The sequence below is a fragment of the Artemia sp. Qi Xiang Cuo genome, chromosome 18 (assembly GCF_049724085.1).
Source record: "Artemia sp. Qi Xiang Cuo chromosome 18, ASM4972408v1, whole genome shotgun sequence".
Classification (NCBI taxonomy): Eukaryota; Metazoa; Arthropoda; class Branchiopoda; order Anostraca; family Artemiidae; genus Artemia; species Artemia sp. Qi Xiang Cuo.
In genome coordinates, this window is record NC_142811.1 from 51783415 (window position 1) to 51927593 (window position 144179).

General features: G+C 35.7%; 3 protein-coding genes across 4 annotated transcripts; 2 read left to right on the plus strand and 1 right to left on the minus strand.

The window, feature by feature from the left end:
- The first annotated feature begins 22099 nt into the window (after positions 1-22099).
- Positions 22100-83655, plus strand: Uvrag (UV-resistance associated gene). The gene is made up of 8 exons (XM_089104435.1): positions 22100-22278; positions 34455-34682; positions 36462-36717; positions 39966-40285; positions 48799-48974; positions 54124-54347; positions 72807-72977; positions 80494-83655. Exons 2-8 carry the CDS (start codon positions 34457-34459, stop codon positions 82388-82390), a joined length of 3270 nt encoding a protein of 1089 aa, XP_088960561.1. The 5' UTR covers positions 22100-22278; positions 34455-34456; the 3' UTR covers positions 82391-83655.
- An 8274-nt stretch (positions 83656-91929) lies between these two features.
- Positions 91930-93048, minus strand: LOC148941626 (uncharacterized). Its single transcript, XM_089104437.1, has one exon. The coding sequence runs from the start codon at positions 93046-93048 to the stop codon at positions 91930-91932; it is 1119 nt and encodes a 372-aa protein (XP_088960563.1).
- Positions 93049-132985: 39937 nt separating this feature from the next.
- Positions 132986-136754, plus strand: LOC148941627 (uncharacterized). 2 transcript variants are annotated; one of them, XM_089104448.1, is made up of 2 exons: positions 132986-133083; positions 136229-136754. In XM_089104448.1, exons 1-2 carry the CDS (start codon positions 133081-133083, stop codon positions 136619-136621), a joined length of 396 nt encoding a protein of 131 aa, XP_088960574.1. In that variant the 5' UTR covers positions 132986-133080; the 3' UTR covers positions 136622-136754. The 2 variants fall into 2 exon arrangements, with proteins under 2 accessions (XP_088960574.1, XP_088960573.1); XM_089104447.1 differs by lacking the exon at positions 132986-133083 and adding an exon at positions 133128-133192.
- Positions 136755-144179: the final 7425 nt, after the last annotated feature.

Sequence of the window (144179 nt, forward strand, 5' to 3'; positions counted from 1 at the left end):
CAAATAGAGAAATATAGGCACTTTAGATATACAAACCAACAAAGACAGATACATGGACTTGCAAACACCAACCCAGACACGCAAACAAATAGAATCAGACAAGCAAACAGAGAAAGACAGGCACTTTAGATATACAAACCAACAACGACAAATACTTGGACTTGCAAACACCAACCCAGACATGCAAACAAATAGAATCAGACATGCAAACATAGAAAGATAGGCACTTTAGATATAGAAACCAACAAAAGACAAATACTTGGACTTGTAAACACCAACCCAGACATGCAAACAAATAGAATCAGACATGCAAACAGAGAAAGACAGACACTTTAGATATACAAACCAACAAAAGACAAATACTTGGACTTGTGAACACCAACCCAGACATGCAAACAAATAGAATCAGACATGCAAACAGAGAAAGACAGGCACTTTAGATATACAAACCAACAAAGACAAATTCTTGGACTTGCAAACACCAACCCAGACATGCAAACAAATAGACTCAGACATGCAAACAGAGAAAGACATGCACTTTAGATATACAAACCAACAAAGACAAATACTTGAACTTGCAAACACCAACCCAGACATGCAAACAAATATAATCAGACACACAAACAGAGAAAGACAGTCACCTTAGATATACAAAGCAACAAAGACAAATACTTGGAGTTGCAAACACCAACCCAGACATGCAAACAAATAGAATCAGACATGCAAACAGAGAAAGATAGGCACTTTAGATATACAAACCAACAAAGACAGATACTTGGACTTGCTAACACCAACCCAGACATGTAAACAAATAGAATCAGACATGCAAACAGAGAAAGGCAGGTACTTTAGATATACAAACCAACAACGACAAATACTTGGACTTGCAAACACCAACCCAAACATGCAAACAAATAAAATCAGTCATGCAAACAGAGAAAGACAGGCACTTTAGATATACAAACCAACAACGACAAATACTTGGACTTGCAAACACTAACCCAGACATGCAAATAAATAGAATCAGACATGCAAACAGAGAAAGATAAGCACTTTAGATATATAAACCAACAAAGACAAATACTTGGACTTGCATACACCAACCCAAACATGCAAACAAATAGAATCAGACATGCAAACAGAAAAAGACATGCACTTTAGATATACAAACCAACAAAGACAAATACTTGGACTTGTAAACACCAACCCAGACATGCAAACAAATAGAGTCAGACACACAAAGAGAGAAAGACAGGCACTTTAGATATACAAACCAACAAAGACAAATACTTGTACTTGCAAACACCAACCCAGACATGCAAACAAATAGAATCAGACACACAAACAGAGAAAGATAGGCCCTTTAGATATACAAACCAACAAAGACAGATACTTGGACTTGCAAACACCAGCCCAGACATGCAAACAAATAGAATGAGACATGCAAACAGAGAAAGAGAGGCACTTTAGATATACAAACCAACAAAGACAAATATTTGGACTTTAAAATATCAACCCAGACATGCATAAACATAGACTCATACATTCAAAGCGAGATAGATAAGCACTTTATATATATACACAGACAAACAAAAATTCGTTGACTTGCAAAAATTAACCGTGACATGCAAAAAAAAGGAAATGGACATTAAAACAGAGGAAGACAGTTACTTTAGATATATAAAGCAACAGAGACAAATACTTGGACTTGCAAACACCATCCTAGACATGCAAACAAATAGAATCAGACATGCAAACAGAGAAAGATAGGCACTTTAGATATACAAACCAACAAAGACAATTACTTGGACTTGCAAACACCAACCCAAACATGCAAATAATTAGAATCAGACATGCAAACAGAGAAAGACAGGCACTTTAGATGTACAAACCAACAAAGACGAATACTTGGACGTGCAAACACCAACCCAGACATGCAAACAAATAGAATCAGACATGCAAACAGAGAAAGACAGGCACTTTAGATTTACAAACCAACAAAGACAAATACTTGGACTTGCAAACACCAACCCAGACATGCAAACAAGTAGAATCAGACATGCAAGCAGAGAAAAGACAGGCACTTTAGATATACAAACCAACAAAGACAGATACTTGGACTTGCAAACACCAACCCAGACATGCAAACGAATAGAATCAGACATGCAACCAGAGAAAGATAGGCACTTTAGATATATAAACCAACAAAGACAGATACTTGGACTTGCAAACACCAAACCAGACATGCAAACAAATAGAATCAGACATGCAAACAGAGAAAGATAGGCACTTTAGATATACAAACAAAAAAAGACAAATACTTGGACTTGCAAACACCAACCCAGACATGCAAACAAATAGAATCAGACATACAAACAGATAAAGACAGGCACTTTAGATTTAAAAACCAACAAAGACAAACACTTGGACTTGCAAACACCAACCCAGACATGTAAACAAATAGAATCAGAGATGAAAACAGAGAAAGATAGGCACTTTAGATATACAAACCAACAAAGACAAATTCTTGTACTTGCAAACATCAACCCTGACATGAAAACAAATAGAATCAGACATTCAAACAGAGAAAGACCGGTACTTTAGATATACAAACCAACAAAGACAAATACTTGGACGTGGAAACATCAACCCTGACATGCAAACAAATAGAATCAGACACGCAAACAGAGAAAGACAGGCACTTTAGATATATAAACCAACAAAGACAAATACTTAGACTTGCAAACATCAACACAGACATGAAAACAAATAGAATCAGACATGCAAGCAGAGAAAAGACAGGCACTTAAGATATACAAACCAACAAAGACAAATACTTGGACTTGCAAACACCAACCCAGACATGCAAACAAATAGAATCAGACATGCAAACAGAGAAAGACAGGCACTTTAGATATATAAACCGACAAAGACAAATACTTGGACTTGCAAAAAAACAACCCACATATGCAAACAAATAGAATCAGACAAGCAAACATAGAAAGATAGGCACTTTAGATATACAAACCAACAAAGACAAATACTTGGACTTGCAAACACCAACCCAGACATGCAAACAAATAGAATAAGACATGCAAACAGAGAAAGATATGCACTTTAGATATGCAAAGCAACAAACACAAATACTTGGACTTGCAAACATCAACCCAGACATGCAAAAAAATAGAATCATACATATAAACAGAGAAAAGACAGGTACTTTAGATACACAAACCAACAGAGACAAATACTTGGACTTGCAAACAACAACCCAGACATGCAAACAAATAGAATCAGACATCCAACCAGAGACAGACAGGCATTTTAGATATATAAACCTACAAAGACAAATACTTGGACTTGCAAAAAATCAACCCAGACATGCAAACAAATAGAATCAGACATGCAAACAGAGAAAGACAGGCACTTTAGATATACAAACCAACAAAGACAAATACTTGAACTTGCAGACATCAGCCCAGACATGCAAACAAATACAATCAGACATTCAAACAGAGAAAAAGAGGCACTTTAGATATACAAACCAACAACGACAAATTCTTGGACTTTCAAACAATAACCCAGAAATGTAAACAAATAGAATCAGACATGCAAACAGAGAAGGAAATGCACTATAGATATACAAACCAACAACGACAAATACTTGGACTTGCAAACACCAACCCAGAGATGCAAATAAATAGAATCAGACATGCAAACAGAGAAAGATATGCACTTTAGATATGCAAAGCAACAAAGACAAATACTTGGACTTGCAAACATCAACCCAGATGTGCAAACAAAATAAATTTGGGGGCCCGGGGGCACTTGGGGGGGGGGGGTCGGGGGCCTTTGTGTTGGGGTATGGGGGGTCGGGGGGGCTTTGGGTTGGGGTATGGGTGGTCGGGGCCCTTTGGGGCTAGGGTAGAGGACCTCACAACACTGTTCAAATACAACTTGTGTATTATAACGACCACAGAGTTTCACCCTCAAATCCTCTTCTAAAACATCTTCTAAAATCAACTTTTAAAATGTCTCTAACTGTTCCGCCGAAATAATTCCCTAAAATTTTTAAAACGGTTTCGCCCAAATAACCCCTAAACGTAATTTCTGCGTGTTCCTTTTGTTTTGGCATTCCTGCGCTGTCACATTTGAAATTCCTAGAAAACCATATCCCGCGTTAATCTCTTCATGTCTAAGATCAAAATATCTCTTCCTCACCGTTAATACGCATGTGCAAACTTCGCTTGGAGAAAATTCTCCTTGACGAGCTCCAAAGATATTATTAAATTTCGCCCAGAAACAATTCTCCTGGGAAATACATCAAAGTGAGAAAAATCCTGAAACCATAAAAAAGACATAAGTTGCTGTTGACAACCATGAAAAACAACAAATAAATTGACTAACACTCATAATCTTCCAAGAAACATCCATAAAAGTGAGAAAAATCCTTTTTTTCAAGTGAGAAAAATCCTGTTTTTTCATTCTCAGTGAGAAAAACCATAAATTATGTACTGTCAACGTTAAACTAAATTGTAGGTGGCAGCAGGGGTGAGGGGTCGGGCTGGTACCCCCCTTTCTACTATTATATTTCACAAATAAAAAACACAAAATAATATAGGAGTTTTGGTACAGTAAAAGCAAAACAATTAAGGACACTTTTTACAGAATAAAAATATTATCAATCCCTTTTTGGATCAATCCCTTTTAAGATAAAGCAATAATCCATTTTAGGATTGTTGCTTTATTTTGTTTTTTGCGTTTAATTTGGTATCACTTCTGCACAATGGCTCAGTTCAACGACAGGCTCTCGTTTTGGTTTTGAAAAGGACATGTCATGATTATTTTGTACACAAGTTCGAAGTAAAGCCATCTTGATAGTATTAGCAATGTAGACTAGCCTTAGAGTTCGTATCATAGCTTGAAACTCATTTTTGTATAGAGAGAAATAATCGGATTTCCAGAGTTCATAGAGTTTATGTATTATTTTTTCTTACAGTTTAAGACTGTATATTACTCACTATTGGCATTATAGCAGGCTAGACCAAAATGCTACCCGATAAATCAATCCAATATTTCTGTATGTTGTTCAACTACTTTGGGGCTATTAAAAGAATATTTAATTTTACGCTTATGTTTTTAAGATAATTTAAATTGTACACTGAAAGTCACTGGTGTCACAACTGGTGTAAGAGTATGAAAAGTTTTATAGACTCGTTTATTGTTGCCAGGCTACATACTCACTTTTGACTCCCAAATCAATAATCCTGTTTTTTATGCTTGATTTTTGTGTTTTCAGTAAAGCGCTAGTTTTTATAATCTTAAAAGCATAGGGAAACATAGTTAGTTGGTTTATTTGTACTAGTTTTACTGAAATGTATTAGATAGGTTGTGAAGTAGTAATTTTTGTCCGTTTCAAGTTTCAACTTTGTTCTTTACTTTTCTCGGAAAAACTTAGTTTTTTAAGTAATAGTGTTAATAGGGTTAGCCGCCTTATAATCATGTGAGTATCATGTTCACTTATGGGAAGTTCTACAACCAACTACTTTGTATGAATTGGGAGGATATCAATCTTTGATTTTCAAGGCTGAGTCTTAACGGTTTGAAGATTTGGTTGTTGATCAGGGAAGGGGGAGGTAGGAGACCCTTCAATTAATTTTTCACAACCATTTTAGAGAATGAATATTTGAGATTAGGCAGTAATCTGTTTCTGAAAATTTTACTCACCCACAAAAACAAATTTGCAGTAATTAATTAGATTCTACTTGCTTGGAATGGCTTTTATTTTTCATTGAGTGTTCTTCAATCTGCCAAAATCACTATTCTAAGTTTTTATTGTAAACTAAAAAAAACAGGTTTTTTTTAGAATGGATTGTAAGACGATATAAGGTTCAACTTGAATGAAAACGCTCTCTTGCATAGATCAGATTTACATGGTTTCTCGTCAGCATGTATTCTTTGGTGCTGATTCAAACTGCTTGCTTGTGCAAAATGTGTTTTTCTCTATATTATCTCTTTAAACAAGCCATCATTATTTACGTATTTATTTTTTCTTGAAAACTGCTCCATATTTGTATCAGTAAAATTGGCCTCCTGGGATTTCCTGGCCTAAAAAACGATCTATGTAGGTTAGACTTTGAAAAAATTCATTATAACCCATCGTTTTGGGACTTATTTCACCTGGTTGACTTCATTGTTATGAATATATTCGAAAAGCATATTTACGTCACATATGCTTCAGTAGTGGTTGTATCGTTTTCAGTATCTATGATGTAGGCAAAACTAAACAAAAAATATATGATTAACAAGAAAAATCAAATGATTTAGATCATATTTATGAGTACATTTCAAGAGATTAATGACATCATTGCCCCCCCCCCCCAAGAGTGAATGTGTCGTTTTTATCTGTATGACGCATGTAACATTAAGGAACATAGCTCAGTATAAAAAACCAAGTGTGATGAGTCTTTTTACAAAAGGCATTTTAAGTAGTTTCATAATGCCTAGAGTTTAAATGAAAAACCTAGACCTTCAAACGTGACAAGACCAATCCGAGCAGGTAAGGTAAGAGGTTTTAAAAAATGTCTAAAGTAATGACGTATGAAACTAAGTGAGGAAAATAAATAATAAATGAAAAATAAAACCAAAAAAGGAGAGAAAATGAAGATTTTGTCAGCCAGTGGTAAAATATGAAAACGAAAAACAAGCAAATATTTCTACAAGGACCTCCGCCAAGTCATCCTCAGTGCTAATAAAACAAGAATCTAACCTTTCGGAGTTTACCGCACAAGATCTGAACAGATACTGAAAGAAAGACCAAGCCGAAACCAATGAAAAAAGGGATTTACCAAAAAGATTGGGCAAGAATGTTTTGCCTCGCAATATATTTTGCTCTTCTGCAATTTCGGTTTTCATTAGATATGTTAATAGGTTCTCTTTAATTTGATTGGATACAAATATCAATTGAGTCTTTTAGTCTTAAATTGTTATAAATTGGGCCTAATGAAATGTCTCCGGTGTCTCTATTTATAGCCAAATTTCTGTTTCTATATATTTTTTTCGAATTACCTCTTTAAAAGATTGCGGTAGGCCATTTACAGTAGATATTAAAGTTACTTCCTCAAAAAGAACAAGATGTGTAGGATTTTCGAAAATATGCTGGACCAAGGTGGAATCAAAGTTGTCAATTTTATTTTTTCAATCTCAGGGACTTATCTATTGAAATTTTGTGTTCTTGCAAACGTTCACCAAGCTGTTGAGGGGTCCTATCAATATAAAATTTCCAACATGAACACGGGGCTCTGTAGACACCACTACCCAGTACATGGTCAGTTTTATCTTTTCCTGAGTTGAAAAAATGTTAAACTTTTTGTTCACGTTTGAAAGAAACAGAGAGACTGTGTTTATTTAAAGTTTTGAAATGTATGGTAGAGGGGTGAAAGTTTTTTTCTCATTTGCCGGAACAACTAAATCAAGGGGCACAGGCTCCCTATTTTCTCGTTTTATCTTTTTAATCGTCTATCTATGATATTTTCAATAAGGTTTATTGGGTAGCCATTGCAGAATAGAATATCTTAGATATAATTTAACTCAGAATTTACATGATTAAGTGAACAGATTTTTATAACTGACGACTAAAGATATTATTACCCCTCTTTTAACAGAAGGAGGGTGATTTGACGAGAAGTGTAGATACCGATCATTATGGGTCGGCTTTCTGTATATTGAAAATTCAAGGCTGGGAGTATTTTTTTTTTATAATCAAAACATCAAAGAAAGGCAGCTTTCCTGAATCTTCTAGTTTTATTGCGAACTGGAGATTTGAATCAAAAGAGTTTAAATGTACCAAAAATTCTCCAAGAGAGTCCTATCCATGTTCCCAAACAAAAAGGATATCATCAACGAAACGAAACCAGAGGGAATGTTTTAAGAGGAAACTATTCAAAGTAGATTGTTCTATGAAATCCATGTAAAAATTTCCCAAATAAGGAGATAAAACAGTGCCCATGGATAGGCCCATAATTTGAAGGAAAAATTTGTTTCGGAACTTAAAATACCAAGAAAACTTGTTGCAAAGACGAACTAGCGTCATTTTTGTGTCCATTTCCAAAGTTTTGTAATCTGACCAAGCAGAATTTACCTCCAATTTCTTTTGTAAGGCCTGCTCATATTTATGGAAATCGCATGAGGTGTACATAGAAACTGCATCGAAACTAGATAAGATGTTTTTTTCTGTTGTACATTGAAATTTTAACTTCTCAACAAGTTCTATGGAATTTTTTATGTAAGATTTCTGTGTGCTTAAAAGAGGCTTAAAAATGGTGGCCAAGAACTTTCCTACATCCGAAGCTGGAGAACCATAAAATGCTACAATAGGACGTAACGGAATATATTTCTTATGGATTTTAGGCAGACCATAAAACTTTGGGGCTGAACATCCTTTGGGGTAGAATTTCGTGTACATATGAGGGGTAATTTGTCTACTTTCTTTTAAAATTCCTAATTCTTTTTTCAACTGCTGTGTGTTTTTGTCTATAGGATCACTTTTTATTTCTTTGTAAGTATTTTTATCCATTAAAAGGGTATTTGCTTTCATTTCATAATCTGAAAAATTTATAATTACTACTGTGTTTCCTTTGTCTGCTCTTGTAATTACTGTGTTTTTATCTCTTTTTAAGTTCCGAAGGATTTTAACTTCTTCTTTTGACTGAGTTGAAAGCGACAAAGATGGCATATACTCAAGAATACTCTTTACAATTTCCCCTCTGTGTAGGTCTGGATTTTCAACCTCCCCATGAGAGCTAAAAATAGCAGACTCCACTCCCGTAATATATTTTGATGTATTTACGGTTGTTTCAGCCATTGCAAATAGCTCAAACAACCGTAAAAAAGACAGTTAAAAAGACAGTCCTATTATGGCATATTTTAGTTCTTCAGATACGGGTGTAGGAAAGTTCTTGGCCACCATTTTTAAGCCTGGACAATTTTATATAAACACAATCTCTGTTTCTTTCAAAAGTGAACAAAAATTTGAACATTTTTTCAACTCAGGAAAAGATAAAACTAGCCGTGTACTGGGTAGTACTGTCTACAGAGCCCCGTGTTCATCTGGTAAGTTTTACATTGGTAGGACCCATCAACAACTTGGTGAACGTTTACATGAACACAAAATTTCAATAGATATGTCCCGGAGATGGAAAAATGAAAACGACAACTTTTGTTCCGCCTTTGCCTAGCATATTTTCGAAAATCCTACACATCTTGTTCTTTTTGAAGAGGCAACTTTAATATCTACTGTAAATGGCCAACCTCAATCTTTTAAAGAGGTAATTGAGAAAAAAAATATATAAACAGAAATTTGGCTATAAATAGAGACACCAGAGACATTTCATTAAGCCCAATTTATAACAGTGTAATACTAAAAGATTCAATTGATGTTTCCACCCAATCGAATTTAAGAGAACCTATTAACATTTCTAATGAAAAAAGAAATTGCAGAAGAGCAAACAGTATTGCGGGGAAAAACATTGTTGCCAAATCTCTTTGGTTAATCCCTGTTTTCATTGGTTTCGGCTTGGTCTTTCCTTCAGTGCCTGTTTGGATCTTGTACAGTAAACTCCATGAGGTTATATTCTTGTTGTTTTTTTTTTGTTTTGTTTTTTTTAGCACTGAAGACGACTTGGCGGAGGTTCTTGTCGAATTATTTACTTGTTTATCGTTTTCATATTTTACCACTGGCTGATAAAATCCTCGTTTTCTCACCCTTTTTGGTTTTATTTTTCTTTTATTATTTCCTTTCCTCTCTTAGCTTCATACGTCATGTATAGCCAGTGTGGTCTTAGGAAGTACTTACCTAAAGTAATGATGAACGAAAATGAAGAGCAGTATATACAGATAGAATAATTCCGTCAGTAATAATTACAACGAGTCAAAAACAACAGTGAAGAGCAAAGTAACATACGGTTCGAAAATAATTGGCAGCAAGAACTAAAACTACTCAAAAGTGAAGAACAAATAAGTATGCGGCTAAAAGATATGGAACAGCAAGAACAAGGAAATATGCGGTTAAAAGATAAGTAGCAGTGTGATACTATATTATATTATCTCTTAAAACGAGAGATTATTCATTTATTTATTTTTTTTCTCTAAAATAATTCCATATTTTTCTAGGAAAATTGGTACCTTAGGTTTTTCTGGCTTAAAAAACGATCTATATAGGTCAGAAGTTTGAAAGAAGTGGTTAAAAGCCTTAATTTTGTTAAAAAATACTCATGTGAGTAACATCATTTTTATGAATACATTCGAAAAGCATATATACGTCATATTTGCGTCAGTAGTGGTTGTATCCCTTTCATTGTCTATGGTGTAAGCAAAATTAACAAGAAACATGTGATTGATAAGACAAATCATATGATTAATGTCATATTTATGAGTACATTTTAAGAGAATTAGTTACATCATTCTCGCCCCCTCCCCCAGGAGTTACCTTATCGTTTTTAGATCTATGACGCATGCAACATTACAAAAAGAATAATGCTCAGTATAAAATATCAAGTGTAATTATTCCGTTTACAAAACGCGTTTTAAGTAGTTCATAAAGTCTATTGGAAAAATGAATAACCTTAATCATCAAACTTGACCAAACCAATCCGAGCAGCTCAGGTAAAGGGTATTTAAAAAATGTCTAAAGTAATGATAAAAGAAAACGAAGAATAAATATATACAGTCGGAATACTTTCGGCAGCAACAACTACAACAAATTGATGAACAAAGAAACTTAGGGTTCGAAGATAAGCGACAGCAAGAATAAAACTGCTCAAAAGGGAAGAACAAAGAAACATGCGAATAAAAGATATTTCACAGCGAGAACAAGGAAATATGCGGTTGAAAGATAAGCGGCAGTGAGAATTAGAAGCAATCGTGAGAAAGCAAATATTAGAACGTATCAAAATAAAGTGAAAAACAAATAATTGTGCTGTTAGAATACAAGCGACAGCAAAAATCAGAACAATTCAAAAATTAAAATGAAGAAGAAGAAATATTACGTTAGAACAGTAACGCCACCACAATCTTTGACACCAACAAAATGTGATGCAAATCCCAGTACAAACCAACAAAGATGCCATAAATAACGCAACAGTTGATTATAATTCATTGGGACACTTCAACGTTATATGTGTTCCCTGAGGAGCCCTGCATTTTCCCAAGGAAACAGTAGCAAAAAAAGCTGACTCATTTGGAGGTTGCTACTTACATGAGAATCAATATAAATAAGCCTACCACATGCCGAGCACCGGGGCCCTGCTTCGACGTCTACTACACAGTTTTTTTTCATCAGTTTTAATATGCAGCACTAGGAGACGAAGCTTCGCTTCGTGAAGGGAATTTTAAACGTAAAAGAAAATTTACGTATCCTTCGTATCCTTCGATACGAAGTGCCCTGGTCTAAACAACAACAACAACAAAAAACTGATACATTATACCCACATCGATCTCTACTATAAAAATACAGGCCCCCATCCTTTTTGCGGAAATGGATACCTCCCATACCCTAATTCACACAAAAATACGTCTGTGTAATTTTTCTAGATTTTTTTTAACAAAGATACAAATAAAATTTTCGATCTGTAGGTGTCGTTTTTTCATATCCGATTGCGTAATTTTTGTAAGGTTTCCGGGTAATTTTTAATTAATGTAAGGTTTCTACCACAATGCTGCCAAGAATTGTTAAGATTTTCTGGATGTTTTTAATCAAACATTGCTCAACTAGGACGCTAATAATTCATACATTTTTTTCGAATATTATGTCAAATTTAAGGAAAATTTCCAGGGGATTCTTTATAGAGGAGAATGTCCGCGAGGGTAGGGAGGGGAATTTGTCTGGTGAGATTTTTTTCACTGGACAAAACCCTTTTAGGTTATTTTTTATCTAAAAAAATGAAAAAATAACCAAAGTAGTCCCCGAAGCCGCGCCACGCCGAAATGACGGCGGCGAATGTATGATTCAGTATTGGCGTCGGCGCGCCGCCGGAGGCGCCGAAATTTTTTTGGCGGCGCGCCGCCGATTTTAGACCGCCGGACGCGCCACGGCGCGCCGATTTTTCTGATTAAAAATAATAATAAAAATTCACTTCACCAAGCACGTTCAACCTCGATAAACACTGTATACAAATCAGATACCATGGCTTAACAACACCAACAATTTTAAATCAGCGGTTACATCACTTCAGTTACAATTGATGTAACAAAAGTGAGTTTGTTCACTCTGCCTGGAGCCATTTATGTTTTTGCAATCACTATCAGTCCTGTCGTGCCAAAAAGCCGTTTAGCTGGGGCACATGTGGCCGGTACAGCCAGAACTTGACGAACGTAAACTGCCACTCGTGGGATCTGATACTAGTATTGGACCTTGGGGTCCCACAGAATGCCGCAAATGGGCTTCTTCTTTGTATCTGCTGAAATAAGTTGTTTTATAAGGGAGGACAAACCTGCACCTTCACCATAGGGCTCCTGCGCCCTACACTACAGGAGGAACTAAACTGCACCTTTACCCTCTTTTCTTATCAACACGGAATAACCCTCCAAAATTCTTTTCTGAAAGAAGTGGTCAAGTTATAACGTTTCAAGTCAAAATTTAAGGCTACTTCAACTTCAGTGTGCTCTGCTAACTGTTCAAAAAAAATGTAATTCATTTCTATAGATATATTTCTATACTAGCTCTAGATAATCTACCAAGTGGGAAACTACCGCAAATCAGCATAGATAAATAAATGAAACCCAAAACGAACAAAAATAACAATAAATAAGTGAGTCAAACTCAAAATGAGCAGAAATTAACATAAGTTGGGCTCAAAACCCCTATGCCTTCCCAAGGCCAGAACTTAATTTTCACTTTACTGAAAAATATAAATGTTTTTACTTTTATAACTTTAATAAATCAAATAATATTAACATTTTGATTACTAAATATCATTATATGTATATTAAACTAACAATGCATATTCATTTGTATTTTTGTCAGTAAATTGCAAATTACATCCTGGCCTTGGGAAGTCATAGGGGTTTTGAGCCCAACTTATGTTAATTTCTGCTCGTTTTGAAGTTGACTAGGTTATTTATTGTAATTTCTGTTCGTTTTGGGTTTCATTTATTTATCGATGCTGATTTGTGGTAGTTTCATGCTTGGTAGATTATTGGATTTTAATTTTTCTCATTTTTGGTTTAATGGAGTTCTTTACTTTTCTTTGAAAAACCTTATTTTTTGGAAACAGTTTTTTTAATTAATTTCTGTTCGTTTTATATTGACATAGTCTTTTCAGGGAAAAAGAAAATCATACTTTGAATCTTTTCATTTTTTTAAGAATTTATAGTTTGGCCTGCTATTTGTATGCTGGAAAGCAATTTTCTGCAAAATTTAACATCATAGACCCTTATAAAAATCTGGACACAAATAGATGTGTTTAATTTAGTTTCATACCTCCTCTAGTTGACCTGAAATGGAAAATTATAACATAATTTTGATAACATAACTTGATAACATTCGCAAAAAAATTTGTTTACTTTCTTTGATAGCTTGGATACACTTACGCTATTTTGATTTTGTCAAATTTTAAGAGCAGAAGAAGCCCTGAAAGTTTGAACATAATACCCTCAGTCGTTCTTGGGATACTGCTGAGATGCCTTATTGGGAATTAGCATAAACACAGTGCATTTTGATTTAATCTTAAGGCAACACTTACTTTTTAAACATAAAGGCAAATGGGAGGGTGGGCGTGGGAGGGGGATTTTTTTCCCTCCAATCACTTTCGACTATTAAAAAGGACATCAGCCCTTTCTATTTTCAATCGAATGAGCCCTTTTCGAAGTTCCTACAACTCCTTTGATACGAAGTGCCCTGGTCTAAACAACAACAACAACACCAAAAATTATACATTATACACACATCGATCTCTACTATAAAAATGTCAAGCCTTCCAATCACTTTCGATTATTAAAAAGGGCACTAGGCTTTTCGATTTCCAAACTAAAGATCCCTTTTTTGAGTTTCTATGACAACGCTTTCTATAAACACCGTATATGCCCCCAGAGAATAAATTACAACCCTTACCCTAAGGGCTGTGAGGGTGGTTGTCATCCTCTAATACCTAATTTCCAGAACTTTCAACTACGTTAAACAAAATGGCTATCTCAAAATTTTGATTGGATGTGTTTCGAGAAATGGTGGGCATGGAAGGGGTGTTAGTTGCCTTCCAATCATTTTGACTATTAAAAAGGGCACAAGCCACTCCAATATCCAATTTAATGAGCCCTTTTCGAAGTTTCTGCGACAACTTCGAAGTGCCCTGGTCTAAAGGAAACAAATAATAAATAATACATTGTGCCAACATCGTTCTTATACACCTCCAGGGCATAACTACAAAACCCTTGCCCTAAGGGTTGTGGGGGAGTAACCTCCTCCAAAAACATATTTTCTCTCTGGAAATCAGTTACTCTAAACAAAATGGCTATCTTAAAATTTTGATTGGATGTATTTGGGGAAACGGTTGGCGTGGAAGGGGTCTTAGCTGCCTTCCAATCACTTTCGACTATTAAAAGGGGCACTAGTTATTCCAATTTCCAATAGAATGAGCCATTTTTTAATTTTTTACTAAAACTCCTTCGATAAGAATTGCCTTTGTATGGAAAAAAAAACAAAAAAAAATGAAAAAAAAAATAAACAATACAATGTGCCAACATTGTTCTTTACTTAGACAGCTCGATTGCGCTGCCTATGACAACATCCTGAATTGCCTAATGCTCTTTTACCTACCTCTTTTCATCCGACAAATCAGAAAGAAAAATGAACAGAATTTTAAAGTGGAAGGTAGAATTTTTTTTTTCAAGAAAAATTTCTTCTTCTCCTTCCTATGAACCGATATACATGGCGAGCCCAAGATGACAGTATTTTTTTTTAAGAAACAGATTAGCCGGGATGACGGTTGAAGCCCAGAGGTCAATATCAATAACCGAAAAAGAGAGAAAAAAAACAAAAAAATGGCGGCGTATTAGTGACGCCGCCGCCGATAGAATCAGCGGGGGTATCAGCGCGCTGATGCAAGCTCTGCGGCGCGCCGCCGACTTTTCGGCGCGGCTTCGGGGTCTAAACCAAAGTGCATTATCTGGGAGCCATGCGTAACTTATAAAGTGACGTCAAACTTAAAGTCAGATTTATTAAGAGCGATTGAATATAAAAATTAGTTTATAAATGAGCCCGTAATTAGCTTTCTATGATGTCCATGTGTCCAGCCCAGTCATTCCATTCCAAAAAGGTCACCAAAATTACACTTTTGGTGCACCCTGTGGCACTTTATGACGGCCTTATCGAGTCTAGGCATAAAAAACGATAAAATACAATATTTGTCGTTTATGAGTCCTTAAAAAGCTCTCTGTGATATTCTAGTGCCTCAATAGTCACGAAAAAAAAATATGAGGACTTATCACTTCTGCCCATGTAAAAAAGTGATTTTTTATTGTTGTTCAATGAGGGGAGTTGTAGTTCTCCTGTATACAGTTTCAATAACGGTAATTTAAAGGATTTAGTTTTTAATTTGCTAAGACATCATTTTAAAATCACATGCAACTGAATGATGAGATGCACGGGGCTATTGGAAAAGCGCGTTGTTCGAGATTTTATCTGCGAGATTTTATCTCCTATGATGGTCGTGGGAGTTGAAGGAAGTGGAAGAGGGATACTCACTTTAATGTTAACGGTAAAGCTGGCAAAGAATCCGGGCTTATTAAACTCACTTTAATCCACCTGAAGCGTTAACAGTACATTACTACTGTCGTCTGCACCAACTCATTAATGACAGCCTTAGTAAAATCTGGGTCCACTGCTTAATTTATATTTGTTTTATGCGTGTGCAATGATTATTTATGTATTCTGTAATGTTCTTGAACTAAAACGAGTAAGATCTTTTCTAAATAGGAACGTTTTTACGTTATCGCTTGAAGAAAAATACCTTATTGAAGACTTAGGGAAGAAAATGGCTATTTTTATTTTTTAACCACTTGGTACACCACCCTCGATTAGGTGACAGAGTAGTCATGTGGTCCCAGGATTGGGACAGCTGGGCAGCTGTGTATTCTGTAATTTATTAATTCAGAAAAAGCACGTCCCTAGGCTCAGCGACGTAGGATGGCTAAACTTTCAGTTCCTTAACCAGTTCCGTAAAAACCAAGATTGTCCAACTCTCTTCTCTGATGTGATTTCTAATCTAATTAAAAATATAATTTATACCAATTCAGAATTGTAGTTGGTTCTAACAGGCTAATAAAATCAATAAAGAGCAGAGCTCCTTACTTACTTTCCTTGGCTCAGAACTAACTTTATAAAGCAACGGAAAGTAGAACAAGAAGATGAAGGTATTGAAAAGAGATTAGATTCCCATCTACGTCTGCTTATAGCAACAGAAGAACAGAAAGTGAAGACAATCCTAACAGTGAAAGCAGCTCAATTTTGACCAAATTAATTAACAACATGATCCAATTAATGGTCCAACCTCAGTTTTGATCAATATTTGTGATGGCCCCTTTCAACAAAAGAGATTTGATTTTCCCTTAGACTAACGGGAGAAATCTTGGAACAGAATAATTAGAATTTTCAGACATCTTTAAAACAAATCTAGGCTTGCGTTTTTCATAAGTTTTCTGATACCTCTTTCCCCACAGTTGGCTCTAGAAGAGAGGAGTTGAGGGGGAACTCGACCTGGACACAGAAATTTTAGGGGCCCAAATTTGAAACAAATAATCTAACATTTATAATCATTTTGTAGTTTTCAAAATTATATCTTTATTAAAATAAAGTAGAGGTCGTAGTTGGCAGTAAATTAATTACTTACTCTAATATTCATATAACACCGGAATAACTTAATCAAGGGGGACAGGCTCCTTATTTTCTTGTTTTATCTTTTTTAAACGTCTATCTATGATATTTTCAATAAGGTTTATTGGGTAACCATTGCAGAATGGAATATCTTTGATAAACAGATTTTTAAAACTCTGTCGAATAAAGAGATTATTGCCCCTCTTTTCAGATTCCCATCCCCCCCCATCTGTAAAAAGAGGGGTAATAATCTCTTTAGTCGACAGAGTCTTAAAAATCAGTTCATCAAAGATATTCTATTCTGCAATGGTTACCCAATATACCTTATTGAAAATATCATAGATAGACTATTAAAAAAGATAAAACAAGAAATTAGGGAGCCCATCCCCCTTGATTTAGTTATTCCGGCAATTCAATAAAAAATTTCACTCCTTTACCATTCATCTCCAAACTTAGCGATAAACTTGGAAATGTTTTTAAAAAAAACATGATCTCTCTGTTTCTTTCAAAACCGAACAAAAAGTTGAACATTTTTTCAACTCAGGAAAAGATAAAACTGACCCTGTACGGGATATTGGTGTCTACAAAGTCCCTTGTTCATGTGGGAATTTTTACATTGGTAGGACTCATCAACAACTTGGTGAACATTTGCATGAACACAAAATTTCAATAGATAAGTCCTTAAGATTGGAAAATAAAAATAACAACTTTGATTCCGCCTTGGCCCTGCATATCTTTGAAATTCCTACACATCTGGTTCTTTTTGAGGAGGCTCAAGGTTCAAGGTTTTAATTTTCAAAATAAAGCATTACTAAATATGTAAACTTGCCCGGCAGCGAGGACAATCAATAAAATGCTCGGGCATACTAAATTGAAAGACAATGAAAGAATATATAAAACAAAAAGAAAGAGAAAACGTAACGCGACTTACCATGTCGGATCCAAGAAAAAAAAAAAACCACACAAATAAAACATATTTAGGTGGGGTATCAGAGAAACCGGACAAAACCAATCATAGGCCAAAGCACTAATAATAAAAAAAAATTAACCAATATATTAAAAGAAAACGTTGAACCAACTTTTAATATTAATCAAGTTAACTCACCTTCAACATTTTCTTTAACAAGGGAAGGGGAAAGCGAACAATTTCATTGTCATCCAATGATAAATAAAATTTAATAAGGCAATTGCGTAAACTAAATCTAGATCACTCACCTCTGATCAGAGGCTGACGAGGATTGGAACCGAAACGAGTATTATGATGATGGACAAGTTCATTAGGAGGCAGATCGAGAGAATACATCATTGAAGGTAGACTTTTTTTGAAATAACATCCCAACAAAACTATCGAAAAAAAACTGAAGAAATTGAGAGATAGGCAAGATACTAAGAAACTTATAGGCACTCTTCGTGGGAGACGAATCAGGCATTGACGAGGGAAATGGAATTAACTTTTTTAGAACACGGATTCCCTTATTTTGTAGCCTCTGTAGTGAAGCCAGATGACTAGTGAAGGGGTTCAAGTAAACGAGGGGACAATAACTAAGGTATTAGTGAATAAGGGAGAAATACACAGAATGCATAGCATGATAAGGTAGGAGAAATTTAAGGCGATACATCATTCCAGCTTTTCGGTTTATCTTTAGTTTCACTTTATCTATATGAGATTTAAATGACAGGTTACTGTCTAGCTGGATACCGAGATACCTAATGTTCTCAACTCTGGAAATACTATTGCGATCATCAATGATCACAGACCGCAGGCTTGGTCTGTGACCAAGTATCGTAAGTGTATCCAAGCTATCAAAGAAAGTAAACAGATTTTTTTGCGAATGCTATCAAGTTTTCCATTACAGGTCAACTAGAAGAGTTATTAAGCCAAATTAAACTGTTCTATTTGTGTCCAGATTTATAAAAGGGTATATGCTGTCAAAAATTGCTAAATAATCTTCTTCAGCATACAAATAGCAGCCAAACTATAAAGTCTTTAAAAAAGAAAAGATTTAAAGTATTATTTTCTTTTCCCTGAAAAGACTATGTGAATATAAAACGAACAGAAAATAACTAAAAGAAACTTTTTCCACAAAATAAGTTTTTCAAAGAAAAGTAAAGAACTCCATTAAACAAAAAATGAGGTACACTAAAATCAAACAATCTACCAAGCGTGAAACTACCACAAATCAGCATTGATAAATAAATGAAACCCAAAACGAACAGAAATTACAATAATTAACCGAGGCAAACTCAAAACGAGCAGAAATTCACAAGTGCAAATTTTGTTCTGGCCTTGGGCAGGCAGAGGGGTTTTGCACCCAACTTATGTTAACTTCTGCTCGTTTTGAGTTTGACTCTGTTAATTATTGTAATTTACACTAATTTTGAGAAATCAATTTGTTTGTAAGCTAGAGCAAAAGTCAAAAAGAAAAACAAATGGAATTTACCATTTGTTCTCTCACTTACAGCTATTTTAAAATGTTATCATTACTGGCATTTTATTCTGCATCCCAGTTCCATACCCTAACATAAGATACAGCTATTGCCCAAGGTTATTTACAAAAGCTGAAGTAATATGTTTTTTTTGCCGCTTAAAATTAGACTCACATAAGTTTTCTAGTGGGACCCCTTATAATAGTTATGAGACATGAGATATGAGAAAACAAACAAACACTATTCGTCTTTCGCCTGCCAAGAAAGGCAATAAGCTTGAAAAGGCAAGCGGGGTTATCACTCTCTGCTAATTAAAACAACATTCATACCTTGCTACTCAATACACAAGAAACTTATCTGATGAAGGAATACAGGAAAAAAGAGAGAAAGAGGAAAAGACAAGAAGTATATAGAAAAAAAAGCAAAAAAAAGCGAAGTAAATCGGGGAAAAATCTTAAATAGAATGACAACCTGGAGTGGGTTTAGCACCAAATTCACTCACGAGATAAAAGAAACTTCTTTGCCCGTGACTTGAAAGCCGGAAGACTAGGCGCATTTTTAACTCGGGCAATATATTCCAAACATGGGGACCATAATGGCGAATCACAAAAGATCCCCGAGTGGTGCTCCTAAACTAATGAGTTAAGTCATCAGCTTTTCTTGTATTATGACCATGACAGTCTCTGTTAAAATTAAAAAGACTATCAAAAGCTCGGATGAGTAGAACGTCCAAATTTTTATATGAAAAAACTATAACTAAGTAATCTCAAACTCGAGATACTTTTCTTAACCTGTTATTTTTAAAATGTTAATGAGCAAGAAGCACGTCAGACTTTTCAAATTCGGATAACAAATTTACAGCTCTATTCTGAAGTGTTTGCACTCTTTTGAAACATGTTACAAAATTACTTGTCCATATAGAGCAATCTGTAGATAATATAAGGGTAAAATGTAGAAAAATTAATCATTTTTAGGATCTTTTTCGAGACAAAGTTTTCGATTCTTCGTTTCGTCTCCAGTCCTTGGTTTAATTTTTCAGCTATTGCACTTGAATGGTTTTTCCATGACAGGTTTTCATCAATTAAAAACCCCAAACACTTCGTTGTTGCTACTCTCTTTATCACATTTTCTTGAACCGTGATATGGTCATTTCCAGCACTAGACGAAAATCTAGAAAATATCATGAAAAAGGTTTTAGAAAAGTTTAGGGTTAACATATTTTGCTGAGAAAAAGTTAGAAATTCAGAAACTGCCTTATTAATTTTATTATACAAAACATCAAGTAAAGGCGCCGCCAGAAAGAGCAAAGTGTCATCTGCAAACAGGGTAACACCAGCCTCTGACAGGTAATGTTTCACTCGATCAATGAAAATAGTGAAAAGTATGGGTCCCAGGATTGACCCTTGTGAGACCCCGCACTCTATTTTCTTTTTTGAAGATAAAAATGACCCATTCTGAAATATCTGATACCGATTGCGTAGATACGATGAAAACAACTCCAGACTTGAACACTTCACCCCAATCGAGTCAAGAGCTTGAATAAGCTCTGAGTGGTCCACCATGGTCCATACTGTCAATATGTGAAATTAGGCTATTATTTAAAAAAAAAATAATCTTTTAGACCACACTACTTTGCAATTTAGAGAGCTTAGGAGGGACAAGACGGGCATAATTTAAACAAAACAGTGCAATAAAAAAAACTTTTAATGATAAAAATTCAAATATTTTGATGCCACGTCATAAGCCTCTGTCAACGAAAAAAAATTAAGTTAATTTAAACCCAGCATATAAATAAAAAGACAAAAAAAAAAATACAAAACAAACAAATAAACAATACTCACATCTTAAGAAGGCAAAATACTGTAGTCACTGTAAAATGCCTGAATAAGCAAACAGAAATGACAAAAGATTGTCTAGGCTATGCGATATTTCACCGTAAAATGATTGTATGTGTGGAAGCCCAGAGTCAACCACAACAGGCTATGCAATCTTGGTTGTCTCGAATTGGTCCAAGTGAGTGAGAGGCAAATCTGGCAGAAGGTTTTTTTAGGATTGTATAAAATTTATGTTATTCCACTTTTTGATAGACAAGTCTATCATCCATCCGTCCATACATCATTCCTAAAGCAGAACTAAGGTAGGTAGTCATAGAACTAAGGGATGAAAGATTGGATTGATTTTGGGTTGACGCGTGATGGAAAATGTCCACCTGGACTAGTATGCAAAATCTGGGACTGAATTTGCTTGGGCAGCTGTGCAATCAGATTCACCAACAGTTTGTCAATGTGTGCGGTAATGGTTCGTTTACACATTGCGGAAATTCATGCGGATTTAGCAATCCGTGCTGAAATTCCGTCCGTTTTTGTGCTAGAAAAAATCTCTAGCTTTCCGCAACATTTTCGTCAAATCAGGACGGAATCTTGGCGAGATTTTTAAATGAATAAAATCATGAGTATGGATTATCAAAAACTACACGATGTTATACCTTTGGTTCAAGGCTACACCCAGCTTCTATGATCCTGCGGACCCAGGCTATAAAAAAACTAAGAAAAACGGTATCATTTGGCTCTCTATTGTTCAACAGCTTTCGGAATAGGGTAAGAACATAGGTCATGCTGTTGCAATAATTTGAAATCTTTGCCTTTAAACGCAGCGTTATTTTAGCCATAGTTCGAACAGTTACGGACGGATTTCCGCAATGTGTAAACGAACCATAACTGCCACTGTAAGTATAATCCGAAGAGGTAGCGCTACGGTCAAACTTAAGTAAATCTGAAATTTTAGTAACATAGAAAAAATTAAGACAAATCTGGATGCTAACTCCTTAAAGATTAATCCTGAATTCGTAACTGCAACATCCTCTTTGGTCTACTTCACGACATAAGGAAATTACAGCCCCATAGTATTTGAAGTCAGAAATGGATCTAGGCTAAAACTCAAGAAATAGCAACAACCAAAATCATTGAAGCTGGAAGAGGATCCCTTAGGTTATACAAGTTCATCTTATTTTTAGGAATGAATGCATACCAAAGCCTATCTGGGTATATCCCTAGAAAGGGACCTGTATAGAAGGAAACATGTTAAGAAAAAATTCACACTTCATAACACTCAAAATAATTGTAGCTCACACATTTTGCATGCAGCCCTGCTATAGCCTACTTTACCCCCCCCCCCCCCCTAATGTGCAAATATATTAATATTTCAAATGCATTTTGTCACTTTTTTCTGGTTTGTTTTTCTGGTCTGCTTTGTTTTTACCACAGTTGTTTCAACTTACAAGTACATGGGGACAACATTCACAATTTGAAATAGCCTATATTGATAGACAACAGTGAAGCCTAATCTTGTCAACTTATTTAAAGCTAAATTTAACCTTAGAAAATTTGTGTAATCTTTGACACATGATATTAAAGTTATAACAACATATCCTAATCACAGACATAGTCAACCTTGGGTAGATTTAACCTAAGAAAAGGGTAGGGTAAAAGACCTCTTTTTGGGAAATACCACTTTTCTTTAGCATTCCAGAAAAATAGCAATGTTTTTGGACCACCCCTTTTTACTACATCATGATGCAATGTGAGGGCAGTAACAAGAACCCTGTCTTCTTAGTCAAATTTTCACCAATAATTTGTCAGTATAAATTGAAAATGTGGTCCCTGTTTTGAAAAGAAAGATTATATTTAATATTTGTGATTTATAGGATAAATATCAAATAATAAAAAATACATTTCTAGAATCAGATGAAAATCAGCATTCTGTTAATATATGAATAAAACTGAAACAATATAAGGGTATATACATCAAAATAAGATAATTGGTATTCCCAAAAAGAGGTCCCTGTAGGTAAGTCAATAAACTAATAATTTCAAGTCTTTGATCTTAAATAATTTTAATGATAACCATATTGATGGATAGCTTAGATTTTTTGCTATTGATTAATATACAGAATCCTTCTGAATTCCTCTTTGGTAACAAAATATGAGCAGCATTGTCACTCTGACCATTTGGTTTTTACTAGTTTTGGGCAAAAAAATTTACTAGATTGGCTTCCGTTTTACTAGATGTTGCCAAAAATGTGCGCGTGTCATGGCTTTTGCCACAACACGCACATTGGCGCAAGAAAGCTAGTAAATACTTTTGTCATCAAAATGAAAACAAAACTAAAAAGTAGCTAGTGCATATTTTTTTCTGCTTGAGCGACATCTTTATATGATTTCTTTTGGCCATTTGGCTTATTTGCCTTCAAATATGTAGGAAATGTGTTCCTAGTTATTCATTAGGTCCAAACAGTTTCTGCCAGACTCCTAATTTTTGACAGGCTTGGCCTTACTCCATAGTTTAACCAACTTTTCTGAAAGTTTTTAGTTTCAGTATATACTTACAGCTAAGCTTCACAAAAATTTCAGGTACACAAAAAAAAAACAAATGACCACGAAAAATGAAATTCAAAGTAAAAAACAATAATAATAAAGTCAGTTTTGACAGACCGAATTCAACTTTTTCAAAACTTAACCGCCGGTCCTGCACCCTCTTCTGTTTCCCAGGGACTGGGTTTGTTTGCGTTCATCTTCTATTTTCTGCATCTATCAATTGGAGCAGGTGGAATCTCCCACTCCAAAACACATCTTGTGTCTCTGAGGCAGAGTTGCTTGGAGTGCATGAGAGCTCCAACTATGTTGATATTTAATTGGTTTTACCCAGTCACCTTGATAATAGGGTAAAGGTACCAATGATTCAACAGTTTTTGTAAAAAAACCAGTTTTTCTACTCTAGAAGTCTGGGGGTCTGGTCTGGTCAAAACGTGGTCTGGGGGGCAACTGCCCCCCCCCCCCCCCGCCCCATAGCAATTTACGCCCCTGCATGGTATGAGGCCAAGCAGCAGTTCCTCAGATGATGGAAAAATCCAGGGTCTTTAAGTAAAACTTCAAAGTTTAAAAGTTCTTTCATCTGAAATATTATTAGAAATAATAATCATCAAAATTTCTCGTTGCGCAGAAAGCACCCGTAAATTTAACAGCTATGGTGCCTATGGTTTTGTCAGTAGATCCTGGAATTTTGACACCTACTATTTCTCATCTGTTTTACATGTTCAGTGAAGTCTTGACAAAGTCACCTATATTTTGACAGGGCCTGTTGCTGTCTGTCCAAAATTTTTACAAGGTTACTACGAGATATTCGCCAAAGAAATAAATCCCTTGATAGAAGCTGATATTTACTCTTGAATGCGGCTGAAGGAACATTTTTAGTCTGCCTGGTATTCCACTACATCGAACAAGAATTTTTGACCCTTGGAACCTAGTTTCGACAATGCAATTTCCGTTACCATTCTTTTTTAATTTATCAAGAAAAAGCTAATGTGACTACATTTCAGAAAAGATCAGATGTATCTTGCCACATTGGTACTTATCCAAATTTTTTCTTGCAATAAATAACCAAGTAATGACAGTTTGAACATTACATACCTGAAAAATTGTTGGGAGCTCCTTTTGTGTTGAAAACAGGAAACTGACCGAATTGAATGTTCTTTTCTTATCTGGGTGTACTGGATATAGTGTCCACGTTTTGCACCGTCGAAATATAACGACGGCTCTAAGAGATAGCGCTCTAAGTCACGGCTAAGCAGAGCTATCCCGTTTCAAAGGAAAATTTCGACAGTGGTTCAGAAATTGCACTGTCAAATCATCGGTGCCTTTACCCTATTTAAACTGGAAAACTGCTGCTCTGCACCAACTGAAGCTTGGGACAAAGCACAGAGGGTCAACATAAACTTGGGGAGCACTCAGAACATGGCTTTCCCGCTACAATCTTTCAGTTTGGTAAGCCTCTTCCAGAATGTAGGAGGACAGTCTAAATCTGATTCTGATACTATTTCTGAAATAAATTCACTTCAGATTTGAATTTCCTTGTACTCACTATTAAGGTCCTCCAGCATCTTCATCCTCTCCCCTTCCTTTCTGCAGTTTCTAACAGCAACATGTTTAAACCTCTGTAGAAGAGGGAAAAGTAACATAGTTTCGTTGCTCTTAGCTTTCAGTGGATCCAGAAGTTCTAAAGATGTAAGAATAGGGTAATCCAGTCTTATCCTAGTACAGATCTGCCTAGCAAGTTCAATAAGATAAGCAAGGCAAGCTTTTCAAATAGTTTGCACCCAGTGACGTCGATCTTCCACTGACAGGCTTTCAAGGTGTAACACGGTATTCAACCCAAGTCTAACATTTTCAAGCTTCAAAAAGTTTTCAGGACTGCTCACGTTCAGGGAAGTAAAGTTACCTTTGAGCTTCTCAGGACGAAGGAAACACAGCAGAGTAGACAAGTAAAGCTCATGGGTACGTCTCAAAAGGCAATAAATCCTTGCTCTGCATGACTGGAACTCAAGGTTGAACTTGTTGATCTTTGCCAGTATATACGAAAGGAAGTACAAGTAGGCCTTATTCACGCCTAAATCCATTGCACTTAGCGATGCCGTTTTTGCGCCCCAAATTGACCAACACATTATCAAGACCAAGCCCAATCATATTTTCTAATGGAACATCAACTTTCTCAAAGTACTTTGTCAGAAGGTCCTTTTGCCCACTTGCAGTTGCGTTGTCCACCTTTAGTAGTGCCAGAAATTCTTCCCTTACTGTATTCTCACTGTCTACATACTTCACAATAACAACTAGGGACTTTGTATCTGATCTGTCTGTGCTTTTGTTGGTGATTATTGAAAAAAAGTTCTTCTGAAGAACAGATGCTAAAGTGTCCTTGCCATGAAATCCTCTAACATTTTTAATAATGCCAGTCAATTTATTTTGCTTCATTTCAGTATGTTTGGCTGTAGCTGAATCCCCAAAAGACTTTCAAAACGGGAACAAAGTATCAATTTTTGTCAAAGGATATTTTCAGCTGCAACCAACGCTGCAAGGCGTAATTCAGCAGCTGGCACCATTCTATCACTGTTCTTTTTTTCTTGCCTTTGCTTTTTAGAAAAATTTAGGAAATGTATTTGCATATCTTTAAAACCTTATAAATCGGGATTGAGCAAAGTTGTGAAGCTGAAAACAATTTTGTTGTAATTCATTTAAGCAGAAGATCTATTTTGCAAGGTTTCACTTCTATAACTCATAGATTTTTAAAGGTCATCAAAGGTCAGGACCCTCTAGAGGGAGGAATGGAGGTAGGTACTTCAAAATACCTTACCGGGAAATATTTTAGCCTGTAGACCCATCCCTGAAAGGGAGAATTACAAGGAAATACAACTAGCCTAGAGGAGACTTAAGAGAAGGATAAGCACAAAGGTGTCACTCCAAAAACATTTAACAGGCATTCAACCTGCAAACATAAAGCCTTTGCTCAACATACCTTTTATGACTTATCGCCTAATTATAAAATGAAAAATTCAGATATAATAAGTCCAGATCTTGATTAAAAAAACAGATTTCAAAAGTGTCGAATTTCACACCAAAGGACTTGAGCAGTTTGTTGTGTTTTGGGACCACAAAATAAATGTTATAGGAACAATAAGACAACAGTCAACTGCCTCCGGTACGTTTTCCCTACAAAATGCTTTCAGATGAGAGTATGAAATTTACTAGATTTTGGCAAAAATTTACTCGATTTGTTCGATTTTACTAGATCTGACCCCCATTTTACTAGATTTACAAGGTGGATATGCTTTTTACAAGATCTAGTAAAATTTTACGAGGGGTGACAACCCTGGATGTGAGGGTTTTAGTTTTGCATAATTTTGCTGGATTGGATGCTGGGTTTTTTACCATACTTGTATAATAAATGCCCTACCGCTCAAGTTGTTCATTTATTGATGAATTTTTTTCACTAGTTTCAGCTTAGCATGAGACAAGACAAAGAAAAATGACAGAATAGATAGAAAATATATAATTTACACTATAGGCACATTAGTGGGGATGAGGGTAAAGTATTTGAATGATGTGAACTTAAAAAACAATTCTTACTACATAATATGCAGAATACTTGTACCTAACACATTAGGCATGCAGACCTGCTAAACCTCACCCCTACCCCCCCCCCCTAATTTGTAAATATATAGCCCAAATTTGTCTCTAAAGTATTAACTTTGGTATATTTCATTAAGATTGAGTGTCAAAGAAACATGCTAGAAGAACATTAGGTTGGGCATATATCTTACAACTACATAGAAAAGTATTGTGAAACCAAATAATTGTATTTAAATAGGCTACATTGTATAGGCAACTTTTGTCCAATTTCAAATGTTTGAAAACCAGCTGTTATCCACAATTGTAGTCAGTCAATCCCATCTGGTTTAGTCTTAACCATCAGCCAATCATAACTATTTAGCCATATACACATAAGGTCCAAGATTAGAGGCCTGCTGTATATGTATAGGAAAGATACTTTTTAATCAGAATATATGGCTAAGATTTGGCACTGGCCAAGTTCTAGGGGTCTTACCCTCCTATTTGTACATTAAGGGGGCAGGGTTAAAGTTTAGCAGGGCTGTATGCAAGATCTGTTAGCTACAATTACTTCCAATGAAACATGAATTGTTTTTAACATATTCCCTTCTCCACAGGTCCTTCTCTAGGCATATACAACTATCAATACTTGTGCATTATATCCTATGCATGAAAGAAGTCAAGTTTGGTTAATGCTAATGAAATAAAATAAAATATGTAACCTAAACTAGGTACCTTCCCCCCCCCTAAACCTCAAAAAACAACAGTTTAAATATTGTAAATACAATAAGAAATAATGCTTTGCAATCCATTTATCCATTGCAAATACCCGTTTGACTGGTTTCCTGTAGTATTTCCTTGTACAGTCTATAGTGTTGTGTCAGATATAATGCACAAGTACCCAACAATCTGCTATACAACAGTTATTTGCCTAGATCCCTATTCTGGACTGAGTAACTTAGGTTTGTCTACTAGCTTATATTAGGTTGTCAAAAGAATAGTAGTGTTGGTTACCATTTGACTTTCTATTCAGCATATTTTCAGAAAAGTGGTTGCTACTGTGACAATTTCTTCTCAGCCCCCTTATTAAGGGCAGCTATTGCCCTAAACTGGGCTATATACAAAACTTGTCAATTGTTAAAATCAGGGTCAAATTTGAAGGAAATTCCAAATTATTCTGAAAACTAGGCTAATTTAAAGCAATCATAAATACTTACTTGTCCCTCTCCTTATCAGATAGGGTAAATTTGTAGTTTTCAAAATAATGTAGCAAAAATGAAATTGGGTTAATTTACATTTTGTAACATAATTTACATAGGAGGAAAGTGAATATATAGCTTTTTATCCTTTTTCATTATTAAATGATCACTTCTGTAGCAAATTCCATTTTGAGCTCTTAAAGGAATCAAAGCAGCCCATAGTCACCAAAATTTTAACAAAAGGGTAAAGGTACTGATGATTTGACAGTGTAATTTTGGAACCCCTGTTGAAATTTTCCTTCAAAATGGTATAACTCTGCTTAGCTGTGACTTAGAGAGTGATCTCTTGAAGCTGTTGGAAACAATAGGAAATGTTGACACAATATCCAGTACACCCAGATAAGAAAAGTACATTTAATTCAGTCAGTTCCCTGTTTTTGACAAGAAAAGAGCTCCAGACAATTTTTCAGGTATGCAATGTTCAAACTGCTGTTAGGCCTACTTGGTTATTTATTGCAAAAAAATAAGTTGGGATTAGCACCAATGCATCCAGATAAATCTGATTTTATCTGAATTCTAGTCACATTAGCTTTTTCTTGATAAAATTAAATTAAAGTGGTAACAAATTTTACATTGTCAAAACTAGGTTCCAAGTGTTGAAAATTCTTGTTTAATGTAGTGGGTGCACTAAAAATGTTCCTTTAGTCAAATTCAAACCCAGATAATGGCTTATATAAATTGATTCATTTCTTTTGCAAATACCTTGTAGTAACCTTGTCAAAATTTTTAACAGACAGCAACAGGACCTGTTGAAATATAGGTGACTCTGTTGAAACTTCACTGAACATGTAAAACAAATGAGAAATAATTGGTGTCAAAATTCCAGGGTCCACTGACAAAAATATAGCTGCCGAATTTATGGGTGCTGCTACTGCCAAAAATTGCAGAGGTTCACACAGAAGTCATTTTTCCCTTTCCTTAGTCATCAATGAAACTAAAAATTTGTTTTATCAAATTTGGGTTGGAAGTTGAACTGCAGCTTGACAAATACTATGCCATTTTCTTTAGCAGCAAAAAAAGTGAAGTGCCATATTTTGTTGGTAGGATTCTGGACTGTCCAGACAAGGACAGTCCAAACTAAAATTTTTCAAGTGGGTTAGAATTCCAGGTCACATTTTAAAATGGCCAAATCTTATTGACATTTACACTGCCAACAATGGAAAAATCTTTGCTGGACCATAAAAACTGACAGGAAGGATAGTGTTTGGAGATGCTATTCCTGTGGCATATATGCAACACTTAGAAAAAAAATATGTGATCTAGGTCACAATGAGAAATAATAAACAAGAATATACATGTTGAATACACCAGATTCCATCCACAGGTAATTCCCAAGTATTTTGACATGTGTCAAATACACCAGGTTCCACCCACAGGTATTCTCCAAGTATTTTGACATGAGTCAAATTGGGTTCCGACTTGCATTGAACACAGGTAACTTTTTTGTTATGTGGAATTTGTAGGTGAAAATGCTCTAATTTTAGAAAATCGGAGTTTTTTTACCCTTTTCAGATAAAACTTCAAACTTCTCATCAAACAATTAGATCCCTAGATATGTTTCCTACATACTGAAACCCTTTTCAAACCAAAAGTCTTTAAATTAGAACTTCTGGAGTAGAAAAACTAGTTTTTTTTTACAAAAACTGTCAATTCATTGGTATCTTTACCCTATGTTTCTAAAAAACTGGCTAGTGAAAGAATGGTAATTTTTGCAATGATAATTTTTACTTTCAGTAAACATCTGTGAGATATTAACAGAAAATTCAAATGCAAATTTACAAACATACCTAATAATTATTTGGATTCAGGATGAAATTCTGATTCTAGATGTAAGTTTGTTTCTTAGCTATCTGACTTGTCTATTAATATTGATATTTACCTTATTTTTTTAAGCTTGGTCTTTTTCCTAGTCTTAATAGTAAAATGTTATTATGAAAACAAAGCTGTCGAAATTTTTTAAAAAGTACTAGAAAACCCTCAAAAAAGATATAAGTTTTGCCATGATGTCATTTTTGAGAGGTTTCAAGTTTTTTTTTTATTCTGAAAATTTGTTTACTGAATAACCTTACCTTAAATTGCAGCTTAGGCAATCTAAGGATTTGTCCTTGCAGAGCTCCAGAGTTGACAATTTGAGTTGAATTCAGTATTCTTTAGTGACCAGGTGCACTGTGCTGATCCACAGCATCCCAGTTGAGTTTACAGTCTCTGGAGGACCACTCAGCATCCAGTCTTTGTTTAAAGATGTCCACAGAATCAGAAGTAACAGTTTTTTCAGAGAGTTTATTCCAAGTGTTTATGATACATGAAGAAAAGTATTGAGCATGGACTCTGGATAAGTGGTAGGGTGCTTAACAAGTTTCAACTGATGGTCTCTAGTTCTTGAGTTAGGACCAACAGTGGGAAATAATGCTTGGAGTGTATTTGCCCTCATTAATTTATAGTCTAAATTTTATCACCTCTATTACTCCTATATACAAGAGTTGGTAGTTTCGGCTTTGCTAGTCTTACAGGGTAGGAAAGTTCCTGCATGCCAGATATAACTTTGGTTACATGTCTCTGCAACTTTTCCTACACTTTTATGTCTTTTTCAAAAGAAGGTGAGGCTAGAGACATTCAAACTTCTAGCTTAGGGAGCACAAGTCCCTTATGCAGAAGACTGATGACTTTATGAGAACAAGTGGAAAGAGTACACTTAATCAACCCCATGGTTGAATTTGCACCAGCAGAAGACTTCTTAGCATAAGTGTTGAATTTTAATTCATTATCAATAATGACCCCAAGATCTTGTTCATTATGTACTGAGGAAAGTTGGTGACCTTACAGACAATAAGACTGACAGGGGTTCATTTTGCCAAAGTGAATGACATGGCACTTGACATTTAAATTTAAGATGCCAAGACCCAGACCTTTGATCAAGCAGTCCAAGATTATTCTGTAGAAGGGAATAATCTTCACAGGACAAGGCTGGTCCAATGAGCTTCAGGTTGTCAGCATGGAGTGTTAGTTTACTGCTGATAGTGGAAGGAGCATCATTAATGGAGATATTAAAAATTGAGGACCCAAAACACTACCCTGAGGAACTCCACCCAAAACATGCTTTGATGAAGAAAGAATACAACTGCCAGAGTCATCAAATAACTAAACACATTGAGATTGCATATAAAAAAAAAATCAAGGACCCAGAGCAGGAACTTTTCTTCCAGCTTGACAGCATGTAGTTTGATTGCAAGTTGCTTGTGACAAACTTTGTCAAAAGCTTTAGAAAAGTCAAGAAGAATCATGTCAATAGGTAGCCCTGCATCAAGTAACTTAGTGATATGGTCATCCAGAATGAAAGCCATGATGTGAGCTGTGCAAGAGATTATTTGCTTCAAAATGTCTAATAACTGCAGAATTGACTATTATTTCAAGAACCTTAACAACTGCTGATAGGTAGGTAGTTTTCTGCCCTCAAGTTCCCCCATTTTATCAACATTGAGACTTTCCGCATTTAAAGTTAAAAAAGAAGGAAAATGAAAATGTGATTGAGGGACTTCTTTTTTAGCAACTTTACGTTTGTTTATTTTTGTCTGTTTTGGGAAAGTCTGTTTAGGCGGGAGAGAAACTTCAGGTTCATCTAGTTCAATACCTAGGCTACGTGATTCATCATGAAGGGCTGCAAAACGATTACGAGATGGAAACGGTGACAAAGGAGCAGAAAATATATTAGCATGCATCTCACTATTTGAACTTTTAGAAACTCTGCATGGAGCTATTATGCGTGGATTGTTCTGCCTGCTATATGAAAATTTCGAAAAGGGTTATGCCAGGGCATGGTGGGAAGAGGTGGGGGAGAAGTGCGTATGGGAGGGGCAGGAAATCTGAATGGGGATACTAAAGTTGGGGTAGTCTGGGCGGGGGGCTTTGGGGATTGAATTCTGGTGATTGAAAGCTTGATTTCAATCACCAGAGCAGAGATTTGAAACTAATTTTTTCTTGATATTTGCAAAGTTGTCCCTGATACTGGTAAGCGCAACCATACTTGTTTCTGTTGTTAAAAAAGTAGACATTTGGCCGGTTTAGCCAAAAAAAATTCTGGTGCATGACTTTTCAGCATGTAAAATTACAGTTTTCACATAAGACCAACTCTCCTCAATATCATTGGTGATAAGCTGTTTCCAAATGAAATTTGCAAGTCTTTTGGAGACTAATTTGTAATTGACATATTTACACTGCTTGGAAGAGGGTTGTTTAGTAGGCAAACATATCTCTGAAATAATTACAACATGGTTGGTGTTATCAATGGGTGTGGTTAATTCATTCTTAATAAGGTCAGGATTACTGAGAATAACCAGATCAAAAGTGTTGGAAACTTGCCCTTCCCTGAAACGAGGTGGTTGTGAAATTATTTGACAGAGGGAATTATCAGAGGGGGCAGACAAAAAAGGAGAATCTTTAGTGCAAAATCAGATCCATCAATCCATTGGATTTCAGGAAGGTTAAAGTCCCCCAGAAGGGTAAGATCATGACATGCAAAATTGGACATCACATGTGATAACATAGCAGCCAAATGGAGGTGATACTGTGAGCATACCATATTGTAGGCGAGGACAGACAAGAGCAATAAAAATTTTTAATTATTGTTGTTTTTAGGATCTAATAGCAGATATGACCAGACCCAAAGGTATTTTAGCCTTTGCTTCACTGTTTTGTGGTATTTCAGCTTATTATCAACTGTAACTCTAAAGTTTCCTTCAGAATCAGCTATGTCAGGAACTTGGTTTTTAGATCTTTGGTGCATTTATGGTAAAGCATGATGAGGGTTATGATGATGACTCAACTGGAGGACCATTCATCTGGAGTGATCAAGTTCAGGTTTCCAAGCAGTAGCTCTTTGATACAATAATTTTATATCAAGCTGGAGCATGTTTTTAGCAGATGTATGCAGCCAAATAGCTTTAAGTCATCAGAAAAAATAGCTCGTTAATTTTTCATAAAAGTTGGACAATTTGTTATACATAAGTTGAATTGTCTTGGCTCAAGGATTGTGCCTTGTGGAAGACTGCTAAGGATGGGAACCCAATTCTACTATATCTGCTTGGGTTATTACTAAAGAGGAAAAAACGCAGTGATAAAGTTCAAATCAGGGAGAACTCTACCTCACAACGCATTGATGCAAATGGTAAGAATGAAGTTTGTGCCTAAGGAAATGAAGTAACTCTTTCAAAAGCCTTTGCTTGATCAGGTAATGCTTCTTCCACAAGAAGATTTTGATCAATTGCGTTTGTACACAAGAATTTTCCCTAAAATCAAGAATTAATACTTAAATATGACAAATGAACTTAATTGCTATAAAACTGAAGCTATAGGTGACTCGCCCTTAAATGTCTGTCTTAAAAAATAGTAACTAATAATTCTAAATTATTGTTTATAATAATTTATTTATTTTTTCTATAATAATTCTAATTTATAATAGAATAATAATTCTAATTTATTTTTGATCATGTAGAAATCTTGGTATTATTATTTATGTTGCTGAATATGAGATGTTGAATTGTAGCATTGAGAATCTGTTCTTCTTTGTTTTATAAAATGTTATCATCTTTAGTCACATCTTAGAGTAATTAAGGTTTAATTTATGAACAGGTTTCTGTGTATTATACAAGTTTTTCCCAGTCAGGCACAGTCACAAGTCTTGCTCTTCGGTTTTGATTTGTGGGTCACAGTTGCCCTAAAAGTTCATGGGACCTTGTCACCAAAGGTCTAGTCGTTTCTTGTCTGACCCTTTCTTCTGTAGGTCAAATATGGTGGCTTGATTTTATTAGTATCTTCATTAAAAACTAGCGTAATTAATTAAATTTGAGATCTTGGAAAATATTGCAGATAAGTATTTCAGTTTTCCTCCTTAGTCCAACAAAATTTTGAGATTATGGTATGTTTTTGATCTGAGCTTAGGGCTTTGATTTCAGTTGTTTTTTCTTGTTCCAGCTATGGTAGTCTTGAAACTACTGCATCTAGATCAACTATGGATTGTGAATTATGAGCCAGTCTGGCAACAATGCCCTGTAAAAGTATTTTTCACATTGCATATGACAGCTATGTCAGCACCAATTTTCAAAAGTTCAGAAAAAGAGATTTTGGCTGGTTCAAGGTTACAGCTGTGGAATAATTTGGACCTTTCTCACAATATTGATGAACCTCTGAAGTTGGCTCAAGGTAATTGTCAAATAATTATTTCCGTCCCGATTCTTGATACTTTGTTTGAGCATTATTGTAGGTTATCTTATGCCTTAATATGTATTTAGAGAAACGCCAAAATCCTTATGTGGGGAGCGGAGGGTTTCCGTGTATATAAAAGGCATGAAGTTCAAGTTCAATTATTGTAGTTTTGACTGTTTTTTCAGTTTTTTCTCCCAAAGTCGTTTTTTATGCAAGGGTTACCCTTAGAGGTGTGTAAGAGGGTATCTATCTTCCCTTAGAAGATAAAAATACATGAAAAGTGTACAATTGCACAATATTTTAACAAAATGGGGTACTTTTATTTCAAACACCATTATTCAAACCTTATCTGTGGAGATCCTTGTTTGATTTTTCAGACTGTTATTATTTTTTCGAGTCTCATGCCTTTATTGGCAAGAAAAGGTTTTGGAGTGGTTTTTATCAGAAAATTATGAGATAACTAGGATGAGACTATCATTGTCTTTTTTATCGTTGCTGTTGTTTTTATCTCTATTAACGTAATTTTCATCACGATCATCATGGTTATAATTATGAACAGCTAATCCCCTGAGCAATACCCTTATTAAACTTGCGTGTTTGCTGCCCTCTTTTTCCGAAGTACGTGAAAACAAGATGTGTATTACCAATTGTCCTATCGCGGGTTATCCCACTTTGCAAGTCCAGGTCATAAAATAACGTTAAAATCTTGTAAATTTTCTTTATTGCTTTAGCCTACTATGGGATAATCCCTTTAAGACAAAAAAAAACAACACATACAAAAAACAGACAATATTATGAACATAAAAGATAAAATCGCGAAGAAATGAAGAAAACGAGGACAATTAGTGTGTGTTTGGTCTCAGAAATTATTTAGAACATAAAAGACCGTTTGAATTCGTGATTCTAAAGTGTTGAAAAAAAAGGTAATAAAAATATGACTAGATTTATCTCCTAGGGTTTGGTAAGAGTTTGAAGACAGAAAAGTGAATCTTAATTAATAGTTCATCCTAAAACAATTATTCAGATTTTATGCTGAGAAAATGCCGCTTGTACAGTTGTAACGCTTGTAACGTTTTCTTCACGTTAAGAAAACGTTACCTCTGTTTTAAAGAACCAATAGCGACATCCTTATTTGTATATAATGTATGTAATATCTGTTTACAGGTATGTGACTTCCTCAAGATTTGATCTTTGAAAATCTAATCTCCTAAGAGTCTAAAAAGATAAAATGTTCTTCAAATTTTCACAAAGAAGAACTCAGTTTTTGAGATGGCAAGGAACAAGATTATAGCTCGTAATTCAATTACATTTAACACATTTCATTATGACGTAATGAATGGTTTGAAAAAGTAATCAGCTCCAGCCTCACTTCCTCCCCGTAAATGCTAAAGTATTTTTTCTTTACTGTAAGCAAAACCTGTTTGATAATATACTTGGTGAATTCAAACCTTGGATACACCTTTGTGTACACCGTTTTGACCCTTAAGGAATCGACGATCTGAGAAGGGTGTTGAACTATGGAAAGACAGGTTAAGACACACATTTCTTTAGGGATTCACCTTACCTCTCTGTCCCTATGTGTAGTGGGGTACAAATAATACTGATAGTGGGAGTTAAGATTCAGAATTTGCTTCAAAGTAGTTTTTAAAGGATCTTTTCCCAAATTCGAGGATGAGTGGCATAAAAATAAGGGGCCCTGTAAATATGAGGCCTGAGTTAAATAACCTGACTGATTTCACCATTGACAGGGCCTCTGTTTATATTCGTGTTTTTCAGGTGTTATTGTAAGAATATGGGAGTCCGAGTCCAAACCCTGTAACACATTGCTGTTTTCGTGGGGTGTTTATTTTGCTGCACTGCATCGAATTGGCAAATCAAACATAACACCCAAATATTTTGCCAAAAATACACTTATTTTTGGACTGAAAGGTGACCTCTACACGTCTTCTGATTCCTGCCTTATTCAAGATCCTGCACCACCCATCGGAGGTCCTCCTGTGACCCTTAGCTATTCAAAATACAATATGCTCAGGTTAGCTTTGATTATAATATTAATTTATTTTAACTGTTAACAGGTTTGAAAATTTATATTGATCACTTGTTCAGTTTATATTATAATATATTATCTGAAGTTGTTGTCATTTATTTAGAATCTTAATTATGTTTGTCATTTTAATTCTTCTTTGTGGGATGGCATGAAGGATCAGGTTTGGTTTGTGCAGCTATATTAGATTCCTATGGCTAGGTGATGCAATGAGTAGTGTAGTAATAATAGCAGAATTTTGATTCTAAAGTTGTTTGTTATTTGTCCTTTTTTTCTTTATTGCCACTTTTTTAGGACGTTTTCAAAACTTAAAAAAGTAAAACATATTTTCTCAAGCTAATGAATTTTGAATTATTTATTATTGTTTGACGGATAACTTACCAATAGAGTTTATAATTATTATTTGGAGTTAGTAATTTGGATGATCATGGGAAAAATCTAACTGTAAATAAAATGACATGAAAATATATAAATAATGAGTAAAACTTATAAATAAGGCAGTGATAAAAAATACAATATCAATAAAAACCTTAATATGTCGGCTTCACGTCTGTGTGTAGTAACATCAGCATAGCGAGTTTGATATCAGTTCGATAGGATCTCGATTGCCCTGATGACGTTCGATTTCAATTGCGTTTGCGTTTTCTCATTTTTACGCAGCATTCTCACTTGCATATAAGCTATGAGATTGGAGGGAAGACGCCTCCGCAGAGATTAGGACAAAAACCCACCCTTTTAGGTTCAACCCCCCTACGCTCTAGGACAAATCATTTGAAACACATCTAGCGTAAAGGTTGGTAAACGGGATTGACAGGTTTATACATTCAGAAATAGTTTTAAGTCATTTAAAAGAAAAGATTAAGAATACTATCTGCTTACTTTAATTAAGTGCAAAGTCAATCCCAAATAACATGTGATTTTAATTGACATCCAAATTTTGGTAAGTTAAAATGAAGTTTACTTTGAATTTTTCTAGTTCTGCTTCGTAATTTTATGCTTTCAGTAATATTGATTTGTTTTGGCCCGATTAAAGCTGTTTTAAGTTACCAAAAATTCTTTTCCAATGAATTTCTTATTCTTATTGAAGTGAAAGCATCAAAATGATGAATAATTTTGGCCTTTGGATCATAAAAAATTTTGGCGGACAAATAAGAGTTCAAAATAGAGATAGGTCATTAGAGTCAATAGAGATAGGTCATAGTCATAGTCAATAGAGATAGGTCATAGTCAATAGAGATAAGTCCTTTTATTAGACAGTGAAAAAAAATATACAAACTTTTGGATATTTTGATGTTGTATTCAGTCATCATCATCAGCAGAGAAAATAGAGTATTACAATTAAAGTAAACTACATTTATGCAGAACAAAATAATTACTTCTGGGTTACAAAAAGTTTCCGGTCCATTAGTTTAGAGGGTTCACTGACTGGTTTTGTTCAAAGTCTCGAGTTCTTTAACATACGACTAAATGTACGCTGATTTTTTAATGAGAGTGGCACAAACTTCTTCTTCTATTTGCAAACGAAATTCTACTGAATTTACGGTTATAAATTTGCTTGGTCTATCATAAATAAATTCTAAGTGTTTTGAGTGTCTATTTGTCTCTCGCGAAGACCACTTCAAAAGGTTAGTTTTTTTTTTTTGTCTTTTCGTTTTGGCGCCGAGGACGACTTGGCGGAGGTCCTTGTCGAAATATTTGCTTATTTTCTCCATGCTGTTCCACTGGCTGACACTACCCTCGTTTCTCTGGGTTTTTTTTCATTTATTGTGTTTTCTCTTCTTTGTTTCATTGGCCTATCATCCCCATATATACAACGTCGGTATTTTTTTTCCAAGACCACACTGCCTTTCTATGACGAACAAATAAGTATTTGTGTGTCCAAACGGCGCCCAATAGAGCATATACTTGCGCTTTTCAATAAGTGATTGCAGTTAATTGCATAAGCTATATTGAACGCAAGGGCACATGATGGGCTTAAATGATGTTTTTTGACATATTCGCTGTTTTTGTTTTTTCTATATTCAAAAAGTTCAAAGTGCATTTTTATTTATATAAGTTTCGTATAACAATAGATAAATCAACAAATTGCAAAAAGCAAAGCCAAAAAGAGATTAAACTTCAGTTGGCCATTTTTTATATTCATTCAATAGTTTTTACTCGGTTGACACGGCAAGTCTTTGTTTTGTAAAATGTTGTTATTTTGTCATCTTTTTGATGACAAAAAAAATCTATTGTTTTTCATGATGACATAGAGATATTAAATTCGAGTGTCAAATTCAAAATATAACGGGAATTTGGGTTTAAGAATGGTAAGGAGTATTAGAATCAATTAATTAATTCAGTATAAGTTGACAGTCGGTTAACTCAGCATTATAGAGTCTTACAGTATTTTTTTTATTTGAAGTTTTAACCAAAAAATATGTTTGATATGCTGTTTTAAGTCGACATATGAAGGGGAGAATTGAATACACAAGAGCAAAATATTGACAATGTATATCGACATGTATACCGACTGTATACCGACATGTATACCGACAATGTATACCGACTGTATACCGACATGTATACCGACAATGTATACCGACTGTATATCGACAATGTAATGCTAGTTAAACTTGACTCTGTTGTATAGAAGGGGGGAGTGATGGCAAAATTCAGGTTGGCGGGATAGTGTTCTTTAAATTCAAAAAGCAAGTATTCAGGCCCACTTTTTTTTTCTCGTAAGTGGTATCAAGGCAAAATCTTATGGGGGAATCTCCTGTGTGAGTATGCATGACTAGGTATTACTCAGCTCTACTTTTTTAGAATAGGGCTGACCCTATTTTTTAAGACTAGCCTACTACAATATGTGGAATCATCTGATTATCTATTTTTGATTTAGAGGCGCAATTGATCAGAATTTATCCCTCCCTCCCTAAGTTCCACCAAAATTGATCTGTTTTTAGACATCCTAATTTCCATCAATACTAATAATAACTTTAGATAATTTCGGAGACCACACTGCCTTTGAATGACGATAGATAAATAAAAGTTCAGATAGGGATCACGTCCTTTTAATAGACAGTGATTTTCACAAACAGTGATAAAATTTCTAGTATTTTCAAAAATTTCCGAAAAATCTAGTACTTTTTGTGAAATTTTATCACTGTTTGTTAAAATCACTGTCTATTAAAAGGATTTGATCCCTATTTGAACTTTTATTTTTGTATAATAATAATTTTATTCTCTTTTTTCAGGCTAAGGGCCCTGCAGCGTGCAATTGTGAAGCAAAAAGCATTGACAGATCAGCAAAAGAGTCTTGTCGAAAATTGGGACCTGAGACCACCAAAACGAGACCAGCTTATTTACAGAACAGGTCGTCATTTCCTTGGTCTTGTTGAAACTAACCCTAGAAACTATATAGAAGATAGAAAAACAAGACGAAACCTGCTGAAGAAGATTGAGGGCTTGGAAATGCGCGTTGGAATTCTTCGTAAACAGAAGAAATTGATGGAAGAGAATGTGAACGTTCTTCAGAAAAATTGTGTCGATGAAAAGGTGTCAGTTGAAAAAATTAGTAAGTATTTTCTTTTAGTTCAACACTAGTTTTGACAAACAAAGCAGTAAATTTCCATAAAATCTATAGTAAGTATGTGATAAATTATAAAATAAAAAATATTTGTGTTTCATCAGAACCTGGACCTATTCCCTCAACATCTACACCGTATTCGTTCAAACAATGTTCTATCGATTGGTTCAAACTGATATTTCTTTTTTTCTTATAATTATCATAATGAAAAGAAGTGAGTCATAAAATATGCTAGACTTTTGTTTGTTTTGGCAGCATAATGGATTCTTAATTCTAAAGAAAAAATCGACCGTGGTTGCACAAACGGCATCATTTGACGTTTTTAATATTAAGCAAGTTCTATCAATCGGTTCAAAGCAAGCTGTATCAATTTGTTCAGTCGTTCTCTTCTATATCACCCTATCTGTCTTCATTCAGAAAATAAGTGAGCCCTTTTCTTGAAACGATAGTTAATTCATAGTACCAAACAGATTTGATCATGTTTATTCAAAAGGCGTTGTTTGAATTCATTTGGAAAACCTCTATTTACATCCCGTCCCCATTTTTGTCTAAAAATCATTGTTCGACTTCCTTCTTTGTAAACTTTGATTTACGTCCCTTCTCCCCCCCCCCCCAAAACAAAGCAAGTTGCATCGGCTGGTTCAATCTGATGTTTCCTATTTTCTCATAACTATCATGATGAAAAGAAGTCAGTCAGAAAATATGCTAGACTTTTGCTTGTTTTGTCAGCATAATTGATTCTTAATTCCAAAAAATAAATTGGCCGTGGTTGTGCAAACGGCATCATTTGACGTTTTTTACATTAAGCAAGTTCTATCAATCGGTTCAAAGCAAGATCTATCAATTTGTTCACTCCATTCTCTTCTATCTCACCCTATGTGGCTTAATGGAAAAGGGCCAGTCAGAAAATAAGTGAGCCCTTTTTCTGACGCGATAATAAATTCTTAATACTAAAGAAATTTAGTCATTTTTATCTAAAAAGCGTTGTTTAACTTTCTTTTTTGAAAAATTCAATTTACGTCCCTTTCCCCCAAACAAAACCAGTTGTATTGACTGGTTTGATTAGATGTTTCCTATTTTGTCACATCTAACATGATGGAAAAGGATCAGTTAGAAAATACGCCAGACTTTTGTTTGTTTTGGCAGCATAATTAATTCTTAAAAAATCGGCCGCGGTTATGCAAACGCCATTATTTGACGTTTTTTTTTATAGAAAACGTCTATTTACATTACATCCTCTCAAACAAATTAAGCTCTATCAATGATTCATTCCGCTTCCTTCTATCTTAGCCTGTCAATCTTGATGAAAAGACGTCATCCAGGAAATAAGCAAGCAATTTTTTTATTTTTGACATTTTAATTAATTCTTAATACTAATGCTATTCGATCATGTTTATTCAAAAGTCTTTGTTTAAAATTTTGGAAAACCACTATTACATCCCGTCCCCTTAAACAAAGTTTCAGATTCTCAGTTCCGTTTTCGAGAAATATATATATATATATATATATATATGTATGTGTGTGTGTATATATATATATATGTATGTATATATATATATATATATATATATATATATATATATATATATATATATATATATGTATGTGTATATATGTATGTGTATATGTATGTATATATATATATATGTATATATATAAGATTTATGCATTGTGTTGAGAGCATGGCAAAAATTGAAATTTTTTTCTTTTAAGTTGGAAAAAGAAGGAAAGACTTGATGATAAAGGGGTAAATTTTTACCAAGTCATGTTGTTGACTTGCAGATGGGGTGAATGTGCCACTTGATGCCTTTTTTTATGCTCTTTCCAAATGTAGTGGTCATTTTTGTCGGGGGTGAGTTTTACCCCCACCCCTGTATATACCAATTCGGGGTATATATTTGCACATTAGGGGGGGGCTGGGGAAAGTTTTATTTCTGATGTAAATAGGAGGTAAGTTTAAACTTTACCCCCACCCCCCTAGTGTGCAAATATATAGCCTACCCTGGGTTGGTGTGTGGGGGTGGGGGTGGGATTCATTTCCGACGGGGGTGATTATTATGTTTGGAGGGAGCGTAGAGGGGGCGTTGAGTGGTATATTCGCTTTGTTTGTGAGTCGATAGTGTGATTTGGTAAAAATTTACCAATAAAGGTTCTCCCCTTGAATAATATGTTAACTAGGATCATTATACATAGCCTAGTTTAAAGTAAGAATTGTTTTCTTAACATGTCTCCTTATGAGGGACCACAATTTTAAATTTATACCAAAAAATCCTGGGTACGGCCCTTAGGTAGGTTCAATATTGAGCAAATAAAATATAGAGTAGGTTAAATATGTTTCCGAGTTATATATTTCGGTATATAACTTATATGCCTAGTCATTGTGTTACACATATTTATAACTAGTAGGCTAAATATGTCACTCAGTTATATATTTCTGTATATAACTTAGATAGGACTAGTCAGTGAGTTACACACTTTTATAAGTAGTAGGCTAAACATGTCACTCAGTTATATATTTCTGTATATAACTTAGATAGGCCTAGTCATTGAGTTACACATATTTATAAGTAGTAGGCTAAATATGTCACTGATTTATATATTTCTGTATATAACTTATATAGGCCTAGTCAGTGAGTTACACATATTTTAAGTAGTAGGCTAAATATGTCACTGAGTTATTTATTTCTGTATATAACTTATAAAGGCCTAGTCAGTGAGTTACACATATTTATAAGTAGTAGGTTAAATATGTCACTCAGTTATATATTTCTGTATATAACTTAGATAGGCCTAGTCAGTGAGTTACACATATTTATAAGTAGTAGGCTAAATATGTCACTCAGTTATATATTTCTGTATATAACTTATATAGGCCTAGTCAGTGAGTTACACATATTTTAAGTAGTAGTCTAAATATGTCACAGAGTTTTTTATTTCTGTATATAACTTATATGCCTAGTCATTCAGTTACACATATTTATTAGTAGTAGGCTAAATATGTCACTCAGTTATATATTTCTGTATATTTCTTATAAAAGCCTAGTCAGTGAGTTACACATATTTATAAGTATTAGGTTAAATATGTCACTGAGTTATATATTTTTGTATATAGCTTATATAGGCCTAGTCAGTGAGTTATGTATATTTATAAGTAGTAGGTTAAATATGTCACTGAGTTATGGCCTTTGCAAAACAAAAGTGATCCGTTTATCTGGCCTCCCCCAGGCCATTCAGCGTGTCCCCAGGTGGCGATAGGGGAACGCGCTACAGATATGTAGGGTACCTCTACAGGAGGCAGGGACAAAGGGGGGACCATGTCCCTGGAGGTCCATAATAGAAACTGGGGCACCCTTGCCCGGGGCCATAAATACAGGTAGAGGAGGAAGAAGGTCCCTTAAATGTACACTTAAAAGAGCCCACTGGTTTGTCCACAAGTCCCATGAGTTGCAAACCTTCTCCCAGCAATAGGTTAAATTGCATGGTGCTGCAGAACACCATCGCGGAGGATCCTCTATAGGAGGACAACTGTGGCAGGGCGTAAGATCCAGATCTATGGACAACGGCCTCTGCAAAGGGTTGCTTCGACCATTTCGGGGTACCTTCAAGACTGGGGACCTTGCGGTCAACTCTATTCCCACTTGAGGAGTGGCGCCCCTTGAGGAAATTATAGCCTAGCAAACGACACAGCATTCGCACGGGATTCTGATTAATGGACAATTCTTCTGGGAATGGTATGTTTTGACGGGCGTCTTCGGGCTGAAAAACCTGTTCCTTGCTAATTTATCTAATATGGGCTGCCGCCCCATAGTAATATAATATTTGCAGACATGAATATATAATGAGTCTGAGGTAATAAGGCTTGAGATTGTCCGTGCAGGATTTCGAATCTTGTTGATGGAAGAGCATCTCCAAGTGCTGAAAACCATGTTGTGACCAAGATGGCCCAGGATTGCACAAAGACCCCATTCATGGAGGTCCCAGGGACTTCTTGCTGTCCAGCTCTAAGCCGGCTTAAGCACTTCGGTGTAGACTTGAGAAGATGTGTGATCCCCGTCCTGCACTGGTATCCGGGATCATTGCTTTTCCTGAGGCGAAACTAATTTCAATGATTTAAAGAACATGAAAATTGGAACTTGGAATGTTACGACGTTAAAAAATGACTATCGTATCGACATTTTGACTAACGAATTCAGACAATTCAAACTGGATTTATTAGGAATTTCGGAAAATCATACCCGAGGGGTAGGAAGCATGAAATTGGATGACACAGAATTTGTTAAATCAGGCAGGAAGGATGGGGTACATAGACAGGGAGTAGGGCTCATGATGAATAAGGAAGCTGCTAAGTCCTGTTTAGGATGGGACGATATCAATAATAGAATACTATTCGCTCATTTTATGACTAAAAAGTTCAAGGTATCAGTTATAGTAGTATACGCCCCTGTAGAACCGACTGACGGAGATACAAGTGACTCAGATGAATTCTACTTACAGTTACAGGAGCAAATAGACTAGGTCCCAGGTAGAAATATGATGTTATTATTGGGAGATTTTAACGCCCAGGTTGGTAGAAATAGGGATAGATAGTATCCCAGCTTAGGTAAATTTGGTGTAGGAAAAGAAAACAGTAATGGATACAGACTTTTGCAATTTTGTAGGTATAACAATCTAGTTATAACCAATACGGTGTTTGGTCATAAAATGGCTCATAAGCTAACATGGTATTCACGTGATGGTAAGACAGTAAACATTATTGATTATGTTACAGTAAACCGAAGGCTAGCAGGGTCAATACAAGACACTTGTGTATATAGGAGTGATTTTATTGATGTTAAAAGTAAAGATGACCTTCTAGTAGTGTCTAGGGTTAATCTAGAGCTGAAATATCGGAAAGGTAACTACCTCTCGTGAAGTTATGATGTTAGTATACTCCAGGATGAGAATTTGAGAGAAACTTTCCAGGAACATTTGAATACTAAACTTGAGAGTTTAAAATTTGATAATGTGGAAGACGGTTGGAATAATTTTAGAAAAATAATTTGTGAAGTTCCTGAAGGTGTATTAGGGAAGAAAGCTAGAACTGCAGCTAAGAATATCAGTGAAAAGGCTTTACGTTTGATAGAAAGGAGAAAGGACTTGTACAAGAATTATCTGAGTGATAGATCGCATGAAAACAAAAGAAATGTAAAGAAAGTGGAGAAAGCATTGAAATATGAGCTAAGGAGGTGTGAGGTGGAGGCCATGGATAAAATTGCCGAGGATTTAGAAGATGCAGCTAGACGGCATAATAGTAAAATATTGTACTGGCACGTTAACAAATTGAGAGGTAGTAGTCAATCCGGACTTGTCCCAGTTAAAGATAGGAATGGGGTGGCAATTAGCGATAAGACAAAAGCTAAAGCGAGATGGGCCGAACATTTTGAGAACTTGCTTAACCGAGATAGAGTTGCAGGAAAAAATATAGAGGAAAATGAAAAAGTTTGTGATACCTTGGATGTAACGGAAGATTTGTTCTGTGAGGTGGAATTAGCAACAGTACTAAAAGGATTAAAGAATAATAAGGCTCCAGGTGCTGATAGGGTAGTAAATGAGTTTCTTAAATATGGTGGCTCTGAGGTTAGAAATAATTTATTGAAGATTATGAATATGATTTTTGAAAAAGGGGAAGTACCTAACGATTTTAGGAAAACCTTAATTAAGCCACTTTATAAGAAAGGTGATAAAAGTGAGTGTGGTAATTATCGAGACATTAGTCTGGTCTCTGTAGGTAGCAAATTGCTTAGTAATATGATACTTTTTAGACTGAGAGATGCCGTAGACAAAGTTTTAAGAGAAGAGCATAGCGGTTTTAGAAAAGGTAGAGGATGTGTTGACCAAATTTTCACTCTTAGGTTAATAATTGAGAAGTGCCTAAGTTTTCAAAAACATTTGGTAATCAGTTTTATATATTATTAGCAAGCGTTCGATTCTGTTGATATAGGAGCTTTAGTAAAGGTTTTATCCTTGTATGGTATACCAGAGAAATACATTAAAGTGATTAGTGCTATGTACAAGAATAACATTGATTCAGTTAAGGTAGGAAATGAGGTTATTAGCTGGTTTTTTGTTAAATCAGGAGCTAAGCAGGGCTGTGTTCTATCCCCCTGTATTCGGATCATTTTGATGGACTTTGTTTTAAGGAGCAAAAGAAAGGCAGTGGAAGATCACTGACTCAAATGGTTATTAAAAAGTATCCTGGACTTAGATTTTGCTGGTGATTTCATCATCCAAGATGATAGTGTGAACAAAATGAATGAAGTTTTGGAGTTTTTGCGAGTTCAGGGTGCTAGAATTGTTTTGAAAATTAATGTTAGGAAGACTAAGTCACTAAGGCTAGGAATAAGTGAAGATGAAAAGGTGACGTTGGGTAATGAAAAGATTGATCAGGTGGGCAGCTTCACTTACCTTGGTAGTATTATTAGTAAAGATGGTGGGAGCAGTGAAGATGTTAAAAATAGAATAGCCAAGGCTCAGGGTGTTTTTTCACAGTTAAAAAAGTCTGGAAGAATAGGAAGATAAGTCTGCAAACCAAGATTAGAATCTTAGAAGCTACAGTGATGACAGTGGTCAAATATGGCTCTGAAGCATGGACGCTCCGAAAAGCGGATGAAGATTTGCTAGATGTTTTCCAGAGAAATTGCTTAAGGATTGTTCTGGGTACCGGGCTGACTGACCGTATTTCAGACAATAGGCTATACGAAAAACGTGGTTCAATACCACTCTCGAGGTCTATGATGAAAGAAAGATTAAGGTGGTTGGGGCATGTTGTGAGGATGAATGATAACAGATTGCCGAAGATTGTTCTTTTCGGCCAACAATCTAGGGCTAAACGGAAAGCAGGTCGCCTCCATCTGGGGTGGGAGGACGCCATAAAGAAAGATTTAAAGGAAATGGGAACTTCGTGGGCGGGTGTAAAAAGGGAGGCTTTGAAGAGATTGGGGTGGAGAAGGAGCGTGCGTAGCTGTGTTGGCCTCAGGCGGCTTGGTGCTGCGATGAGTTGTTAGTAGTAGTAGTAGAAAATACACAAGGCTTTTGTTTATTTTGGTAGTATAATTGGTTATAAATTCTTAACAAAAATTTGGTTGTAGTTATGCTAATGCCATTATTTGACGCTTTTTACATTAAATAAGTTCTATCTCACTCTATCTGTCTTAATGAAAAGGGGTCAGTCAGGAAATAAGTGAGCCTTTTTTTTCACACGATAATTAGTTCTTAATACTAAACAAATTTGATCATGTTTATTCAAAAGGTGTTGTTTGAATTTGTTTGGAAAACCTCCCATTTACACCCTGCCCCCTTTTTATCTAAAAATCATTGTTCAAATTTCTTTTTCGAAAGCTTTGATTTACGTCCCTTCCCCTCAAACAAAGCAAGTTGTATCGATTGATTTAATCTGATATATCCTATTTTATCATATCCAACATGATGAAAAACGTTCGGTTAGAAAATGTGCAAGACTTTTATTTATTATGGCAATATAGTAAATTCTAAAAAAAAAAGATATTTCCTATTTTATAACATCTAACATAATGAAAAAGGTTCGGTTAGAAAATACTCAAGACTTATATTTATTATGGTAGTATAGTAAATTCAAAAAAAAAAAAAAAAAAAAAAAAAAAAAATCGGCCGCTGTTATGCACAGAGAATTATTTGACTTTTTTGCAGACACTGACTTCTTAATAACGATCAACAACAAATTTTTCGGAGTTTCCTTGGATTTCCCCATAAGGAAATTGGATCCTCTTAAATCCCCCCAAAAATAACGTTCGCAAATATACGAATGTTATTACACCAAATATCACTCGTTAATTGTTAAGACATAGAACTTCTTTTTACATCCTATTCTCTCAAACGAAGTAAATTCTATTGATTGATTCAATTCGTTTTCTTCCATCTTGCCCTGTATTTCTTGATGAAAAGGCGTCAATCAGGAAATAAGTAATCTTTTCTTTAATTTATATAGTTAATTCTTAAAACTAAACAAAAATGGTCATGTCTATTCAAAAGGAGTCATTTAAATTATTTTGGAAAACGTCCATTTACATCCCTTCCCCTCAAAGAAAGTTTTAATGATTGGTGCAGCCTGTTTTATCCTGTCTTATTTGTTTTCTGTGACAAGAGGTTCTATGACAAGAGGTTGTTTGAGGTTTTTATAAATAACAGGTTTTTAGAATGTCTTCTTATCACAGAAATAGATGAAGTTTGGGAATTTGATATAAAAATAATTTTCTGAATCCCTGAATTGCAAAAGAAATATTCGTTTTAAAACATCTGCTTCGTAATAACGGTCAAAAACATTTTTTGGGTGTTTCCCCGAATTTCCCTAAAAGAAAATTTGTACTGAAGCTCTAACTTTTTTGACACCTTAGACCTTGAGTTTCAATCTCCCCCCTCTCTTACGAATTAGTTTAGTAATTAAATCTTATTCACTCAGTATTTTTATTGGAATTTGTTTTCTTCAGGAAATTTTTACGCTAGAAAGCGGATCACATTGGATAATGAAAGTTTAGCGATTGAAGATTTGTGGGTGAGATGTGAGAGTTTACAGGAAGAGTTGATTTCAGAAAGACATTGGCTTGGTATTCGGCGTCGTCAACTGATCTCAGATCTTTGCCAAGTTTACCCTATCACTCATGATGTATGTCTTTCTTTTCTTTTTTTCATATGAAGGAGTTTATAATATCTTGGAGAAAATTAAAAGTGCCTAAATGCAGAAACTGAAACTTTTTTTTTGTGAATTTATGATGTCAAAATGTTTGCTATGCACATTTGCGAGGAAAAATTAATGCAACATCTCATTGCTTTAAGAAGCACCACTTTATGGCCCATCATATTACTATATATGACACTTATGGCCCTTCAGTTATTCAGATTAAAAATTGTTGTTTGTCACACTCAAAGTTGAAGATTTTTCGTAGGGGAGAAGGGTAAAAATTCTGAAGAAAAATTAATGCAACCACCCCATTGCACCCCCCCCCCAATTTCCCCATTACTTTTGACCCTACAAAATTCCATAGTTTTCCAGAGAAGAGTGGTTGCGGAAAGGTCTTTTTTGTTTTGTCAGGAGTGATGACATCGAACCAAAACTCGAATAGGGCATACTCGAATAAAGGTTTAAAGATCTAGTGCCCTTTTTAAGTGATAAAGGAGACCTCAGCCAAAGCAAAGGATCGATTTCTGGCATTTTAGTCCACTAAGGGATATTTTGGCCAGAACAGTGCCGAAATGTTAGGTATTTGAATGGATTTTATATTGCCTCTCAGTCTCAGCGGCTATGTCGTCGTGCGTGGTCTCCCTAAACAGTCCATTAAAACTAACGTCCATTATAACGTCCATTAAAACTAACGTCCCTAATAAAGTCCATTAAAACTAACGATTATTGTAGAGTGAATGATGATTATGAAACTTTTATCCCATACAGTTAACGCTTGTAGAGTATCGTGTAGTTACACATCAGTTATTACAGTGGCTGTCAATCGCGTTCTGATTTTTTTGGGGTGGAGGTTGGGAGAACCTCAGACCTCAAAAAAGCGTGCTTATGTTCAAATTCTCAAGCATCTCATGAGAAATGTTTCAGATGAATTGGATGAATATTTAGATGAGCATTGATGTAACCTCTGACCTTTCTTCGTTGAGAGGAATCTATATGTGGATGACTATTGGATGGAATATGCGGTACAGATGCTAGGGAGATGAAACCTTCCTTGTTATTTTGAAAATGTCGTTCCTTTTGTAAAACTCCGTTTATTTTGAAAAGCAAATACATTTAATGAGCCCTTTTTCTCGAAAGGTCGTTTTGCAAATATTAGGGTTTAATGCAAAGAATGGGGACAGTATAGTTCCCCTAACATTTGGGATAACTTCGAATATGGTTTTAAAAACTAACAGAAATTAAGTTTTTTAGATGAAAGTAAATAGCGACGTTAAAAATTAAAACTGATTGAAATTAAATACATTAAATCTAGTAAAATCCTTTTTATTAAAAAAAAATCATACACCCGACAACAAGCCGACACTTTTTTTTCGTTACAATACTAAAATACACAAGAAAAAAGGAAAGAGTAAAAAGCTACAAATCCAAATATTATTCTGTGCATGAGCGGGGCTGCAACCGCTCCCCCTCTTCATTCAACCCCGATTTTTATGCTATAGTTTGACTTTTCCCAGCATAGTTTCAAAACGAATGTGTAATACAAGGGTAATGGAAATGAAAAAAAAGGATTTTTCACATTGCCTAGAAAGTGGAAGAGCTTATCCCTTCCTTATGCAATGCCTTTGTCCTCTACCCCGAAAGGCACCAAAACGGTATCTGTTCTTTCTTTCTGTGAAGGACTACAATGATGAACTTCTTGGAAATGCTGGATAAAATTTGGATAATTCATTTTTATTCTTATCCATTTTTTTTCGTTTCACTTCCGCTGCTAGTTGTGTACTATTTTGACAATAAAAGTATTTATTTACGTTTATTAATGCGCTTTTGCTTTTAAATATAAAATTTGAAGTTCAGATATTTCAAAAGGAAGTCTGCTTATAAAACACTTTTGTATACTAACTTTATCTGTTGCAAACAAAAATACTATCTGTAAAGTAAAATTTTAGCGAAAGCATGGATAATGAATTTTTTTTTTTTTTTTTTTTTTTTTTTTTTTTTTTTTTTTTTTTTTTTTTTTTTTGATAAATTAGGGTTTATTCATCAACCAAAAATAGCAAAATCCAGAAGCTAAGCTTTTAAAGGAGATCACTACCCCAATATAGGCCTAAACAAGAACAAAAAAACCTATCATATAAAATAATATCGTATAAAAAGAGGTTAAAGGGAGGGAAAGCCCCTTAGATACTCTCTTCATCTTAGCTTTTAATATTTACAAATTTTAAATTTTGTTTTTCGCAAAAAGGTTTGAACCAAACGGCAAATTTAGAAATCTGAATAGTTGATCTTTCTTTTTCCATAGAAAAAGGATTTTATTAAATTAATAAAAAACTCAAATTTTATACACTTGTATGGTTAAGCATCACACTTTACAAAACCCTACTTACTCAGTCACTACTAGCTATCTTTAGCCAAAAAAATATATATATTTATAAATAAAATATATAAACATGTAATAATATTCACGACCTTGCTGGATGTCGAACACGCAAAACAATTCTACTCTTTCTCCTCGTCCCCCTCGTAAAAAAAAACATAAAAAAAAAAATAAACACTTTAGATAGAATTCGCCTAGCAAGGATTAAAAACCATATATAGAGAAAGCAAGGGCGGATCCAGGATTTTTTTTCGGAGGGAGGGGGGTTACTAATTTTGACTTTTTCGGGGGGGGGGGGTTACTATTTTTTACTCAGTTTTCGACTAATGTTACTGATTTTTACCTAGGTTTTCCTAATTTTCGACTTATTTTCGACTCGGTCAAAAATTTCGGGGGGGGGGGGGTTCAAACCGAGTACCCTCCCCTGGATACGGCCTTGAGAGAAAGAATGTCCTTTCAATTCGCTATGCAATTCACGTAGTTCATCAGCTGTTATAACAACCTGAGGTAAAGCTCCCCACTCCAGAAAACCCGCATGTCTTGTAAAGGTATGAACCTACTGTCTTTTTTGAATTTTTTCTTTAATAATTAATTATTAAATTAATTAATAATTATTAAATTAATTAATAGTTATTAAATTAGTTAATTATTAATGATAATTTTTATTAATTATTTTTTTTATAAGTTAATACATTTTTTTTTCATTTACTTAAAACGTAACAAAACCTGAAGCAAAGCTTGTTTTGAGGAGATACTTTTTCTTAAAAAGTATCTACTGCATGCTTTTAAAGCCCAGTACTATCCTGTTTCCTTATTTTATATTATGTTACATTGGTGTAATTTTGATACCCCTTTTTGTAATTTTGTTACACCGGTGTAGTTTTGTTACACCAGGGCAGCCTAATTTGTCCCTCTGTTCCGAATCTATTTTGTGCGTCTCTGTCTTATAAGAGACTACAGGTTTATGCTACATCTATCCAAAAACTTCTCTGTGTTAGAACTAGATGCACATGTTTTGGATTTAATTTGTGTTTTTAGTAAAATCTCTTGAATCTTAGATTTCAATCAGATTAGGGATTGCCAAAATTATAATTTGAATACCAATCTTATAAAATTGTCTTAGCCCCCTCCCCTTCCACCGGAAAAGAAATGTTTCCAGTTTCCAACAGTGTATACATGTAATCTAGGAGGCTTGAGTAAGGCCGACAAGAACAAGTTACTATTTTTAATCACAAACAATACAGAGTGACCCAATTACTTAGAACTTAATTCGGGGGATGCATTTTTTTGGGGGGGGGGGATATTAATTAAAAAACATACCAAACAGGCCAGATTTGGAAAAGGGGAGAACACTTAGGAAACCATCAAAATGGAGGCTTTTGGGGTGAAGGGAATGTTCTCTGATGCACCGTTGATTGCGGTTCTTGCCTAGAGTGTACATATCTGTTTACTGTTGATAAAAAGTGGCTGAAGCTTAAAAAGTAAAATTTAACGCATAAGAAGAGGGAGAAAGGGTCATGCCGCCACCTTCAACTTCCTGCCAAACGGACTAGTATGAAGTTTGCTTTTCACTGAACACCAAGAAAAGACACCTTCAAGTTCCTGCCAAACGGACTAGTATGAAGTTTGGTTTTCACTGAACACCAAGAAAAGACACCTTTAACTTCCTGCCAAACGAACTAGTATGACGTTTGCTTTTCACTGAACACCAAGAAAAGACACCTTTAACTTCCTGCCAAACGAACTAGTATGAAGTTTGCTTTTCACTGAACACCAAGAAAGACACCTTCAACTTCCTGCCAAACGAACTAGTATGAAGTTAGCTTTTCACTGAACACCAAGAAAAGACACCTTCAACTTCCTGCCAAACGGACTAGTATGAAGTTGGCTTTTTACTGAACACTAAGAAAAGACACCTTCAACTTCCTGCCAAACGAATTAGTATGAAGTTTGCTTTTCACTGAACACCAAGAAAAGACACCTTTAACTTCCTGCCAAACGAACTAGTATGAAGTTTGCTTTTCACTGAACACCAAGAAAAGACACCTTCAACTTCCTGCCAAACGGACTAGTATGAAGTTTGTTTTTTACTGAACATGAAGTAAAGACTAAAACGTGTGACTTATTTTAGTCATAAGCAGAAGCTTGCACATTTCATGCTTTCACTTTTTGTCTATTTTAAGTCAAAACATCCACAGACATTTATTAGGCATTTACGCTGAAAAGCATGCTAAGGGGCTAAGGTCGAGGATATGTTTGTTAAAGTAGCAAACAAATGTTATTTCTAAAAAAAATTATCAGAAAATACAGAAAAATTGTGAGGATTGTGAACGCTAAAACCCATTCAGTACCCCCCCTCATTTTGCCTTTGTATCCTGTCACTTCATCAGATTCTTTGTTAGCTCAAACTTGTGTATTCATCCGTTGATTCACCTATTCATTCGAGATATTAAAATTCCATTAAAAATGATGCTGAAAAGAATACAGAATATTGTAGGTTACAAGATACAAGGACATATACAAAACAGGAAAGAATGCAAAAGAATACAGGACCTAAAAAGAATATAGAAAAGAATCCCCTTAATTCTCACAAGCAGCATTTGAAAAAAGAGACAAAAATATACTAAAACTTGGGTTTTTGTGATCCAATTATTTTTTTTGTAACATCAGACTCTCCCCCTTTCTAATCATCTGAGAACTCTGTAATACGTGAGAAGCAAATCCTGTGAGACCTATTCTCATGTCTATTATACTTTTTAGGACAAGTCGTCATACATTCACGGCCTTTCTCTACCTCATGCTGAATATATGGGTCACTATGATGACGTGAAGCTTTCTGTAGCGCTAGGATATGTAGCTCATTTAGTGTACATGACATCCTATTTCCTAAATATTCCTCTAAGGCATCCAATCACCTGCAAGGATTCAAGAAGTACCGTGACGGATCAACTACGGGAGGGATCTCTGAAGGAAAAGGAAGCCAAGTAATTTGATCTCTATTTAAATGTTTTTATTTAACTTTGTTTGCTTATGGGATCAAATTTTCAAAGGCTTTCAAATATTCAAAGAAAATAAAACCAGTCTACAGATATGACGTTCATCATGTAAAAGTAGCTATGGCTATTGGCAAGGGCGGATCCAGGATTTTTTTTCGGGGGGGGGGGGTTACTACTTTTTGACTCAGTTTTCGACTAATTTTACTGATTTTTACCTAGGTTTTAATAATTTTCGACTTATTTTCGACTCGGTAAAAAATTTTGGGGGGGGGGGTCAAACTGGGTAACCCCCCCCCTGGATACGGCCTTGGCTATTGGTCTAGTGACGGAGGGGTAGTTGTGGTCATAGGCGAGATTGGCTACAAAGTGCAGATTTTTATGATCTGCTCTTAGATGAAATATGAAAAGATTAATTTGATCTCCTAGAAATTCAAATTAAAATATTAACAGAGGTAGTCAAATTTCTTTTCGTCTCTAAATGCACTACAAAATAAAATTTCTTCTATGCTAGTCCGAAAACTTGTATTCTTTTAGGAATTCACGGCATGTTTAATAACTGATTAAGGGCTACTTCCAAAATTTCAGTAACTTAAGACCTAAAACTAATATTGAGTAGTAGTTGAGTTTTAGAAGTTAGTCTGACTAAATCCTACATTTTCTTGCAAAGTAGCAATATCTTGATTTGAACCTACATTTTCCTGCAGGCCACAGGCCTCAACCTCAAAAGTAGCAATATCTTGATTTGAACCTACATTTTCCTGCAGGCTACAGGCCTCAACCTCAAAAGTAGCAATATCTTGATTCGAATAATGTCCGATTCCTATACCTGTAATGTAATTCGCATGACACACATTCTTTTAGTTTGACTTACGTGACTTGCAAATTTCCACCATTAAAGATCGTATCTGACATTTTCAAATTCGTGAGGTAAATGCTAAAAGCTGTTGACTAACCTCCTCTCTAAGCAAGGATCCGGAGGGCATTGTAGTAAGGAGGATCAAAGTGTTATTCAACATGCATTGCCCTTTAAGTTTCCCTTTGAGAACAGGTTTAAAATATTTTTGATTATCCCAGAAGTTTGAAAATGTCAAATACAACCTATAGGCGTGACAACGAAGCAACGAATCTTCTTTTTGAATTCTTTTTTTTTCGAATGTTTTATTATGACTGCTGTCACTTAATTGAAATGGTTCAAATGCTTGATAAATATAGAGCACAGAAGACAGAATATACAGTATCGACAGAGGCTATACTCTCCATTAAAAATATATTTGACACAGATTTAAAACCACACACGATTCATACTTCGCCTTCGCGCACACGCGATTCCGATGTACACATCGCGATAAGCCTATGGAAAAACCTTTTTTTTGCCATTTAATGCCAGGTATCAGCTGTACTAAGGTTCTGACGTATATGCCCAGGGTTGATAAGCGCGGTATCAAATGTGTGTCATGTTTGGAAAAAGAAGTCGCTACGGTCTACAGTGGTATAGAACTATTTTGATATCATTTTATTACTATTTTTGTATATTGCTGTTTGATTTTTTAAGCTAACATTTTATTGTACAACTTTTTTATTATAACTTACTAACCTGCACTATAAAGGGCTTCGCTTATTTGTTTATTTCTTTGTCTGTTTGCTATCCATTCCTAAACGAATGAATCAGTTTGATTGAAACTTGCCTTAGGTAACCCCTTCTTGCAGGTGAAGATAAAGAGAAGGTATATGAGGGGGAGGGGGATAATTTGCGCGTCGTTTAAAGCGCTTATTGCAAAAGCAACCCTTGATGGTAGTAGAAGGTCTAGAAGGGGGTGGGTTAAGATGATTTTGTTGAAAAGCAAGGGAGAGGGGAAACCTGAGAGGCTTGGTATTTATATACGTATTGACATATGCTATTATTGTTCTTTAGTATCTCAGGCTTTATGTGCCAGAACACTAAACTTAAAATTGGCCATTTCATCTCATATTTTTAGCCCTATCGTAGTTTAGCCTGTGTTAGCTGGTAGTGGCAGGAAGTGGCTAGTAAGGGGGAATTTCTTGAAGGGGTAGGAGGTGGTAAAGTTATATCAAGAAACACAAAAATTGAGATGTTATATCAAAAGCATATAATGAGCTGTTTTTAAGGGTTCCCAAATAAATAAATAAAATAAATAATGATTGTATTTTCAAACGCCATAAAACGGTCATGCCGATCAGCGGCAGTTCTTGTCATAATAAGGCCCTAAATATATAAAACCTATGAAAATCACAGCCATAGCCATCGTCATGTAAAATTATACATTGATTTTACATATCACAGATTCAAACGAATAAAAAGAATAAACGAATAATGAACAAAAGAAAACTGAGTGTAGTGAACAAAGGAATATAAAATAATTGACGAGTGGGTCCAGAATTAAAAATAATGCCAACTAATTAATATAAGAATTGAAGTAATGCCAGGTAGGGTATGCTAGCATCTGATTTAAGTATAATTCAACAATAATAATTGAAACTACTACTAGGTAAATGTTGCTGATGCTACAGCGAACTTTAAGTAGGAATTCGTTTGCTTACTTACTTCTAGATTATAAATAAAATTCCTTTTAAGTCAAGCACATGGATTTATCCCAGTACCGCTTTAAAAACTTTGGATCTCAGTTCCTTAATTCATTGCTTTTGAATCACTTTTTTACTTAATGAAATAAAAAAATAGACTAAGTGCGCTTATATTCCTAGTTCAAATGTAATCAAACAGTCCGTGGGAACGAACTGCAAGTAAGGAGCGACCCGGATCAATGGTAACCGAAACTCTAAAAAGCGTAATTTTGATACCAATAGATATATCAAAAGAATCAGATTTTTATGCTGATTTCTAATACATAAGCTTCATTAAGTTTGGTCTTACCCATCAAAGTTTACGAGCCTATTTATTAAATAAAGGACGAAACACCCCCTAAAAGTAATAGAATCTTAATGGAAATCACCACATCATATTCAGCGTACCAGAGAACCCCATTGTAGAGGTTTCAAGCTTCTATCTGCAAAAATGTGGAATTTTGGATTTCTTTCCAGAAGAAGATCACGGATGCGTGTTTATTTGTTTTTTTGTTTGTTTTTTTTCTTCTTTTTTTCCAGGTAGGAAATAAGGTTAGCAGCTGGTTTTGTATTAAATAAGGAGTTAAGCAGGGTTGTATTCTATCCCCCTTTATATGGATTATTTTAATGGACTTTGTCTTAAGGAGTATAGGAAAGGCAGTGGGAGACCACGGAATCAAATGGGGAGGAAAAAGTCTCCTGGACTTAGATTATGCTGATGATTTAAGCATCCTAGATGAAAGTGTGAACAAAATGAATGAAGTTTTAGAAGTTTTGCGAGTTCAGGATGCTAGAATAGGGTTGAAAATTAATGTTAAGAAGACAAAGTCACTAAAGCGAGGAATAAGTGCGGATGAAAAGTTGAAGTTAGGTAATGAAAAGATTGATCTATTAGACAGCTTAAATAATCTTTGTAGCCTTATTAATAATGATGATGGCAGCAGTGAAAATGTTTAATTCTCAACGGCCATGACCCAGGGTGTTTTTTTCATATTTAAAAAAGTTTGGAAGAATAGGAAGATAAGTCTGCAAACCAAGGTTAGAATATTATAAACTACGGTGATGACAGTGGTCAAATATGTCTCTGAAGCATGGGCGCTTCGAAAAGCGGATGAAGATTTGCTAGATGTTTTCCAGAGAAATTGCCTACAGATTGTTCTCGGTACTCGGCTGAATAACCATATTTCAAACAGTAGGCTGTACGAAAAGTGTGGTTAAATACCGTTTTCTAAGGCTATAATGAAAGAAAGTTTGAGGTGGCTAGGGCACTTTCTGCAGGTGTAGGTTGAAAAATTGCCGAAGATTCTTATTATCGGCTAACCGTCTAGGGCTATACAGAAAGCAGGTCGTCCTCGTCTGGGGTGGGAGGACGTCATAAAGAAAGATTTAAAGGAAATAGGAACTTCATGGGCGGGTGTAAAAAGGGAGGCTCTGAATAGATTGGGATGGAGGTGGAGCGTGCGTTGCTGTGTTGGCTGGCCTCAGACAGCTTGGTGCTGTGGTGAGTTGTTAGTAGTAGTAGTAGTAGTAGTGCCCTTTGTAAGTGACCAAAAAGATTGGAGGGCAACTGGGCCCTCTCCCCTACCTTTCCCCCCCCCACAAAAAAACATCCGATTAAAATTCTGAGATAGCCATTTTGTTCATCATAGTTGAAAGACCCAATAACAATGCCTTTGGACATAACGTGACTTCCCCCTCCCAGCACCAGGGGAAGGGTTTTTAAGGAATAAAAATTGTCCATTGTTTAAGTATAGTATTTGTTATTGGGAAGCATGCATGCATTTTATTGTTTGAAGAAGACTTTTTCCCACTGGGGAAAAAATTTCGCGGGGGAGGGTATTTCTCCGTGGAGGTAAGGCCAGATTTCCTGGGATTATTTTAAAAACGATCATAAATTAAGTAAAAAAACAACACATTTTTCAACTGAAAGTAAGGAGCAACAAAAAAACGAATAGAAGGGGGTTGCCTCCTCCTCAACACCTCGCTCTTTGCGCTAAAGTTTGAATTTTTTCCTAATTCCTTAACAACGACTCTGAAACACAAGGGTCGTTTAATGGGAACAATAAGAAGCTTTTTTCAAAAGTACTAAAAACTTTAGGGTAAAGAGCGAGGTGTTGAGGAGGAGGCAACCCCCTTCATATAAGCAAAAATTTCTGCTCGTTTTAAGTTTTATTCCTGCTCCTTACTTTCAGTTGAAAAAAACTTGTTTTTTTTTTATATTTAATACAAAGTATAACCAGAGTGGACCTAAATTAATTGTTTCTTTGATAGGCATGTAACGCAGGAATTGATTCCAGGTTGGAGGGAGAAAATTCAAAAAGGGGAAAAAAAATTGGTGGAAGATGAAAAAGATAGGAAATTAGGGAAGAATCTCAAGTTCCGTTTCTCAGGGAAGGGGCCAGAGAGTCTTGCTCCTGTGTACGTGCCGTTTCATAGATCAATATTAAGTTTCGATCAACAAATTATATCTTAGTTTCCTCATAGTTTGTTGTGAAAATCTTGCTTTAGAAAATTTGACAAAACTTTATAGCCAAAAATGGACCCAAAAATTTCCAGGATTTTTCTTAGAAAACTGATACGAAAGTTTAAAATCTCCTCTTTTATGAATCACAATGGAGTATTAAAAGGTCTGTCGCGTCATCTCAAGAACTTCTCAAAAACCTGTTAACACCAAGTAAATCTACAATTACATAGCTTCTCCTAAATTTTCATGTACAATCTAATTTTTTCTTCTTGAATTTGGTAATAAAATTTTTCTACTAAAATCTGCGTTATATTATTCACAAGTTCATATCGGCTCTTAAGTTATATATGGAGGGAGGAACATGGGGGGTCGAAACTATATTTTGAAACTGGTTAATTTCTAAAAATTGACAACGTTGTTTCTAAACATCGTTGTTTTATAGAAAAAAAAGGAAAAATAGCTCATTTGGCCTTTCGTGATTTCTACTGAATTTTCGTTGCAGAGAAATTTTTTCGATTAAATGACGCCAAGGTCAAAATAAGTTTAGAACTTATTTTACGTTCAGCCTTAGATTTAATGGGCATATATCGCCCTTTTTCAAGGCTTCCGTGATTCTTGCGTCAATTTCTTCTTATATCAACCACCAATGTATCTAAAAATGAAATCTAAAATGTATCTAATCAATGTATCAATGTATCTAAAATCAATGAAAATGGAGTAGATTGATCCAAAATTTAATGTGTTCAATGAGAATATAACTTGCTTATACGTTTCAATTTATTTACGCCTTTGTGTTTACCTTTTATTATTTCTTCACCTTTATTATTTATTTTCTTTAACCGTCAACTTATTACTTCTGTTGATGATCATGCTATATGAACTCCCTTTTCTGTAAATAAATAAATAAAAAAAAAAATAAAAAAAATCTTTGTTGAAAAAAAATATTAACAAAATAGTTAAAAAAATTAGAAATTTTTGGTTGAAAAGAAAGAAACTATAAAAGTTCAACTTCGATTAATCAAGCTAACCAGAAATTAATTTTAATGTAAAATTAGAGATTCAGGCGCCAAACCCAAATGCACTAACATTCTTATTATGTGATACGTAAGAAAATGCTTCACGAAGGGCGTCGTGGGTTTTTAAGGATATGTAATGTTTTTATATTCAAGTATCTTTTATTGAATATAAAAACATTCAAGTTTATATTTTAATTATTAATATTTCCTGTTTTAGTTCAAGTATCAAGTTCAAGTTATATTTTAATTATTAATATAACTTATTATATTTTATTAAACTAAAATATATTTTAATTATTAAACATTCAAGAATATTTTATATATTAATATAAACTATTCAAGTATATTTTATGTTCAAGTATCTTGTCTCCAAAAGACAGGATAGTGGTAAACGGTTTGAATTTGACCAAAGATGAAATAAAAATAAAAGATGAAATAGAAGAAATAAATTTGACCATAGATAAAATAAAAATGAGAGAATAGTAGACTCTCAAATCCTCAAATACAAAAGTTTCATTTTGTCCCACTGAAATCTTTGTATATAATCTGTAAGTATCATAGACAGCGCGCTAGCGCTGCCTAAGTAAAGAACTATGTGGCCACAATGTTTTTTTTTCGACAGGCACTTCGTATCGAAGGAGTTGTCGTAGAAACTTCAAAAAGGGCTCATTCGATTGGAAATTGGGGTGGCTAGTGCCCTTTTTAATGGTCAAAACTGATTAGAGGGCAACTGGCCGTCCCCCCTCCCTCCCACGCCCATCAATCCCCCAAACACATCCAATCAAAAATTCGAGACAGCCATTTTGATCAGTGTAGTTGATTTCCAGATGGAAAATATGTTTTTGAGGAGGACACTCCCCCGCAACCCTCAGGGCGAGGGTTTTAAGTTATGCCCTGGGGGCATACAAGGTTGTTGTAGAAGGCGTTGTCGTAGAAACTTCAAAACAGGCACATTCGATTGGAAATTCGAAGGGCTAGTATTATTTTTAATAGTCGAAAGTGATTGGAGCGCAACCAGCCCCCCTCCCTCCCAGCCACGCCTATCATTCCCCCAAACACATCCAATCAAAATTTTGAGATAGCCATTTTGTTCAGCGTAGTTGATTTCCAGATAGAAAATATGTTTTTGAGAAGGACACTCCCCCACAACCCTCAGGGCAAGGGTTTTAAGTTATGACCTGGGGGCATATAAGGTCTTTGTATACGGCGTTGTCATAGAAACTTCAAAAACGGCTCATTCGATTGGAAATCCAAAGGGCTAGTGCCATGGGCGTAGGCAGCATATTGTCTAGGGGGGGTAGTCGATAGTGTGATGGAGGGCCTTTTATCATCTGCTTTTCCAACCATCTGCTTTTTCAGCCATATCTAATGTAAATTTGAAGGTCTAGGGGGGGTGGGGGGGACCGCCCCCCAGCCCCTCCTCCCTACGCCCATGGCTAGTGCCCTTTTTAATAGTCGAAAGTGATTGGAGGGCAACTAGCCCCCCCTCCCACGCCCCATAATCCCCCAAACCCATCCAATAAATTTTTAAGATATTCATTTTGTTCAGATTAGTTAATTTCCAGATAGAAAATATGTTTTTGAGAAGGACACTCCCCCACTACCCTCAGGTTAAGGGTTTTAAGTTATGCCTTGCGGGGCATATAAGGTTTTTATAGAAGATGTTGTCGTAGAAACATCAAAAAAGGGTCATTCTATTGGAAATTCAAAGGGCTAGTGCCCTTTTTAATAGTCGAAAGTGATTGGAGGGTAACTATCGCCCCTCACGCCCCTCATTCCCCCAAACACAACCAGTCAAAATTTTGAGATAGCCATTTTGTTCAGCGTAGTTGATTTCCACATAGAAAATGTGTTTTTGAGGAGGATACTCCCCCCACAGCCCTCAGGGCAAGGGTTTTAAGTTATGCCCTGGGGGCATATAAGGTTTTTATAGAAGGCATTGTCGTAGAAACTTCAAAACAACCTCATTCGATTGGAAATTCAAAGGGCTAGTGCCCTTTTTAATAGTCGGAAGTGATTGGAGGGTAACTAGCCCCCACCACGCCCATCATTCCCCCAAACACATCCAATCAAAATTTTGAGATAGTCATTTTGTTCAGCGTAGTTGATTTCCACATATAAAATATGTTTTTGAGGAGGATACTCCCCCACTACCCTCAGGTTAAGGGGTTTAAGTTATGCCCTAGGGGCATATAAGGTTTTTGTAGAATGTGTTGTCGTAGAAACTTCAAAAAAGGCTCATTCGATTGGAAATTCAAAGGAATAGGGCCCTTTTCAACAGTCGAAAGTGATTAGAGGGCAACTAGCCCCCCCCCCCACGCCCATCATTCCCCCAAACACATGCAATCAAAATTTTAAGATAGCCATTTTGTTCAGCGTATTTAATTTCCAGATAGAAAATATGTTTTTGGGGAGGATACTCCCCAACAGCCCTAAGGGCAAGGGTTTTAAGTTATACCCTGGGGACATATAAGGTTTTTATAGAAGGCTTTGTCGTAGAAACTTCAAAACAAGCTCATTTGATTTGAAATTCAAAGGGCTAGTGCCCTTTTTAATAGTCGAAAGTGATTGGAGGGCAACTAGCCCCCACCATGCCCATCTTTCCCCCAAACACATTCAATATAAATTTTGAGATAGCCATTTTGTTCAGCGTAGTTGATATCCAGATAGAAAATATGTTTTGTGAGGAGGACACTCCCCTATAACCCTCAGGGCAAGGGTTATAAGTTACTGGCACATATAAGGTTTTTATTGAAATCTTTGTCGTAGAAACTTGAAAGATGGCTCATTCGATTTGAAATTCAAATGGTTAGTACCCTTTTTAATAGTCGAAAGTGATTAGTGATATTTTTGTTGTTGTTGTTTAGACCAGGGTACTCGTATCGAAGGAGTTGTCGTGGGAACTTCGAAACGGGCTAATTCGATTGAAAATAGAAAGGGCTGATGCCCTTTTTAATAGTCGAAAGTGATTGGAGGGCAACTAATCCCCCTTCCACTCCCACCCTCCCACGCCCACCCTCCCACGCCCACCTTCTCATTTGCCCATTATGTTTAAAAACTAAATGTTGCCTTAAGATTAAATCAAAATGCACTTTGATAATGCTAATTCCCAATAAGGCATCTCAGCAGTATCCCAAGAACGACTGAGGGTATTATGTTCAAACTTTCGGGGCTACTTCTGCTCTTAAAATTTAACCAAATCAAAATAGCCTAAGTGTATCCAAGCTATCAAAGAAAGTAAACAGATTTTTTTTGCGAATGGTATCAACTTATCCATTTCAGGTCAACTACAGGAGGTATGAAACGAAATTAAACAGGATTATTTGTATCCAGATTTTTAAAAGAGTGTATGTTGATAAAAATTGCTGAAAATTTTTCTCCAGCATACAAATAGCAGGCCAAACTATAGAGTCTTAAAAAACGAAAAGATTTGAAGTGTTATTTTCTTTTTCCCTGAAAAGACTATGTCAACATAAAACGAACAGAAAAATAATTAAAAAAACTTTCCACAAAATAAGTTTTTCAAAGAATAGTAATGGACTCCATTAAACAAAAAATGAGCAAAAATAAAATAATCTACCAAGTGTGAAACTACCACAAATCAGTATCGGTAAATAAATGAAACCCAAAACGAACAGAAATTACAGTAAATAACAGAGTCAAACTCAAAAACGAGCAGAAATTAACATATGTTGGGCACAAAACCCCTTTGCTTTTCCAAGGCCAGAACAAAATTTTTACTTTACTGAAAAAAATATAAATGTTTTTACTTTTATAACTTTAATAAATCAAATAATATTAACAGTTTTGATTACTAAATATCAGTAGATGTATATTAAACTGACAATGCACATTCATTTGTATTTTTTCAGTGAAGTGCAAATTTTGCTCTGGCCTTAGGAAGGCATAGGGGTTTTGTGCCCAACTTAGGTTAATTTCTGCTCGTTTTGAGTTTGACTCGGTTATTTATTGTAATTTCAAAAAGAAAGAAAAAGGAGCAAAAATGGGTTTTTATAGGCCAAATGAAAATATTGAAAAAACAAAGCGAATATTTCGAGAGGACAAACGCCTCTCTTCTTCAGCGCGAAACGAAATAATGTATCCAAGGAAAATGCCGAAAAAAAAAAAAAACGCGGAAAGTAAATTTGAAAACAACCAAAAAACCAAAAAATTAAAATATTAATAAAATTAAAAAAAAGCCAAAAATTAAAAGAATTAAAACCAAATACCTAACAACCATAAAAACGAGTTATTCGCCAATATCTGCGATTTGCACAAAATCCAAAAAAATATGAACTGCCATCGACGGATACTAGCGAACAATCGACAAAGATAGGAAACAATTCATTCTCTCAAAAAACAAAACGAACCAGCAATTAAAGAAGTTGGAGAACTATGTTATTTGATTTCGGATTTTAATTAATGCATTTATCGCAGACACCCTTAGAGACCTAAGGGGTTGTTCACGTGTTTGATTAGATGACTGGGAAAGTGGTTCAAGGTTTATTTCAGGGATTTCTAAAGTATCGGCTTCTCTTTTGAGAAAACCGAAATATGACTCATTTATTCTTAAATCAGCGGAATCTCTGTTTAAAGTTAGACCTAAATGTTGGTATTTATAAATTTCAACAGCTTCTATGTAGTGCTGGACAATATCTTTGTTATGCGAAATAAGGCTAGCTTGATTAAACAAAATAGTATGGTCTGGTTTTTCAAAAATGTGCTCTGCAAGGGCAGAGTCAAAATTTTTCTGTTTTTTTCCGCTTTTTAAGTGCATTATTAATTGAACTAGAGTGCTGAGTTAATCTATCCGCTAGTCGCTGATCAGTTCTTCCGATATACCAAAGACCACACGAACAAGGAATTCTGTAGACACCGGAGTTTTCGCCTATCAGGATAGGGTCTTTACCTTGATAAATTTGGGACTTGATAGTTTTTCGGGGTCTATAATAAGTGTAAATGTTATTTTTCCTCAGATTTTTTGAAATATGGTCTGAAACCCCTTTAACGTATGGGAGCCCAAGATAATCTGAATTTTCCCTTTGATTTGTGTTCTCTGTGGGACTATCTGATAATCTTTTAATGCGTTTTACAATTACATAATTTATTAAACTAATTGGATAACCATTCCCAAATAAAATATCTCTAAGGTGGTTGAGCTCTAAATCCAAGAAACGTGTTGAACCATCTTTCAATTCTCTATCAACTAGAGAAATGACAACTCTGCTTTTCACAGCAGGGGAATGATTAGAGGAATAATTTAAGTAACGGTCATTATGTGTGGGTTTTCTATAGACACCAAACTCGAAACAAGAATCATTTCGGTGCAACAGAAGATCTAAGAAAGGAAGACGCCTCTCTATCTCTGATTCCTGAGTAAATTTGAGTTTTGGATCCAAGGAGTTGAGTAAGTGAAGAAAAGAATCCAGAGACTCGTCACCATGCTCCCACAAATAAAAACATATCATCTTTAACACGAACCCAAAATTCAGTTTTAGGAAAACTTTGCAAAATAGCCCTTTCTTCAAGGTCTTCCATGAAGATATCAGCCTGTATTGGAGAAATAGAAACAGACGTTTTGGGTTTCATTTATTTACCGATGCTGATTTGTGGTAGTTTCACGCTTGATAGATTATTTGATTTTATTTTTGCTCATTTTTTCTTTAATGGAGCTCTTTACTTTTCCGTTGAAGAACTAATTTTTAATTAATAACTATTAAATGTTACTCATGTTTGCCTGCGTTATCTCTCAAAACAGGTTAAAAAGGGTACAAATATAATAACTCCACCCACTTTGATCCCTGTTTATATAAACATGGATCTATTTTGACTTTGAGAACGTACAGTTATATAATTGTCTTCGAGAATGTCCTGTTCTAAAATTGTGTTTTGGGGTTTCAATGACAAAATATAATCTGGCTTAAGAAGTTACATTAAATTATAGTCGCAGGTGCACCCTTCAAAAAAGAGTGAGTAGGGTTTGCTGCCCCCAAGAATAAAAATAAGAAAAGGTCAGGAAAGAAATCTTTCAGACGGCCAAAGAAGATTTAGTTCATTCATTTTTAGTTCATTTATTCAACAATTATTATCACAAAATAGGCAAAAAGCACATCCCCCCTCCCCCCCCCGAAAGGCTCCATATCGTAAAATAGTCAGTAGTCTGTATTTCACTAATCAATTTAGGACCACGCGATGCGAGAAACCAATCTGCAACGCTCAAACCTTCAAAATATTATAGATCCAATCGCCGCAGGCCAACTCGCAACCAACGACCCCATCTTCATAATACCAACATAATTATGATAATTAGAATACACCGAAAATATATCAACAATGATAATAATAAATGAAAAGTCTACAATTTGCTACTAAACTTAAATTTTCTTAAATTCTTCTGAAAAGAAATCAAATACCAATTTTAGAAAGTCCTAAACGAATGACTATCTCGTGCCGCAGCTGGTAGCGAATTCCATATCCTTAAACTTACGGTTACCTGATTCCCATTTTAATAATTGATTTAACTTTTTGTTTTATGTTTATCCCTTAACACCTGTTTTATCATTGCCATTGCTTTGACGTGCTTATGCTAGCTTTTGCGCTATTTTAGCCAATAAATCGTATTCAATTCTATTCATGGCTTGTTTCCCTTAGACCAACTTCTTACGAAGAAAATTTGCCTCTGTAAGAACGACCAATGGATACAAATGCACTAGAGGGATTTTTTTTAATTTTTAACCGTTTTCTAAAAAGTGGAAGGTACTTCCATTTTTTACGGCATGACCTGCTCTGAAATCTACACTGTTTTTCTGAATAGAAACCTTTCTTGTGAAAAGTTTCACTTTCTACTTTTCTACTTCACTTTTCTACTTCACTACTTCACTTTCTATTTTTGCGTGGAAATACTTTATAAAAAAGATGTTTTTTCTGTGGAAGCTAATTTGATGTAGTCCATTGTGAAAATATTTAAGCATATCCCTTGTATTCAAACACATTAGCGAAAAAGAATAACGATCCTGGAAAACGTTTTTCATCAAAATACTAGATGTTCTTTAGTATTTTTTGGGTTCTTACGGTTATTAGAAGAGAAAAAAGTTACTTTGCCATAATTATTTTATTTTATCATTAGCTTGATCTCCTACTTAAAGTAAGACACTAGAAGGCACTTTCTTTTGGATTGTATACCCTTTTCCCCTTCAAAGGGCACTCGAGAAATTTTGCTGTATAAATCTAAAACTTTCAGAATTAGGTCAAACAGTGAAAAGCTGTATATACCGTGAAAAATACCAAAGTGACCATGATTTTAAGAGAATATAGTAAAATACGATATCAAATGACTTTGGAAATATTACTGTTCATTTCCAACAATTAACTCGTATTATTGTGAAACCGATTGTTCGAAATTTATTTTTGATCCTTAATTGTCAATAAATAAATCTATTCTCGCGATTGTTGATCAACAGTGCATTTGCCAGAAAAAGCATATGTACCCGTGAGTGTACCCCTGAAGCTGCTTGGCATTGTTCTCTCACTGCTTTCTTTGTACGTGCAAACGTAGGTTGTATTTTCCTACCCTATCTGCTATCTTTCAAGAAGTAATGGGAATAGTAATAACAACTCCACCCCTCATGACCTCATTTGATATAGACAAGGAAGGATGTCGGCATTGAAGAGGTAATATTATATAATGGTGTTTGAATTATCGATATAGAAACAAGATGTACTCAAAAAGAAAGGAATATAAAAAAAGGAATCGTACCTGTCATTATTCAGGAGTGCAATATTAAGGCGATTCCCTTACATTGGCTTAACAACTTATGAAGTTGGTACCAGAAAGGGAAAATGTTGCTTTAGTGGGCGAAAATGAAGGTTTTTACACAAGCTTCCTCCTCCCTGGAAATTTCCAGCATGTGCACCCCCCCCCCCCCCTTAAGAAAGAAATGATTTTTTCGTTAAATCGTGAAAAAGCTCTTTTAGAATGGCCCACTTGTTTTTCGAGTGGTGCACAACCAGTTTTCACTAATGTGTGCAACAACTTATTCTGAACGGAAGTTTGTTTTCTGAAGGAAATCAAAGCATCAAAACCCCCTCTCCCTAAATGTTGCTCATCGGTAAATCCTTACTTTGAGCAACGGTTTAAAATATCCTGTAGATTTTTATTGTACCATTAAAACCTCCTTGTGAGGGATTTGGTGTTACGTCGGTGGTTGTTTTCTACGTGCACATCCACCATACTTCCCCCGATGAGCTATCGGACGAGCCAGTACGGCAAACACGCAGAAATACGACGCGGTTGGACTACCTGGAGGAGGAGACGCCCTGCACCAAGTACTTGAAGAACAGCTTTTTACGACGCTGTATCTTCATTTGCGGCTGTCTTCCGACGGAGGTTATCCCTGAATCCTTATTGATTTCTTTAAAAAAAAAATTAGAAAAAATAATTCTTGGTAGAGAATTTAAGGAAAAGGTTGATTAGGAACACATCAGATACTAGTGGCCTGGTGCTGTAAAAAAAAGGGAAATAAATTCAGTTATGCATAAATTAGACTCTCTTAACTTCCTTTTATTACAATAAAAGACTTGAGTGACTTACGGGACTTGACAAATGAACAACAGAATATACACTTTAGTGTCGCATAATCTATTTTCTGAACACATTTTCAATACCGTATTTGAATGTAAATTGTTTATTAGTAATCAGAAGGTAAAAGAAAATAAGACGTTTTCAAAATTCCAGTAAAGCTTGGAACTGTTCCTGCTTTTATAATGATAGTTTATATAAGATGGGAGAGACTGGCCCTGACTGGGTCAAAAATATTTCAGCACCTTTAGTTTTATGTGCTATTCCAATTGTAGTTTTATGTAGGCCTACTATATATCGAAATGAAACTTCAGAATTTAGCTACATAGTTGAATGTTTACAAGTTTCAAATCCTTGAATTAAAACTGTTCGTGCACTAGGCTTAAAAGGCCTATTTTCACTAACTTGTAAAATCAGGTGCAATGTGAAACACGTCCTCTTGTTTTGAGTACGTCTGTGCCCAGAGCCATATGCAACTAAACAAAGTCATTGATTTTTAAAATGAAATAATATCTCAGATGGCCAATATTATTATTCCAGTTACAAACTACACATTGAAAGAGGTGATGATGACACCTGTCATGACGACCAGCACAAAAGATCATGGAACCATCTTTTACTAATTTTTCAAGGTCTCCTGTGTTCTTTATATATTGGACACATTACAGCCCTATGTCATGCACGGAACACCTTACGAGGTACTTGGTCATAACGCCCAAAACGAGGATCTATCCAATATTTGAAAGTGCAAAAATTCCTTTGGTGGATATTTTTTCAGGGGGTTGGGTTTGGAATGGTGTATTTACTCTATAGAAGGTAGCGGAGACGATACTGCTTGGGACAACAATATTTCAGTACATTTAGCTCAAAGACCACCAGTCGCAGTCTTAATGACTATAATATGATACCTATTAACCCTGAAAGCCTCTTTTGGTCATGGTTAATATAGTAATTCACTTAATTTAAATTTGAAAGCAAAACACACCCTTAATTCCACAGAAAATAAACAAATTAGGGAAAACAGTCTATCAGCGTACCGGAGCCAACTAAGTTTCTCAAAATATTTGTCACAAAATTGTTTTTTTGTGACAAATATTTTATTAACGACAACGCCTTCTATAAAAACCTTATATGCCTCCAGGGCATAACTTAAAACTCTTGCCCTAAGGGTTGTGGGGGAGTGTCCTCCTAAAAAACATATTTTCTATCTGGAAATCAACTCCGCTGAACAAAATGGCTATCTCAAACTTGTGATGGGATGTGTTTGGGGGACTGCTGGGCGTGGGGGGGGGTGCTAGTTGCCCTCCAATCACTTTTGACTATTAAAAAGGGCACTATCCCTTTGAATTTCCAATCGAATGAGCCTTTTTGAAAGTTTTTACGACAACGCCTTCTATAAAAACCTTATATGTCCCCAGGGCATAATTTAAAACCCTTGCCCTGAGGGTTGTGAATTTTGATTGGATGTGTTTGGGGAAATGATGGCCGGGGGGGGGGGGACTAGTTGCCCTCCAATCAGTTTCGACTATTAAAAAAGGCACTAGCCCTTTGAATTTCCAATCAAATGAGCCTGGTTTGAAGTTTCTACCACAACGCCTTCTATAAAAACCTTATATGCCCCCAGGGCATAACTTAAAACCCTTGCCCTTAGGGATGTGGGGGAGTATCCTCCTCAAAATTATATTTTATATCTGGAAATCAACTAAGCTGAACAAAATGGCTATCTCAAAATTTTGGTTGGATGTGTTTGGGGGAATGATGGGCTTGGGGAGGGGAGCTAGTTGCCCTCCAATCATTTTCGATTATTAAAAAGGGCACTAGAACTCTTTCGATTTCCAATCGAATGAGCCCCGTTGAAGTTTCTACGACGACCCCTTCCATATGAAGTGCCTCTGGGAAAAAAATTAATAATAATAAATAAATAATAAAACATTGGAGCCGTATGACCTTTACTATAGGCAACGCTGCAGCGTTGCCTCTGATCCCTGAAAATTTCTTCCTCAGCTCTTTTTATCCTTACTAGAATCAAAAAAACGAATTAGTTCTTCTTTACCATCCCTATACATTGGGCAAAAATAAGAACCTACCTTCGAAATCATCCTTCCCAAATATTTTCTACGCCTCCAAGTTGTAAAAAATCTTTTTTGTCCGTATTACCCACTTTGATTCTTCCATAATAAGCCTTGTCTTACAAAATAATCCCTTCTTCTATACTCGCTTAATTTTAACATACTGGGAGTAAGACGAGGACGCCGATGCCTCATGTTGCCATTTCTGGATCTTCTGTTTCTCTAAACTTGTTTAGCGGCCACCACCTGTATATACCAAAATGAAAGCACAGTATTCAACTTAATATTTTAATGTCTACATTTTCTTATCATCTATATTCTTGAAAAGAAAAGTTCTAGAATCTTGTTTTCTCTCTTCTTTGAAATTATGAAAAATTTTAGATATGAACTTTTTTGCAAATGTTACTCAGCAACGCTGCATTTTCAGTGGCACTAGCAGTTCTTAATTGCATTTGAACCCATCATAAGATACCAAAAGGTCTTCTTTTATCGTCTTCTTTATTTTTGTAGATATAATGTCCAAGCATAGGCCTGCTACTACTACTACTAATACCAAAAATAACAGTTGCACGAGCCATCTGAGACCAACACAGATGCGTGAGCTCCTGCTCCACCCCAAACCATCCAAAGCACTCTTTACACCCTCTAAGACGTTCCAGTTTCCTTTGAAACCTTTCCTATGACCTCTTCTCGCTCCATTCGGGGACGACCTACTTTTTGTTTGGTCCTATGTGGATGGACAGAACGGACGGTCTTTGGTAATCTGTAGCCCTTCATCAGCAAGTTGCGTCCGGTCATCTCAACCTTTCTCGCTTTACAGCCCTAGAAACCGGGATAAAGCCATATATTTCGCACAACTTTTGAAATACGGTCATTTAAATTGGTGCCCAAAACTATCCATAAACAATTCCTTGGGAAAACATCTAACAAACCCTGCTCTATCTTCCGAAGCGCTACTACCCCTCTAATGTATACCATACTGGATATTTGATTATTTCTCTTCTTACAAAAAGGTTAAAAGTCAAACCAACAGTTTACATAATGGAAAGAGACTGAAGAAAATATTGGTTAGGTCAGTTCCTAGATTGAATAATAAAAACCCCAAAACCCCGAACCCAGGTAGTCTTCAAACCCAGGTTGAATAATAAAAACCCCAGAATGGAAAACCCCAAACCCAGGTAGTCAGTTGTATTTGAAAATTATTTCGAAATCCTTGGGCGTAGCCAAAAAGGACTGAAAACAGTTTGACCCTGAAAGAACTTTTGTTGCCTAGTTGAAGGGTTCCTTGAAGTTCAAGTCTTTTTATTTTTGCTTGGTTCCTTAAGCTAAGTTATATAATATTACTTCAAAAACTGATCATTTCGATTAAACTAGATTCAATTTAAATAGTATTATTTTAATCTACCATTGTAAACTCTAAAAACTAATCTGACGGCAAAGAGAGAAAAGGTGAAAGTGCTGAAGACCTTATTTTTGCAAGTTTACGTTTATTCGCGATTTAGTCGCCAGTGTATTTTGATGATTTGAGCGAAAGACTGTTCTTAGCCACTCCATCCCTTCTAATACGAGCATGGGTTTAATTTGGCATGGGTTTAATAGGAATTTAAAACTACAATTGCCACCCACAGTACAGCATTACCCAATAGAATTAGCAAACATTAAAACAAGTTTATTCAATTACCAATTTTGTTTCCTTTAAGTAGAAATTTATAAAATAGTTCAATTTATTTTTTATTTCAGGTTTACTCTTTTTGTGAAAGGAAGAGATCGTCAACTCTTTCAATATGGAGTTTATTTATTGAATAGGAACATTAGCCAGTTGAGACATTATTTGGGCTTGAAAACCAAAGACCTTGGTGCTATTTTGCCAAATTTGGATGAGGTACTCATGCTGCGTTTCTCAAGTCTAGGGTTTGTTTACTATTTTGTTATAGCGTTTAGTTTTTACTTAAATCTTGTTTGGTCTACTTATTACCAATGTAGATGTTACCGCGAATATCCGAAATTGGTGAATGTGGACATTCAACGGTGAATGTCCGAAATACATTTTTTTTTCTCCCTGGATTTGGTCAGCGTTGGCAGTCAACTTTTTCAGTTTAATGCAGGTTCTGTTAGGTTAGGTTAGCTTAGGTTTTTAACCCATCTCTGATGTTTATAACCAAATTTAACCTAACCTAATCTAACATAATCTAGCCTAAACTAACTTTAACCATCAAAGCTTGCATAAGACTGAAAAAGTTGATTCGCAAAGCTAATTGAATTCAAGCAGAGAAAAAGGAATTTCAGACATTCACCAATGAATGCCGACATTAGCCAGTTTTCGAACATTCACGGTAATATAGACATAACCAAAATAACAATCAAACCAGAAAACTATACTACCAAGTCTTTGACCTTTTAGCGACAAACTAGGGTAAATTGTTTTATCATGTCAGGGCATGGTAGGGCTACCTACTAGAGGAGACATCTCGAACTTAATACTGGATTAACAGCTTCATAAGACACTTCACTTCCATTTGGAATGGTCGTCCGAGGGTACCGAGTTCCAAAAACCAGCCTAATTCTTTTTAAAGGAAGTTCGATAGCCACAATTCTTGGGAGATACCTTGGTAAATGGTTTGGCAGTTGCAAATTAGGCCCTAATAAATTTTTTCCAGCTGTTTGTCGCCACAAAACGTGCGATAAAAGTACAAAAGTAATTTAAAGGATTCCGCATAATACTAATCCCCATACTATAAACATTCATTTATAACCAAGATACAAAACTAAAAAATCTACGGAGTAAGAATATAAACGAAAAATTCATACCAAATAAACAAATTAACGACATGATAACGGCTATACGATATTATAATAAAAATTAACGAATTCATCAAATTAAACGAAATGAAGCAAACAGATATGGTGGCGAGGCACGCACCAGAGACAAGTATACGTTGTAAATTTACCAACGTCTTGCGGTTAGCGTCAACGTCAACGTGTTTGCAGTTTTTAGGATTGATTTTATTGTTTTGAGTTTGAAAGCACTTCACCGAGCAGAATTTTGGGTCTAGATCTGTTTCTGAAAGACCTATCATTTAACTCAACTCCTAAGGTTAGTGGGGATTAATGGGAGGTTAGTTAATGGGGAATTTAGCTGCCAAGTTGTCTTGGTAGGGATATGACGATTAAAGGCGGACTGTATGTATTAAAGCGAAATTCGAGCTTTACTCATAAAATAATATAGATAACTAAATTCAACCATCCAGTTTTCAAATTTTAGATGAATTGCTTTTTTTTTTTTTTTTTTTTTTTGTTTTTTTTTTTTTTTTTTTTTTGTCTTCCCATGTTCAATAGCTGAAGATTTAGACTCATCAGTTTCAATAAGTCTTTGAGGAGGCTCAACGAGCATACGAAATTTATTCCAGAGATCATTTTCACTAACAACATTACTGACTCTGACAAATATCCGTCATGAACAGTCTTTTCTGCCATTTAGTCTTCCTACAATTTTCACATAGGGGGATATCATTGAAAATTAGCATATTCCGTAATTTCTAATTTTAGCCTTAAGTTCTAATTCTAATTTTTGAGAAGAAGACGACAATGCTCGAAAGCAAGATCAACTATTCCGGCGGAACTTGCCATAAATTATTCGGACTTGCCATTAACTATTCCGGCGGAACTGTTCCGGCGGAACTAACTGAATTATTTTCTTTTAAAAAAGATCATTCTCTTTGTTGAAGTTTAATAAAATATAAATCTTTGCTGCAGAATTTCTTGTGATTATGTTAATTTTGTGTTAGTTTTTTTTTTTATTTATCGAACTTTGTTTCCAAATTTCACTTCGATGATTGTCATTAAAAAATAACTTCTTCCAGGATTTCCCGTTTTAGCCGTCATTTTTGTGAAGATAAGATTGCTTAAAAAACAAAATTATATATTCCAGTGAAACTAAAAATAATGGGTTAGTTCTTTTTTTGAGATTTATTAAAAAAAACTTTTTCCACAAAATAAGTTTTTCAAAGAAAAGTAAAGAACTCCGTCAAACAAAAAATTATCAAAAATAAAATAATATAATCTACCAAGGTTGAAACTACAATAAATCAGCATCTATAAATAAATGAAACTCAAAACGTACAGAAATTAAAATAAATAACCGAGTCAAACTCAAAAGGAGCAGAAATTAACATAAGTTGGGCGCAAAACCCCTATGCCTTCCCAAGGCCAGAACAAAATTTGCACTTTACTGAAAAAAATATAAATGTTTTTACTTTTATAACTTTAATAAATCAAATAATTTTAACATTTTGATTACTAAATTATTAAGATTATGATTACTAAATATTAAGATTTTGATTAGTAAATATCAGTATATGTATATTAAACTGACAATGCACATTCATTTGTATTCTTTTCAGTAAAGTGCAAATTTTGTTCTGGCCTTGGGAAGGCATAAGGGTTTTGCGCCCAACTTATGTTAATTTCTACTCGTTTTGAGTTTGACTCGGTTATTTATTGTAATTTCTGTACGTTTTGGGTTTCATTTATTTATCGATGATGATTTGTGGTAGTTTCGAGCTTGGTAGATTATTTGATTTTATTTTTGCTCATTTTTTGTTTAATGGAGTTCTTTACTTTTCTTTGCAAAACTTATTTTGTGGAAAAGGTTTTTTTAATTAATTTCTGTTCGTTTTATATTGACATAGTCTTTTCAGGGAAAAAGAAAATAATACTTTAAATCATTTCGTTTTTCAGACTTTATAGTTTGGCCTGCTATTTGTATGCTGGAGAAAAATTTTCAGCAATGTTTAACAACATACACCATTTTAAAAATCTGGACACAAATAGTACTGTTTAACTTAATTTTATACCTCCTCTAGTTGACCTGAAATGGAAAACTTGATACCATTCGCAAAAAAAATCTGTTTATTCTCTTGAATATCTTGGATAGACTTATACTATTTTGATTTGGCTAAATTTTAAGAGCAGAAGTAGCCTCAAAAGTTTAAACATAATACCCTCAGTTGTTCTTTAGATACTGCTGATATGCCTTATTGGGAATTAGCATTATCACAGTGCAATTTGATTTAATCTTAAGGCAACATTTAGTTTTTAAACATAATGGGCAAATGGGAGGGTGGAAGTGGAAGGGGGATTAGTTGCCCTCCAGTCACTTTCGACTATTGAAAAGGGCATCAGCCCTTTCTATTTTCAATCGAATGAGCCCCTTTCGAAGTTCCCACGACAATTCCTCCGATACGAAGTGCCCTGGTCTAAACAACAACAACAACAAAAAATCATTACTAATCACTTTCGACTATTAAAAAGGCCACTAGCCTTTGAATTTCCAATCGAATTAGTCTTTTTTAAAGTTTTTACGACAACGCCTTCTATAAAAACCTTATATGCGCCCAGGGCATAACTTAAAACCCTTGCCCTGAGACTTGTGGGGGAGTTTCCTTCTCAAAAACATATTTTTTATCTCGAAATCAACTAGCCTACGCTAAACAAAATGGCTATCTCAAAATTTTGATTGGATGGGTTTGGGTGAAAGATGGACGTGGGGGGGGGAGCTATTTGCCCTCCAATCAGTTTCGACTATCAAAAAGGGCACTATCCCTTTGAATTTCCAATCAAATGAGCCAGTTTTGAAGTTTCTATGACAACGCCTTCTATAAAAACCTTATATACCCCAGGACATAACTTAAAACCCTTGCCCTGAGGGTTGTTGGGGAGTGCCTCCTCAAAAATATATTTTATATCTGGAAATCAACTACGCAGAACAAAATGGCTATATCAAAATTTTGACTGGATGTGTTTGGGGGAGTGATGGGCGTGGGGGAGGGGCTAGTTCCCCTCCAATCACTTTCGACTATTATGAAGGGAACTAGCCCTTTGAATTTCCAGTCGAATGAGCCTGTTTTGAAGTTTCTACGACAACACCTTCTAATAAATCCTTATATGTCCCCAGGGCATAACTTAAAACCCTTGCCCTGAGGGTTGTGGGAGAGTGTCCTCCTAAAAAACATGTTTTCTATCTGGAAATCAACTAGCCAACACTGAACAATATCGGGATCTCAAAATTCTGTTTGACTGTGTTTGGGGGTCTGACAGGGCGTGGGGGGCTAGTTGCCCTCCAATCACTTTCAAATATCAAAAAAGGCACTAGCCCTTTGAATTCCTAATCGAATTAGCCTGTTTTGAAGTTTCTACGACAACGGCTTCTATAAAACCTTATATGCCCCCAGGGCATAACTTAAAACCTTTGCCCTGAGGGTTGTGGGAGAGTGTCCTCAAAACATATTTTCTATCTGGAAATCAACTACGCTGAACAAAATGGCTATCTTAAAATTTTGATTGGATGTGTTTAAGGGAATAATGGGCGTGGGGGGCCTAGTTGCCCTCCAATCCCTTTTGACTATTAAAAAGGGCACTGGCCCTTTGAATTTCAAATCAAATGAGCCTGTTTTGAAGTTTCTACAACAACGCCTTCTATAAAAACCTTATATGCCCCAAGGGCATAACTTAAAACCCTTGCCCTGAGGGTTTTGGGGGAGTGTCCTCCTAAAAACATATTTTCTATCTGGAAATTAACGGCGCTGAAAAAAATGGCTCTCTCAAAATTTTGATTGGCTGTGTTTGGGGAAATAATGGGCCTGGGGGGGGGGCTAGTTGCCGTCCCATCCCTTTCGACTTTTAGAAAGGGCACTAGCCCTTTGAATTCCCAATCGAATGAACCTGTTTGAAGTTTCTACGACAGCGCCTTCTATAAAAAACTTTATATGCCACCAGGGCGTAACTTAAAACCTTTGCCCTGAGGGTTGAGGGGGAGTGTACTACTCAAAAACATATTTTCTATCTGGAAATTAACTACGATGAACAAAATGGCTATCTCACAATTTTGATTGGATGCCTTTGGGGGAATGATGGCCGTGGGGGAGTGGAGGGGGTTTGTTACCCTCCAGTCACTTTCGACTATTAACAAGGGCAAACGCCCTTTGAATTTCCAATCGAATGAGCCTGTTTTGAAGTTTCTACGACAACGCCTTCTATAAAAACCTTATATGCCCCCAGGGCATAATTTAAAACCTTTGCTCTGAGGGTTGTGGGGGAGTGTCCTCCTAAAAACATATTTTCTATCTGGAAATCAACTACGCTGAACAAAATGGCTATCTCAAAATTTTGATTGGATGTGTTTGAGGGAATAAAGGGCTTGGGGTGCTAGTCGCCCTCCAATCACTTTCGATTATTAAAAAGGGCACTAGCCCTTTGAATTTCAAATCAAATGAGCCTTTTTTGAAGTTTCTACGACAACGCCTTCTATAAAAACCTTATATGTTCCAGGGCATAACTTAAAACCATTGCCCTGAGGGTTGCGGGGGAGTGTCCTCCTCAAAAACAAATTTTCTATCTGGAAATCAACTACGCTGAACAAAATGGCTATCTCAAAATATGGAGGGGATGTGTGTGAGGAATGATGGGAGTGGGGGGCGGGCTAGTTGCCCTCCAATCACTTTCGACTATTAAAAAGGGCACTAGCCCTTTGAATTTCCAATCGAATGAACATGCTTTGAAGTTTGTACGACAGCGCCTTCAGTAAAAACCTTATATGCCCCCAGGGCGTAAATTAAAACCCTTTCCCTGAGTGTTGAAGGGAAGTGTCCTCCTCAAAAACATATTTTCTATCTGGAAATCAACTACGCTGAACAAAATGGCTATCTCACAATTTTGATTGGATGTGTTTGGGGGAATGGTGGGGGTGGGGGTTGCTAGTTGCCCTCCAATCACTTTCGACTATTAAAAAGGGCACTAGTCCTTTTAATTGCCAATCGGATGTGCCTGTTTTGAAGTTTCTACGACAACGCCTTCAATAAAAACCTTATATACCCCCAGAGCATAACTTAAAACCCTTGCCCTGAGGTCTGTGGAGGAGTGTCCTCCTCAAAAAGATATTTTCTATCTGGAAATCAACTACGCTGAACAAAATGGCTATTTCAAAATTTTGATTGGATGTGTTTGGGGGAATGACGGGCGTGGGGGGGGGGGGGATAGTTGCACTCCAATTACTTTTGACTTTTACAAGGGGCACGCGTCATATGAATTTCTAATCGAATGAGCCCTTTTCGAAGTTTCTATGACAACTCTTTCGATCCTAAGTGCTCGGGTATGGAGAAAAAAAAAACACATTGTGCCAAAATTGCTGTTTACGCTAGCGCGCTGCCTATGACTACTCTCCTTTGAGAAGTTTATTGAAAAACATTCATGCAAAGATAAAATATATCAACCTGTATGTTTTCTTTATGGTATTGCATTTTTCAATTAAAACCATTAAAATCAATTAAAAAGCAGATTTTAAAAATGCATAAAAGTTGAAACGAATTGAAATGAGAAATGCAAGTATTGCTCGTGCTCACTTCATCTTTGGCTTTGGATAGTAAAATATAATTAGCAGTTAATTGGAGAGACTTAAGTCTCTTTCATTTATCCCCTTTTTCAAAAATCCAAGTATTTTCCTTAGTATACAATTGATTGCAAATATAATTTTCTTTCATGGTCCCTTATCTCAGGTTTTTAAAGCCAAAAATATTAGGTTTTCGTTGAATAAACCGCATATTGTATTGTATCTATGTCAATATCACTTGCATCCACAAAAGGCAGCATTTTCCGTTGTAAGCCCCCCTCCTCTGTATTTTGACAATAATTTTACCAAAAATCCCATTATTATTTGGAAGTCTTGTTAAACTATCTAAACATTTTTAAAATTAATGATAATTATTCGCAAAAAAAGTATTTTTTCTCGTAGTTTCCTTTTTTTTCAAATAAAAATCTTTTACTTTTGCTTTTTGATAGGGGGTCTGGGTCGCCCCCTTTTTTTAATTAATGGACGCTCAGTTTAGTATCTTCAAGGTGCAAAATATGCACCTTTAATGTCACTCTTATCCAAAAACTTTGTTTAGTTTCATTATGATTTATAATTTAACTTAATTTATAATTTAAGTATAATTTATAATTATAATCAAAAACCATAAATATCTGGACAGAATGTAAACTGCCGACTAGTTTTAGTATTACAAAATGGTTTATACGCATTAAAGATGGAAATTTTATCCTTTATTAAGATATTCAGTAATTATCTATGAATAAATCTATGTCTATTGTCATATTTCGGTTAATAACTACCTGATGACTATTTAATCTCTTTCTGTATTGTCTAGTTGTTAACATATATCAGTTATCAGAATTTGAATTTATGTTTTTTTTTCTCTAATTTGAAGTACTGTGAACTTATAATCAGCTATTAGTAACTTGAAAGCACTGTCCCGTTTGTTAAGATAATTTATTACGATTTAAGTGTAAACTAGCATGCCCGCTTGATTCTATTATGATGGAATGCCACAAATGTCTGAACCAGTGCAGTATTGGCTAATGAACTCTTTGTTTTCAGGAATTGGCACAACGCCAATATTGACACCAGGCGACCAAGCTCTCAAGAAAGTGAGAGCCTATGTGGATATAAGGTACCTAGGCCGTTTGCTCTAGGAGGTCCTCATTCAACTGCCAGTGAGTCTTCCCTAATAAGCAACTTGGGTCGTCCCGGTTCCTGTTCTCGACTAAGTCTAGATTCGCGAAGACATTCCCCTTCCTCATCCATAGCTGGAGATAGACTGCCGAATGGACCAAGGTCAATCAGCGGTCGCAAAAATTCGTTGGATTCGATGCATCAGAGTTTTGAAAAGAGCTATGAACCTGCTATTGGTAATTTTTCTAAGAGCAACGTTGAGTGCAAGAATTCACCAAGAGAAAATGCCATTGCCATTCAGCCTGCTATCAATAAATCGTCTTTGAAAAGCAGTGCTTTTCAAGCAGTGCCAGTGCCAGTGCCAGTGAAAAGCAGTGCCAGTGCTTTAGGCTCATCTTCTCAACTGCATCTAGAGTCGTGTAGATATTCTCCTTCTTTGTCTGTGGTGGGAGATAAAGTATCAACTGAAATAAACTCAAACACTGATCATCAAAGCTCTGTGGACTTGAATTTGGAAGAACTCAATAGTCATCTTAGTACCGAACAAGGAATTAGTGTCCCCACTCTTGATGATAAAGATATCAACTCTACCAAGGAAACCACTATTAATTTTTACAATACCACCAGTGATCAACATCATTCAACCAGTTCAATCAATCTTCCAGAAGACAGTAACTTAGAGCATATTCATGATCCAAGTTTTGCTCCTTTATTACCTAGTTCCAGTCTCCAAGCTCCTGATCATTCCAATTTAAGTGATGTCAATAGGGATATTATAAACGAAGGAGCTGAGACAGGTAATGGTGTAACGGTGGGATTGCTTAGTCCTGGTTTATTAGTTCAAAAGGATCTTGATACGAAATTAGTAAATGAAGCCCTATCTTTTGTTGGTGTAAAAGTCGGTTCTGATCTACAAGATGTCGAAAAGAAATCGAGCTTGTTTTACCTGGATAATGCAGAAACTGTTAAAAGCGAAAAGGTTTCTTTTGAATATCTAACAAATTCAGCCTCTTTACTTAATTCCTCTAAAGGGCACTGTAATGACAGTGCTCTTTCAAGTGCCAATGATGATCTTCATAATTTTTGTAAAAGTCTTGTAAATAGCACTGATACAAATTTTTTGAAAAGAGAACTTTCTTTTGACTCGACTCGCGAATTATCTGTTCCGGCAAATGAGGAAGGAAACAGTGTTAAATGCATTTTTGATTTGCAAGAACATCGGGGAAAAAATAATTCTCGAGTGCCGGCTGCTGAAGAAAAAGTGTGTAGAAGAACTGAGTGTTTATTAAACCCGTTTTCCACTCATGGTCAGGGCTGTAATTTTGGCAAAAAAGAGGATATAAGTGATGTTGATAGGTTAAAAAATTGTAGAATTAGGCTAGATAATCAAGTAGTAGTATCTGTAAGTGATTCATTTCCGTCTTCTTATGATGAAGAAACACGTAGCCGGGGTACGAAAAAAGAAAATACCTCTCAAGGGGTCCACATCCTTCCTTCAGAAAATGTTCAAGAAGTGGATCTGGGAAATATTCAGAATGTTTGTGATAAAAATGAATCTTCACCTTGTTTATCGGCTTCTAACTTGCCTCAGTTTGACTCACCACGATTAGTGCCATCTTTAAAAATAGAGCCACTCTTGGAGGTTTCTAAAAATGTGAATGATGGTAAACTCGAGGATTTAGAGTTGATGAATGATTCTCAACTAGATCAGGTTATACTGAAAGAATGTAATGACCTAGAAGAATCTTTTTCAGATATGAATCTAAGAGTAGAGGCATTAGCGTCATCATTTGGAGCCCGGTTTGGCTTTGGGTCGTTGTAGTAAGGGCTAGATTTTATTAGAATTCGTTTATACGTTGGTATTTTTCTTTCTGTAGTCAATATTTTACTGTTATTGTTATTATTATGTATTTATTACCCGTGAAAAAAGGAAAATACAAAAGATGAGGTATAGAATAAAAAGAAACATATGAAACGGAGCACAAAAAAAAATATAAAATTACACTAGTTCTTATTATTATTTATTCACTGGGTATATACCATTGATAATATAATTACACTAATTATTATTATTTGTTTATTGCCCATCGAAAAAGTGGAATAAAAAATACAGGGTATAGAAGAAAAAGAGAGAGATGAAATACAGTACAAAAAAAACATTATAAAACTACGCTACTTTTTTTATTATTGATACACTAGTTATATTATGATTACACTCGTTCTTTATTCATTAACCGTCGTATACAAAGTATAAAAGGCGGGGTATAGAAGAAAAAGAGAAGGACACTAGTTCATGAATGACCGGATTTAATTATGTCTGCTCTCATTTCTAATTCTGTCGATGGCTGGGAGAGGGCCTATTTAATGACATATCTACGGAGTGTAATTCCTATGTCCTTCTTGTCCATTGCCGTGAAAAATTTCCAGAAGGGAGCCAGGGCTGAGACATGAAGATTTATAATACTGGGAATTTGTTATGGATAAAAAGCCTAAAGATCTTTAGCAACCTCTTCGGCCTACCTTGCCGCGGTGGGGGTTGATCCCTGGGTGCCGTTTTGCTAAGCAGAGCATCAATTCCCTGCGCTGTCATAGAATTATTTTGGAGTAATTTTTTTTTTTTTGGAGAATTATGCTCCTTTGATAAAGCTACTTTTGGAACGGTGAAATTGCAAAATCTGAAACTCTTGATTCCGGGAATACTTTCCTGGAGATGCGGATAAAAATAATTTTGCGTTTGACTTATCTCGATTTACCCCGTAATGATTAATACTATTATAACCGGTTGAGTCTGTTTTAGAGACCCGTAAGTCAGGTATGGGTGTTACATCTCAGAATCTAAATTAATGAAAATCTAAATCGGAACGGATGATGATAAAATCAAAGAATTAAAAATCTTGAAGACAAGGGGTCATTGGCAGAGCCGTTTCTAGGGTTGTTGGTGCCCGGGGCCCTCATTTCAGCGCCCCTTCCGACTAATATATAAGCTAATAAAAGCCGAATCAGAGTGAAAAATTTGATCAAATTGGGAAAAATTAAGCAAGAAAAACCGGTTTTAATTTTTATAATGCAGTGAATACAATAAAATAAACACTTAATTAAACAAAAATACTCCGAATATTTCGGCCCCACGTCCGGGAGCCTTTCTCAATGGAAAAAAAGAAAAGAAAAAAATTAAACAAAAATTTTTATTTTTAAAAACCTTAACTTACATCAAAATAAAAACATACTAAACACAAAAAGAAAAAAAAAAAGAAAAAATATAAATAAACAGGAAACAAAACTCGCATATTAAATAATCACTTCCATTCACTGGCGTATAAACAAAATTGAATGACATTCAACAAATCGAAACAAAATCGAAGACATTCGATTTTGTTTATACGCCAGTGAATGGAAGTGATTATTTAATATGCGAGTTTTGTTTCCTGTTTATTTATATTTTTTCTTTTGTTTTTTTCTTTATGTGTTTAGTATGTTTTTATTTTGATGTAAGTTAAGTTTTTTAAAAAGAACATTTTTTTTTTCATTTTTTTTATTTTCTTTTTTTTCCGTTGAGAAAGGCTCCCGGACGTGGGGCCGAAATATTTGGAGTATTTTTGTTTAATTAAGTGTTTATTTTATTGTATTCACTGCTTTATAAAAATTAAAACACGTTTTTCTTGCTTAATTTTTTGTAAATGGAAAAGCAGTGTGGTCTAAGAAATTATTTGATCAAATTGGGGAATGCTCCAGCCCCCTCCCCCCAAGTCGCAGAATCCAGGTCAGCTGACATGGTTGCCGCCCCTCCCCAGGAATTACCCTGGTCAAAAGTATGTAGGAAGAAGAAGTAGAATTAAACGAATATTTCGTCTGCATTACAACAAGGATTTCTCAGAATCGAAAAAGGGAAATAATTTAAACTATAATTATTATATAAGGATGGAATCTAAAGTCTCTTTTGATTTTAGATTCCTTCCTTTTTGGTTTTGTTATGGTTTATATTATTTGCCTTTCCCATCGCTGAGGATACCTCAGCGTTTCCAACAGGTTCGTATGATTGTTAATCTACGATTGTCAAGCCCCCAAGAGTAAGGTACTAGTTTTAATTGCTGACTGTTTTTAAACACGGAGGGGGGCTTGTAGATTTCCAGAGACGAACAGGAATTTTCCTCTTATTAGTTTCCCGAACTCTTTGTTTTGTTCTTTTGTGTGCAATTAAACAAAGTAAACTTAAGTTAGAATCTTGGATGGAAAAACAAAAGTGACTATAGCATACTATTTGTAGAATATTGCGGCACAGCAACCAAGGATAGATGAATCATGCGAATAATCTGCTCCTTTACATGTTTTAACCCCCCCCCCCCCCCCTTCCCTCAAGAATCTGTCCTGTTATTTACCAGAAAGAGGATAATAAGAGGTACTGTCCTGTTATAAAACACATTCGAGAAGTGAAGTTTGGTGAATGCTAATGAAATAAAACAAAATTAAGACTAAAATTTAATAGTTTAGAAACAAATTATAATAGACAAGTACCTAATAAGATGCCCATATACGAATGGTATACGCATACATACACATATTTATGAATCTGAATTAAATGGTGCAACGGGGGGGGGGGAGGGTCGAAACACAAAGATTTTTTGTTTAAGCCATAATTTACCTTTCTTACAAGAACAAATTTCAAATCTTTAAGAAATAGATTGCTGCTAAGTCAGTAAAAGAAACTTTGTGAAGCCAAACTGATCAGGTCTAAGTGTTGCATCCTAAACAAGTGTTGCAATGTGTCATTATTAATTGTTACAGGTTGAATTTTGAATAAAAATTAAGGATAGGCTTGATATTTGCATTTTGTAAATTATCTTTCCTTGAAAATAATATGCGGTGTCCTGTTTTGGTAGGGTTGCCATACCTAGTGATTCATCACTATTTCTAGAGAGATTTTACATTGCCTGAACGAAAATATCTCTAAATTCACACACAAATTACTAGGCTATTGAAGAATATCACTAAATCAACCAGAAAATCACTAAAATCGAGTGATTTTTGGTCACCCCTTTGGCAAACCTGTGTTTTGTTCATTTTAGTTTTAATCACTGAATGGAATATAGAGCTAACTGATTGGAAGTGTAATTCCGGCGATATTTATTACGTTATTACGTTATGGCCTCTGGTTACTAATTACGTTATGGCCTCTTATTTTTCGTTCTAATAGACTCATCTAATACTTAGAGCAGAGAAGGGTAAATCTCTGCTTTTCAGACAAGATTACATTCCACCACAAGAGGGAACTCATCGGACGACTGTTTAAATCTGATTTTATGAGGGCACTCGTAGGAATGACGCTACTTTATTTTAGGCTTGGTACGACCGATGGCGATTTGGTCAGAAAGGGCCGCTAAGTTGCTTGTCAAGTACAATTAAGTTAAGCATCTGTTTAATTTTAAAAGGGTCAGAGGGGGAGAATATACCGTTTTAGGGAATGTTAGAGGTTATTTTACTAAGTGATTGGTAAATATTTTTAAGGTTACGTCCGAATAGTTTAGCTTATTTTGTAAACTTCACCAACGCAAGAGAAGTATATGAAGTCGTACAAAGTTGCCATTACTTGTGATTTTAAATACATATATATATATATATTTGTTTGTTTGTTTCTTTGAACTTGTGTTTTAGTGAAGCCCCCCTCCATTCCGTTATATATATATATTTTTTCTTGGCATTCTATGCGTGTTTTTGGTTTCTCTGGTAAACATTCTTAGTATATTCTAACAACACTACAGCTTTTTTATGCTGAAATTGAATTATATTTGGATATGGAATTGGGATCTGTTCTAAATACATAAATTTACAAATTCGTATATACAAATTTAAATATTATTTTATGGTGGTTAATTTTGTTGCAATGAGAGTATTTCAGTTAAAATCTAATTCTTTTAAAGTTCCATGAATATGAAATATAGACATTTTTAGCCCTCTCAAACCATCCTGGGTCTGTTCATGCCTGAAAACTGTGGATTTCTAAGATTTTTTCTTTGTTTTTGTTTTGAATTATGTAGTTTTTAGTGCGGCATCATGTTTTTTTCAGTGTTGCCACGATGAACCGTGAAAATAAATGGGAAAAACAACCTTGTTAAATTTGACATCGCTTTTGTTCATAAAACTCAAACTTTATTAATTTATCGATTCTTGGAGACAGCTCTACCTTGAATGGAAGGTTATGTCTTCTTAAGCTGTTTGGTTATATATGTTTTTAGCTGATTTTTCAGCCACGTTTTGTTTTTTTAAATTTGGCGGCCTTTGTTGCCAAAAACTTCATAACCAGATGGGACTCTTCCTAATAAAAAAAAAAATTAATTCTGGCTTTGGCTATTTTTTTAAGATGTGTATAATTTACTAAGTATCCATTTAATCAATCCAAACAGCTAGAAAAGATTTTCACTGTCCTTGGCACTTTAGCTGTAACTCTAAGTTACAGTTTGTTCATTCGATTTGTTTGTGTCTTCTTTCTTATCTCTCGATGGCAAATTAAAACTAGAAATATTGGCATGAAAGCGTCCGATTTTTTTTAAACTGTTATTCAGATTGATTTTTTTAGTTGCTTTCAACTGTTAGAATGGGATTTTTTTTAATTTGTTAGATTCAAGAAAGAAAAACCCAGATGGCAAATGATATGTTGGTAAAAGACCGTGAGTTGAGAAGCTCTTAAGTGGGCTACCAATTAATTAAATACTATTTATATGGACAAAAACTAGTATGAATGAATAAATTGTTAAAAATACACATTGAAAAAATATCATTACTTTTCCTCCCAAGAATACCATGGGATGTCTATTGTTTTGGTTCTGTTGCATTGTCTGTTATTTTTTGTTACGAATATTTTTTTCCTATAGATAGTATTTATTTTTGTTATCCCTGCTTTTGCTTTCGATTTTCTCTCCTCAATCCCTCTTATAACGTTTGAGTTCTGTATTTATTTAATGTTAAACGGTAGATATTGCATTTGAAAAATTATAGCTGTGAAATAAACCTTTTTAGGGATATCCTGTTTGTGTGTTTTTCTTTTGTTAAATCAGTATATTTTGAATTAAACAAAATAAAGGCTATGAATTTGTGTATTTTTTGGATTGTTTTTTTCCACGTTGGATATTTTTTTAGTTTTTCTTATTACACCACTTCCATATTTTTCCACGCCGATACTGCTAAAAGATTTAGATCTCCTTTAGCTTTAATAGGAATTGACTTGTCTTGGAATATGAAACATACTGTTATATATGACATGACATGTACCATGGCTTATTGCACACATTGAGACATATTTGAAAATGTTCTCATAAGGTTTTTGAAAATATTTTCATTTGATCATTCCCAGAAAAAGATTTCTGAATCCAATTTTTACATTAAAAAATTCAGTTTTGAAATTGGTCATTCTGCAATTGGGGAGATTGAGTTTTCTCTTATCATTTTGGCTAAAACTAAGCATCGGACGAAAATGAAAAATTAAGGTTGCTGCCTCCTCTATGACCATCCATTACTGAAAGAGATTTCTTCTTATTCCCGTCGAAAAATGTGTTTGATGCGGAACACTAGTTGTTCAGAATTCGGCTTTTACGACTTGTTTAGCAACGATTTTGAAGCTGAACAAGTGCTATAGAATAAAATTGGGCCTCAATGACTTGTTATCTTTCTGAGATTGAATTCCAACCACGTCCCTATAAACAAAATAGCAGTTGGTTCACTGAAGCTTGGCCAAAATATACTACTTCACATGCTATTTGAGGACGAATTGCTTTTCCCCAGATAAATGGTCAAAAAGCACAACTTTTGGCTAGCTGTTATCCTTCATCCTTGAAACGTTTTCTAGCCATCTCCAATGTACATCAGTACCATAACCGAGGTCAGAAAAAAAAATAATTGACAAATATATAGGACTAACACCTTTACCATCTAACATCCCAATATAGTTTCTAAAATTGTCCATTTTCTTACTTATGATTTCCTGAAAAGGTCATTTTCCTTAAATTTGAGATAGATGTTATATCCCTTGGAGTATTTTGTTTGTTTATTTCGTTGTTTAACAGTATGAAGGTATAGTCTGTTAGTACTGTTTGTACAAAGCATTTGTTTGTTCCTGTCATTACAGGAAAATGTCCCTTGGCATAGAATTTGTTTAAGGTTAAAAAAAAGGTAAAAATATGGCATTGGACTTCACAGTCCTTACCAGCGATGCTGATCGTGGCCCTTCATCGAGGAAGTGCAATGGGGGATTCGATGCCAGCTGTCGTATGCTTTCGCATACCCCTCATATTTACCTTCCTCAGATTTCTCAAGGTACCAATTTAGAGCTGGGTGGACTCTGGCTGAACTTACAGCGTCACGCCATTGATTCACGATACCACAGGCTGCTGAAATTTTGAATCCTAAGTTTTATTTTGGAAGGAAGGGCTTTCACTTCCCTTTCTCTGGAATTTTCACTTAATTTAAAATATGTTTGGAAAGAAAAAACAAGAGGAGAATAATAAAACTAACAAAATCTTTACGACTCGTTCCATGTATGGCTCCTCGCCCACATCCCAATATAAAACTTCATTGTCGTGGCATTTTGTTGGCTACCAAACCCTCGGGTATGAATGCCGGAGTAACACAAGTGAACCCAAGGGCCGTGACCCAAGGATTTAATGGTGCCCTTTCATTCATTGTTTGCTCTAAATTTTCAAGGATACTCCCGTGGGATTTTCAAACTCAATGTCAGTCTTTACTGGTAAATGGTGTCCAGATTCAATAATACCTTTGCTCAAAGCTATGCCAGCTTTCCTTTGTATGGAGACTATCTAGCTGACAAGCGTTTCTATATTAAAAATGAACTACAAACAAAGAATTAACTTTAAGATTGGTATCGCGCATCGATTTCCTTGGTGTTTTATAAGTAACTATTTTTTTAAATAAAATTTTAAAGGCTTTCAAAACCTAGGCTTTATTTTTGTATCTGTCATAAAGTTTCGTTAATTGCATCATATAACGTGACTTTGAAGCAAGGAAATTTCTATTATTTATTTTTAATGGGCTATCAATACAGCTTCATCCATTCATCGTCACCATCATTCAGTTCTGACTCCTGGGCTTGAATTTACCTTCCCGGTACCGCAAAATGCAATAATACGAGGGCCTTTCCATAAATACGTGAAATTTTTTTCAACAAGGTATTGGCAACCGTTTTTTATAACTGTAATTGTACTTGTGGACTTTTTAGAAGGTCGAGGAATCTCTTGATTTCCCTAAAAATAGTCTGAAAGTATGGAAGAATCACCTGGGAAAGTGATTTGGCATTGAAGGAGGTTGTGCCGAAAATCCATTGCAATCACGGATATTGCAAATACATTGTAATAGAAAAACTATAAACAATTACAAAACTATTACAACTATGCCTGAGAGTATGAAGGTGAAATTTTCAAGGATTTTTTTTTGGTGGGGGGGGGGGGTGAACTTAATTGCATTACAGGTTTTTATGTGTGTGTGTAGGCGTCTGTATTCAGGTTGTCAAAAGGACGTAACAGCAATATCTTAGGAACAGTTTGATGTGCGAAATTGAACCTAAAAGGGCTGGTTGTGGGGGTTGCTGAACTAACGAAAAGAAAATATTTGCATGCTAATGCTGCTACTCATAATACGACTAATTCTACTATTATTACTACTGCTACTAGTACTGCCAGTAAAGATAAGGCTACTACTATTAATTCTACAGCTGCCACTAAAACTAAGGGTATCAAGGCGGAAAATTCGGGAAATATTGAAACGGTCCGAGCAATCAATTGTAATAAATAGTTTATAAATGAGGCCATGGTTATCTTTCTATAATGTCCATGTGTCAGACCCAGCCTTTCTATTCCAAAAATGTCACCCAAAATGTGCTTTTAGGGTGCTACATGGCACTTAATGACAGCTTTACCAAGTCTAATTTATAATATAAAAAAAAACACGATAAGGTATATGAAGTAGCTTTTAAAGGAGCCCTTAAACATCCTTCTATGATGTTCCATTGCCCCAATAGGGACAAATTAAAAAAAAAAAAAAAAAAAAAAAAATAAAAAACAGGAGAAACAAAAGAGCATATATGCTGATGGAGAAAACCGATTTTTTTTTTTTTTTTTTTTTTTTTTTGTTCAAGGAGAGGGGTTTGGTATTTTCTTATTGAAGGTTTTGACAACGGCACTTCAAAGGGTTTCACCTTGCTATGATGTGATTTTCAGATCATTCATATCTGAATGACGCAAGACACGAGGCTGTTAGAATAGCGCTTAGTTCAAATGCGGAATTTAGCCTCCCGTGCTGGGTACAGGAGATGAGGAAAGTGGAAGGAGGATAAGCACTTTAATGTTACTGGTGAAGCTGCAAAAAACGGAATTTATATTTAATTCACCATCACCTAAACGAAAGCTTGTTTTCACAACGCTACTGCCGTCTGACAATTTTATTAAAAGTTGAGCACCAGTCCTTGATTTAATGTTTATTACATGTGTGTCTATCGTCTATTCTTTTCTGTTGTCTATTATTATATGTCTATATTGTTTCTTGTCTCCATTTTTTTTTGTTTTGAAATTACTCGAGTGCCGTCTCTACTCACTGTCGATTGAAGAAAAATGTGCTTTCGAAAACTTAGGGCAGACACATGCCACCTTTGTCTTTTTCCATTTAGTGGCTGGTCTCTATTATAAATAAAATAAGCTTTCAGACATCTTGAAACACACGTTTAGGCTTGTATTTTTCACGAGTGTTCGAATGCCTGTTTCCCCTGAAGGATATCCCATGCCCTCTGACTCCCTCTTGAAAACACCATAAAATAAACTCAGGGATTGTCTGATCTCGGTTAACTAAAATTTTAAGCCAAAAATTCTGTTTTGCCGCCATTTCTATGGCGGACTTCGTATGATTATGAAATGTCATTGTGAAATAAGTATTTATGAGCTGTTTGCTTAAAAATTTAAATAGGTAAAAAAAGTCAGTCCACGTCATACGAATATCATATGCAAAGTCAAACTCGGCCTTTGAGAAAATTTCTTTTGACATAGTTTACATTCATACAGTTTTTCTCTAATGTAGGTTCTAATCTGCACAGTCAATCTGACTTCCAAGAAAATTTCTTTTTGCATATTTCACATTAATATTGGTTTTCATTGCTCTATTTGCGAAAAAATTCTCTTTTTGCATTCTCTGCATTCGTGGGGTTTTTCTCCATTGTGGGCTTTCGTATGCCAAGTCAAACTTGGCTTGTATAAAATTTATTTTGATATAGTTCACTCATAGCGTTTTCTACATTGTGAGTTATCAGATGCGAAGTCAAACATAACTTTCGAAAAAACTTCTTTTGGCTTAGTTCACATTCATGGGGTTCTAATTGTGGGTTCTATTATGCACGTTCAAAGCTGACTTCCAAGAAAATTTCTTTTTGCATTCTTTACATTCATATAATTCCCCAGTATGGGCTCTATTATGCGCAATCAAAGCTGACTTCGAAAAACATTTCATTTTGCATTCTTTACATTCATATAATTTTCCACCAGTGTGTCTTCTCATGTGCACATTCAAATTTATCTTTTGAGAAAATCTCTTTTTACACAGTCTACATTCATGGGGTTTATCTCCATTGTGGATTTTCATATGCAAAGTCAAACTTGACTTTTGAGAAAATTTCTTTTGACATAGTTCACATTCGTAGGGTTTTTCACCATTGTGGGTTCTAATATGCAGAGTCAATCCTGACTTCCAAGAAAATATCTTGTTGCATTCTTTACATTCATATAATTCCCCAGTGTGGGTTCTATTATGCTCACTCAAACTTGACTTTTGAGAAAATTTCTTTTGACATAGTTCACATTCGTAGGGTTTTTCACCAGTGTGGGTTCTCATATGCACAGTCAAGTGTATCTTTTGGGAAAACCTTTTTTGGCATAGTTCACATTCATAGGGTTTTTCTCCATTGTGAGTTCTAATGTGTCCTGTCAAACCTGGCCTCGAAGAAAATTTCTTTTTGCATTCTGTACATTCATATATTTTTTGACGGGTGTGGGTTCTCGTAGGCGCAGTCAAGCTTATCTTTTCAGAAAACTTCTTTTGGGATAGTTCACATTCAAAAGGTTTTTCTCCATTGTGAGTTTTAATATGCCGAGTCAAACATGAATTCTGAGAAAACTTCTTTTGGCATAGTTGACATACATTGAGCTTTTTTCCATTGTGGGTTCTAATATGCCGAGTCAAACATGAATTTTGAGAAAAATTCTTTTTGCGTAGTTCACATTCATAGGGTTTTTCTCCATTGTGGGTTCTAACATGCACAGTCAAACTTGACTTCCAAAAAAATTTCTTTTTGCATTCTTTACATTCATATAATTCACCAATGTGGCTTCCATTATATGCACTCAAAGGTGACTTCGAAGCATCAATGCGATCTTTACTCATAACAAGATTTTCAAACTTTTTCAATTCACAATTTTGGGATTCACTTGGATACATAGCTAATGAACAACTATAATCAACTAAGAAAGTGGCTCATGAGTAAGGTTGTACATATAGACACGATGACGTCATTTATGACGTCAAATCTACGATGACTAAGGGTACCATCATTTGTATAGTTACTTTAAAGGGTATACGATTACCTAATATGGCGTCAGTGCGACATACTTCTGAAGATTGAGGATGCTGACTTTAATATGCTATTAATTTTTCACTTTGCGATCGTTCTAGTGTTGCTTGGTATGACACCAAGGCAAAAGTCAGAAAAAAACCTGTCAGATTTTGGTTCATGAAAATTTAAAGCAAAATTATATTTTGCTGCCATTTCTTAAGTTGTTTCTAAGTATATGATTGTGTTTACATCAGAGATGTGACTAATAGTTAACTTGTATCTCTATGTTGAGTTGATTAGAGGTTGTTTATATAAGCTGATATCTAGCGCAAAACTTGAATGTGGAGAGTGTTTTGATGATATCATAAGCCGCTCATAGTGGAACCTAATTTTATGGAAAAGGCTTTTCTTTGCAAACGTGGCATTCCAAATTCAGAAGTCGCTATAGATATAGATATAGATATATTTCTCACAGAAGCCCCATGGGCCACAAAAGCCCCATGGAGAATACAAATACAACAAAACACATAAAACATAATATTAATTTCAAACACTTTTGAAAATAACACTACGACAGAAAACCCGCTCTATGTTTCATCCCCCACTCACAAAATTTTTCAGATTTCTAATATCCACTTTGCAACTACTTCCTATTTTATTTTCTAAGCACCTTCTATCCATGACATCCCTCCTAAAAATTTCCGTTCTAAGTACCTTCAGTTCTTCACAATAACACATAAAATGTTCTAAATCTTCAGACTCCCCACACATCGGACAAGAGAAGGAACCACTCCGTACCTTAACCCTCCCTAAATACTTTCTTTCCCCCCCCAGGCGGCATAAAATTCCCTCTTATTGATAAGACCCATTTTAAAGTATCATTTTGGAGCCCAAATTTTAAATATATTTCTTCTCCCCAGGCTTTTTTAATTTTTCTATATATTCCAAGGGATTGTGATTTAACCTTGTCTTCTCGCCAAACCTGGATCTCTTGATCTTGTAGCACTTTTTCCACAGCTTTAGCAATCAATACTGTTTCCACCCCTGGTCCAACGCCGTCATTCCAGCCTGATAGCCCACATTTGTCTAGTATACTCTTATTTTGCGCAGGCCAAGAATCTTTTCTTTTGTCTAATAACATTTCATTGAAAACATTTTTTGTTAACCGACAATCAGGCATAGCAATAATTTTTTCCCAATAACCTTCCATGCGTAGGTTATACCAAATTTAATTGGAAATTCTAGTTGTTCCAACATACAGAATTCATTATTTATCTACCAAACGTATATCTAAAATGAAGGGCTTTCGTTTTTCTTAGATCAGAGCTTTATTTTGTTCGAACTTTTCACACCATGTGTAAGCTGTTTCCTTAAAATCGAAATAGGGTAAATAGTCAACCTTTATGAGGTGGACAAAGTCTATCTCACAAAAATAACAGAAAACATGCATAGAAAATTGACCGAAAATAATGTGAATCATGGCTGTGTGTGATTTCTAGTAAAGTTCAAAATTGAAAAGGAACGCAAATAATCCAGCTTATCATAGACAGCGCAGCAGCTCCACCTAAGTAAAGAGCGATAAGGCTTAAATTTATTCCTTCCCCTGCCAATTCGTATAGAAGCAAATCAGATCAAATTGCCAACGATAGAAATGTACGATGAATTTTGCACTGATAAAATGATACATAACGAAATCTGTGGTTAGAAGACAAGGAAGACCAAGAATTACAACAAACTACAAGCAAAAATGATCTACAACAAAATCTACTGTTAGGAGACATGCTACAGAGACTACAATTGTGACTACTGCTCCTAAGACTGCTCCAACAATGACTACTGCAACCACGAATACTGAGACAAATACTACTACGACTACTACTGCTAAACTACTTAAAGAGATAATATGACTGTCACTAGTACAATGACTACTACTAGTAGTACTCCTGCTACTACTACGACAACCAACTATAAGGTTAACAATTAATTTCTGTTTTGCCCAGGTCGACTCGCATAGAATGAGCTGTCGTATAAACTTTAAAGGGGATCATTCTATTGGGAATTGATAGATCTGATGAACTTTAGAAGATAAAAATTATGGAGAGAAAACCAACCCCTCCCGCGCCATCATCGAACACTCCTCTAATCTACCGTCCTTTGCCGGTTACATATTTGAAAAGGAAATGTTGTTGAATTTAGCTGAAAAGTCCAAAAGCATGCAGTTGAGTTTGAGATACCCCCTCTCCTTAAAGCCCTTGTGGAAAGAGCTGTAAGCTATATTAGCTACTTGTTTCTTAAATATAGGTTATATAAATATAGTTTTGGATATCTTAAATATAGTTTCTAATCAAGAGACTAGGAGAAACATCTTTCAAGGAACTTTTTATATGTAAACAAGAGGGTGGTAGATGTGATATTTAAATAAGTGGTTCCCAGGGGCTTATTTTTGGAAGGGATATCAAATTGGGAGGTGTCTATTAGAACATAGAGCGTAACTACAAGCGCTTTAGCACAAAACGAATAAAAAGTACCAAATATCCTTAAGGATATTTGGTGATTTTGAGTCAGACTTCTCGAATAAAGACGGTGGGTGCAGTGAAGACGCTAGCAGTAGAATAGCCAAGGCACAGGGTGTTTATTCACAATTGAAAAAAAATAATGGAAAAATAGGAAGATAAGTCTATGGACCAAGATTACAATATTTAAAGCTACGGTGATAGTGTCCAAGCATGGTTCTGAAGAGTGGGCACTCAGAATAACGGAAAAAGATTTGCTAGAGGGTTTCCAGAGAAATTACCTATGGATTGTTTTGGGTACCCGGCTGACTGACAGTATTTCGAACAGTAGGCTCTACGAAACGTTCGGTTCAAACCCACTGTCATGGGCTATAATGAGACAAAGATTGAAATGACTGGGCCACGTTCTGCGGATGAAGGATAACAGATTACCAAACATTGTCCTTGTCAGCCAGCCATCTAGAGCCAATAACGAAAAGCAGGTTGTTCCCGAATGAGGTGGCTGGATGTCGTAAGAAAAGATTTTAGGAAAATGGGAACTTCCTGGGAGGGTGTTAAGAGGGAGACTTTAAAGAGATGGATTGGAAGAGGAACTTGCGTAGCGGTGTTGGCCTCGGGATTCTTAGTGCCGCAGTGAGTTGTGAAACATTCGTTCAAGGATTAAGTACACCTCCCCCCTTTGGCAAGAGCTCTAAGGTAGTTGCCTATTTCTTAAATATGGGTAATATAAATATAGTTTATGATATCTTAAATATAGATATGCCCCCCCTCCTTAGTCCTTGTGACAAGAGCTCTAACCTACGTTAGTTGCTTATTTCTTAAATCTAGATTCTATCGTTGAGAAAGGGAGCATGTTTGATCCTGTGTAACCAGAACGTAATCACAAAATAATGTAAATCGTGGTTACGACTGTGAGTATTGCCTTGTAAAAAGCACCCCATTTATTTCTAAGCTATTTCCAAGAAACACAAAATTAATTCATCTTATCATAGACAGCGCAATAGCGCGGCTTATGTAAAGAGGGATAAGGCTTCAATGTGTTAATTTTTTTTTCTAGACCACTTCGTATGGAAGATGTTGTAGAAACTTCGAAGGGGGCTCATTTGATTAAAATTTGAAGGTTCTAGTCTACTCAAGAAAGTTCTTTTTACTCAAAAACATCCAAGGGTATTTAAGGTTGAATTTTAACAATTTTTTCTACGAGGGGAAGATGCTAAGCTAAAGCAAAACCCAACGTTTGCATGGATGTTGTCAAGAGGGCGTATCAGCCCACTAATTGAATGTTTTTATTTTATAACATACTGATCTTTTTCTATGGTACTGAATGTCAGTTGTTATAAATGTTACATTTGATTATCTAATGATGTTCTTTCAACCCTAAAAATCAAACGGACCTGAAAATGAACAATCTATAATTGTAGGCAGATTCAACAATGATAATTGTATACATAAAGGGGTTTCTATATTATATATATAGAGATGGCTACATTTTAAGCACATCAATTCTCACACAAATACATTCTTGATCTTAACAATCACAATAACTAGCAACGGCATAATGAAGCTTAGGATTAGCTCCCACTAAGAAAATGCTGCCCTCTAAGTAATTCGAAACCTGCAGGCCTCCCAAATAAACTACCTAACAGCGTTGCCAAAAACTTGTCTTTTCCAAAATTGACTCGGCGTCACTAGCAAATCATAAATGGTAATTTTTTTTTAATATAATTTTACACCGAAAGAAAAAAAAAGCAGAAGAAAGCTCAATAGTTTCGCACGGAAAATTTACCTTTGGTTTATTGAAATAACTATAATGTTTCAGTGGTTTAATTCATTAGTAAAGAGTTAACATTGGTTTCATTAATTTCCTATAGGAAAACAATGATTGTAAGAAAATGAGTTATAATTATTCCACGCAAGGACAATGAACTAAAATGCGGTCAACAAGCAGCTACAACGAAAAGATTATAAAGAGAGAAAAAATCTCTTAAGCTCCATTCACACGTGTGCTTAACTAGACGCCAATTTCTATTCATCATTAACAATCAGGGCTGCTTATAAAAGAAAAGTTCAATCATTATTGGTACAGAATGATCATATCTGATATCGATGTCTAACTAAGCACGAGTTTGAACTGGATTTCATGCTATTAGTGTTCTTTGGATTAAATTGCTTGACAATCCTTTCCACTTAAGTCTTAAAGGCTCACTAAAGGCATGTTGGGTCTTATCAAAGTCAGATGGTATTTGATGCACATTTACGTTCAAGGCTCTTTCACCAAATTAAAAAAAAAAAATACTTGGGCGAAAATTTTCTTGCCATGGGGACCACCGTTTTAAATACTGCCGTACTCACCGACAAGGTCGTATCCAGGTTTTGTCGGGGGGTGGGGGAGATACAAAGGAAACTACAAAACGTTTCAAAAATGCGTTTATGTATTTGTTACGAATCAGACAGAAGTTTCAAGGGGGGGAGGTCAAATCCAGTAATGCCCCCTCCTGGATACGGCCTTGCACACCGAAAAAATGATTCATCATTTCGAACTATAAACTGCTACAGGTGATAAAATATAACATCAAAAACTTAACTTATAATTAAAAGTTCTGAATGTGATTTTACTTGCCAATTCAACATTTCCAGTGCGAGTGAACCCTAGATATAGATCATTTAAAAGATACCACATTATATGTTAATGACTTGCTGGCAACCCCACAAAATATGTCATAGAAGAAAATTCTAAGGAATCCCTGACTAGAAACTTCAATTATGTGGCTAACTTTCAATACATATGATTTCTCTTTATACAAATACCCAGAATGACTTTAGTTGGTCCTTGAACTTCCTGGGAAAAAAAATTAACAAAAAATTAAAGACAAGACATAAAGTAAGATCATAAGATCCAGAATAAAAGAGAATAGTAAAATTGTGTAAAAAAATCAAAAATAATTTCAAGTTAAAGGCTTTTCATGTCCACAGTGGAGCATGAGCAACACCAAAAAATTTCACATGGAAAGGGGGTGGGCATGTTCTACCAGATGATTTATTCTATTTGAGGTTGAAATGGAAATTTTCATATTTATAATTTTTAATGTCATTGAAACCGTTGATATCTAAATTTTGATCCCGTACGGCCCTAAGCAAATGTATTCTTGTAAAACAAGTTTAATTTTATATTTCAAAAGAGTTTTCTATCACCCCCACCCACCCTTACCAAATAAGAAATCAAAATTCTCGATTTGGCTTATGAAAAAGCGATATTAATAGTTAGAAAAATATAAATTCTTATGCCTCTGTTTTCCCTTTGTTTCAAAAACGTAGGCCCTTCAGACCAGTTAATCAAAACGCTGAGAAAAAAAGGATAAATGATCTGAGCCACGAAACTATGGTGAAAATTGGTATAAAGATCATACTTTTAGTGGAATAGCCGGCAGCAGTAAAAATTAACAAAAAGTTGACACACATCGCTTGGCAACACTGTTTTTAATAAATGTTTTCATATCTATAATTATTCAGTTTCATATGCTTTATTTGCTACACTAAAACCTGTTATGTAAACCTACAAAGAACTACCACAGAGTAGAAATAAGTTATAAACGATCATATTTTCAGCAAGCAGACACACACAAAAAAAAAATAAATGAAAAAGTACAATGTTGAAGCATCTGTGAACAAAAGAATTCTCTGGTAGGTCCGTCAAAGTCAATGAAGATCCGATGACTTAGCCTAAAAAGTAATTTTTTGACACATCAGACCCCCTGCCTCCAAAAAATGATTTTGCTCAGAAAAGTCCTGGATCAATTTTAATTTTTGGCTTTGCTCGTTTCATCAGGAATTCATGTGATCAGTGTTCTGCGCATTCATTTACTCGACAATCCTTTCTGACTTCAGTCTTAATGGCTTTTTAAAGGTAATTGGGGTCTTATCAAAGAAGGATGGTATTTGATGTACATTTATGTACATAGCTCTTAAACTTTTGGCAAATTAAAAATAAAACAATGCTCAAGTTCTTGCGCGAAAATTTTCTTGCCATGGGGACCACCATTTTAAATGTGGTCATACACACCAACAAGGCCGTATCCAGAATTTTTGTCGGACAGGGGGGAGATACATAGGAAACTTTACAAAACTCATCAAAAATTTATTTTTATGTATATATTACATTTTTACGAATCGGACAGAACTAGAAAGACGTCCTTCAAGGTTGCTACGATAAGAATAATTTAGTTTTTTAAACAGGAATTTTAGCTCCTCCACAGAAAGTACTAAGTAACGAAAACTTATTCTTTGCTATACTGTGTTGCAACCTAGATATTTTATTTGTATAGTGAATCACAAAATGCACTTGTAATTCTGAATGCAAAAACATGCTTCCAATTTACTAACGATGCTGTACAGCTTTTTAAACATAAATTTTGGTTTCAAAGAAAAGTGCATATCATTCATATTTTTCCTCTATACTCTACCGGTTTTACTCTTTACCAACCTATTTAAACATTACCAACTTAATCAGAAAAGTGATTGACACGCACTCCCAATTTATCTCGAGAAAAGCCCCAATTGACGAACAACGTCTCTGGTATCTAAAGAAATGAATTATGCCCCTTCTTCTGCAGCAGTTGAGTATGCTTTCTGTGAATAATTTTCCTTTTTTAGTCATGGAGGTGCAGCCCATCCTCTGAAATTAAGCGTTTTTTTTTTGTCAATACCTTTGTAAAAAAAAAAGTTGTTCCTAAAAATACAGAAGAAGAGACTCCGTTTTTTTTTCAAATGGAAAAATACCCGAAATTTGTTTTCTTAAATTCTGAGTGGGGGGTAGCAGAGTCTAGGGGAGTGATAGACCCTTCCCATCTCTTCCAATTGGTGTTCCTGACACTTAGGGGATATTTACGCTTTGTAAAATATTAAGTATGCTAATTTTTGTTTTCACAAATACATAACCAGATTTAATACGATCATATAAATCACATAAATTTTATCAAGTATTTTGCTACGGGTCACATGGGAAAATATCATTAAGTGAGGCATTCATTTTGCCTTTTGAAGAAAATTTCACCAATCTTTCAAAGAACAAAACTAAAGGAGTTCCAAGTGCATTCACTGAACTTGCCGCAATTCCAGATGTGCATAAAGAAATAATGGGAATTGCCTGGGCAGACAGTGTCTCTTCACTCTCATCTACCCTTGTTAGTGCCTATAATGAAATTCCCAAATTGAAAGAAAATTGTCCTCAGGATGTTTACAAGCAAGGTGACTGAGAAATATTCAGGGGACAAAAATGTGATCTATGAACAAGTAATTAACACTTTAGTCACAGAAATCTATGACGTGATCAATCTGGACTTTCGTTCCATGTTTTTTAACATTGAGAAAATGCTTAAAAGGTTTCATGCTCAAATTATATCGCTAGAAAACCGTATTCAAATCCTAAAATACAGCAACGACGATCTAGAATAGGATTAAATAAAAAAAAAAACAAGTTTTTTTTTTAACTGAAATTAAGGAGCGACATTAAAACTTAAAACGAACAGAAGTTATTCCGTATACGAAAGGGGCTTTCCCCTCCTCAACGCCTCGCTCTTTACGCTAAAGTTTGACTCTGTCTCACAACTTTATTTTTTAAAACAATAAAAACTTTAGCGTAAAGAGCGAGGCGTTGAGGAGGGGACAGCCCCTTTCATATACGGAATAATTTCTGTTCGTTTTAAGTTTTAATGTCGCTCCTTACTTTCAGTTAAAAAAACTTGTTTTTTTTATTTAATTTTTGAACGTTTTTGAATAAATGCAGGTTTTGATCTTGGCTCACAGTACATGAACAATTAAAACTAAATTTTCATATTAATTTACTTTTATTTGGTTAAATGGCTTTCTCGAAACTTGTTTCATTTTATTTACGAACGTTTTTATTAGTAATAAATATACGTAACTTACGAATTAACTTAGGTAACGAACTTCTATATTCATATATTTTTAATACGTATATTAGGGGGTTCGCCCCTAGTCAATACCTTGCTCTTTAAGCGAAAGTTCGAATTTTGATCCAATTCTTTAAAAATGACCGCTTAATCACAAAGGCAGTTAATTAGAATAAATAGCTCTTATGAAATTACTTAAAAAATCTCTGGCTTAAAGAGTGAGGTATTGACTAGGGGGTGAACCCAATCATATATGTAATATTTTCTGTTTGTTTAAAGTTTTGATGTTGCTGCTGTTGCAGTTGAAAAACTTGTTTTTTATATTTAATTTCTGATCTTTTTTAAATAATGCTGGGAAGTCCGGCGTCCCCTTCATAGCAATGTTCCTTCTCCCATGAAAACTTCTTCCATGGAAATATCCTCCTACATAAACCCTGACCCCAGGCACGTCCGCAGGAATTTGTTTGGGGGGGGGGGGGGCAATTTGTTTCGGGGGGGGGGGGCAAATCCTTCCAACCCATTATTCTGTGAGAAAAGTCAGAAAATTATGGGAAAATAAAAAAATCGTGAGATTTCGGGGGGGGGGGCCAGGAGGCCCCCCTCCCTGCGTACGTCCCTGCCCGACCCCCTCCCCCCCCCCTCACTACCAGGAAAAATATCCCCTGAAAACGTCTGTACTGTATACTTCCCAATAACCAATACTATATGCTAACATTGGGTAAAGTTCATAACTTTCAGCCCTCCTCCCGGGAACTTCGGGGATTAAGTCATCCTAAAAGACATACTTATAATATTTTCGAACATGCTGAACAAAATGGCTATCTACAAATTTTGATCAGGTGACTTTGGGAAAACAATGAGCGTAGGAGGGGGCCTAGTTCCCCTCCATTTTTTTTGGTCACTCAAAAAGGGCACTAGAACTTTTAATTTACTTTCAAATGAGCCCTCCCACGATATTCTAGGACCACTGGGTCGATACGATCACCCCGGGGGAAAAAAAAAAAAAATAAACACGCATCCGTGATATTTCTTCTGGCAAAAAATGGAAAATTCCACATTTTTGTAGATAGAAGCTTGAAACCTCTACAGTAGGGTTCTCTGATACGCGCAATATGATGTTGTGATTTTAATTCAGGTTCTATAACTTTTTGGTGGTCTATCCCCCTTTTTTCGAAAATCAGCCAAATTTTCTAAGGCGCGTAACTTTTGATCAATAGGATTAAACTTGATGAAACTTATATATTTGAACTCAGCAATAACATCAAATTCTTGTAATGTATCTATTTGTATCAAAATAACCGTTTTCTAGAGTTTCGGTTACCATTGAGTCGGGTCCCAATAACCAATACTAGATGTTAACATTGGGTAAAGTTCATAACTTTCAGCCCTCCTCCTGGGGGCTTCGAGGGATTAAGTCATCCTAAAAGACATAGTTATAATATTTTCGACCATGCTGAACAAAATGGTTATCTCAAAATTTTCAGCGGGTGACTTTGGGAAAAAATGAGCGTGGGAGGGGGCCTATTTGCCCTTCATTTTTTTTGGTAATTTAAAAAGGCCACTAGAACTTTTAATTTCCGTTCCAGTGAGCCCTCGCACGATATTTTAGGACCGCTGGGCTGATACGATCACCCCTGGTAAAAAGAAAAAAAAAAAAAAAAAAAATAAATACGCATCCGTGATCTTTCTTCTGGCAAAAAATGGAAAATTCCAAATTTTTGTAGATAGGATCTTGAAAACTCTACAGAATGGTTTTCTGATACGCTGAATATGATGGTGTGATTTTAATTAAGGTTCTATGACTTTTAGAGGGTCTTTCCCCCCTTTTTGATAATCAGCCAGATATTCTGAGGTTAACTCGCACAACTTTTGAACAGTGAAAATACATTTCATGAAATTTATATATTTGACCTAAAAATTAAAATCTGATTCTTTTGATGTATCTATTGGTATCAAAATTCCGTTTTTTAGAGTTTCGGTTACCATTGAGTAGGGTCGCTCCTTACTTACAGTTCGTTACCACGAACTGTTTGATAGAGAAGGTCGAATGCTCTTTTAATCCACAGACTGCCTCGGACAAGTGCAGAAACACTGACAATAGTGTTTTAAGATTATTTGGTACTAAGTTGGGGTCAGTATGATCGCTGCTGATATTAATTCAACCGGGCCCTTACAAACTCGAGCAATTTTAGCGAATACTTTTTTCCCGCCTGTTCTCTTCACCTGTCATTACACTGATTGTGCAAAGCGTGTATTTGTGAATAAGAAGAAACTGGCCCGATCATAAGTATTTATATCTGAGTACTTAACACCAAAGCGCAAACAACTGTTAAATGTGGCACGTGATAAATTTGATGTTAGTAATGTGTGGACTCATGACGGCCGCATTTTAGCTAAACCAGAATATAGTTCAGCCATCTTGAAAATCAGGTCTCTTAATGACCTAATCAGGGATTAGTAATCCATTGCTCTGATATGATGAATCAATATTCAGTTTTTTTGCTATTTGGAAATCTTTGTTTTTGTACTCTTAGTTGTTTTTTTCTATAATTTGTTGGTTTGTTGTTTAGATATTTAAGAGTTGCAATCTTTCAGTGGCTTAGTGTTTTACCATGGATAGTATGATCGATAGACTGTCTAGCTCTCAAGCCTTTCTGCCCCAAATATATAACCCCAAAAGAGATACCCAATACAGATACATATACCATATACAGATACCAGATACCCCAAATGGTATCTGTTACTGAGCCGCTGCACAAATTTAAGGACTTCTATTGAACCAAGCAATTACAAAATGATGATTTGGTGTGAAGAGTTTATCAAACAGTTCGCGGTAACGAACTGTAAGTAAGGAGCGACCCGGATTAATAGTAACCGAAACTCTAAAAACCGGAATTTCGATACCATTAGATACATAAAAAGAATCATATTTTAATGGAATTTCAAATATATAAGTTTCATCAAGTTTAGTCTTACCCATCAAAAGTTACGCGCCTGAGAAAGTTTGCCTGATGAAAAAGGGGAAAAAACCCGCTAAAAGCTATAGAACCTTCATGAAAATCACACTATCAGATTCAGCGTATCACAGAACCCTACTGTAGAGGTATCAAGCTCCTATCTGCAAAAAAAGGTGGAATTTTGTACTTTTTGCCAGAAGAAAGATCACGGATGCGTGTTTATTTGTTGTTTTTTTGTTTTTTTCCCAGAGGTGATCGTATCGACCTTGTGGTCCTAGAATATCGTGTGAGGGCTCATTCAAACGGAAACTAAAAGTTTTAGTTCCCTTTTTAAGTGACCAAAAAAAATGGAGGGCAAATAGGCCCCTTCCCACGTTCATTTTTTCCCAAAGTCACCCGATCAAAATTTTGAGATAGCCATTTTGTTTAGCATGGTTGAAAATATAATAAATATGTCTTTTAGGATGACTTAATCCCCCAAGCTCCAGGGGGGGGGGCTGAAAGTTATGAACGTTACTCAATGTTTACATATAGTATTGGTTATTGGGAAGTATGCAGACGTTTTCAGGGGGGATTTTTTCTGGTGGCGGGGGGGGGGATCGGGGGTTATTTGGGAGGATCTTTCTATGGAGGAAGTTTTCACGGGGGAAGGAACATTGCGATGAAGGGGTGCCGGATTTTCCATCATTATTTAAAAAAAAAAACGATCAGAAATTAAAGAAAAAAAAACAAGTTTTTCAACTGAAAGTAAGGAGCAACATCATAACTTAAAACAAACAGAAATTATTAGGTATATGATTGGGCTTGCACCCTACTCAATACCTCGTTCTTTAAGCCAAAGATTTTTAAGTAGTTTCATAAGAGCTATTTATTCTAATTAACGGGCTTTGTGATTAAGGGGTCATTTTTAAAGAATTGGAACAAAATTCGAACTTCAGCGTAATAAGCGAGGTATTGACTAGGGGATGAACCCCCTAATATACGTATCAAAAATATATGAACATAAAAGTTGGTTACGTAAGTTAATTGTTAAGTTAGTTATATTTATTACTCGTAAAAACATTCGTAAATAAAATTAAACAACTTTCGAGAAAGCCATTTAACCAAATAAAAGTAAAATTAGTATGCAAATTTTGTTTTAATTATTCATGTACGGTGAGCCAACATCAAAACCTGCATTAATTCAAAAACGTTCAAAATCAAATTAAAAAAACAAGTTTTTTTTTAACTGAATGAAAGGAGAAAAATTAAAACATAAAACGAACAAAAATTATTCCGTATATTAAAGGGGCTGTCCCCCCTCAACGCCTCTCTCTTTACGCTAAAGTTTTTTATTGTTTTAAAAAATAAAGTTGTGAGACAGAGTCGAACTTTAGCGTAAAGAGCAAGGCGTTGAGGAGGGGACAGCCCCTTTCATATACGGAAAAATATCTGTTCATTTTAAACTTTAATGTTGCTCCTTACTTTCAATTAAAAAAAACCTGTCTTTTTATTTAATTTTTGTAAGATTTTGTGGTGACACTTTCTAATTAAGTCAAATTTGGGATTTTAATAAGAACTTTAAGACGCAAATAAAAGTTTTGAAATAGCATTTTTTTATTAAGATAAGGAACATATCCTGGTATGCGTATGCTTAATAAGAACTTGAGAAATCACCACTTCCTAGCTATGTGCGTCAGTGGGCCCGATAAGGTGTGGTTGATAAAATGTACAAAAGATACATTTTTATGGGGACGGAGCGCGATATAATAATTTTATGTCGGACTGACCTCTGGTCCGTTCATATTAGAAATACCTTGGATCATATGTCAAATATGGTAAGTGTTCAAGTGCCTTATTATATTATATCTTATCATAGTATTTGTATAATTGTTGACTCCCTGGGACAACCAGTCCTAGCGGCTTATATGCCATTAGACTTGTACTAATGTATGTTAGCTGAATAAAAGTATTGTGTTATAGTCAACCTCTCTACAATCTAAATTTAGTCCCTCGAATATTCCCAGCTGGTGCGCCTCATTAGTCAGGTCATAGCCTAAGGCACGCTACCAAAGTTCATTTACCGTAGGGCCATAGTTTATCTCCCCTATAAAGGGAGAAATAAAGGCATCAACGACAACCTCACCTTACAACAGTAAAACCACTTTCCCACAGCTGGTGGCGGTTGGAAAAACCGGGCAGAGAGGACTAAATAAAAATTGTATACTGAAACAGAAATGGCTTTGTCAAAAGAAGAAAGTAAACAGACTTCGCTTTTAGCGGCTTTTGAATTAAAAAAACTTCGAGCAACTTTGCTCGAACTTTGGCTATTTGAAATAGATTTGTATCCCCTCAAAGATTTGGGTACAATAGAACAAAATGGAAAAAAGGCTTAATCAAGAATTGTAAAATAAAAAATAAATAAATGCAATATCTAGTTTTTAGCAAAGAGAAGTAAGTGTATAATTAGTAGTTTTCTAACTGTTAGTAATAAATGCAATGTAGTAGTGCCGTATATCACTAAATAATAAAGTATTTGTTCCGCGAATTAAAAGAATAAAATAAAATATAATACGTAAAGAAAAAAAATTCTAGCTGGACCGATAAAACGTTGGTAGAAACAGAAGAATTTTAGGCTTATTACTAGCAAATAGGGTCCTAATTCAGCCTTACTACAGGTAGAGGCTATAGACTTATTGTTCAAGGATAATACTGATACAATTTAGCAAAGGAAGCAAATTAATTGTGGTCAAAACAATTATAGGTTAGAAGCTGCCATTTCCGAGTGTTTTTAGGAGTAGAGACGCTTCTAAAATATGGGATTTTATGAAGTAATAAGCATTAGAATTTTCTTCGCTAAAACTAACTCGAATACTAGGTTAGTTTTGTAACTTAACAAGCAAAGGGAAGATAAAGAAATATAAATATGTAATTAAAGTACTTGAGGAATGAGGAAAGGGACGGAAAAAAAGAGAAAAGTAACCTTGTAAGTAGTGTTTTTAAGAGTAGGGACGCTTCGAAAATATGGCCTTTTAAGACGTAATGAGCATTAGAATTACCTTCGTTAAAGGTAAACCCAATACTAGGTTAGTTGTGTAACATCACAAGCAAAGGGAAGATAAAGATATATAAATATGTAATTAAAGTACTTGAGGAAAGGGATGGAAAAAGAGAGAAAAGTAACCTTATAAGTAAGAAAACAAATGTGGAAGCTTAATAAAAGTCGCTGAAGGAAGCAAAAAAAAGAATTGTTACCCAGCTGTGATGGGAAATCTGCATAAGGCTAGAAATTCGGTGAGAGAAACCGATAATCATAGAAAATGGAGGTACGGGGATAGGTCTTAAAAGGGCCTCCTTTCCCTACATAGAGAACCTTCATCTTAATAATGGTGTTAGAAAAAGTTCAAATTCTGAATTAGCTGCACAAAATACGTCAGAAGAAAGTTCAAATTTGAATTTTAAACCATGGCTGCTTTCGAGCCATGTTGATGTAAAGCTACCAGTGTATGAAAACTTTTATGCTTGTTTACATAGAATATAAGCCCACATTAGGACAAGCGGATGAAAAAAATACATCCTTTTGGGATAGCTAATATTGATTATTCTAGTCCGCTCTTACTGTTTATCAATGACGAACAACCCTCAAGTCTAGTCTAATTATAAATCAGTACAGTTTAGTTGAATATAAGATAGAGTGTATATCAGATAAAACACGGTCTGATAGTAGAAATCAAATAGAGTGAAACCAATAGTCCCTTATATCCCAATTAGCCTACAAATAAATTGTGTCTATGAACCAAATAGGCACTTTATCATGGGAACATTTACACAGTGGCGTTACAGTTACAGTTACTAATAGTTGACTCATAAATTTTACTGGGTGTAGTGAAACTAACTGAATTATACATACTCAGAACCAGAATTAAAGGCAGTTCTTTTGATATATATATTGAAAAAAAAACAATTATTTTGGGGGTGGAAAAAAATGTTTGTTTTTGACGGGAATTAAAAATAACAATAGGAAAATACAGACAGTGTTTACATTAATTGTCGACTGTGTGTAAAAGCTAGCTGTAATCTTATTATAATTAGTTCTAGTCTAATATAATATTGTTTTAATTAGCTACAAAAGGTAAAAAGCAAAAAAAAAATTTAAGACAATAATTAAGCGCTATAAAGATTAAAGCAAAACATGAAATAAGCTTCGAAAGAAAAAAAAGGGTGCTAAGTAAAAGGAACCGAAAGCAATATAAAAATAAGCTATAACCTAAAAACTTACCCAGCAGATAAAAGTCAACTACAAAATCCATAAAAAAAAAGCCAAAACTAAACCCAATCGTGACAAGCAAACCACAGTAGTTCAAGGTTATATTTTTAACTCTAGCGATGAATTGGATCTGAAAAAAACAAACAGGCACAATATATCCCTAGTTTAAACAACTGGTTGTCACCTGTGCCAACCCAAACACTCAAATCCCAATCCGTTAACACCCTAAAACAGACTAAACATATCAACGTTTTCTTTGAAAATAAAATATAAAATTAAACAATCTAAACTGAAAGCGGAGTCTTGTCCCAAAAGGACATTAAAGCTGAAAAAAAAGAGATTACAGGCGAAGACGTAGTTTAACTGTCTCAATTACCTGAAATTCAAAAAGAATTCAAAAAGCTTATAAGTTTAAATAAACAACCAGAAATAGATTAAGCTAAAAACAGTTAATGACACAAGTTGGCTCGAAGTAGAACCATAGAAAATTTGTAAAACAAAGATTAAAAAAAGCGAAAAATAAATGTAAATAGCCGTATATGGAAAATGTATATAGTGGTAACAAATGTTATTGAGAAAATGTGTATAGTTATAAAGGTATTTTGAAAACCTTTAATAAATTTGGGATTTTTATCGTATAAAATTGAAAATGTGTATGTTCTAATTGTAAGAGCTGTTGCCAAGCCCTTAAATAGCGGCTAATCCCAGTTCTCAGTTATAGTGTACAAATTTATTTGTTAGAGTTGAATTTTTTTGTAAATATTTTAATTGCAGTTTATGACTTATCAAAAGGTCTTGATGGACTTAATAAAAAGTTGTGCAAAAAAAAATAAATATTGCAATGACTAGATAAATTGTAATGGTACATACTTATCGTCTGTTTTTAAACAATTAAGTTATGTGTCAACATATCTTCTGTTAAAATATATATATATATATATATATATATATATATATATATATATATATATATATATATATATATATATATATATATATATATATATATATATATATATATATATATATATATATATATATATATATATATAAATATAGTGAATTGGTATTTTGAGTGTTTTATTTAAAAAAATTTATTTGTGCATAGTTACATTACTATATAGTGTCTTAAAATAACTTTTAAAACTTTAACCAAATGTATTTTTTTGATAAATGTTGTTTTGTGACTTCACAATGCTTGTGTAATTTATTGCACAATACTTGTGTAGATACTGGGTTTTTATTTTTAGAAGTCACCTTAAGTTTTAACTAATGATTTAATGTTATATACATAAACTTTTTGACTTCTAGTCAACGCATAAATATTGTTTTCTTGGATGTAAAAATCCGTAAAGTAATTAAAATAATTAACCTTTCGCTTGAAAAAAAGAATGGAGTGATATATACAAAATTGAGTGTTTTTTTTACTATATATGTAACACTTTATGCTTTATTTGTATTCTAATATGAATATCTATTTTAGATACAACCTTATTTTTTTTGGAAACAAAATTTTTCGTAACATCCTTTCGGATCCATTTTTACAATCATTTTTTTGGCGCATTTTTGGAAAGTAGTAAGTTTCAAAACCAGTTAAAATTGTATCCTGATACCAACAGCTCACACCATCAGAAACCATAACTGGACATAACAAACCATAACTGGTCAACTATTATTTTGGAAACTTTATGCAGTATTAGAAAAAATTGCTACCAGTTCATCATAAAGTGAGACATAATCAGAACTTAAATTAGGCCTAGAAAATATCAAAGAATGTGCTATGAAGCCTAAATGGTTTATATTATTGAAATATGTGAAAATGCTTTGTGTTGGAAAAAGAAGTGAAAATTAAGAAACCAAAATTGTTATGTATAATTTATTCAAGGCATTTCTAAACCCAGAAAATAAATGGTAAACCACATCACCCAGATAAATTAAATTATTAATGGGAATTAAATTTACACTAAATCAAATAGTTTCTAATATAACTTTAAATCTAATTTAAACAAAAACACTAATATAATGCTTAAGCCACTGTGGGTCAAACTAAAACAGAACATGCATATAAGAATGAGGGTGAAAAGAGAATTTTATAGTTATAAAGACAAAAATAAAAAGAGACAAAAAGAGAAACAAGGATAAATTCCAAAAATTGATATCCTCGGAAGAAATGGCATGGCATATATTTGGCCATAAACATGACCCAAAAGAAACCCATTGAGGGTATATGCAAAATAACACCAAAACTGACAGTAAACCATGTACAAAATTAAGTTGTTTTAAAAGTAAAATATTGAGAGTTGGGGGCAACTTTTCTGAAAATAGGAAGTATTCTGGTGAAGCTTTCTAATTAAGTCAATTTAGGATTTTAAGAAAATCATTAAGACACAAATAAAATTTTTGAAATACCACTTTTTATTAAGATAAGGAGCATAACCTGGTATGTGTATGCTTAATAGGAAATTAAGAAATCACCACTTCCTAGCTATGTACGTCAGTGGGCCCTATAAGGTGTCGTTGACAAAATGTATAAAAGATACATTTTTATGGGAACGGAGCGCGATATACTAATTTTATGCCGGACTGACCTCTGGTCCGTTTATCTTAGAAACATCTTGGATTATATGTCAAATATCGTAAGTGTTCAAGTACCTTATTATATTATTAATAAAAAAAAATTTCCACAAAAGAAGTTTTTCAAAGAAAAGTGATGAACTCCATTAAACAAAAAATGAGAAAAAATAAAATCAAATAATCTACCAAGCTCAAAACTACCATAAATCAGCATCGATAAATAAATGAAACCCAAAACGAACAGAAATTACAATAAAAAACTGAGTCAAACTCAAAACGAGCAGAAATTAACATAAGTTGGGCGCAAAACTCCTATGTCTTCCCAAGGCTAGAACAAAATTTGCAGTTTACTGAAAAAATATGAATATTTTTACTTTTATAACTTTAATAAATCAAATAGTATTACATTTTTATTACTAAATATCCGTATATGTATATTAAACTGACAATGCAAGTAGAAAGCTATCTTATAATCGTGTCACCCACCCCTGCTGCCATCTACAATTTAGTTTAATGCTGACGGGACATAATTTATTCAAGGATTATCGATCGAGTCTAATGGGGGTGTGTCAAGGTCAATCGATCTGTTGTTGTTGTTGTTTGGCCACGTGCGAATGACATGAGGGGTGATTTACATAATCGATGGGGGAATTATTGATTCACGAGCGTGGGGACTTATGAAACAATATGGTCATAGAGTCCCTCGGGGGAAAGATTACGTAATCGCTCAATGACCTCTTTTTCCAAGATCGATTTATTTGTTGTTTATATGTGTAATAACTCGGGGGGCGAAGGTTGCACATGCGCATTGAATTCTAACGGGAACAGTTTTATTGATCTAGGACTCGAGGGGGAAGTGAATTTCCGTGGATTTACATAATCGCTAGGGGAAATTATTGATTCACGAAGGGGGAATTATGAAACAAACATGGCTTCATTGTTGTTTGGTTAGCTTAACCTGAGAAATTGATTTACATAATCGCTAGGGGAAATTATTGATTCACGAAGGGGGGAATTAAGAAACAAACATGGCTTCATTGTTGTTTGGTTAGCTTAACCTGAGAAATATCACCTGTGAACTTGATTTACATAATCGCTAGGGGAAATTATTGATTCACGAAGGGGAGAATTAAGAAACATTAAGGCTTCTTTAATCTTAGGTCTGAGGGATAAACATTCTTTAGGACAGAGAGAAAATTAATATTCTATTTTTAAATAGGGCTTCATTGATCTTTAGTGTCAGGAATCATAATTGACATCACATGTTATCTTGGAATTATGCGGGAGTCTAAAGAGATAGAAATTCTATTTTTAAATACGGCTTCACGGAGCTTTAAGTCGGAGAGATAAATTGATATTCTAACGAAACCCTAATAGTTTAGCTAGGAAAATTTATGAGATGAAGAGATTAACGTAGGAAAGGGTTTCCTAGAAATTTGAAATGCGTTAGCGCAGAGATGCCAAACAAAAGGAACACGCTGAAATTAAATTTAGTGATTATTTGGGCGAAAGGGTTTTAGCCATTTTATGGGATTATTTTGGCGAAACAGTTTGAGACATTTTAAAGAAGATTTTAAGAAGGGTTTTAGAAGAGAATTTGAGGGTGAAACTCTGTGGTCGTTATAGTAAACAAGTTTTATTTGAACAGCGTTGAGAGGTCCTCGACCTCAACCGCACCGGATTCTGATCCCCCACACCAACCCCGAAGGAAGCCCCCCGGTACGGTCCCCAAAGCGCCCAAAGAGCACCAGCCCCCCAAACGTCCTCTATAGACCCTCAAAGTCACTCTTATGGTCCTCAAAGGGCCCCCGGACCCCCAAAGGGCCCCCCGGACCACAGAGGCCCTCCCCCCGGTCCTCAATGGTCCCCCGGGCTCCCAAAGAGCCACCGGCGCCCCCATAGGCCCACCCAGACCCCCAAAGGCCATCCCCGGGCCCCCCAAAGGACCATCGAGCTTCCAAAGGACCAACGGGGTCCCAAAGGCCCTACACCGGCCCCAAAGGTCTCCCAAGGTCCCATCGAGCCCCAGCCCCCCAACCGCCCGCCTCAGACCCTCACAGGACATCCCCGGCCCCCCCCCCCAAAGGCCCATCGAGCTCCCAAAGGACCAACGGGTCCCAAAGGCCCTCCACCGGTCCCCAAATGTCCCCCAGGCACCCAAAGGCCCTCCCTGTGCCACAAAGGCCCCCAAGCTCCCAAAGGGCCACCGGCACCCCAAAGGCCCACCCAGACCTCCAAAGGACACCCCCGGGCCCCCCAAAGGACCATCGAGCTCCCCAAGGACCAACGGACCCCCAAAGGCCCGCCCCCAGCCCCCAAATGTCCCTCCGGACCCCCAAAGGCCCTCCCTGTGCCCCAAAGGCCCACCGGTCCCCAAAGGTCCCTCCGGACCCCCAAAGGCCCTCCCGGTGCCCCCCCCGGGCACCCGTCTTTCGTTGATGTGTGTTGTCTGAAACCTATGATTTGGGATGTGTAGTTTGCTACTTCAGGCTTTTCTGAGCTAAGGTTTCCTAGTATTTCCTAGGTGAATGTTGTCTGAAACCAATAGTTTGGGATGTGTAGTTTGCTATTTTTGACTTTTCTGAGCTAGGTTTCTTAGTCTTTCATTGGTGTATGTTGACTGAAACCGATGATTTGGGATATGTAGTGTGCTATTTTTGACTTTTCTGAGCTTGATTTCTTAGTCTTTCATAGGTGTGTGTTGTCTGAAACCTATGATTTGGGATGGGTGGATTGCTGATTTTGACTTTTCTGAGCTGGATTTCTTAGCCTTTCATAGGTGTTTGGTGTCTGAAAGCTATAGTTTGGGATGACTAGTTTGCTATTTTTGACTTTTCTGAGCTAGGTTTCTTAACCGTTCATAGGTGAGTGTTGTCTGAAACCTCGGATTTGGGATCTACACTGTGCTATGTCTAACTGGTCAGAACAGGTTCTCATAGTCTTTAGTATGTATTAGGTGTCTGAAACCGATGTATATGATGGGGTGGGTTGGTATTTTCTGAAAGTTCTGAGCTGGATTTATTAGAAATTAATTGGTGAGTGTTGACTGAAACCTATGAATTGGGATGGTTAATTTTCTATTTTTGACCTTTCTGAGCTGGATTTCTTAGCCATTCGTAGGTGTGTGTTGACTGAAGCCTATGATTTGGGGGGTGTAGTTTGCTTTTTGGACTTTTCAGAGCTAGGATTCTTAGTCACTCATAGGTGTTTGTTGTCTGAAACTTCGAGTTTGGGATGAGTAGTTGGCTATTTCAGACTTTTCTGAGCTAAGCTTTCTTAGTATTTTGTAGGTGAATGCTGTCTGAAACCTATAGTTTGGGATATGTAAATTACTATTTCGGGTTTTTCTGAGTTGGATTTCTTAGTCTTTCATAGGCGTGTGGTGTCTGAAACCTATGATTTGAGATGTGTAATTTGCTATTTTCGACTTTTCTGAGCTAGGTTTCTTAGCCTTTCATAGGTATGTGTTGTCAGAACATTATGATTTGGGATGTATAGTTTGCTTTTTCAGGCTTTTCTGAGCTAAGTTTTTCTAGTCTTTCCTAGGTGAATGGTGTCTGAAACCTATGATTTGGGATGTGTGGGTTGCTATTTTTGACTTTTCTGAGCTAAGTTTCTTAGTCTTTCTTTGGTGTGTGTTGACTGAAACCGATGATTTGGGATATGTAGTTTGCTATTTTTGACTTTTCTGAGCTGGATTTCTTAGTCTTTCATAGGTTTGTGTTGTCTGAAACCTATGATTTGGGAATGGGTTGATTGCTACTTTTGACTGTTCTGAGCTGGATTTCTTAGCCTTTCATAGGTGTTTGTTGTCTGAAACCTATAGTTTGGGATGACTAGTTTGCTATTTTTGACTTTTCTGAGCTATGTTTCTTAGACGTTCATAGGTGAGTGTTGTCTGAAACCTATGGTTTGGGATATGTATTTTGCTATTTTTGACATTTCATAACCGGATTTCTTAGTCTTTCATAGGTGTGTGGTGTCTGAAACCTATGATTTGGGGTGTGTGGGTTGATATTTTTTGACTTTTCTGAGCTGGATTTCTTAGTCTTTCGTAGGTGTGTGTTGACTGAAACCTATGATTTGGGATATGTAATTTGCTATTTTTGACCTTTCATAACCGGATTTCTTAGTCTTTCATAGGTGTGTGATGTCTGAAACCTATGATTTGGGATGTGTAGTTTGCTATTTTTGACTTTTCTGAGCTAAGATTTCTTAGCCTTTCATAGGTGTGTCCTTTCAGAAAATTATGATTTGGGAGATATAGTTTGCTTTTTAGACTTTTCAGAGCTAGGATTCTTAGTCACTCATAGGTGTTTGTTGTCTGATACTTTGAATGTGGGATGAGTACTTGGCTATTTAATACTTTTCTAACCTTATGTTCCTTAGTATTTCGTAGGTGAATGCTGTCTGAAACTTATGATTTGGGATATATAAAATAATCTTTCGGTCTTTTCTGAGTTGGATTTCTTAGTCTTTCTTCGGTGTGTGTTGTCTGAAACCTATGATTTGGGGTGGGTGGATTGCTACTTTTGACTTTTCTGAGCTGAATTTCTTAGCCTTTCATAGGTGTTTGTTGTCTGAAACCTATAGTTTGGGATGACTAGTTTGCTATTTTTGACTTTTCTGAGCTAGGTTTTTCTTAGCTGTTCATAGGTGAATGTTGTCTGAAACCTATGATTTGGGATTTGTAAATTTCTTGTTCAGGATTTTCTAAGCTAGATTTCTTAGTCTTTCTTTGGTGTGTGTTGTCTGAAACCTATGATTTGGGATGGATGGATTGCTACTTTTGACTTTTCTGAGCTGGATTTCTTAGCCTTTCATAGGTGTTTGTTGTCTGAAACCTATAGTTTGGGATGACTAGTTTGCTATTTTTGACTTTTCTGAGCTAGATTTCTTAGCCTTTCATAGGTGTGTCCTTTCAGAAACCTATGATTTGGGTTATGTGGTTTGCTATTTTTGACTTTTCTGGGCTGGATTCATTAGCCTTTCATAGGTGTGTGTTGACTGAAACCTATGATTGAGATGAGTGGTTTGATATTTTTTTCTTTTCTGAGATAGATTTATTCACACAAAAACTCACACACACACACACACACACACACACACACACCAAAACATACACACACACACACGTCAAAACTAACACACACAAAACATTAGACACACAAACACTTACACACACACACACACAAAAACTTACACCCACACGCAAAAACTTACACCCACACGCAAAAACTTACATGCACACTAAAACTTACATGTACACAAAAACTTACACACACACTAAAACTTACACACACACACAAAAACTTACACACACACACAAAAACTTACACACACACATTAACACAAAATCACACACACACACACACACACACACATACACACAAAAAACTTACACATGCACACGAAAACTAACATGCACAAAAAAACTTACATGCACACAAAAACTTACACACACACAAAATCTTACACACACACACAAAAACTTACACACACACACGAAAACTTACACACACACACGAAACACTAACACACACAAACACACAAAAACTTACACACCCACACATGAAAACTTACACACACACACACAAGAAAAATTACACACACAAATGCCAAAAATAACACGCACACAAAAACTTAAACACACACACACACACACAAAAACTTACACATGCAAACGAAAACTTACAAGCACACAAAAACTTACATGCACACAAAAACTTACACACAGTGTGTAATAAGTTTAAGTGTGTGTAAGTTTTTGTGCGTGTGTGTAAGTTTTTGTGTGTGTAAGTTTTTGTGTGCATGTAAGTTTTTGTGTGCATGTAAGTTTTTGCGTGTGTATGTAAGTTTTTGTGTGTGTGTGTGAGAAATTGTTTGTGTGTCTATGCTTTTGTTTGTGTAAGTTTTTACGTGTGTGTGTGTGTGTAAGTTTTTGTGTGCATGTAGTTTTCATGTGCATGTGTAAGTGTGTGTGTGTGTGTTGTGTGTGTGTGTGTGTGTGTGTGTGTGTGTGTGTGTTTATTTGTGTTTGTGTTCATGTGTGTTTTTATGTGTGTGTGTGTGTTAGTTTTCGTGTGTGTTTTTTTTTTCTTGATATTGTTTTTTTTTTTTTTCTTTAGCGTTTTTGTTTGTGTGTTTTTGTTTGTGTGTGTGTTTTTTTTATTTGTTTTGTGTTTGTTTGTGTGTTTGTGTGTGTTTGTGTGTGTAAGTTTTTGTGTGTGTTTGATTTTTTGTGTGTGTGTGTAAGTTGTTGTGCGTGTGTGTTAGTTTTTGTGCGTGTGTGTAAGTTTTTGTGTGCTTGTAAGTTTTTGCATTTGTTTGTAAGTTTGTGTGTGTGTGTGTGTGTAAGTTTTTGTGTGTCTAATATTTTCTGTGTGTTAGTTTTGACGTGTGTGTGTGTGTGTAAGTTTTTGTGTGATTGTAATTTTTCATGTGAATGTGTAAGTGTGTGTGTTTGTGTTTGTGTTTTAGTGTGTGTGTGTGTTTGTGTGTGTTTTTGTTTGTGTGTGTTTTTGTGTGTTTGTTTGTGTGTGTGTGTTTGTTTGTGTGTGTGTGTTTGTTTTTGTGTGTGTGTGTGTAAGTTTGTTTGCGTGTGTGTAAGTTTTTGTGTGTGTGTGTACGTATGTTATTGATTGTATTTTTTTTTGTTCATTTTATATTGTTCATTTGTGTTTTTTTTTTTTTTTGTATGTTTGATTTTTTTTGTGTCTAAGATTTTGTGTGTGGTTTTTAGTTTTTTTGTCTATGTGTGTAAGTTTGTGTGTGTGTTTGTGTGTGTGTGTACTTGTTTTTTTTTTGTCTGTGTGTGTGTGTTTGTGTGTGTGTGTGTGTGTGTGTATTTTTGTGTGTTTTTAAGTTTTGTCGTGTTTGTGTTAGTTTTCGTGTGTGTGTGTGTAAGTTTTGTGTGTGTGTGTGTGTGTGTGTGTGTCTGTGTGTTTGTAAATTTTTGTGCGTGTGTGTGTGAGTTTTTGTTGTGTTCTTGTGTTAGTTTTTTTTTGTGTGTGTGTGTGTAAGTTTTTGTGTGTGTTCAAGTTTTGGCGTGTGTTTGTATGTTTTCGTGTGTGTGTGTGTGTGTGAGTTTTGTGTGTGTGTGTGTGTAAGTTTTTGTGTGCATGTAAGTTTTTGTGTGCATATAAGTTTTCGTGTGCATGTGTAAGTTTTTGTGTGTGTGTGTGTGTGTGTAAGTTTTGTGTGTGTGTAAGTTTTGGCGTGTGTGTGTAAGTTTTCGTGTGAGAGAGTGGGAGTGGGGGAGTGTTTGTGGGGCTGTGGGAGGGGGTGTGTGGGTGTGTGTGTGTGTGTGGGGGTGTGTGTGTGTGTGTGTGAGAGTGAGTGAGAGTGTGAGAGAGTGTCTGAGTGTGAGTTTGAGAGTGAGTTTGTGTCTTTGTGTGTGTGAGTGTGTGTGTGTTTGTGTGTGTGTGTTTGTGTGTGTGTCTGTGTGTTTGTGTGTGTGTGTTTGTGTTTGGGTTTTTTTTGGTGTTGTGGTTTTGTTGTGTGTGGGTTTTAGGTTTGAATGGGGTGTGTGTGTGTGTGTGTGTGTGTCAGTTTTTGTGTGAATGTATTTTTTGGCGTGTGTGCATTTTTGTTTTCGTGTTCTTGTGTTAGTTGTTGTGTGTGTGTGTGTGTGTGTGTGTGTAAGTTTTTGTGTGCGTGTAAGTTTTGGAATGTGTGTGTGTAAGTTTTCGTGTGTGTGTGTGTAAGTTTTTGTGTGTGTGTGTGTGTGTTAGTGTTTGTGTGTGTGTGTAAGTTTTTGTGTGTGTGTGTAAGTTTTTGTGTGTGTGTGTAAGTTTTTGTGTGTGTGTAAGTTTTTGTGTTCATGTAAGATTTTATGTGCATGTAAGTTTTCGTGGGCATGTGTAAGTTTTTTGTGTGTATGTGTGTGTGTGTGTGTGTGTGTGTGCTTTAGTTTTCGTGTGTGTGTGTAAGATTTTGTGTGTGTGTGTAAGTTTTTGTGCGTGTGTGTAAGTTTTTGTGTGTGTGTAAGTTTTTGTGTTCATGTAAGTTTTTGTGTGCATGTAAGTTTTTGCGTGTGGGTGTAAGTTTTTGCGTGTGGGTGTAAGTTTTTGTGCACACACACCTATGAAAGGCTAATAAATCCAGCCAAGAAAAGTCAAAAATATCAATCTACATATCTCAAATCATAGGTTTCTGACAGGACACACCTATAAAAGTTTGAGAAATCTGGCTCAAAAAAGTCGAAAATAGAGAACTAGTCATCCTAAAATATAGTTTTCGGACTAAAGACACCTATGAAAGGCTCTGAACTCAAGTTCAGAAAAGTCAATAGTAGCAATCCATCCACCCCAAATCATAGATTTCAGTCAACACAAACCAACGAAAGACAAAGAAATCTAGCTAAGAAAATCCCGAAATAGTAATTTACATATCCCAAATCATAGGTTTCAGACAACATTCACCTATGAACGGCTAAGAAACCTAGCTCAGAAAAGTCAAATATAGCAAACTAGTCATCCCAAACTATAGGTTTCAGACAACAAACACCTATGAAAGGCTAAGAAATTCAGCTCAGAAAAGTCAAAAGTAGCAATCCACCCACCCCAAATCATAGGTTTCAGACAACACACACCTATGAAAGGCTAAGAAATCCAACTCAGAAAAGCCCGAAATAGTAATTTATATATCCCAAATCATAAGTTTCAGACAGCATTCACCTACGAAATACTAAGAAACCTTAGCTTAGAAAAGTCTGAAATAGCCAAGTACTCATCCCAAACTCGAAGTTTCAGACAACAAACACCTGTGAGTGACTAAGAATCCTAGCTCTGAAAAGTCCAAAAAGCAAACTATATCTCCCAAATTCATAATTTTCTGAAAGGACACACCTATGAAAGGTTAAGAAATCTAGCTCAGAAAAGTCAAAAATAGCAAATTAACCATCCCAAATCATAGGTTTCAGTCAACACACACCTACGAATGGCTAAGAAATCCTGCTCAGAAAAGTCAAAAAAGAGCAACCCACACACCCCAAATCATAAGTTTCAGACACCACACACCTATGAAAGACTAAGAAATCCGGTTATGAAAGGTCAAAAATAGCAAATTACATATCCCAAACCATAGGTTTCAGACAACACTCACCTATGAACGGCTAAGAAACCTAGCTCAGAAAAGTCAAAAATAGCAAACTAGTCATCCCAAACTATAGGTTTCAGACAACAAACACCTAGGAAAGGCTAAGAAATCCATCTCAGAAAAGTCAAAAGTAGCAATCAACCCATTCCCAAATCATAGGTTTCAGACAACACACACCTATGAAAGACTAAGAAATCCAGCTCAGAAAAGTCAAAAATAGCAAACTACATATCCCAAATCATAGGTTTCAGACAACACACACCAACGAAAGACTAAGAAATTTAACTCAGAAAAGTCAAAAATAGCAACCCACACATCCCAAATCATAGGTTTCAGACACCATTCACCTAGGAAAGACTAGAAAAACTTAGCTCAGAAAAGCCTGAAAAAGCAAACTATACATCCCAAATCATAATGTTCTGACAACACATACCTATGAAAGGCTAAGAAACCTAGCTCAGAAAAGTCGAAAATAGCAAATTACACATCCCAAATCATAGGTTTCAGACACCACACGCCTATGAAAGACTAAGAAATCCAACTCAGAAAAACCCGAAATAGTAATTTACATATCCCAAACTATAGGTTTCAGACAGCATTCACCTACGAAATACTAAGAAAGCTTAGCTCAGAAAAGTCTGAAATAGCCAACTACTCATCCCAAACTCGAAGTTTCAGACAACAAACACCTATGAGTGACTAAGAATCCTAGCTCTGAAAAGTCCAAAAAGCAAACTACACCCCCCAAATCATTGGCTTCAGTCAACACACACCTATGAATGGCTAAGAAATCCAGCTCAGAAAAGTCAGAAAATAGCAACCCACACATCCTAAATCATAGGTTTCAGACACCACACACCTACGAAAGACTAAGAAATCCGGTTATGAAAAGTTGGAAATAGCAAATTACATATCCCAAATCATAGGTTTCAGACAACACTCACCTATGAACGGCTAAGAAACCTAGCTCAGAAAAGTCAAAAATAGCAAACTACTCATCCCAAACTATAGCTTTCAGACAACAAACACCTATGAAAGGCTAAGAAATCCAGCTCAGAAAAGTCAAAAGTACCACTCCACCCACCCAAAATCCTAGGTTTCAGACAACACACACCTATGAAAGACTAAGAAATCCAGCTCATAAAAGTGAAAAATAGCAAACTACATATCCCAAATCATCGGTTTCAGTCATCATACACCAACGAAAGACTAAGAAACCTAGCTCAGAAAAGTCAAAAATAGCAAACTACACATCCCAAACTATTGGTTTCAGACAACATTCACCTAGGAAATACTAGGAAACCTTAGCTCAGAAAAGCCTGAAGTAGCAAACTACACATCCCAAATCATAGGTTTCAGACAACACACATCAACGAAAGACGGGTGCACGGGGGGGGGGGGCCCAGGGAGGGCGGGGGGGGGTCGGGTGGGACTTTTGGGGCCGGGGGGGCGTTTGGGGCACTGGGTGGGCCTTTGGGGGTCCGGTGGGACATTTGGGGGCCGGGGGAGGGCCTTTGGGGGTCCGTTGGACCTTTGGGAGCTCGATGGGCCTTTGGGGGCCCGGGGGTGACCTTTGGGGGTCTGGGTGGGCCTTTGGGGGCGCCGGTGTCCCTTTGGGAGCTTGGGGGGCCGTGGTGGCACAGGGAGGGCCTTTGGGTGCCTGGGGGACATTTGGGGACCGGTGGAGGGCCTTTGGGACCCGTTGGTCCTTTGGGAGCTCGATGGGCCTTTGGAGGGGGGGGGCCGGGGATGTCCTTTGAGGGTCTGAGGAGGGCGTTAAGGGGGCTGGGGCTCTATGGGACCTTGGGAGACCTTTGGGGCCGGTGTAGGGCCTTTGGGACCCCGTTGGTCCTTTGGGAGCTCGATGGTCCTTTGGGGGGCCCGGGGATGGTCTTTGGGGTCTGGGTGGGCCTTTGGGGGCGCCGGTGGCTCTTTGGGAGCCCGGGGGACCATTGAGGACCGGGGGGCGGGCCTCTGGGGTCGGGGGTGCCCTTTGGGGGTCGGGGGGGCCCTTTGTGGCCCTGTGGTGGGCCTTTGCGGGTCTGTGGTGGGGGTTGGGGGGGCTGGGGCTTTATGGGTGCTTGGGGGACCTTTGTGTACTGGGGGGGTTCGTGGGGGTGGGTGGGGGGCCCTCGTAACCCTTTGGGGTTGGGGTAGGGGACCTCACAACACTGTTCAAATGAAACTTGTGTATTATAACGACCACAGAGTTTCACCCTCAAATTCTCTTCTAAAACCTTTCCTAAAATCTTCTTTCAAATGGCTCAAACTGTTTCGCCCAAATAATCCCATAAAACGGATAAAACGCTTTCGCCCAAATAATCCCTAAACGTAATTTCAGCGTGTTCCGTTTGTTTGACATCTCTGCGCTAACGCATTTCAAATTTCTAGGAAACCCTGTCCTACGTTAATCTCTTCATCTCATAAATTTTCCTAGCTAAACTATTAGGGTTTCGTTAGAATATCAATTTATCTCTCTGACTTAAAGCTCCGTGAAGCCGTATTTAAAAATAGAATTTCTATCTCTTTAGACTCCCGCATAATTCCAAGATATCATGTGATGTCAATTATGATTCCTGACACTAAAGATCAATGAAGCCCTATTTAAAAATAAAATATTAATTTTTCTCTCTGTCCTAAAGAATGTTTATCCCTCAGACCTAAGATTAAAGAAGCCTTAATGTTTCTTAATTCTCCCCTTCGTGAATCATTAATTTCCCCTAGCGATTATGTAAATCAAGTTCACAGGTGCTATTTCTCAGGTTAGTATAGCCAATCAACTATGGAGCCTTTTTTTTGTATTAATCCTACCCTTAGTTACTCAATACGGTCCCCTAGCGATCATTTAAATCAAGTTATCAGGTTAATCTAACAAAACACTACTTAAGCCCGGGTTTTTACTTAAATAAACCGGTCAAGTCTCACTCAATACAACGAGAAATTATGTAAATACACGGAAATTCACTTCCCCCTCGAGTCCTAGATCAATAAAACTGGTCATGTTAGAATTCAATGCGCATGTGCAACCTTCGCCCCCCGAGTTATTACACATAGAAACAACAAATAAATCGATCTTGGAAAAAGAGGTCATTGAGCGATTACGTAATCTTTCTCCCTAGGGACTCTATGACCATATTGTTTCATAATTCCCCACGCTCGTGAATCAATAATTCTCCCATCGATTATGTAAATCACTCCTCATGTCATTCGCACGTGGCCAAACAACAACAACAACAGATCGATTGACCTTGACACACCCCCATTAGACTCGATCGATAATCCTTGAATAAATTATGTCCCGTCAGCATTAAACTAAATTGTAGATGGCAGCAGGGGTGGGTGACACGAGTATAAGATAGCTTTCTACTAATGCACATTCATTTGAGAAGGGGGTTAGTTGCCCCCAAATTACTTTTGACTATTAAAAAGGACACTAGCCCTTTGAATTTCCAATCGAAAGATCCCTTTTTCAAGTTTCTGTGACAAAGATTTCAATGAAAACCTTTTATGCCCCCAGGACATAACTTATAACCCTTGCCGTGAAGACTGTGGGCGGGAGAGAGTTTCCTGCTCAAAGGTACAATTTCCAATCGAATGAGCCCTTTTTGAAGTTTCTACGACAACTCCTTCGATACGAAGTGCCCTGGTATGGAAAAAAATAATGGATTGTGTCAACATCGTTCCCTACTTAGGCAGCGCGATTATACAACAACTTTCTATATAAACCTTATATCCCCCAGGGCATACTTTACAACCCTTGCACTGAGGGCTTTGAGGGGGGTTATCGTCTTAAAAAACCTAATTTCCAGAATGTTCAACTACGTTGAACAAAATGGATATCTCAAAATTTTGATTGGATGTGTTTGGGGGAATAATGGGTGTGAGAGGCGCATTAGTGGCTATCCAATCGCTTTCAACTATTAAAAAAGGCCCTAGCCCTTTTTATTTCCAATTGAATGAGCCCTTTTGAAGTTTTTACGACAACGCTTTCAATAAAAACTTTATATGCCCCCAGGGCATAACTTTCAACCCTTGCCCCGAGGGCTGTGGGGGGAGTGTCCAGCTCAAAGGTATTAGTTTCCCGAACTTTGAACTGCGTGGAATAAAATGGCTTTCTCAAAATTTTTATCGGCTGTGTTTAGGGAAAAGGTGGGCGGGAGAGGCGGATTAGTTGCCCTCTAATCACATTCGACTATTAAAAAGGGTCCAAACCCTTTCAATTTCCCGCCGTATGAGTCTTTAAAGTTTTTATGACAACGCCTTCTATAAAAAAAAACCTTATAAGACCACAGGGCATAACTTACAACCATTGCCCTGAGGGCAGTAGCCTATAGCCTCTAGGGAACTGCCCTCCTCAAAAACATAATTTCTATCTGGAAATAAACTATGCTGAACAAAATGGTCATCTCAAAATTTCGATTGGATGTGTTTGGGGAAAAGGTGGGCGTGGAAGGGATGTTAGTCGCCTTCCAATCACTTTTGACTATTAAAAAGGGCACAAGCCACTCCAATTTCCAATTGAATGAGCCCTTTTCGAAGTTTCTAGGGCAACTTCTTCAATACCAAGTCACCTGATCTACAGGAAAAAATTAATAAATAATACATTGTGCCGACATCGCTCTTATATGCCCTCAGGGCTAACTTATGACCCTTGCCCCGAAGATTGTGGGGGGGGAGTGTCCTGCTCGAAGGTATAATTTCCTGAGCTTTGAACGTCGTGGGACAAATTGGCTATCCCAAAATTTTTATTGGATGTGTTTGGGGAAATGGTGGGTGTGGAAGGGGTGTTAGTTGCCTTCCAATCACTTTTGACAATTAAAAAAGGCACTAGCCATTTCAATTTCCGATCGAATGAGCCGTTTTTGAAGTTTCTACGACTACGCGTTCAATAAATACCTTAAATCCCCCAGAGTATAACTTATAACCCTTGCCCCGAGGGTTGTGGGGGTATGTCCTCCTCAAAAACATACTTTGTATCTGGAAATCAACTAGGCCGAACAAAATGGCTATCTCAAAATTTTGAATGCATGTATTTGGGGGAATGCTGGGCGTGGAGGGGGGCTAGTTGCACTTCAATGACTTTGGACTATTAAAAAGGGCGCTAGCCCTTTGAATTTCTAATCGAACGATCCTTTTTTTGAAGTTTCTACGACAATGCCTTCTTTAAAAACCTTATTTGCCCCCAGGGAAAACTTACAACCCTTGCCCCGAGGGTTGTGGGGGATTGTCCTCCTCAAAACACATTTTCTATCTGGAAATCAACTATGCTGAACAAAATGGCTACTTCCAAAATTTTATTGGATGTGTTTGGGGAAATTACGGGTGTGGGGGGGGGCTAGTTGCCCTCCAATCACTTTTGACTATTAAAAAGGGCACTAGTCCTTTGAATTTCCAATCGAACAAGCCTTTTTGAAGTTTCTACGACAACGCCTTCTATAAAAACCTTATATGCCCTCAGGCTATAACTTAAAACCCTTGCCCTGAAGGCTCTGGGGAGTGTCCTCCTCAAAAACGTAAATTATTACCTGGAAATCAACTATGCTGAACAAAATGGCTATCTCAAAATTTTTACTGGATGTGTTTCGGGAAATGGTGGGCGTGGAAGGGGTGTTAGTTGCCTTCCAATCACTTTCGACTATTAAAAAGGGCACATGCCACTTCAATTTCCAATTACATGAGCCCTTTTCGAAGCTTCTACGACAACTTCTTGGATACGAAGTGTCCTGCTCTAAAGGAAAAGAACAATAAATAATTCATTGTGACAACATCGTTTTTATTTGCCCTCAGGGCATAACTTAAAATCCTTGTCCCGAGGGTTGTGAGGGAGTGTCCTCCTCAAAAACATATTTTATATCTGAAAATCAGTTACGCTGAACAAAATGGCTATCTCAGAATTTTAATTGGATGTGTTTGGGGGAATGATAGGCGTGGGGGGGGGGAGGGCTAGTTGCCCTCCAATCACTTTAGACTATTAAAAAGGGCACTAGCCACTCCAATTTCCTATCGAATGAGCCCTTTTCAAAGTTTCTATGACAACTCCTTCGATACGAAGTGCCCAGGTATGGAGAAAAAAAAAATAATACATTTTGCCCACATCGTTCTTTACTTAGGCAGCGCTATCACGCTGCCTATGATATCTTACCATAGTATTTGTATAATTGTCGACTCCCCGGAACAACCAGTCCCAGCAGCTTATATGTTGTCAGACTTATACTAGTGTATATTAGCTGAATAAAAGTATTGTGCTATAGTCAACCTCTCTACAATCTAAATTGAGTCTCTCGAATATTCCCAGCTGGTACGCCTCATTAGTTAGGTCATAGCCTAAGGCACGCTACAAAAGCTTAATTACCTTAGGGCCATAGTTTATCTCCCCGATAGATGGAGAATTAATGGCATCAACCACAACTTCACCCTACAACCATAAAAACACTTTACCACAAATTGAGAAACAGGAATTTTCATTTGGTTTTTGCTAATCTGCTAACAATAGGATTTTCTTAAATAGGATTGTCCTTGCCTGTTCTGGTGAACAGGCAGGGACAATATTTACGAACTTTAACCTGCCCGACCTGTTGTGGGAAATCTTCGACAAAACCGGAGCAAGAAGAGGGATAAGATCAGAAGCGTGGCAGAAAGTCAATCAAATTGTATACTCTCTTATCAATTTGCGGAACAATGTCTGGGTTCGCTTTGACTCTGAGGGATTTTTGACAGCAAGGCAAGTCCTAAAGTTCGTCAAATGTCGTTTCATCGTAAGTATCATTGGTGGGATTTTTATCCCGGTACAGTGAAAAATTTGAACTTGATCGATTCTAGCACGGAATTCTAGGTATTAATGCACCAACATTCCTCCTGAAAAGGAAACAGCGTAATAACATAAAAGCAGTACCATTCTATTACCCAATCAAGACTTTTTCAAAATATAACTCCAAACATAACACTCATTCCAACAGCTGCTACCGTATAAATCGTGCCCCAGCCCTTCGCCTTGTCCCCTAATGGGGCAAGATATCTTCTGAAGAGAACACTGTTATTACGAATTTTTACTTTATAATATGCAGAAAGTTTTCCTTCTGTATAACTTTGCCCAGTCAGAGGGGGTTGAAAATTATCAAGGTAGTAACCCTTATATTTGAATCGATAATGGTAATTATAATGGTACTACTCTTTTGTTATTGCAGTGTTACCATCACAGGAGGATGGTCCGAAATTTGTTTTAATGAAACCTACATAGAATAAATCCAAGGAACTGTGAGATTTACAAGCTTTTTGTGGAGAAAAATTTGGTAAACTCATTATATTTATTATATTATATAACTTATTGTATTATATTTCAATCCTTCTTTACGACCCCAGAAAAAGTGACATATGGAGATTTTTTGGGGAGACGATTGTTAAAGGAAACATAAATAAGTTTCAGGTCTAGAGTTTCTTTGAGTTACTGCCTAGGTCCCACTATCCCTTTTCTTTTGGATAGAAATTGTTGTAAGTCATGTACTAGAATAATCAAAGCTATAGTAATAGTTCTCTGCTTCAAAAAAAAAAAAAAAAACAAGGCTTAAATCATTGAAAATAAAGAGCGAGCCATTAATTTGAATATATTCAGCATTTTGTTCGGCAAAGCATGTAGATTTTAGTATCACTTAAAAGTGATGCCTCCCTCGTTTCATTATTAATCCTCGTAGGTACATATTTAGAGAGTTAAGTAACCTAACACAATCACTGTGCTGTTAAGGGTCTAATCTGTGAAAATCTGTCATAAAGAATTGTAATTTTATTTATTTGGTACTTTAGTATTAGCTGGTACCCACGCGAGAAGTCAAGTTTGGTTAATGTTAATGAAATAAAACAAAGTAGACTGAAAATATGATAGTTTAGAAACAAATTTGGGCTATATATTTGCACATTAGGGGTGGGGGTATTGGTAAAGCATAGCATATATTAAATACGTAACATAACCTAAGTACCCTTTCCCCCCTAAACCCCAAAAAGCAACAGTTTAAATATTGTAAACACAATAACAAACCACGGTTTGCAATCCATTTCGTTACTGACATATACCCGTTTGACTAGCTTCCTTTAGCCTATCCTTATATAGTATATCGCGTGGGTACCAGCCAATACTAAAGTACCGTTTATTTTCAATAAACATGTGTGAATGGTATAAAGGAGCATTTTATGGTATTCAGTAGGGTAAAACTCCAGGAATCACGTCTACGATTTGTATTTTTCGGGGTATTTACCCATCCAATATTTTTGTCGGGAAATAAAAATGCCGATGTCCACCTTTGTAGAGAGGCGTGAGGCAATTATCGGGTTTGGTGCTACCTACCTTCCAGGAGGTGGAAGGATGGCATGATCAAGAGGTAAGTAATAGACTCTGTACATCACGATCTAGTATTGAAAAATCAAACGTGCATCTTGGATTATTATATTTGATTTCACTTCTATCAATCATGAATCCCTTGGCAGAACCTCTTCAAAAAGACGGAGATGTCCTCGTAAGAGCGTTTGAACTAATAAGCTGCGTGGGTGCAATGCTCGTACCCTTTTCCATGAAAATGAGAATATTATTAAGATCGGTACCACTATCTAGGCTAGGAAGCCACATAAAGCTTCATACTCTACGTCCAGGGCAGGGGCACCCTAATTTTGTCCAGAAAGTCATTATCGAATGACTCATTTAATTCCGGCCCTTAACGCCATGCTGTCAGATTGGGTTCTTTGATCCCTACTATACTCAATAGGAAAGGCTAGGATAATCTTCAGCAATGGTCCGAAAAGAACTCTTTCGGGGGCTCTTTTCGGGTGCGGAGGAAGATGATGGAATTTGATATTGGGCAGAAGCAATACAGCTATTTCATCGCTTGACAACTGGCAGGGACATGATATACCAAACGTCTTTGTCCTACTGACATCGCTTGCATCAGTGTAAGTATCAGTCAGTGAAGCAGAGCATAGGGGCGAACACAGAATCAATGTTTGAGGGGGGGGGGGGGCATCGATAAAAATTTGGCTCCACCATCGGTATTTTTGTCCCTATGACCCTGTAATTAGTGTAATTTTCAACCTTCAAGGCAGGGGGGCATGTGCCCCTAAAACCATCACCCCCTGGATCTGCTCCCCTGGCACAGCATATTCTTCTAAGTTTGACAGTATTTGCTCTCAATATGAAGTACGATGATTGAGTAAAGGTTTAAAGCGTTAGTGCTCATGGACAGATATAGGGACGACCTTCCAGATACAAACTACACAACTGCTTCATTTGCTTCTAAAAAGACTCACTGGCTAGATTAGTGCTTTAGTATGATTAAATATAAAAAAAAAACATTTTTTTTAACTGAAAGTAAGGAGTGATATTAAAACTTAAAACGAACAGAAATTATTCCGTATATGAAAGAAGCAGTCCCCTCCTCAACGCCTCAATCTTTACGCAAAAGTTTTTTATTGCTTAAAAAAAATAGAGTTGTGAGAAAGAGTCAAACTTTAGCGTAAAGAGCGAGGCGCTGAGGAGGGGACATCCCCTTTCATATACGGAATAATTTCTGTTCGTTTTGTTTTAATGTTGCTCCTTACTTTTAGTTAAAAAACGTTGTTTTTTTATTTAATTTTTGAACGTTTTTGAATTAATGTAGGTTTTGATTTTGGTTCACCGTACATGAATAATTAAAACAAAATTTTCATATTAGTTTTACTTTTATTTGGTTAAATGGCTTTCTCGAAAGTTGTTTAATTTTATTTGCGAACGTTTTTATTAGTAATAAATATAAGTAACTTAAGAATTAACTTATGCATCGAACTTCTATGTTCATAAATTTTTAATACGTATATTAGGGGGTTCGCCCCCTTGTCAATACCTCGCTCTTTACTCTAAAGTTCGAATTGTGTTCCAATTTCTTAAAAATTACCCCTTAATCACAAAGGCCGTTAATTAGAATAAATAGCTCTTATGAAAGTACTAAAAAAATCTTTGGCTTAAAGAGAGAGTTATTGACTAGGGTGCGAACCCAATCATATACGTAATAATTTCTGTTCGTTTTAAGTTTTGGTGTTTGCTCCTTGCTTTTAGTTGAAAAGCTTGTTTTTTTTATTTAGTTTCTGATCTTTTTTTTAAATAACACTTGGAAATCCGGCACCCCGTTCATAGCAATGTCCCTTCCTCCATGAAAACTTCCTCCATGGAAAGATCCTCCCACATAACCCCCTGACCCATTCCCTCCCCCAAACTACCAGAAAAAAATTCCCCCCTGAAAACGTCTGTGTACTTCCCAATAACCAATACTATATGTACAAATTGGGTAAAGTTCATAACTTTCAGCCCTCCCCCCGGGGACCTTGGGGGACTAAGTCGTCCTAATAGATATGGTTATAATATTTTTGACCATTCTGAACAAAATGTCTATCTCAAATTTTGATCAAATAACTTTTGGAAAAAAATGAGTGTGGGAGGGGGCTAAATGCACTCTATTTTTGGTCACTTAAAAAGGGCACTAGAACTTTTAATTTCCGTTTGAATGAGTCCTCCTACGATTTAATAGGACCAATGGGTCGATACGATCATCCCTGGAAAAAAAAACAAAAAAACAAATAAACACGCATCTGTGATCTTTCTTCTGGCAAAAAATGGAAAATTCCACATTTTTGTAGATAGGAGCTTGAAACCTCTACAGTAGGGTTCTCTGATACGCCGAATCTGATGGTGTGACTTGCATTAAGATTCTATACTTTTAGGGGGTGTTTCCCCCTTTTTTCAAAAATCAGACAAATTTTCTCAGGCGCGTAACTTTTAATGGGTAGGACTAAGCTTGATGAAACTTTTATATTTGAAACCAACATTAAAATCTGATTCTTTTGATATATCTATTTGTATCAAAATTCTGCTTTTTAGAGTTTCGGTTACTGTTGAGCCGGGTCACTCCTTACTTACAATTTTTTACCACGAACTGCTTGATGTGTAACAGCCGGATGTAGCTAGTAGTTTGTAAGCTAAGAATTATCAACTTTTAATTTTAATTCTGCATAGTTTTTATTGGCGTCCTTCGGTCAGTTTTAATTTCCTCTCAAAGTTTTTCTTCTAAATCCGCCATTTAGAGTAGTCATATCTGAATTATCATGGCTTGTGATACAGACCTCTACCCTTCAGGTTTCTATTCAGACTTTTTATATTTGAAATATATGAAAAGAAGTCCTTCACTTATTTCTTTTAAATTAGTTCCCTTATATCCCTGCTTATTTGGACTTATTGTTGGAGTAAGGGTGACTCCAGGCCCTGGAGCTTGAATTTTGATTCCTAGAGGTGGACTTCTGAACTCCTGAAGATGCGCACATGGAGTCTCAAAATAGACATCCTTCCCAAATATTTATTTATAAGAAACCACGTAAAAGTTGATATACTTTTAGAGAATGAAGTATTTTGTGAGGTAAAAAAAGGAAGATCCTAAATTTTTAAATTCGTAATTTGAAGTACACAAAATTTAGTATGCTACAACATGTGAGGTATATTCGGCCGAATATAACACATGAGAAATGGCGCTTAATGTCAAAAGACGGAAGACGAAATATGAAAATTTGGCGTGTTCGAAACATAAATAAAGTGGACAATTAATTGTTATAGAAGGCCGGGAAATGGAGTAAATTTAAAAAAAAGATACTATTTTATTCAGAAAATTATTCCAGGTTTCAAAAGAATGAACGTTAAATTACCTAAAACTGTCATAGAGACGACGAGATTATTGTGCATTGTCCAAAATAGTGCTCAAGAAATGTAATCCAAGAAGCTGTCCGTAGTGATCGTAATTTGGGCCATTTTTTACCTTTTTTTCTTTTTCAAAGACCGAAAAGATTTGGATAGTTAATTGTTTCCTTACCTTATACATAGGCTATTTCAAAGTCGGCAACATCTGGAAACTGTGAATGTATTATTCTTATATATGAAATCTGAATGCATATTAAATCCACAATAGAAAGGGGGCGGGGGGTAAGGGAGGATCCTAGGATTCTTTTGGAATAAAGATTGATGTTCAAAGCCAAAAAAGTTTACTTTCTTTGGGCATGGGTTCCCAAAAGGCGTGGGTGTACTCGGGGTTTTGCAATTAGAAGATCAGGTATGCACAAATATTTTGTTGGTCAAATGCACAAATATATATATATATATATATATATATATATATATATATATATATATATATATATATATATATATATATATATATATATATATATATATTATTTTCTCCATTGTGCATCGAAATTGTAGAATTATTTTTAGCGATATTGCCTAAATACCAGGGAAATGAATTTTAACATGAAACTTAACTAAAAATTGATTTGTTTATAAATTAACATCTTTGTTCATACTAACCTGTAAGTCTGAAGTACAGCTTTCAAAGCTCTTTTCTCATCCAGTTTGTTTTTGTTTTGGTATTTTGAAGGGGGTTTTAAGCAGTTTATCGTCTCAAATCAAAACCCCAGGTTTGGGTGGGTCGTCTTATTCATCAGTGAAAAAGTTTTGATTTCAACATTTAGATCTGTCTAAGATCATTCGAAGTTTCAAAATCGGTGAAGAAACACTAAAATTTCAAAACGGATCCTAAAATTTCAACATATTTCTTTCGCTATGGTAAGTTTATGTCTCTTTCTTTAGTTATGTTTTGTCTTCAAAAAGGGTGTATCTATATTGTAAAATGCATAAGGATTTTGGTTGAGGGATGCCAGTCCAAAAACTTAAGGTCATCACGTCTACACGAGTTTTTAGCTTTGATTTTTCGAAAGCATAAAACCTTTTTTTTTACCTTACAGCATATAACCTCAAGACAACCATGAAAATCAAAAATCGAAAGTAAATAGAAAGTAAATAGTTTTTAGAAAGTAAATAGCCTATAAAGTGCATTAACTAATCAAACAGGTTTATATACATGAGCAGGGAATTATTTTGAGGAGGAGGCGATATTATAACTAATTAAGGGGGGACAAATAAAAGAAATTTAAAATAGGAAAATTACAAATAAATGTAAGAAACTTTTAGAAAATCGTAAGAACCTCGATTCTGGGAGTGGGAGAGCCAGTGCCACGCTTGCTTATTTCCAGTTTTCTTTTTTTAGTGGGCGCCTAACATTTTTTTTTTAGGTTTTTTTAGTGGGTTATTTTTTCGTGTAGGTGTAGAATAACTTGGTTGCTTTAAAGGAATTAAATAAAAAAAAAAACAAAAAAAACAAGTTTCTTTAACTAAAAGTAAGGAGCAACATTAAAACTTAAAACGAACAAAAATTATTCCGTATACGAAAGGGGTGGTCCCCTCCTAACCGCCTCGCTCTTTACGCTAAAGTTTTTTTTTATTGTTTTGAAAAATAAAGTTGTGAGACAAGAGTCAAACTTTAGCGTAAAGAGCGAGGCATTGAGGAGGGGACCGCCCCTTTCATATACGGAATAATTTCTGTTGGTTTTAAGTTTTAATGTCACTCCTTACTTTCAGTTAAAAAAAACCTGTTTTTTTTTATTTAATTTCTGAACGTTTTTGAATTAATGCAACTTTCATTTTCGGTCACCGTACATGTCAATTTTACGTGTTTTGGCTAAATGGCTTTCTCGAAATTTTGTTCTGACGTAATGTACGAATTAACTTACGTAACGAACTTTATCTTCGTATGTTTTTATTACGTATATTACGGAGTTCGTCCTCTAGTTACGCTAAGTTAGCTCACTCTTTTTGCTAAAGTTCGAATTTTGTTCGAATCACAAACCCCTGAATCACAAAGGCCGGTTAATTAGAATAGACAGCTCTTTTGAAATTACTAAAAAAATTTAGCGTAAAGAGTGAGGTATTGACTAGGGGGCGAATCCTCTCATATACGTAAGAACTTCTATTGCTTTTGAGTTTTAATGTTGCTCCTTACTTTCAGTTGAAAAACTTGTTTTTTATTTAATTTCTGATCGTTTTTAAATAATGCTGGAAATCCGACGCCCCCTTCTTAGAAATGTCCCTTCCCCCAAGGAAACATCCTCCATGGAAAGTTCCTCTCCCGTAACCCCCTCCACCGACCCCCCCCCCCACCACCAGAAAAAAAATCCCTCCGGAAATCGTCTGTATACTTCCCATTAATCAATACTATACGTAAACAATGGGCAAAGTTCATAACGTCCAACCCTTCCCCCGGGAACTACGGGACATTAAGTTATCCTCAAAAACATATTTATTAGATTTTTGACTATGTTGAACAAAATGGCTATCTCAAAATTTTGATTGAGTGACTTCAGGAGAAAAATGAGCATGGGAGGGGGCCAAGTTGCATTCCAACTATTTTAGTCACTTGAAAAAGGTACTAGAACTTTTAATTTCCGTTCGAATGAGACCTTTCATGATATTCTTGGACCACTGGGTCGATACGATCACCCCTGAAAAAAAAAAAACACGTATCCATGATCTTTCTTCTGTCAAAAATGCAAAATTCTTTATTTTTGCAGATAGGACCTTGAAACTTTTATAGTAGGGTTCTCTGGTACGCTGAATCTGATGATGGGATTTCCATAAAAGTTCTATGACTCTTAGGGGTTGTTTTCCCCTTTTTTCGAAAATAGGGCAAATTTTGATAGGTGCGTAACTTTTGACGGGTAAGATTAAGATTGATTGAATTTTTATATTTGAAATCAGCATAAAAATCTGATTCTTTTGATGTATCTATTGGTATCAAAATTTCGTTTTTTAGAGTTTCGGTTACTATTGAGCGAGGTCGCTCCTTACTTACAGTTCGTTACCACGAACTGTTTGATTTTTGTGCTGCTATATGATATAGTATTTGACAAAGTAGACAAGTTAAGTCGGGTTAGGTCTGAAGCCGTAGATATTTGCAGTGCTGTGTGACACTAGCAAAAAAAAAGCTGTCCTGATTTTTGCTTCAGTACGTAGAAATTTATCTTATGGTCGAGTCAGTCGTTTGTCCAGATGTAGGGGAGGAGGACTGGCAGGAGAGTGAAAAATCGTATTTTAGACTATTGTCTTAATTTTTCGTTGGGGGGGGGGGAGAAACAACGGATGACTTTAATTTTGCCTTGTGTCTCAATTTTGTGGTGAGGAAGAATGAGTCTATTCCGAAAAATACCAAAGGCCTCCCCCCTCCCATCCTCTCTCTGTCTAGGCTCCACTGTTGTGATTTCATATTCTTTTTGGTGTGGGGATGGAGTTGCGACAGAAAGATATGAGGCAAGTAGTAGATTCAAAGGCAAGCACATTAAACAGTCTGTTTAAAATAAATTAAAACAGAACGTCATCTTGCCTGTTCTAAATACTAATGATGTACTTGTATGGCGCCCTAATATATGTCATAGACATATAAAAATTGAAAATTTACTCTTTTTTCACCCAAGTTCATTGTTAAACTTTAAACAGAAAAGATTAAGAGATACTACTTTCCTGTAGTTTAGTGGTAAAAATGTGCTTTAATTTCATTAGTCTCTGTCTGTAACGTATTTTTGCAAGCTAGTGACATTGTTCCTTAAGCGTATGTCAGAAAAGGGAGGCAAATAAGCCGTTTTTTGAACCTCAACTGGCTCTCTTATGATTCTGTGTGACATTTTAGTAGTGGTATCAATGAGGGAGGGGGTACAGGGAATCACTCCTCCTAGATTGTTTTACCCTTAGATTTTGGAAAATAAATTTTGCCCTCCAACTTACATTTCCATGAAGTGACCTCACTGATTTTACGACAGTAAAATCAAACCTGTTTTTCTATGCTCGAATGGATATGTATTGACCTAAACATATTTTTCAGAACAAGCCTTGGCACAGCGCTCCAACCCTTTTCGGCCAAGCCTACGAAGCGTACCAGAGTGTCAGCAACCAGTTGGATGAGCTACCAGAACTGAGTAATTTTGGTGAAGCTGAAGTGTCAGTGGACCTTGATAATTTAATAGACCTCTACCATGAAAGCTGTTACTTCCAGATTCCCTTGATGGATGACTCCGATAGTATGTTGTCAGAGCCAAAAATTGACATTGCTAAACTCCGACAAGTCAGTGTTTCAACTGATGACTCTGAATCATCAACGGATCTCCAATCGCCACCTCGTTCAAAAAACAACCGAACCCACTCTGGGAAAAAAGGCAAGGTTGTAAGGAAGAGAAGCGCAAAGAAGAATAAAAGAGTGAAACAAGAGAACAGCTAGTCACGGAAGAGACATTCAAGTACCTGATTTTGACAACAAAATATGTGATTTAGACAATTAAATATTTTTCTTGGTGAAGGATCTTATTGTTAAACTGATCGTCAGTACAGTAATAGACAACTTTAATCACAGCTTTTATGTTTCATTGTAAACACAATTGCGTTGATTTAGTAAAGAGTGATGTTTCTGTAATGTAGGCTTCTACTTGCTCATTTAATTTTTTTCCAACCCTGTCATGAAAAGCAGATGGTGGTAGAAAGTTAAAGGAAGGCTCATTCGAAAGTAAATTAATAGTCTATTATCACTTTAATACTAAAATTATTGATCGCTGCTCAAGGCACTCCAAAACCAAAGTAAACAGAACCAAGATATTTTGATTTTTTTTTTTTTTGTCATATGCATGATCAAACATCATGTATGACCTATTAGTTCAGGACAATTATCTGATATTTTAATACCATTCCTGAAATGATCTATGGAAAATAACAATTCATAAAAGGTGCAACATATATACTTATGATATGTATACTTATGAAGCTGGAGAAGGGGAGCTAAATTTAAAGTAGATACATTAAAGTGCTGCTATGCTTTTTATGACAACTGTTAATTGTCTTCAAGAGCCAACATAGCAGTGCTAAATTAGCGAAAGTTTTTTTTTTACCAATAACTCTACAAAAATGGTGATAGTATAAACGTAGGAGGGGGCTCGTTTATTTGGAAATTGAAAGCTTTAGTTTTCATTTTAAGAATTAGATAAAGGAGTAACTAGTTCCTCATTTATCCTTTTCTCTAGGCATATCTGTTGTTATCCATGGCATCAAATAAAAATTTTAAGCAGTAATATCAGTTAGAATGGTTGAAAGGAGATTCAGGAAAGGAGATTCAGGTTGAAAGGAGATTCAGGAAAGGAGATTCAGGTTGAAAGGAGAAAGGTTGATTCAGGAGAAATAGGAGGCAAGGATGCTTGGGAGCAAGAGCCACAAACCGTGCAAATGGCCCTTGAGTTTCTGTAATGCAGTAATATGCTGGGATGCTTGGGAGCAAGAGTCCCAAACCGTGCAAATGGCCCTTTCTTCACAAACAACTTGCAGCAGAAAAGGTGGTTGTATTCTAACCAAAAAATGGAATCTTGCAAGGACTTTGAACTTGCATAGTTAGAAAAAAATATTTCCCTCAAATAATTCTTTCTCCCTCTAACGCAAGATTCTGAGCAAAAATAGATGTATTTTGTACCTTGTTCAGACTGGAATTGCAAAGATTCTCAATCTGTGTGGTTGTAGAGCAAAATAATTTTTTAGTTTAGAATTTAGAAGCTTTACAAATTCTGCATAATTAGAAGCCCTTGGCTGCATTTCTGCACACTGACTTGGTAGAATAAATAGCTTAATCCGAGTCAGTCCTAAAACGCACTGCACTAAGTTCAGACTCGTTGCAAAAAAAGACGACAAAAGAGAAAAAATACAAGTTCATAATTTGTGTTTTCTGAAAATTACTGAAGACTGAATCGGTGCAAAACAGAGCCAAATCTAACCTGCAGAGTTTCACAGCATTGGTATGAACTGGCTCGGTCCACAAATTAGCAAGGACCTGAAACTGTGTAAAAACAAGTTAAGCTCAAGCTGCAGGAAGTCAAAGCATTTTTGAGGACTTACTCGATCCAAAAATGATCTACGTTCTGACTCGATACAAAATAGAAGCAAGTCCTGATTGAAAATTTCGATTGCACACTCAAATTGCACCCGTAGTTTAAAAAGTAATCCAATGTTAGAGTTTTGAGAAATGAAAATTATGAGTTCCGTACAATCCAGAACACACTCGAGAAAATTGCTCTGTTTAATCTAGGACAACCGGTTTGTAGCTGTCTATATTCTGAGACAATTAGCTTTGGCTCAAGGGAAAAATTACGTTGTAGTTATTTTTTAATTAAATACTCTGTATATAGAGTTGATATTTTGGATAGGTTAGGTATTTAATATAATGTGTACTAGGCGGCTTGCTTTTCATTATTTCTTTGCAGTAGTTTACATAATTTTGTTACTAAAGTATTAAATATTCATCATGTTTTGATATATTTCGTTATGATTAACCTAACTTTACTTCTCGAGTGTGTTCTGCATTGTACGAAAGTACCAAAGTTATAACTTGACTAACTCTCAAGAATTCTCAAGAACTAAATATCGCTACTATTAACATGTATGCTATGGCCATCAGAATGTAAAAAGACATTAGTTTACGAAATATTTTGATTATTTTTTTTTTTTTTTTTTTTTTGAAAGCGTAAATAGTCGTAGTAAAACCTAGAATTACCCAGAGAAAAAGTCACTGAGAAAGACAAAGTTAAAACAAGCAGAAATTTTCACAAACAGAAGTTGGGCTCTACCCCTCCCCCTTAAATGCACCTAAGGGCACGAGCATAATTAGTCCTATTATGTAAATAATACATATTTTGGACACTTTACCTTTTCGTCATGACCATAAATAAATCAAAGTTCTAATAAAGCTAAGAGGAAAAACAGAACTTCTTTTAATAAAAAATTAATGAATGGGAGGCACATAGCTCTTTACTAAGGCAACACTAGAGTGCTGACTCTGGCAAATAAATTAGCAATATTTGATTTGGTTTCACTATTTTTGAGAGACATTCTTTTATTCATTTTATTTTGTAAAACAAAAAATATAAATTGGCGTTTATGAGTAAATCTGTTTAGTTTTCAGCAAAGCAGAAATGACTGTTAATTTCTTAGATGGATGTTAGTAGTACTGTGACCCAACTTTCATTTATGAAAATTTCTGTGTGTTTTATATCTCATTTATTTATTTATTTTCATCTAATTTATTTATTTTCATCTAATGCCTTTTTATTTTGGATGAAGGGATTGATGATAACTAGAGCAAAATGAGAATTTATCTCAGTTTGTGCCTTGATAGAGAAACAAAAAGAAAATCCTCGTCTTTCTTTTATGACATATTGCGTAAATGCAAAAAAAAATCCTTTGGATTTCTTTTAAATGAAATAATTACAAAATTTTCAAACTACATTAAAACACATAGGGCAGTTGCAAGAGCATTGAGGTGTCCGAGAAGGGCCGTGGCTTAAAGGTATCATTTTCCTTTACGCATTAAATAAAAGAAAATTCAAATGAAGTTAGGATGAATATTAAAATTTAAAACGAACAGAGATAATCCTGTATATGAAAAGGCTGCCCCCTTCATCAACCTGCCCCTTCAGCTGCTCGCTCTTTACGCTAAAGTCTGAAGGTTCTTTAAAAACACTTCTCATTCAAAACCTACTGCCCTTGTGTTTGAACAGTCTTTCCTAAAGAATCAGGACAAAAAGTCAAAATTTAGCATAAACTGTGAGGGCTGATGAAGAGGCAGCCCCCTTATATACGAATTAATTTCTGTTCGTTTTAAGTTTTAATGGTACTCCTTACTTTCAGGAGAAAATACTATTTTTATTCATTTAATTACTGACTATTTTTCAAACCATCCCACGAAATCCGCTTCCCTCGCCTCCTTCCGTGTAAAAATTTCCCCAAAAATCCCCCCCCCCATAGAATGTCTTCCTTTCAGGAAATTAGCCCCATGGAAACCCCTCCCCCTCCTCTCCGTGGAAGATTACCCCAACAGTTTCCCAATAGAATAATATATGTGAACAATACAGGCAAATTGCGTAGCTTACAACCCTTCCCCCAGGGATTATGGAGGGAAATGGCATCACCAAAAGCATAACTATTGGACCTTTCAACTATGCTGAATCAAGTGAATATCTTAAAATTTTGATCAGACGTGTTTGGAGAACAAGTGGGAGTGGCAGGGGTCTAATTGCCCTCCAATTTTTTGGCCACCTAAAAAAGCACTAGAACTTTCGATTTTCGTTCAAATGGTCCATCTTCCAATTTTCCATTACGGTTGGTTCGATAAGATCACCCCTGGGGAAAACAAACAAGCAAAAAAAATATATGAAATAAAAACAATAAACTCGTATCCGTGATCTTTGTTCTACCAAAAAATACAAAATTCCACATGTTTGTAGATTGAAGCTCGAAACCTCAGCAGTAGGGTTCTTGAATCTGGTGATGTGGTTTTCATTAGGATCACTTGACTTTTTAGGGGTGTCTCCCCCCTTATTGAAAATCAGGCAAATTTTCTCAGGCTTGTAGCTTTTGATTGGTAAAATTAAAATGAATTTTATATATTTTGAATCAGCATAAAATTCCAATTGTTTTAAGGTATCTTTTGTTATCAAAACTCCGTTTTTTAGAGTTTTGGTTACTATTGGGCCACGTTGCTCCTTCATTACAGTTTGTTCCACTAACTGTTTGACCTGTCTTTAAAAAAATTATATCTTTTCTTTTTTTTTTCTATTAGACTCCATAGTTTTTACTTTGAAGATTATTTGACTTTATTTCTGTTCATTTTTGGCTTAATAAGGCTCTTTACTTTTCATTTAAAAAAAAACTTGTGTTTCCCATTAACAAATACTATCTATAAGTAATTAAATTTAAAAAAAAAAGTTTTTCAGCAGAAAATATGGAGCAACATCGAACCTTAAAGCTAACTGAAACTATTACATATGTGAAAGGGGTTGCCTCCTACTCCTCAAGACCTCTTTACGCTAAAGTTTTTTTTTGTAGAATTTTGAAACAAAGCTTATTGTTCTAATTAAACGGCCATTGTGTTTAAGGAATCGTTCTTAAAGAATTTGAACAAAAATTCAAAACTTTAGTGTAAAGAGCAAGGTATTGTGGAAGGAGACAGCCCCTTTCATATACGTAATAATTTCTGTTCGTTTTAAGTTTTGATGTTGCTCCTTACATTCAGTTGAAAAAACTTGTTTTTTAAAATTTTGTCTCCGATTGTTTTTAAATAATACCAGGAAATCCAGCTCTCTCTCCGTGAAAAAATCCGGTACTTGTGTGTTATACGCCACTCACTCAAGTTTACGATGTGTAAAACACAAGAACAATTTATATATTTCCAATCTATTCTGTCAATTGTTTTTGCCTTGTCTCGTGCTAAGCTGAAAGAAACTAAGGAAGAAACCGGATTGTCCTCGAGTTTTACATAGCGTAAACTTGAGTGAGTGGCGTATAATACACAAGTACTAAAATTCCTTCCCCCTGCAGAGAATAAAAAAAACAGAACTCAAATAAAATTTTCAAATTTTGAAAGCCTTATTTTCCGCGGGTGGGTTATTTTCCGCAGGTGGTATTTCCCGGGGGTATTTTCTGTGGAGGGTATTTTCCACGGGAGGGGGTGTATTTTTCGTGGGGGTATTTTCCGGGGCGGGGGTATTTTCTCCGGGGGGTTATTTTCTGCGGGGTATTTTCTGGGGGAGTGGGGTTCCGGGGGTATTTTCCGCGGGGGTTTTATCCGGGGCGAATTTCCAGGGGGTAATTGCCGGGGTAAGTGCCTGCCACCAGCAGTAAATTATCTACAAAAATGATGTGTATAGCACAGAAGAAGAGACGGAAGTATATCTGAGAGTGAGGAATATATCTGTGACAGGAGAAAACTAATGCCGAAAGATGGGAACAGTGTATTGAAAACATATGAAATTATTGAAATATTTTAAAAAACGTTGGCATTTTCGGATAACAGGGTCTGACCCAAAGAGTCTTTCCCTCAACGTACCTGCTTAGTGTGTGCAGTAAGTGAGTGTATCTTAAAAAAGAAACAGAAAAAAAATGAGTTTGTTTGGGGTGCATCCATCTTAAAGCAGTCGTAAATTATCAAAATGTAATTATTTATTGTTCATGTTTTCTTAATTAGCATAAATGGCTCATGTTGAAAAACTGATGTGTAAGTATAACTGAAACTGATGATAAGTGCACCAAAATTCATTTTGGGTTCAAAACTGTATCTCAAAGAGGGCAAATCAGAAGCAACGCTATATCGTTGCCTATAGTAAAGGCCATACGGCTCCAATTTTTATTATAATTTTTTTTCCCAGACGCCTTCACATGGAAGGGGTCGTCACATAAATTTCAGAGGGGCTCGTTCAATTGGAAATTGGAAGTTCTAGTGCCCTTTTTAAGAGTCAAAAGTGATCAGAGTGCAACTAGCCCCCCCCCTACGCACTTTTCTCCCAAATACATACGATACAAATTTTGAGATAGCCATTTTGTTAAAAATAATTCAAAGATCATATAACAAAGACTCCGGTGTCGACACAACCCCCCAGGGCCCGGAGGCAGGCATTGTAAGTAGTAGAGGTGACCCTAGTACTCGTGACCCCACACCAAATATGGGCATAGATTACTGACAATACACCATATATGGGCATGGAATCCCTAGGGAGAATGATTGCGTAATCGGTCAATGACCTCTTTTTCCAAGGTCGATTTATTTGATGTTTCTATGTGTAATAACTCCGGAACGAAGGTTGCACATGCGCATTGAATTCTAACGGGAACAATGTTATTGATCTAGGACTCGAGGGGGAAGTGAATTCCCGAGAACTTGATTGCGTAATCGATCGTGAATGTTATGATCCAGAAATAGTATTTGTTGTTGTTGCTCTCGCCAAATGTTATGAGTTTTTCGGAAACAGTTAGATCACGTGTTTCCTTCTCAGCCAATCAGCGAGTCGGTTACATATTAGCGGTGGGGTGAATATAAAGAAAAGATTTTTGCTATATTTTTATTAGTCTGTGAATAGAATTCAAGGAGTGAGAAGAAGAACAGTTTGACTTTACTCATTTGGATATATATTTGTAATAATGAGTGGAATGTTTACCCTATTAGAAGTTGATAGTGGAGTTGATGATAATGGTACAAGAGCAACAAACATTGTGGTGGAAATTACGAAAGGATCACGTCTTTGTCTGGACTGGGTTGCAGTATATGCAAGATATATGATATCCTTAAGCAAACTTAAGATAGAAGATCAATTAGGTTGTGCAGCACACGTTGATATAGCGCAAATAACTATACTTTAACATGCTTTAAGTGCATTAGTGAAACATATCAAACAATAACAGTATCGTTAGTTGTATTTGCTATATATTATTCATGTTGTTGTTCTAATTATTCAATAAAATTGTTTCTAAATCGAAAATGTTCTCTTTCTTTTCTGGTTAGGGCTAACGAATCAGGCTCAGTCTAGAGTCAGCAGTCGGAGTGAAAGGACTGAAAAATGAATCAATTTGAGAAAGAGAGAATTAGATCAAATCTAGTGTTTATGGAAAAACATTTGATTTTGGATGATGATTTTCTCGAGTTATCTCTTAAACGCAGGATATTCTCTTGTCAGGTAACACTTGACAATATAATGAAGAGTGATTCTCCCCCATTGGACTATTGTATGAAACTTTTAAAATGTGACTCAAATGCTTATACTCAATTTATTGATATATTAATTGGAACAAAGCAGAATCATATTGTGGATATACTTTTGAAAACATTGCCAATGGATTCAATGTAGATGGCTCCCCCATCATTCGAAAGAGCTAACGTCACAGAGCTACTCCTCTCTCCCCCATTTCCCTCTCATTGAATTTATCGAACGAAGAGGATCAGTTTCGTTTTAGCTGTGAGTGAGTTGACATCGGAA

Coding starts and splice junctions, on each gene's coding strand:
- Uvrag (XM_089104435.1), top strand. CDS start 34,457: ATGGTAGTCTTGAAACTACTGCATCTAGATCAACTATGGATTGTGAAT. Junction 36,718..39,965: donor TCAAAATACAATATGCTCAG/GTTAGCTTTGAT, acceptor CTCTTTTTTCAG/GCTAAGGGCCCTGCAGCGTG. Junction 40,286..48,798: donor GGTGTCAGTTGAAAAAATTA/GTAAGTATTTTC, acceptor TGTTTTCTTCAG/GAAATTTTTACGCTAGAAAG.
- LOC148941626 (XM_089104437.1), bottom strand. CDS start 93,048: ATGTATCCAAGTGAATCCCAAAATTGTGAATTGAAAAAGTTTGAAAAT.
- LOC148941627 (XM_089104447.1), top strand. CDS start 133,172: ATGCCAGTCCAAAAACTTAAG. Junction 133,193..136,228: donor TGCCAGTCCAAAAACTTAAG/GTCATCACGTCT, acceptor CATATTTTTCAG/AACAAGCCTTGGCACAGCGC.